Below are 143,838 nucleotides of genomic sequence, written 5' to 3'. Positions count from 1 at the left end.
CATCTCCCCCACTCCAACAAAAACAGCCAGTTATATTACTATTTATAATTAACTATACAGTTAAGAGAAAATGTTTTCCTTTTCTTTTTTTTAAAATTTAGGTACAATGTTTCCTGAAAACTGGACTTACAAAAACAACTATTAATGCATTATGTGTTGCTTCTCATGTTACAACACAGAATTGTTCTCAACTGTTTTTCAAATAGCCTCCATAGAGGTTTTGTATGCTTACTTTTCAATAGGCAACTTTTTTTCTTGTGGCAAAATGTCCAGTTCCTACATAACTGAACTAAATCAATGAAAAATCTTGAATTGTTTATTATATGGAGAATAGTTAAACCATTCTAATTTTTTTAGAAACAACTCATATTCCTACAGAACATACCAAAAATTCAACAATTTCCTGATTATGCTATGACGAGGCACTATATCAATAAATATGCCCAATGTACTTCTCCATTTTTTCTTTCATGAACTGCAGTTTGAAGACTTTTAGCCATTTTCAATAAGGCTGTTTTGTCTTTTCCTTACTAATTCATAGTTACGTCTGTGGAAGTTCTTTATGTGCTATCACCTGACTGATTCTTGAGTCTGTCTCTAGCAATATAATTTTGCTTTTAAATTTTTATAAGGTCAAATTTGTTTCTCTCTTCCTCTTACAGTCTCCTCAGTTATATCTTGTTTAAGGCTTTCTTCATTCTAAGGTTTTACAAATACTTCCTAAATCTTCTTTTTAAGATTTTTTTATTTCACTGTTTACACTGAAATCTTTAATCTACCTGAAGTCTGTTTTTATACAAGGTTTGAGAGATCATCACTTGTTAACTTCCACAGAAATGGCCAATTTTGTCAAAAGCATCTATTATATAAGCCACATTTTTCCTACCAAATCCAAATTCTACTGTTACTGTACATTAAGGCACATAATACTATATACTGTGAAATGTTCATGAAAACATAAAATGAAGTTATACAATTATACGTAACATATATACTATATATTTACATGTAACAAATATATGGGGGAGGGAGGGGGAGGAGTGGGAAGAGGGGAGCAGAGGGGGAAACGGGGAGAAAGAAATATTAGAGGAAAAAGTCTAGAAGAGGCCTTTGGGGGAGAAAGGGAAGAGATAGTCAAAGAAGTCTTTATCTATAGAAAAATAATTATACAATTTGAATTTTGCTTTATCTCAATTTAAAATTGATCTGCATAGAAAAAAAACTTTTTAAGAAAGCAAACTGGTTAAAATAAGATAAGGAGACAGAAAACAAGCATCCAAATTTTCCACAAGCCCCTGTACTTTAAAATAGTTTTCAAAATACGCTGTCTTGAGAAATCTGTCGTCTCCAAGTATTTATTGAGTCAATGATCAATTTAAATTTATGGGTGTTGGTACTGTTCACCAGTTTCCATAATACGACATTTAAAAAAATAATCACTTTCGGTCTGATAAAATCCAATAGTCAGTCAAGTCAGCTGCATGCCCTAATTCGATTTTTTTTAATCTAAAGAAAAATAAGAATATTAAAAATGATTTACCTGATTGATTTGTTCTGGAGAGATCCTGCAAGCACGATCAGATGTTGAACACTGGGCAGAGGTGGAAAAGGATGTCATTTTGGCAGTGAAGAAATTGTAGTCTGTTGATAAAACTAAAAGGAAGAAATTAATAAAATATATTCTAAAGTAGAAAAGTGTCTCTAGCATTTACACAAAAGCAGCCAGCCTAAGTAAAAGAGGCACATATATAAGAGCACCCTACACAAACACAGTAGACCCATGGTGAGGTTCTTGTTACCTTCTGGATCACTTTCTAGCTTAGACCCTATAAAAAACTGAGAAGATGCATTAAGAGTAAGAATCATCTATGCTTCCCTCAGGTAAAGTCTGAACTAGAAACAGGCTCGGGCATGCTCTAATCTCCACAGTGACATGACCAAGTAAATTATTTTAGCTGAAAGTCAAATTTATAATCATTATTTCCCAGTGAAGATCAGAGAGTTCTTCAGTATTTCCTCCTCTCAGACTGTGTTCAAGAATGGCTTCTGGAACACAGAAGCAGGGCTGGAGGAATTACCAAGATAACAGATTTAAGGTTCCAAGAACACTTCAAGGAAAACCTCTATAACATGTTTAAACATGTCTCGACAAGGAGCCACAGGAAAGTGACAATCAAAACTTTCAGTATCAGCTAAACCAGCCAAAATGGTGCCAAACCAAAAGCTGCATAGCAACCTGACACCCAACCAAGATGGATATATATCACCATATATAAAGACGAATTGAAATACGGAGTAAGGTTTAACTACATTTTTTCACCTTTACTTTTCCTCCTTAAAAAATAAACAAACCAAAGAAAGTGTAGAGAAGAGAAATAAATTTTGTAATAACTTAAGTTTACCTTCAGACCTTTTTCTAGTAAAAGGACGAAAATCAATAAGTGAAATTTATGTATAACATTTATGAAAGGAATGTAGAAACCCAACAAAAAGATAAGCTGACGTGGAAGCTAACAAGGTTCCTCATCCTTCTCAGGAGAGGTATTAACTGTAACAAAGCATAAATTTCTCCCTCTCTCCTCCATCAGCTTCCCTTGCTATGAAATGGGAAATATAATAGGACACAAGCGTAACTTATACTCTAATTGATACTTCAAGCCTTACAAACATAAAACCAATACTTATCTCCTAAACTAGACAACTTATCTGTATAGTATTTCCCATCTCAAGATATTGCAACTCCATCCTTCAGCAGCTCATGACAGTAACCTGGGAGCCATTGACTCCTCTTCCCCTCACACTCCATATCCATAAACTAGTTTTGAAGCTTTATCTTCAAAATATATTCAACATCCAACCATTTCTCACCACTTCCTGTACTATTATGCTAATTCAAGCCACCTGATCTCATACTCAGATTATTGTATTATCATCCTAATGGTTTTCTTGCTTTCACTTTTACCCCTCTAATCCCTATCTTCCTTTAGTCTTTGCTCACATGTCATCAGTGCGGCTGTCCACAACCACCCATTTTAAAACTGCAGCCCCAGTATTCTCTATCCTCTTTCCGGCTTTAGTTTTCTCCACACCTGATTACAAAACAACACTACACATTTCAATTACTTATTATGGGAAATCCAAGCTTCAAGTTGATAGAAATTTGTAACCGCTTTGAAAATGAGTATAACCTCACTGCCTGAAGCTGACAACTATATACATGGTAGAGTGGCCTGGAGAATAGAAATAAAAATCATCATTATAATAGTAATAGTAGTAATATGAATAGTTTCCAAAACTGGACCCCAACGAACCATACCTCCCAAATGGCCTTGTGGCTTACTTTAATCATACGAGTGTAGGAAAAATGATAATGTGCGAGTACAGGAAAAATGATAATGTGCAAATTCCACACCTGGTAGCTTCACTTTCTGTGCTTTAGGAAGTCCTTAAATATGGTTACCCAAACATGGAGAGGTCACGTGGAAATGGAGAAGGCCAGAATTTCCAGCTAAACCTGGCCTTCCAGCTATAACCTCCAAAGCACCAGACATCTTAGGACAGTCCAGTCCCAGCTACAACCTGACTCCAGCTGTATGACAGAACCTCCAAGTGAGACCACTGGAAGAATCATCCAACTGAGCCCACAGATTCTTGAGAAATAATAAATAGCTATTGTTTGAAGTTACTAGGTTTTTTGGGTGGTTTATTACATAGCAAATGGCAAACGCATATAGTCGGTGCCCAGGTGCCTACATTAACCCATTTAACCCTTAACTCAATGATACAGGTTCTATTATTATCCTTATTTTACAAATGAGGCTAGAAAAGCGTAGAGAAGTTATCTGCCCAAGAGTACACAAATTAGTAAATTGTGGAGTCAAATTCAAACTCATAGGAACTCCCAAATCCCCACTTACTTAACAACGCAATAAATATCCACAAACCAAGATTTTGACAATAAACATAATGTCCTCCCATTTCATTCCACTGCCCACAATCACCTTAAATCCTGTGATTCATTCTGTGTTCCTTATATGCATTTCATTGCATCAAAATTTGTTCCAAAAAGTACATATTTTTAGTTTAGTTATTTTAATGTTAAAAAGCAGACGTTATATATAATTTGGGGGATTTTTGTTTCACTAAAATAGAGTCATTCCTACTTTAGTTTATTTTTCATTAATTTTGACTGTCACATAATATTCCAGTGATTACAACTATAGCTTATTCATTTACTTTTGTCATGATAGAAATGTAAGTTTTTTCTAGGTTTTTACTATTATGAATAGTACTGCTATTAACATTCCTGTACAGTCCTGTAACATTCCTGTTGTACATGTGCAAAAGTATCTCTTTCGCATACCTACAAATGAAACTGCTGAGCCATAACAATAAGTAAATGCCCAACTTTAGGATCTGACCCCAAAATATCTTTAATAGTTTTTGTGTTAAATTATAACCCCATCAGTAATATATGAGAGATTTTGTGGATCCACCACCTCTTCCATATTTAGTGTCATTGAGACTTCATAATTTTTGCCAATCAAATAGTTATGGGCTTCACGTAGCTAGGCATATACTCTTATGGACCCTTGAAAGCAGATTCTGGTACTTCTTTAAGTAAATCTAATTTCCAGCCACCCTCTACAGCAAAACACTTTCTTGACTCTTTATACCAAGGATTTCATGTTTAGGCCTGTTTATTAAAAACCTAAAGTTGTATTTCAATGTGTCCCTCTGCAACATTGCTCCACAGGATATCAAACACTTTGAGTGTGTACCCCCTTAAAACCAGATCTTCTATAGGTGTACTTTCCAGGGCTCTATTCTCCCCTGAATTTTATCTCTGCACAGAAACTACACTTTATCCTTCACTTTTTAGTTTAAATGTCACCCTCTTAGGGTGGCCTTCTTAGAAGTCTATTTTAAAATTAGTTTGCTTGGCTATTCTTAGTTCCTTGTACACTTCTTCAAGTGTTATTTTATATTTATTTGTTGAATTACTTATTATCTTTTTCTCCCAACAGACTCTAATCTTTCTGATGGACTAGGCCATTTTTGAAATGTTTAACATTGTATGCCCAGTTTCTTCTGTAAGATTTGGCTCAGTGCAGGCAATCAGTAAATACTTTTCATATGAAAAAAATAGTTATGGGCTTGATTTATATTTCTCTGCTTGCTATTAATGTTGAACATCTCTTCATATGCTCATCGGCCATATGTGCTTACTCTTCTGTGAAATAGATGGTGTAATTTTTTGCACATTTTTCTAATTGATGTTTTGCCTTAAATTTTTTATTTTGAAATAGTTTCAAACTTTCAGAACAGTTGCAAAAATAGCATAAAACTTATACTGAGACCTCCAACATATACCACTCCACTAACCCAGATATCCAGATCTACAAATTTCAACACTGCCACATTTGCCATATCATTCTATCTATACATCTATCTACCTATCCATCTGCCCATTTTCTAAATACTTGAGAGTAGGTTTGCATTGGTTTGAAACTGTTATGTACCCCAGAAAAGGAATGTTCTTTAATCCTCATTCAATACTCTTGGGTAGGATTAAGTTGTTTCCATGGCAATTTGACCCACCCAACTGTGGGTGGGATGTTTGGATTAGGTGGTTTCTATGGAGATGTGCCTCCCCCCATTCAAGGTGAGGTTGCTTACTGGAGTTCCTTAAGAGGGAACCATTTTGGAAAAAGCTTCAGAACCCAGACCCCACACAGCCACCTTTGTAGATGCAGAAAGAAAACGCCCCTGGGGAAGCCGTATGAAGAAGCCAGGAGAGAAAGCTAGCAGACATGGCCATGTGCCTTCCCAGCTGACAAAGATGGTCCAGACCCATTGGCCTTTCTTGAATCAAGGTATCTTTCCCAGGATGCCTTAGTTTGGACATTTTTATAGCCTTAGAACTGTAATAAATTACCCTTTTAAAAGTTGTTCCTTTCTTGTATATTGCATTCCACCAGCTTTAACAAACCAAAACAGGTTGTATACATCATACTCCTTAAACACATAATGCTTTCATGTACGCTTCCTAAGAACAAGGATAGTCACTTAAAAGACAGTTACCCAACAAAAAGACAGACAACCCAATTACAAAATGGGCAAAGAGACACTTCGCAGAAGAGGAAATACAAATAGCCAAAAAGCACATGAAAAGATGCTCAACTTCCCTGGCTATTATGGAAATGCAAATCAAAGCCACAATGAGATATCATCTCACACCCACCAGAATGGCCATTATCAACAAAACAGAAAACAATAAGTGCTGGAGAGGATGTAGAGAAAGAGGCACACTTATCCACTGCTGGTGGGAATGTCAAATGGTACAACCACTGTGGAAGGAAGTTTGGTGGGTCCTCAGGAAGCTAAGTATAGAATTGCCACATGACCCGGCAACACCATTGCTAGGTGTCTACTCAGAGGACAGGAGGGCAAGGACACAAAAGGACACAATGGTTATAGCAGCATTATTTACAATTACCAAGAGATGGAAACAGCCAAAATGTCCATCAACAGATGAGTGGCTAAACAAGTTGTGGTATATACATGCGATGGAAATTGCAGCTCTAAGACAGAATAAAGTTATGAAGTATGTAACAACATGGATGGACCTTAAGGACATTATGCTGAGTGATATTAGCCAGAAACAAAAGGACAAATATTGTATGGTCTCACTGATATGAACTGACATAAGTGAATAAACTTGGAGAATTTCTCTGGTAACAGAGACCATCAGGAGATAGAAACACGGTAAGATATCGGGTAACTGGAGCTGAAGGGATATAGACTGTGCAACAGAACTGACTATAAAAACTCAGAAATGGATAGCACAATACTACCTAACTGTAATACAATTATGTTAGAACAGTGAATGTAGCTGAATGTGAGAATGTGAGAATGACAGAGGGAGGAGGGCTGGGGGCACAAATGAAATCAGAAAGAATGACGATAAAGACTGACATGGTATAATCTAGGAATGCCTACAGTGTATAATGATAGTGACTAAATGTACAAATTTTAAAATGTTCTTGCATGAGGAAGAACAAAAAAATGTCAATACTGCAGGGTGCTAAAAATAGATGGTAACAAATATTTTAAATTTTTAACTTATGTGTGAGACTAAAGTAAAAATGTTTATTTGGTACAAAATTTATATTTTGACTAGCGCAGTTCCTAATATAACTTATGTGGATGTGGACAGCTTAACTGAACACCATAAGTGTATGGAACCTTGAGTAGGGCATAAGATTTTATTAGGTTTGTCCAGAGTGATACCCTAATAAATCCCAGAGTGATTTGAACAATGAATAAAAAATTATTTGCAAAGTCCCATTGGGGGAATGGTGAGAAGGGAAAGATTCAACTTTTCCAAGTGGAGAATTCTTGATATTCTCACAAGCAGTGGACAACCAAAGCAATAGACTGAGCCCCCAATCTTGGGGTTTGTTCACATGAAACTTAACCCCACAAAGGCTAAGTCAAGCCTACTTAAAATTAGGCCTCAGAGTCACCCCCCAAGAGAACCTCTTTTGTTGCTCAGATGTGGACTCTCTCTTCAGCCAACACGACAAGCAAACTTACCACCCTCCCCCTCTCTACATGGGAAATGACTCCCAGAGGTGTGGACCTTCCTGGCAACGTGGGACAGAATCCTAGAATGAGCTGAGACTCAGCATCAAGGGATTGAGAAAACCTTCTTGACTAAAAGGGGAAGAGTGAAATGAGACAAAATAATGTGTAAATGGCTGAGAGATTCCAAACAGAATCGACAAGTTATCCTGGAGGTTATTCTTATGCATTAAATAGATATCACCTTGTTAGCCAAGATGTAATGGAGAGGCTGGAGGGAACTGCCTGAAAATGTAGAGCTGTGTTCCAGTCGCCATGTCTCTTGAAGATGATTGTATAATGATATAGCTTTCACAATGTGTCTGTGTGACTGTGAAAACCTTGTGTCTAATGCTTTTATCTACCTTATCAAGAGACAAGTAAAATATATGGAATAAAAATAAATAACAAGGGGAACAAATGTTAAAATAAACTTTGTAGATTGAAATGCTAGTATACATGAAAGGGAAGGGTAAGGGGTATGGTATATATGAATTTTTTTCTTTTTATTTCTTTTTGTGAATCGATGCAAATGTTCTAAGAAACGATCATGATGATGAACATGCAACTGTATGATATTGTGAATTACTGATTATATATGTAGAACGGAATGATCAAAAGCTAAGAATGTTTGCATTTGTTGTCATTTTTTTTTAAAATTAAAAAATAATGAAAACTTAATAAATTAAAAAAAAAAAAAAGATTCCCTTGCAGAGATTCAGGTGAAAGAATCCAGATGGTGCCGTACCTCCTATACCTCTTTCCAATTATGCACTCTCTTCAAAGCATTCAAGAAAAACCCTTACCCTGGGATTGATTCCAGAGAATGACGTGCTAAGGAAACTGGAGTCAATAGTTCAAATTCAGTTTCAAACCCAAAGATTCAGATTCCACATCCAAGGAAAAAGAGACCCTGGCAAGCTCCTAGAATAAACACAAGACAAGACACAATATTTCTGAGAAGAGAGAGTTCAAGGAATCTACTTGTTCTCTAAGACTGCAAATTGAGCATTCTGGAAATGGTAAGCAAGACTTCAGGAGGCAGAGACAGGTCCAAGAGGCACTCCACAGCGCAGCTCACCCAGTCTGGATCTAGAGTTCAGCAGAATTTGAGGACAGTGAAAATAAAACTAATACATATCACTTTTAATCATCACAGTAATAAATGGTTCAGACAAAAGTCATCAGTGGTCAAAAATCTGTAGCATTTCTATACACTAGCAATGAACAAGCGGAGGGGGAAATCAAGAAACGAATCCCATTTACAACTGCAACTAAAAGAATAAAATACCTAGGAATAAATTTAACTAAAGAGACAAAAAACCTATATAAAGAAAACTACAAAAAACTGCTAAAAGAAATCACAGAAGACCTAAATAGATGGAAGGGCATACCGTGTTCATGGATTGGAAGACTAAATATAGTTAAGATGTCAATCCTACCTAAATTGATTTACAGATTCAATGCAATACCAATCAAAATCCCAACAACTTATTTTTCAGAATTAGAAAAACCAATAAGCAAATTAATCTGGAAGGGCAGGGTGCCCCAAATTGCTAAAAACATCTTGAGGAAAAAAAACGAAGCTGGAGGTCTAGCGATGCCAGACTTCAAGGCATATTATGAAGCCACAGTGGTCAAAACAGCATGGTATTGGCATAAAGATAGATATATCGACCAATGGAATCGAATAGAGTGCTCAGATATAGACCCTCTCATCTATGGACATTTGATCTTTGATAAGGCAGTCAAGCCAACTCACCTGGGACAGAACAGTCTCTTCAATAAATGGTGCCTAGAGAACTGGATATCCATATGTAAAAGAATGAAAGAAGACCTGTATCTCACACCTTATACAAAAATTAACTCAAAATGGATCAAAGATCTAAACATTAGGTCTAAGACCATAAAACAGTTAGAGGAAAATGTAGGGAGATATCTTATGAATCTTACAACTGGAGGCAGTTTTATGGACCTTAAACCTAAAGCAAGAGCACTGAAGAAAAAAATAAATAAATGGGAGCTCCTCAAAATTAAACACTTTTGTGCATCAAAGAACTTCATCAAGAAAGTAGAAAGACAGCCTACACAATGGGAGATAACATTTGGAAATGACATATCAGATAAAGGTCTAGTATCCAGAATTTATAAAGAGATTGTTCAACTCAACAACAAAAAGACAGCCAACCCAATTACAAAATGGGGAAAAGACTTGAACAGACACCTACCAGAAGAGGAAATAAGGATGGCCAAGAGGCACATGAAGAGATGCTCAATGTCCCTGGCCATTAGAGAAATGCAAATCAAAACCACAATGAGATATCATCTCACACCCACCAGAATGGCCATTATCAACAAAACAGAAAATGACAAGTGCTGGAGAGGATGCGGTGAAAGAGGCACACTTATCCACTGTTGATGGGAATGTCAAAGGGTGCAACCACTGTGGAAGGCAGTTTGGCGGTTCCTCAAAAAGCTGAATATAGAATTGCCATACGACCCAGCAATACCATTGCTGGGAATCTACTCAAAGGAATTAAGGGCAAAAACTCAAACGGACATTTGCACACCAATGTTTATAGCAGCGTTATTTACAATTGCAAAGAGATGGAAACAGCCAAAATGTCCATCAACAGACGAGTGGCTAAACAAACTGTGGTATATACATACGATGGAATATTATGCAGCTTTAAGGCAGGATAAACTTATGAAGCATGTAATAACATGGATGGACCTAGAGAACATTATGCTGAGTGAGTCTAGCCAAAAACTGAAAGACAAATACTGTATGGTCCCAATGATGTGAATCGACACTCGAGAATAAACTTGGAATATGTCATTGGTAACAGAGTTCAGCAGGAGTTAGAAACAGGGTAAGATAATGGGTAATTGGAGCTGATGGGATACAGACTGTGCAATAGGACTAGATACAAAAACTCAAAAATGGACAGCACAATAATACCTAATTGTAAAGTAATCATGTTAAAACACTGAATGAAGCTGCATCCGAGCTATAGGTTTTTGTTTTGTTTTGTTCTTACTATTATTACTTTTATTTTTTTTCTCTATATTAAATTCTATATCTTTTTCGGTTGTATTGCTAGTTCTTCTAAACCGATGCAAATGTACTAAGAAACGATGATCATGCATCTATGTGATGATGTTAAGAATTACTGATTGCATATGTAGAATGGTATGATTTCTAAAAAAAAAAAAAAAAAAAGGACAGCACAATACTACCTAATTGTAATGTAATTATGTTAAAACACTGAATGAAGCTGCATCTGAGCTATAGTTGTTTTTTTCCTATATATTTTTGTATTTTTTATTTTTATTTTTATTTTTTCTCTATATTATCATTTTATTTCTTTTTCTGTTGTCTTGCTATTTCTTTTTCTAAATCGATGCACATGTACTAAGAAATGATGATCATACATCTATGTGATGATATTAAGAATTACTGATTGCATATGTAGAATGGAATGATTTCTAAATGTTGTGTTAGTTAATTTTTTTTAATTAATAAAAAAATCATCAGTGGATGTAAAACTCTTGAAATGAATGTTTTATAAAGAACTAGATACGTATTGTCTCAAAGAATCTACCCATGGATTACTTACTAATTACAAAAGGAAAATTGATAAATTTCTATTGGAAAAACCCAATGAACTCCACCTTAACTCAGCGCTCAAAATTTGCTTTATCAACAATAACACGACTTACGTGAGGTGCCTCCTATATGAGGCAATGAAGCATCTAAGAAAGACACAACATTCTTTCTATGGTACTACTGCCAAAAGTGCACATGTTTAATTTAATCATAAGAAAACACCAGGTGAGCAAAACTGAGTGAAATTCTACAAAGTAACAGACCTATACTTTTTCAACACTGGATTGAATAACTACAATAAAGATGGAGATATACTACACTAACTCAGGAAGTCTCCCGAAAAGTTATTTTCTATATATAGAATGTGCTATCATTTATGTGGGGAATGGACACAAATTCAGAGACCTGTTTAGGCCTATAATTTGTCTCCAAAGATGCTCAAGAAACTGATAACATTAGTTTTCTTTTTCATAAATGTAATTTTATTCAGATACATTCACAAACCATACAATCCATCCAAAGGACAGAATCAATGGTTCACATGTTGTGCATTCATCACCTGATCATTTTTAGAACATTAGCATTACTCCAGAAAAAGAAATAAAAATAAAAAAGAAAACCCCCAACATCCCATACCCCTTACCCCTCCCTCTTACTAACCACTAGTATTGTATGGTACCAATTTTAAGACTTACAATAGAGTTAACTAAGACAGTGTTAGTTAACAGAACAAAGCATACAGAAGTAAATCCATACAAACACGGGCAACTGACTTTTTTTCTTCAATATAGTTATAGAATCATTATCAAAGGTCAGAGATACTGGATTACAGTTCAACAACTTCAAGTATTTCCATCTGGTTATTCTAAAATACTAAACACTAAAAAGAAATATCTAAAGAGGCAGTAGTCACAGTCATTCGGTAAATCCTAATTTCTCAGTTATACCTCCTCCATCTCACACTAGTTACCTCTTGGGAAGAGAGGTGGAAAATTAAAGATAGAACTGTTTTCACACTTTCATCTTTTTTTATACTGTTTGTTGTAACACCAAATACACAACTCAAAATTTCTCATTTTTACCACTTTCAAGTGTACAATTCAGTGGCATTAATTCTATTCACAATATTGTGCCAGCCACCATCACTAGCATCCGTCCCTCAACTTTTTCATCATCTCAAACAGAAACTGTACCTATTAAGCAATAACTCCCCTTTTGCCAAACCCAATACCCCTCCTCACCACCAAGGCCACTGTAAGTTCTGCTTACTATATGTATTTCATATAAATGAGAGCATATAGTCATTAAAAAAAAATTGCACTAAAAAGGAGGAAGGGCTTAGCACCCATCAATAACTCACTGTTGATCGAGTTTCAGGAAGATGGCGGAATAGGATTAGGTCGAGTTCACCCCTGCTCCAAGGAACAGCTAGATAAGTGACCGGAAGGTGACTGGGAAGGCGATTCCAGAGCATAAGTGACCTAGGAGAGTCTTCTACACCACACAGGGAGGCCCTGGTTGTGAAAGCTGAAGTACTGACATGCAGCTAGGGCATGTCCAGCTAGTACACAGTCTAATGAACCCCTTGCAAAACGGAAGCCTGGAGGCCTCAGGAGTACACGGACAGGGAGATGGGGACAAAGCAGTAAGCCAAGCCGCGTTCCTTGAACGCCCTACCCTCACTCACACTGTCCCTGCCCCACGACTCCCCCCACACCCTACGCAACTGAACCCATCACCTACCAACCCCACAGCACTCCAAGCGTCCCCGTCCCACCCCACCCCCACACCTCCCTATCCAACTCTAACAGGCACACGCTCACACTGCCCCACCTTGAGACACCTCTCCCGCACAAGCGCAGTTTTGCTCCACTCCTCCCGAGACCCAGGCACCGGCGCCAGTACTTCAACCTCCACATTTCCCTCCCTGCCCCCTGCAGGTACCTGCCTGCACAACCAGGCTGCGGGCACTCATCTTCAGCCTGGGCCACACCCAACTCCAGTCCAGAGTCCTGCAACCCTACCCCACCTCCCCCGAAAACTGCGCACCAGTACATCAGCATCCGGCCCTCCCAGATCTACACATTCACACTTGCACACCTGGCCATGCCCCATAGATCTGGGCAAGCGCTAACCTGCACATCTGGCCACATCCGCCCCCAGCCCATGCAGGTCAACCCCAGGACGCTGCCCTGAGCTCTACACATTAGCACACTAAGACCCCGTCCCGAGACCCACACATGCATACTGCCACATCTTTCCCGCTAGGTGCCCACATATCTGTGCACCGACCTCTTGACCCCTGCACCCCAACCCTCTGCCCCACACATGTGCATACCCATGCCCCACTTCCAGGCACAAGCACCCTGCTTCCACACCTGGGAGGTACTCACATGTGCATCAGAGGGCCCCACCCCACCCATAACCCACCTCAGACTCACATCCCACATCCCTAGCAACCTGTGCCACACCCCTACACACTCGCCCATCAACAACCACCGTCCCCTGTGCAAGGACACACCCACACCATAACCCCCTGCAACCCGACCACTGTGTCCCATACCCCACACCCATGACCCTAGTTTGCAATATTCCAGTTGCAATACACAACCTCATTTCTGTCTAGGGCCTTGTCAGTTATCTTTAGAGTCCACATTTCTATCAACAGTTTCTTCAAAGCATTCTCGGCTTTCTCTAACAAGCTCCTGACAATTCCTCCAAAATCTTCCCTTTACTCATTCAAAAAGCTGTTCCAACATTTTCGGTATTTGCAAACCACAGCAGCACCCCACTTCTCTTATACCAAAATCTGTTCTAGTTTGCTAGCTATCGGAATGTGATATACCAGAAAAAGAAAGACTTTTAAAAGGGGGAATTTATTAAGTTGCAAGTTTACAGTTCTAAGCCTGTGATAACATTCAAATTAAAGGCTATAGAAATGTCCAAACTAAGGCAGCCAGGAAAAGGTACCTTGGTTCAAGAAGGCCGATGAAGTTCAGGCTTCTCTTGGGAGAAGAACTGGGAAGAGTTGGGAACTTCTCAACTGGGAAGGCACATGGCAAACATGGCAATGTCTGCTAGTTTTTAAAGGTTTGTTTCATGAAGCTCCCCCAGGCACATTTTCCTTCTTCATCTCCAAAGGTCATTGGCTGTGTGTGCTCTCTTGGTTCTCTGTGGTGGCTCTCAACCTTGCTCCAAAACATTTCCTCTTTTAAAGGATTTCAGTAAACTAATCAAGACCCACCTGGAATGGGTGAAGTCACATCTTCAACTAATCAAAAGTTAATACCCACAATTGGGTATGCCACATCTCCAAGGAGATAATCTAATAAAAAGATTCCAACCTACATTATTGAATAGGGATTAAAACTAACAATTGATTCCAAGAGAATGGACTTAGGATTGAAACCGTAGCTTTTCTAGGGTACATAACCCTTTCGAATATAAATTTGGAAAATATGATATACATAGGCATAACTACAAAACCTATGGATTAAAAAATTAACTGGGTGCGTCACATCTCCATGGAGATAATCTAAAGTTTCTAAACTACAATAATGAATCAGAAATAGCTGCCCCCACAAGACTGGGTCAGCATTACAACATGGCTTTTCTCAAACCCCAATCAGGACCATTCCAGCCAACCCTAAAGAACACCTAGGGCAACATACAAAATTCTACAAAGGTTCCATGCACTAGGATAACTTTCCAGAACCCTACAACCTCCAGATGTGTCCCTGGACCAGTTAAGTTCTGAAACCTAGAGGGCCCAGCCTCTCCAGACATCAGCTAGCTCCATCTCCTTACCCTATATTACGGACAACCCCTTCCAACATAAAAAAGTTAGAATGGCCATAGCCCAAATACCCCTAAAGAGTGGGAAAGAAGGATCAAAGGTGATGGTGGAGTTATACAGAGAAGGTAGGATTTAACAAACGAATACGGTTGCTGAATCATTAAACTGAACTTCTTTTGGTCTCCAGTATCTTAGAGCAGCTACAAGTAAAAACCTAAAATTGTGGCATGGTAACCCATAGCCAACTCTGAAATCTGTTCTACAATTAACTGTTGTGCTGTGCTTTGAAATTGATTGCTTTTTTGTATATGTTATTTTTCACAAAAAAGTCAATTGTGATGATAAAAAAAATTACTTATGTCTTCTAGCCTCTTATATTCTGGAGCAGCAAGAGGGAAAAATCTGAGAGGATGGTATGGTAGCCCATGACAAACTCTGGGATCTGTCCTATAATTACTTGTCAAAGAGTGCTTTAAAAACTATTGCTTTCTTCTTTCTTTGTTTTGCATTATGTGTTATATTACACAATTTAAAAAGTTAAAACAAACAAAACAACAACAAAAAAACACAGCTTTTTCTGGGGTACATAATAGATTCAAACCAGCACACCTGACTTTTAAGTTTCCTAACAATTTTTTAATCCATGAGTTATTTTAAGATGATAAAAGATACCAAGGAAGTCGATCACCTTGGTATCCATTCAAACTAGGGTTTGAATCTCTAAATACTTCACTCAGAGCTGTCTTCATTGTAGGTCTTTGTATACCAAAGTTCTGAGACCTCATATGTCTGAAAATATTTTTATCTACCTTCCTATTTGAATTAATGCAGTTGGGTAAAAAAATCTAGGTTATGAGGTCTCTCCCTTCAAAATTCTGAAAACACTCTTTATCTTGCATTTAGTTTTGTTATTAAAAAACATGACATCAATTTTGCCCCTTTGTATGTGATCTGTCCTTTTTCTCTCCGGCTCATGCAATTTTTTCTTTGATATCCTTAAATCTTACTGTAGTATGCCTGGGAGTAAGTTTTTCCTTATCTCTCAACGTTAGCACGCTAAGGATTTTAATTCTAAAAGAGAACTATTTTCCAATTATTTCAAGCATTTCCTCCTCTTCACTTTTATTTCTCTAAGACTTCTATTACTCATATGTGAGTTCCTCTCAATCTGTTCTCCTTACTGATTAGATTTTCGTTTATATATCATTTTTCTTTGGGAGATTTTCTTGTTAGAGTTAGAATTCAATCCTCATTAATATCCATTTTGCTCCTATCTGTAATATTCCTTATTTCAACCATTACATTAAAAAATATATATTTTTATTGACAAATCTTCACACACGTACAGTCCATACATGGTGTACAATCAATGGCTAGCAATAACATCACAGTTGTGTATTTATCACTATGGTCATTTTTTAGAACACTTGCATCACTTCAGAAAAAGAAAAAAAAAAAAAAGAGAGTTCCAGGAAGATGGTAGAAAGGATAGGTCAAATTCATCCCTGCTCCAAGGAACAGCTAGAGAAAGTGACAGAAAAACAACCAGAAGAGCGATTCCAGGGTGTAAGTGACCTAGAAGGGTCTTCTACATCACATAGGGAGGCCCTGGTTGAAAAAGCAGAAGTGAGATGCAGAGAAAGGAGGAGCATCCAGCTAGTGCAAACAACCTAATGTGCCCCTTTCCAATGGAGAGCCGGAACCGTCAGGACTGCATAGACAGGGACAAGTAAGGCAAGCGGCGGAAGTAGGCCAAGCAGCGGAAGTAGGCCAAGCAGCGGAAGTAGGCCAAGCCGGAAGTAAGCCAAGCCACGTCCTTTGAAAGCGCTACCCTCATGGGCGTCGTGCCCCCACCCCCACCCCGAGAGACGCGCAACTCCCCCAACACCCCACTCACCTGAACCCTGTCACCTGGACCCCCCACCGTGCTCCAAACACCCCCTGCCCCCACACCCCTGCCCTACGCATGCGTACAAGGCTGACCCAGCCCGACCCACCTCTCCCGCACAAATGCATTCTCCCCCACCCATCCCTCAACCCCTACCTCGATACCGCCATCCTGCTCCTTGACCCCTGTCCCCTACCCGCCTCCTGCAGGCAGTCACCTATGCATTTGAGCTGCAGGTACTCACCTTCTTACTCCGGTTACACCCGCACCCAGCCCAGCAGTCACTCAACACTGCCCGGCCACACCCTGTGTGGTACGCATGCGCGCCTCAGTATCCGGCCCCCAAGACGTGTGTACGCACATGCGCCCACTCACACCACGCCACCTCAGCTCTGGACAAGCGGTGACCTGCCCACAGTCCATACAGGCGCAATCCCGTCCTACTGTCCCTGAGCTCTGTGCGCGCTCACGTCAGAACTCTGACCCTAGACTCACACACCAGCATAGCCGCATCCTCCCGGACAGGCACCCAGGTGTCTGTGCACTGACAGCTTGACCCCTACACCCAACCCTCTCCCTGCCCAGCACACATGCACACCCTTCTCCCACACCTAGTAGGTGTGCTCATATACCTCTGTGCCACAAAGCCTCCGCACTGCAAAAGCGTGCACCCCTACCCCACCCCCCCTTCGCTCCTGGGCCGGGGCCCTGCCCAAATGTGCCCCTACACCCACATCCCGGCCCCCCTGGACCCCTCTCACTGCACAAAGACACACCCGCATCCTGCCTTTCCCGTGCCCCAACTTCTGTACCCTGTACCCCACACTCTGACACCGACGACTCAGATGCTCCACACTCTCCACATGCCCACCCGCATCCTGCCCACATACCAGCACCAGCATATCCACTCAGCATCCCCCCATCCACCTTCTGTCTCGCCCTACCTCTGTGCCCCCATGTACCCTGCTCTAGTGCTCCAAGGCTTGACTGAGCTATACCTTGCCCTCACAGCCCCCACCCTGCATTTCTACAACCCCACAACTCCCACCCCACGCTCACAAGCAGTAGCACAGAGCCCCCAACCCTCGCTGCAACTTGAAACCACAATGTGTCCCTCCCCATGCCCCATATCCTGCTCCATACCCATCCTGCAAATACAAAGCTTTAGACTACTGAAGGAAATAAACTTCCAAAGTAATCATATCAAGATATTTACACGCTGCAAAGACAACAGAAGATCACTAACCATATGAAGATGCAGACAGAAATGGCCCAGACTAACGACCAAATTAAAACACTAGAGGTGACACAGACTTTGGAGCAACTAATCAAAAATGTCCATATAACTCTACTAAATAAAATCAGTGGAATTGCTAATGACATAAAGGAGATCAAGACGACACTAGAAGAGCATAAACAGGAACTTGAAAGAATAAATAGAAAAATAGCAGATATCACAGAGAGTAAAGATGCTGAAGACTAAATAAAAAATACACTAGACACACAAAACAGCAGATCTGAAGAGTCAGAAGAAAGAATAAGTGAACCAGATTCTGAATACACCAAAGGGCAAATGATGAAAAAGATGGATAAATTTGAATTGAACCTCAGGGAAATGATGGACAAAACAAAGTGCAAAAATACAAGAATCATTGGTGTTCTAGAAGAAGAGAAGAATAAAGGGCTAGGAAGATTACTAGGATATAATGGGGGAAAACTTATCAGCCTTTATAAAAGACTTTAAATGTAAAGACATCATAAGAAACAAAGGACACTATATATTAATAAAAGGGACAATTCACCAAAAAGAAATAACAATCATAAATATGTATGCTCCCGATCAAGGCACTCCAAAGTACATGAGACAGAAAATGGTAAAACTGAAGGGAGTGGTAGATATTTCAACAATAATAGAAGACTTCAATGCACCACTCTCTTCATAGACAGAACCAGACAGAGGATCAAAAAGGAAATAGAGAACTTGAACAATTTGATAAATGAATTAGACCTAACAGAATATATACGTCATTAAACCCCCAACTACCAGGATATAAATTCTTCTCTAGTGCTCATGGAACATTCTCCAGGATAGATGATATGCTGGGGTACAAAACAGGTCTTTATAAATTTAAAAGCATCGAAATTATTCAAATTTTCTCTGATCACAATGGAATGAAGCTAGAAATCAATAATTACCAAAGAACAAGAACTTTCACAAATATATGGAGATTAAATAACACACTCTTAAACAATGAGGGGGTTAAAGAAGAAATTGCTAGAGAAATCAGTAGCTATATGGAGATGAATGAAAATGAGAATACAACATATCAGAACTTACGAGATATGGCAAAGGTCGTGCTGAGAGGGAAATTTATTGCCCTAAATGCCTATATTAAAAAAGAAGAGTAAAAATTGAGGACTTAACTGGCATAAAGATAGATATATCGACCAATGGAATCAAATAGAGTGCTCAGATATAGACCCTCTCATCTATGGACATTTGATCTTTGATAAGGCAGTCAAGCCAACTCACCTGGGACAGAACAGTCTCTTCAATAAATGGTGCCTAGAGAACTGGATATCCATATGCAAAAGAATGAAAGAAGACCCGTATCTCACACCCTATACAAAAGTTAACTCAAAATGGATCAAAGATCTAAACATTAGGTCTAAGACCATAAAACAGTTAGAGGAAAATATAGGGAGATATCTTATGAATCTTACAACTGGAGGCGGTTTTATGGACCTTAAACCTAAAGCAAGAGCACTGAAGAAAGAAATAAATAAATGGGAGCTCCTCAAAATTAAACACTTTTGTGCATCAAAGAACTTCATCAAGAAAGTAGAAAGACAGCCTACACAATGGGAGACAATATTTGGAAACAATATATCAGATAAAGGTCTAGTATCCAGAATTTATAAAGAGATTGTTCAACTCAACAACAAAAAGACAGCCAACCCAATTACAAAATGGGAAAAAGACTTGAACAGACACCTCTCAGAAGAGGAAATACAAATGGCCAAAAGGCACATGAAGAGATGCTCAATGTCTCTGGCCATTAGAGAAATGCAAATCAAAACCACAATGAGATATCACCTCACACCCACCAGAATGGCCATTATCAACAAAACAGAAAATGACAAGTGCTGGAGAGGATGTGGAGAAAGAGGCACACTTATCCACTGTTGGTGGGAATGTCAAATGGTGCAACCACTGTGGAAGGCAGTTTGGCGGTTCCTCAAAAAGCTGAATATAGAATTGCCATACGACCCAGCAATACCATTGCTAGGTATCTACTCAAAGGACTTAAGGGCAAAGAAACAAACGGACATTTGCACACCAATGTTTACAGCAGCATTATTTACAACTGCAAAGAGACGGAAACAGCCAAAATATCCATCAACAGAGGAATGGCTAAACAAACTGTGGTATATACATACGATGGAATATTATGCAGCTTTAAGACAGAATAAACTTACGAAGCATGTAATAACATGGATGGACCTAGAGAACATTATGCTGAGTGAGACTAGCCAAAAACTAAAGGACAAATACTGTATGGTCCCACTGATGTGAACCGACATTCAAGAATAAACTTGGAATATGTCATTGGTAACAGAGACCATCAGGAGATAGAAATAGGGTAAGATAATGTGTAATTGGAACTGAAGGGATACAGACTGTGCAACAAGATTGGATACAAAACCTCAGAAATGGACAGCACAATACTACCTAATTGTAATGTAATTATGTTAAAACACTGAATGAAGCTGCATCTGAGGTATAGTTTTTTTAATTTTTTTAATTTTTTAAAAAATTTTTTCTCTCTATTAGCGTTTTATTTTTTTCTGTTGTCTTTCTATTTCTTTTTCTAAATCAATGCAAATGTACTAAGAAATTATGAATATGCATCTATGTGATGATATTAATAATTACTGATTGTATATGTAGAATGGAATGATTTCTAAATGTTGTGTTAGTTAATTTTTTTTTAATTAATAAAAAAATGTAAAAAAAAAAAACAGAAAACGACAAGTGAAAAAAAAAAATTGAGGACTTAACTGGTCATGTGGAGGAACTTGAGAAAGAACAGGAACCTAACCCCAAAGCAAACACAATAAGAGAAACAACAAAGATTAAAGCAGAGTTAAATGAATGGAAGAACAAAAGAACAAGAGAAAGAATCAATAAAACAAAAAGTTGGTTTTTTGAGAAAATCAATAAAATCGATGGGCCACTAGCAAGGCTAACAAAATTAAAAAGAGAGTATGCAAATAAAATCAGAAATGAGAGGAGGGTCATTCCCACAGATTATGAAGAAATTTTAAATTCATAAGAGGAAACTATGAACAACTATATGCCAACAAACTAGATGAAATGGACAAATTCCTGGAAACACAAACAAGCTACCCTGACTCAGAAGAAACAAAAGATCTCAACAAACCAATCACAAGTAAAGAGATTGAATCAGTCATCAAAAATCTTGGGGGAATTGTAAGAAAGAGGGAAATTCAACTTTCCCATTTGGAGAAGGCCTGTTATTCCCACAAGCAGTGAGGACAACAAAATCAATAGGCCAAACCCTCAATCTTGGGGTTTGTTCATATGAAACTTATCCCTGCAAAGGGATGAATCACAGGGATGTAGACCTCCCTGGCAGCATGGGACAGGAATCCTAAGGTGAGCTGGGACTCAGCATCAAGGGATTGAGAAAACCTTCTCGACTGAGAGGGGGGAAGAGAGAAATGAGACAAAATAAAGTGTCAGTGGCTGAGAGATTTCAAATAGAATCAAGAGGTTATCCTGGAGGTTATTCTTATGCATTATATAGATAACCCCTGTTTAGTTTAAGGTATGTTAGAAAGGCTAGAGGGAAGTGCCTGAAACTGTAGAGCTGTGTTCCAGTAGCCATGTTTCTTTAAGATGATTATATTGATACAACTTTCACAAAGTGACTGTGCGACTGTGAAAACCTTGTTCTGATGCTCCTTTTATCTATGGTATAAAAAGAAGAGTAAAACATATGGATTAAAAATAAATAAATAGGGCGGTGACTCAGCAGGCAGTGTTCTCGCCTGCCATGCTGGAGACCTGGATTTGATTCCCAGTGCCTACCCAAGCAAATTAATAAATAATAGGGGGAACAAATGTTAAAATAAATTTAGTAGATTGAAATGCTAGTGATCAATGAAAGGGAATGGTAAGGGGTACAGAAAAAAATGGGGAAAACAAAGGTTAAAATATATTGGGTAGATGAAAATACTAGCAGTCAATGTGAGGGATGGGTAAGGGATATGGTATGCATGAGTTTTTTTCTGTTTATTTCTTTTTCTGAATTGATGCAAATGTTCTAAGAAATGATCATGGTGATGAATATACAACTATGTGATAATACTGTAAGTTAATTGATTATATACCAAGAATGGAATGATCATATGGTAAGATACTGTTCATTTGTATGTTATGTTTTAAAAAAAATTTTTTTTTGGACTGAATTATTATTATTATTATTTTTTATTTTTTTTTTATTTTTTTTTTATTATTTTTTTTATTAACGGAAAGAAAGAAAAAAGAAAAAAAAAAGAAATTAACACAACATTTAGAAATCATACCGTTCTACATATGCACTCAGTAATTCTTAACATCATCACATAGATGCATGATCATCGTTTCTTAGTACATTTGCATCGGTTTAGAGGAACTAGCGACACAACAGAAAAAGATATAAAATGTTAATATAGAGAAAAGAAATAAAAGTAGTAATAATAGTAAAAAACAACAACAATAAAAACCCTATAGCTCAGATGCAGCTTCATTCAGTGTTTTAACATGATTAATTTACAATTAGGTATTATTGTGCTGTCCATTTTTGAGTTTTTGTATCTAGTCCTGTTGCACAGTCTGTATCCCTTCCACTCCAATTACCCATTATCTTACCCTGTTTCTAACTCCTGCTGGACTCTGTTACCAATGACATATTTCAAGTTTATTCTCGAATGTCCGTTCACATCAGTGGGACCATACAGTATTTGTCCTTTAGTTTTTGGCTGGACTCGCTCAGCATAATATTCTCTAGGTCCATCCATGTTATTACATGCTTCATAAGTTTATCTTGTCTTAAAGCTGCATAATATTCTATCGTATGTATATACCACAGTTTATTTAGCCATTCTTCTGTTGATGGACATTTTGAGAAATGCAAATCAAAACCACAATGAGATATCATCTCACACCCACCAGAATGGCCATTATCAACAAAACAGAAAATGACAAGTGCTGGAGAGGATGCGGAGAAAGAGGCACACTTATCCACTGTTGGTGGGAATGTCAAATGGTGCAACCACTGTGGAAGGCAGTTTGGCGGTTCCTCAAAAAGCTGAAGATAGAATTCCCATACGACCAAGCAATACCATTGCTGGGTATCTACTCAAAGGACTTAAGGGCAAAGACACAAACGGACATTTGCACACCAATGTTTATAGCAGCGTTATTTACAATTAAAAAAAATTTTTAATAAAAAAATGAAAAAGAAATGCTAGTGATCAATGAAAGGGAGTGGTAAGAGGTATAGAAAAAAAACAGGGGAAACAAAGGCTAAAATACATTAGGTAGATGGAAATACTAGCAGGCCGTGAAAGGGAGGGGTAATGGGTATGATATGTATGAGTTTTTTTCTTTTTCTTTTTATTTCTTTTTCTGAACTAATGTAAATGTTCTAAGAAATAATCTTGGTGATGAATATACAACTATGTGATGGTACTGTGAGTCATTGATTATATACAAAATGGAATAATCATATGGTTAAAAAAAAAACCACACATTAGTTTCCACAAAAAAAATTGTCTGGAGGTATTTCTGAAGAATGTAAAAGGCCCTTAAAAGGATCACAGAGTGAAAGAATTTTAATTCTGCAAAGGCCTATGAAGTAATTTATTAACCAGTTCCTTCAGTTTACAGATAATAAAATTAAGGTCCAGAGAAGCTTTGTGAGTTCTTCAAATTCCTACAGTTAGGGGCACAACTGGGATTTCATCCAGATCCGCTAATGCCAAGGTTATGCTGAAAGAGCTTTCTGACTGGGGTGCAGGGCACTGGCAAAGCACTAGTCACTACAGCAAACATATAATGAAATTAAATATTTTCTAGAAACAGAAGAAAATATCTAAAAAAAACAAGCGAGCAAGCTGAGGGTTGGGCCTGTATATTAAGAAATAAATTTGTCCCTGAATCATAGCTATCTGTAACATGAATCTATTAAGTTTCTGTTTGCAGATTTTCCTTGATCTTGAAGCTATGTATGTAAGAGAAGTCTAGCCTACCTAAGAATCATCTGTGGAGGGCCTCTTTTGTTGCTCAGATAGGGCCTCTTTCTCTCTCTAAGCTCAACTCTACAAGTGAAACCATTGCCCTCCCCCCTATGTGGGACATGCCATCCAGGAATGAAAGTCTCCCTGGCAGTATGGGAGATGACTCCCAGGGATGAGTGTGGCCCTGGCACCATGGGCTCAACAATGCCATTCTGGCCAAAAGGGGGGAAAGAAGTGCAATAAATAAGGTATCAGTGGCTGAGAGAGTTCAAATAGAGTTGAGCGGCTACTCTGGAGGTCACTCTTACACAAGCTTCAGTTAGACATTGCTACCTATCATAGTTTACCAAACCATTTCTCTCAATCCTGAAGAACACCTAGGGCATTTTATAAGATTCTACTAAAGTTCCATGCACTAGGGTAACTTTCCAGAAACCTACAACCTCCAGATGTATCCCTGGACCAGATAAGTCATGAAATGCAGAGGGGCTAGCCTCTCCAGAATATCAACTAGTTCCATTCCCCTATCCCATATTATCAACAGCCCCTTCCAACAGTAAAAAGTTAGAATTGCCCTAGCCCAAACACCCCTTAAGAGAGGGAGAAAGAGCAAAGGAAATGGTGGAGTGATAAAGAGAAGGTAGGTTTTAACAAATGAGTATGAATGCTGAATCATTATACTGACATTTCTTTTAGTCTCTAGTACCTTAGAGCAGCTAGGAGTAAAAACCTAAAATTGTAGACTCGTAACCCGTATGAAACTCTGAAATCTGCAGCTAATTGTTGCGATGTACTTTGAAATTTATTGTGGGTTTTTTTTTTTTGTATATATGTTATTTTTCACAAAAAAAAGAGAAAGAGAAGCAATAACAGAACAGATAGGTTTTAACAAATGAGTACGATTGCTGAGTCATTACACTGATATTTCTTTTGGTTGCCAGTGTCTTGGAGCAGTTAGAAGAAAAAACAAACATCATGGAACTGCAACCCATTCCAAACTTTAAAATCTGTTCTATTACTACTCATTAAAATGTGTTTGGAAATTTATTGCTTTTTTGTATATATGTTATACTTCACAATTAAAAAAAAAAAGAAAAAGTCATACATCCCATATCCCTCCCTCTCATTGATTACTAGTATTTCCATTTACCAAATCCATTGTATCCCTTATCCCCCCTATTATTTATTTTTTATCCATATTTTTTTTATTCATCTGTCCATACCCTGGATAACAGGAGCATTAGATACGTTTTCACAATCACAACAGTCACATTGTAAAAATTATATCTTTGCCTCTTCGGCCGCCATAGGCCGGCTGGGAGGCTGAACCCGAGTCCGACTGTAGCAGAATTCGAGAAAGCGCAGCTTCAGAGTGGTCGCGGAGGGCTCAGGAGAAAATCAAGAGCAAGATATGTCAAGGGAAGTAGGAGATGGTTCCAGGACTTGGATATTGTCATTCTGGGAGAAATGACCGAGACTTGACCTTGTCCAGAGGCTAAGAAACGTAACCAGAATTTAAGACATATCCAAAAGAGACTAAAGATACAGCATTCTAGCTTGTGGCCATTTCCTGATAACAGAAGAGAATGACCAAGGACCAGGAAACACTGGCATTTGATGATGTGGCTGTGCAGTTCACCCTGGAGGAGTGGCAGCTGCTGGGCCCTGCTCAGAAGGACTTGTACCGGGATGTGATGTTGGAGAACTATAGCAACCTGGTGTCATTGGGGTATCAAGCCAGCAAACCACATGTCATCTCCAGGTTGGAACGAGGAGAATTGTGGACACTGGATGAAGAAATATACAGTCAAATCTGTCCAGAAATCAAGAAAGCTGACAGTCATCTACAGGGGTGCTCACAAAACCAAAAATGTCTGAAGAGAATGGAACAGTGTCCTGAACATAATGCATTTGGAAATATTGTTCATTGGAGCAAAAATTTTTCTTTACAGCAAAATCATGATATATTCAACTTTTATGGGAAAGCACTGAAATCAAATTTAAGTTTAGTTAACCAGAACAAAAGCTATGAAGTAAAGAACCATGATGAGGTTAATGGAAATAGGGAATCCTTTCTTCTTGCTAAGCATGAACAATTTCATACTGAAATTAAATTCCCTGAACATGGAAAACCTGTGCACAAAAAGCCCCAATTCATTAAGAATCAAGTAACTCACAAAACAGATAAATCCCATGTATGCATTGACTGGGGGAAAGCCTTCACCAAGAAGTCTCACCTGATTGATCATCAGAGAGTTCATACAGGAGAGAAGCCTCATGGATGCAGTATATGCGGGAAAGCATTCTCCAGAAAGTCTAGGCTTACTGAACATCAGAAAACTCATATGGGAGAGAAACATGAATGCACTGAATGTCACAAAGTCTTCCCAAAAAAATCACGGTTAATTATTCATCAGAAAATTCATACAGGAGAGAAGCCCTATGTATGTGATGATTGTGGAAAAGGCTTCATCAAGAAGTCTCAGCTCACTAATCACCGGAGAGTTCATACTGGAGAGAAGCCTCATGGGTGCAGTGTGTGTGAGAAAGCATTCTCCAGAAAGTCCAGGCTCATTGAACATCAGAGAACTCACACAGGAGAGAAACCTTATGAATGCACTGAGTGTGACAAAGCATTCCGCTGGAAATCACAGCTCAATGCACATCAGAAAACTCACACAGGAGAGAAATCCTATGCAATGATTGTGGAAGAGGTTTCATCCGGAAGGGCAATCTCATTGTACATCAACAGACACATACTGGAGAGAAACCTTATATATGCAATGACTGTGGGAAAGGTTTCATACAGAAGGGTAATCTCCTTATACATCAACGAACTCATACTGGAGAGAAACCCTATGCATGTAATGAATGTGGGAAAGCCTTCAGCCAGAAGACATGCCTCGTATCCCATCAGAGATTTTACACAGGAAAAGCCCCCTTTGTATGTACTGAATGTGGAAAATCCTGTTCACACAAGTCGGGTCTAATTAACCATCAGAGAATTCACACAGGGGAGAAACCCTACATATGCAGTGATTGTGGGAAAACTTTTAGAGATAAGTCATGTTTTAATAGACATCGGAGAACACATACAGGAGAGAGACCCTATGGATGCTCTGTTTGTGGGAAAGCTTTTTCCCACTTGTCATGCCTTGTTTATCATAGGGGAACACTGCATGCAAGAGAGAAACATGTGAGTTCAGCCAAATTGGAAACTCCTTTCTCAAAGACTCATGGCCCATCACATACAAGTGATTTCATACATGAGAAAAACTCTGTTAGTGTAAAAACTGTGCATATGCCTTTTGTGGCAACTCAGACTTCATTAAGCATCCGGGGGCTCCCAGTAGACAGGAACTTAGCCATTAAGCGACAACCTTTTGCCAGAAGTACACCCACAGCTAATAAAACAGTTCACACAGAAGAGAAACTTTATGAGTGCTGAGAATGTGGTAGTGCCTTTAGTGATCAATTACATCACATCTTATGTCACAAAAAACACACTGGAATAAACTGTGATACATTAAAGGTGGAAAAACCTTGAGTTTTTCAAGTTCATTGTATGGCTGAGAAGTGTATAGAAAAAAAAAATACTATGAATACAGAGACTAGGAAACCCTTTTGTAGGTAGATAAACTACATCATCAGTGAGCTCATAGTAGTAGAAATGAAATGAACATGGAAAAGCCCTTGTCCAGAAAGAAGACAGTAGATGTCAGTGTGTTCACATGGGAAGTGTCAGTTCACATGGGGAAGGCAGTGAATATGGCAGGATTTTCAGTGGTATATTCTGCCTTATCAATTGTCAGAGGAAAGCATACAGAAATGAATACATTAACTTTGGAACATCTTCAGCAAAATATCAGAGAACTCATTAAGGAAAGCCCCATGAAAATTATAACCTCATCATACATGAATACATGTGATGTGCATTTCAGATGAATATACATGGAATTAAACTCAATGTCAGTGATTGTATGTCAAAGGCGATGGTATGTGTTCTACATCACTAAAGTATATGAAATGCTCCCCCCCCTTTTTTTTTTTTAAGCATGTGTCCTCAGTGCAGACACAGAATCGTTATATGATTAGCTCTTGCATTTCTTTGGCTCTTGTGCTTATTTGGTTGTCATTTCAGACAACTGAAATATTTCCAAAGTAAACTGAATATATTCATTCATGTAAAAATGTTTGGATTTTTTTAAAGCTAAGTTTGTAAGTGACAACCAAGGGAAACAGTTCAAAACTTGTGACTAACCCATCAGCTCCATTCTTACTTTAGAAGGTAGTTCCTGTGTTAAACTTGTGTTTGTCTCATAGTTGTACCACTGCTCAGAAAACATTCTTATCACTATATCCTTTACGCTGTTTTGTTCTAGGAACTGTACCTGATGACACTGTTAAACAACACAAAAAGTCCGTGCTGTATTCAAGGGAAGATTTTCTTAGCTGGTTTATATACTATATAGCATTTTACTTCCAGCAAAGAATGTATAAACCTATAGTAGTTGAAAAGGATACAGTACAAGGAACAAAGTAATTGTGTTTAGAATGAGGGTGGGCTTAGGAAATACTAAATATTTGTTATAATATCTTGTTAATGTGACATTATTTGGAGTAGGAGGAGGACTTCTCAATGTTGTTTATGAAATTCAGGGTATAAATAAGTTTTTTTTGTTTTTGTTTTTAAATAATCATGTTATGTCCCCATGTAATTATAAATTCCTTAGTTTATATAAATTATTTGTCAACACAAAGCAAAACAAACAAAACATGGAATTTAGAAGATAAGGGGGGTGAATGATGTACTGGGCTAATCGATCAAAAATATTTGTTTTCATTTAAAAGGAGACATTAGAAGTTCTAAGGATCAGAATTGACCAAAAAACATTTTAAAAAAAAATCCTGAATAGAGACTCATGTGTGTCAGAATATAAAAGGAGCAGATCAGAAAAGTGAGAGAATCCCAAGAATAAGCCAAAATGAAAGGAAAATTATTTCACTCTCTAAAAATGGAGGAATTATGGGAAATGAGTGAAGGTGAGAGACCCTTGGATGTCTTAGAGTACATATGTCTATCACCTTTGAGGATTGCCATCATTTCAAAAATCATGGTTCCTCTGTTACATATTGAATTGAGACATTCATCATTTCCTTTACTTTCCTGGAGTAGGGTTTTTATGCTCTCTTTATCCAGAATTCTTTTCTTTGTTATAATAAAAATATATCCAGCTTTAAAAAAAAAAATTATATCTTTATACAATCATCTCCAAGAATCAAGGCTGGGTGGCTCAGTGGCAGAATTCTCGCCTGCCATGCCAGAGACCCAGGTTCGATTTCCCGGAAGCAAAAAAAAAAAGAAGGCTATTGAAACACAGCTCAATAGTTTCAGGTACTTCCCTCTAGCCACTCTAATACATCATAAACTAAAAATGGGTATCTATATGACACATAAGAATAACCTCCAGGATAACCTTTCAACTCTTTTTGAAATCTCTTAGCCACTGAAACTTTGTCTTATTTGTCTCTTCCCCCTCTGAGTTAAAAAGGCTTTCTCAATCCCTCAATGCCAAATTCCAGTTCATCCTGGGAGTTCTGTCCTATGTTGCCAGGGAGATTTACAGCCCTGGGAGTCATGTCCCATGTAGAGGGGAGGACACTGAGTTCACCTGCAAAGTTGGCATAGAGAGGCCACATCTGAACCACAAAGGAGGTTCTCTGGTAGTGACTCTTGGGCATAATTTTAAGTATGCTTAGTCTATTCTTTGCAGGAATAAGTTTCATAGGAGCAAACCCCAAGATCGAGGGCTCGGCCTACCGATTTGATTGTTCCCCTGCTTGTAAAAATATTAGAAATTCTCCAAATGGGAAGTTGAATATTTCCTCCTTTCTCCCAGCCCCTCAAGGGAACTTTGCAAATACTTTTTTATTCACTGCCCAAATTACTCTGGGATATATTAGGGTATCATACTAACCTGGACAAACCAACAAAATCTCATGCCATATTCGAGATTCCAGGTACTTAACCATTACATTTTTAATACCTAATATTTCTGCTTGGCTCTCTGTCCCTCCTTATTCTTGTTTCAAATTACAAATATAGTCCCTTATCTTTCTTAGGATGATTATTAGTCATCTTTCTACTGTTGGTTCATCTGTTTTAATATTTCTGTTCCAAGGAGATTTTATGTTATTTTTCCCTTGAAATACCTGTGCTCTTAAACAATCTTTGTTATTTTTTCCTGAGGTCTATCAGCTACTCTGGATATGCAAAGCATATGGGAAATAACCAGATTCCAGTCCATATCTGTTCCAGAAAACTGGGATTAAGAGTAAGGTAGGAAATGAGTACTAAAGTGGAAAGTCCCAAAAACCAGAAAACCACAATCACTTTCTATTCCATAAAATCACTACTCTACTCAAGGTTTCACCTTTTGATCCTTAAGGAGAAGCAACATTATGATAGGGATTTGTCAAGATCTAAAGATTAAGAGGGTGAGGGGCATGGAAGTGATTGCCTGAAGTTAGTTAGTTTCCACCAGTTTTTCTCAACTCCTCCCCAGTATGGACTTCTGCAATGTCTAGGGCTGAGTCATAGCAAGAATAGAAAAAGTCAGTGAGGCAGGGGAGAAACAATAGCCAGTATTCCAATAATTCCCTTTCTCCAGTTTTATTCTTCACTCCCACCATACGCGTACCAGTTCAAACCAGCCCACATCACCTATGAATCTCTCATAGTGTTTTCTGTTTATAATTCCTCCAGGGATGACCTTAGGGGAAGGAACCAGTAGTCATGCTCTTGGTAGAAAGAGGAATCAACCACTTAGTAGAGCTGAAGAATTTTAACCACAATAAGCACTGTGGGTTTCTTACATTACTTTAACACCCAGGAGAAAGTGATGTGCTATAAAAAAAAAAGGTACTTATTTAAGGACCATGGAAGTTCAAAGCAGGGAGAAATTACTTTTGATTACAAAGCAGAGAAGGAATAAAATTCACAGAAGTCGTCATTACAGGATGTGAAATGGGGAGAATACTTTCCAGGGAGAGAAAATACCTTGAACAAAGGCACTATCAAGAATGTATGTGAGAGAAAAAAAAAGAACATTTGTGAGAAATGACATCAAGTGATGGACTTCGAATCCACAGCAACATTTTGTCCCTTTTCCATCTGGAATCCTTTTTTGAGTACAGGTATACTGTTTCTTTACTCCATAATTACTTATTGAGTATCGACCAGAAGCCAAACACTATGCGAATGCTACCTTCAAAGAGGAAGAATGTGCCTTTCTTGACCTACCCACAAAGATGTGTAGGATAATTTGCAGTGAAAGATTGAAACCAATAAGGAGCTACTCTGTGTCTGATGTTCTCTGGAACAGTAGCCATTATGCACTTGACCTCTAGAATGCTCTACTGATGTTATATGACCTAATCTTCAAAATATTTTTTAGTTAGGTTTTGTCACCCACTCTTTTTTTGTTGTTGTTACCTGCTCTTTTAAAGAGAAAACTGAGGCTTAAAGAAGTCAAGTAACTTACCCAAATCTGAAGCTTATCTTTTCCACTATAACCTGCTGCCAGTTAGTAGTGACATTCAGTTGCACAAAGCAGAAAGTTAAGAATCATCCTTGATCTCTCCCTCTTCCCCTATTATCTATCACATGCATCACCAAACCTTGTAGATTTCAACTACTAAATTTTTCAAATCCACCCTTTCTCTTCATCTGCATGACCACTTCCTCAAACCAAAAGGCATCATTTCTTGCTTGGATCACTCCAATAGACTCCTAACTGGTCTCTCTGCATCTACTCTAAGCCCACTGCACTCCAAACCACAGTATGGCATGAGAGTTGTTTTTGAAAAATCAATCCTATAGCGTCAGCCCTGCTTCAATAGCTTTCCACCACTCCAAAGATAAACATATCGTCTAGCCCCTCGGTACCATTCCAGCCTTATTTTGTATTCTCCCCCTTGCTCCCTGCACCTCAGACACTATGGTAGATTCTCAAACAGCCTTTGCTTCCTACTTCAGGGCTTTTGCCCTCGTTATTAGTTCATCTGGAGCACTGTTAGTTGGTACAAGTTTGACTCATTCTAAATCTTCCAATCTCAGCTTAACTGTTTCCTCCCTAATAATCATCAACAGACATTAAAAACATTTAAATGAAAAAGGCTGGGGTAGGGGCTTTACAATGAATGGAGCAGGCTGACATCACTTGACCCACCAACCAATCTTACCACTAAAAGTGGGTGATTCACACATTATGTGCTATGTGCACCGAGCCCCACCAAAAAAAAAACAAACTTAATAAAGCTTCTAGATCTAGCAATCAGTTTGTGGAAAATAAAGAGTAAAGGGAAGCAATTAGCCAATTCTACAGAACCTGGGGTAAGGAGTGGAACAGGGAGATTATAGAGACTTTAAAAATATCAACCTAATATCTGATTCAAAAGTGTCTTTAACTTTTTAATTTTTCTTAAATATAGCAACAAACAAACAACTATAGCTTAATTTACGATCATTCCATTCTACATATATAATCAATAATTCACAATATCATCACACAGTTGCATAGTCATCATAATAATCATTTCTTAGAATATTTGCATCGATTCAGAAAAAGAAATTAAAAGACAACAGAAAAAAATTCATACATACCATACTCCTTACTCCTCCCTTTCATTGATCACTAGCATTTCAATCTAAATTTACTTTAACATTTGTTCCCTCTATTATTTATTTCTATTCATATGTTTTACTCATCTGTTGATAAGGTAGATAAACGGAGCATTAGACACAAGGTTTTCACAATCACAGTCACAATGTGAAAGCTATATCATTATACAATCATCTTCAAGAGACATGGCGACTGGAACACAGCTCTACATTTTCAGGCAGTTCCCTCCAGCCTCTCCATTACATCTTGACTAACAAGGTGATATCTATTTTTAGTGCATAAGAATAACCTCCAGGATAACCTCTCGACTCTGTTTGGAATCTCTCAGCCATTTACACTTTATTTTGTCTCATTTTGCTCTTCCCCCTTTTGGTCAAGGTTTTCTCAATCCCTTGATGCTGAGACTCAGCTCATCCTAGAATTTCTGTCTCACGTTGCCAGGAAGGTCCACATCCCTGGGAGTCATGTCCCACGTAGACAGGGGGAGGGTGGTAAGTTTACTTGTTGTGTTGGCTGGAGAAAAAGGCCACATCTGAGCAACAAAAGAGGTTCTCTTGGGGATGACTCTTAGGCCTAATTTTAAGTAGGCTTGACTTAGCCTTTGTGGGGTTAAGTTTCATATGAACAAACCCCAAGATTTGGGGCTCAGCCTACTGCTTTGATTGTTCCCACTACTTGTGAAAATATCAAGACTTCAGCTTGAGAAAGTTGAAAAAAAGTGTCTTTTCTAAAAACAATCATGAAAAAAAGAAACTGCTATTCAGAAATTGTTTCAGCTTACTGCAAAAGTGAGGCATGTGAAAAAAAAAAGTGAGGCATATGGAAACTCAAGCCAGCACAGTTTGTAAGACATACAATAAGCAAAGAAATAACATGGATCGGGAACTGGTCAACAAGACATTGTTGCGCTATAATACAATATTATGCAAGTCTTTAAAATAATGTATTATATGCACACTTTATGGAAAGCTGTCCATGCTACTGTTATTTGAAAAATTTGTAGTGCAGAACAATATATACAAAATGATCCCACTGTTATTTAAAAACGTGAATATGTATAGAAAAGTCAGGCAAGAAATACCGTCAAAGCAGGTAACAGCAGCAAGCATGAAGAAGGGACAGGTTAGTCACGGTGGACTATTAACACACTCCTGTACTTTTCGTATTTTGGGGCTTTTTATTTGTTTTTTTACCAACAGGCACGGATTATTTTGACGTTTTAAAAAACTGCAAAATCAAAAGTTGTGATTCTAACCAACACTGTGAAAAAACTGTGTGAAGTAAATAATACTTTAAAACTCAATTACCTCTTCATATAAGAAATGTATAGGGAGAGAACTAAACCTAAACTGAGATGTAGTACTCCTTAATACCACAAGGCTACAAGTATCTTTGACAGTTCTTGCTCCATGTGCCCATGTGTTTCCTGATGAAGGAAAAGAGCAGAAACATTTTCTCCCGGTGTAGCTTTAAGGTGAGCTGATTAAAATACATATTCTTAAATTCTTTCTCCTGATATTCTGTCTCGGAAGGTCTGAGTTCGGTTCCCAAATGGACATTTTTAAACAAGTGCCCAAGTGCACCTGATGCAGATGGTCTGCAGCCCTGAAAAAATAGTAATTTAAAACCTTAAATGTCATTCTCCCCGCCTACCCCTCTTTCATCCCTTTCCTCCAAAGTGTCTCGGTATTTCTTAAATGTTGCCGTTCAGTTAAACACCATCAATCTGACTATTAGGTATGTAACGCGTTGGCCAAAACCACATCACATCATCCTACCTCCACTTTTATCTTACCGTTTAACCCTTCCCCCACCAGCCCTTTTTCCGCACGGCGCGACGGTCCCAACGCCGCAACCCACGCTTCAACATCCTCCCGCCCGCAACTCCCATTCCTGGGCCCACAGAATTGGTGGCACCACCGCCTGCTCCCCAAATAGTAAATCTACTTCCCGCTCCCAGCCTACCGGTACTCTGTCGACAAAACCAAAGAGACACACCTTACGGTCGCTCCGTAAGTCGCTCCCCCGCCAAGCCCGGGGGAGGGGAGTGTCAGTCACAGATCCTAAGGCCTCTGCAGCATTTTCGAAACGGCGAGTAATGAGGGCGCAACTTCCGACCCCGCCAACTATCTCATGCAAGAGCTTCCGGTGAAGCGCCTGGCGACCATAGATGGATCAATTGGAGCTAGAAAGGCTGAGTTCGCACTACCATAGAGTAGATCCTAAGCCTGGGGCGAGAGAGTCTCGGGATTTGGATGACTAAGAGTAGGAAAGTTTCAAGAAAGTTTGGGGAAATCGTAGGGCCCTGTGATATTTATAGAAGTATACCAGATGAGAAAACAGAGAGAAAAGAAACATAAATGCATAACCAAAGCAACCTTCAACCCTTTGGTAAAACTACACTCCCTCTGCTCCTCATTTTTAACTCGTCATCGGTGTTACTTATTCATTCTTACTCTACAGGGGGAGGAGAGGCGGAACACAGCATCCCAGTGTTGTAGCTAATTGGGGGAGATAATTTAACTGAGAAGTTAGGATTTAAGGAATGGTTATGGCTGCTAAATCATTGTATAAATATCCCTTTTCACTTTCTGGAAACTGAAAGTAGATAGCGGGAAATACGTGAAACCTTTGAACTGTAATCCAGCTGCCTTGATCTCAGATAATGATTGTATAACCTTTATCTGTTCCCTTGTAAAAACCTCATGACTAGTCACCACTTTACTCATTTATCCAGTTTTCGACTTTAGAGTCTTGTGACCACTAAAGACAGCCCCTAATGTTTATTAATGAAGGGTTTTGGGTCAGCCCAGAACTAACCCACCCCAAGACTAAAGTTATCTTAATAACCAAGACAGGGTCTAAACAAAATGGGCCTGCCTAGCAGTAACTTAGATTTTGACCTATAGGTCATCAATACCTTATTATAATACTAAAAATCATGCCCATCATCATATTAAGGCACCATTTTCTTACATACATTCTGTGACTAAGCATGTAATCAATCTACACATGTTCAATAATTAAATCACCTCTAATTACATCATCTGAGGCCATTGTGCTTACTATCCTAAAACCTGCCCATTTTTTAATTATCAGAATTATGGCAGGTTGGGGAGACACATAGGCCAACTGATCTGCTCCGTGCCTAGCAATAAACTATTTCTCTCTTTGAAACCCGGGTGTCTCAGGAATTGGGCATTTGAACCCATGGGATGAAAGAATCCACCATCTTTGTTGGGTAACAAAAAAAAACTAGGAAACTACACTTGTGAAAATAAGAGCGAGGCTTTACTCTTTCCAACACGAACACTATTCAGTTGTACATATGTCATTAATTAATTCATATTTCACAGTTGCTCACAGAGAGCTTTAAAGCAGTAACTACTACCCTCAAAAAAGGGCAGAGGGGGTAAGGGTTTTTTTAGGTGCATGGCTGTCAACTGTTTCTCTTACTCTCTATGTGTGCAACTGATTTTAAAATTCCCCAACAGGAGTTTGTTTTGTCTATTTCAAATATTATCTAGCTAATTTAGGTCCTTTTCTAATGTTTCTTGGAGTCTTGGAATTCTGATCCTATCATGCAATTCCGTTTAATATCAGCAAATATTTGAACACCTACTGGATGCCAAGCACAAACCTGGAGGATTCCAAAATAAAAAAGACATGACATGGCTGTCTAGTGGAAGAGGAGACTGTCCATGTAAATACAGTGAGGTAACCACAATGATTGAAGAGCTGCAGTTAGCTGAGTTTGGATGGTCAGGAGCGATTGACCCTTTCGCTTTCGCATTTTGCAAAGTTTTGATGAATATACTGAATTTGTCTTCTTAAAACCTTGATAAATACATTGAATAGGACATGGTTAAGAACAGAGCTTTCCTCTCCTGGTTGATGCTGATTCATGATTAATCGTTCTTCTTCCAACATAGTTCTTAGGCCACTGGTGAACCTACCTAATAATGGCCAACATCTGGTAACATTTCTCCATTTGTTCCCCAGGACCTTATAAGATTTCATGTAATGTCTTGCTATAATAAAAATACATGATAGCTATAGTTTTTTCCTTTACTACCAGTCAAGTAAACTTACCAAAAAGAAAGAATATGAAATTGGCTTAACAAACTCATAGCTGACTCTTAGTGAGGACTATACTCACAAAACATTTCTTTAATAAAGAGAAAAAATGTGGATTCTAGTTTAGCTAGTTCTAGAAACCAGTTACGCAGCTTGAGGAAAGTCACAGTTTCTCAGATTTCAGTTTCCCAATCTGTGAAATTCAATGGCTGAGTTAGATTATTATTTTTTTAAAGCCCCTTCTAGTTCTAAAGGAATTAGAAGTTAATGCTACTGGTCTATAGTCTTTAAAAGTTATCATTATCTATTTTGGACATACAAAAAGATATAAAGAAGAATATAATCTCCTTTTTTCTAGCACTCTACCTAAGGAACAGCACTTGACCCATACAAAAAAATAGTCTTTATTTCCTTTTCCTACAGCATTCCTTTCTTCCTCCCCAGAAATGTCCCACTACTCTGTGTTTGGTATTTACCCCTGCCATGTATTTCCTCAGACTTTTAGGTCTTATATATGCATATGCTCCTAAAAACATATTTTTATGCCTGTAAAATTTTTATAAATGGCATCAAACTATATGAATTCTACTACAATGTACATTTTTGCTTATCTTTGCAAAATTCTATGATGTTGAATCATGTATAGTTAATTCATTTTCACAGTTGTAGAGTAATTAATTGTATGTTAAGTTATAGCATTGTGGGCGGGCCATGGTGGCTCAGCAGGCAGAGTCTCGCCTGCCATACCGGAGACCTGGATTCCCGGAGCCTGCACATGTGAAAACAAAAAAAGAAAGAAATTATAGTATTGTATACTAAGTTGTTAGATAGTAGTGAATATGCCAGAAATTTTTGTTTATCTCCTTCGATAACCATTTTGGTTTTCCCAATTGTTTGCTATTACAAACGAGGCTGCAGTTAACATTCTTGAACTTGTCTCCGTGTGTACCCTAGGGAGCTGAGTTACTGGGTGGTAGGCTATACATATCATCATCTCTGTCAGATCATGCCAACATGCTCTTCAAAGTAAAAACTATAACACTTTACACTCCTGACCAGCATGTATAAGAACTCTGTTGCTCTACAGCTTTGCCAATGCTTGGTATTGTCAGATTTAAAAAAAAAAAAAAAAAGCACTCTGATGAATATGAAATGGTTTCTGGTGGTGGCTTGATTTATATTTCCATGATTATTATTAAGGTTGAAAATGTGTTCATATTTACTGACTCAGAGTTCTTCTTCTCTGCCTGTTCATGTATTTTGTTCATTTTCCTACTGGATTGTTTGTCTTTTACTTAATGATTTGTCAAGAGTTCTTTATATAGTCAGAATATGAATCCTCTGTTATATAAATTACAGATAATGTCTGCAAATCCATAACTTGTTTTCGCTTTTTGAATGTTGTCTTTTGATGAACAGAATTGTTTTTTAATGGACTCAAGCTAATTATTTTTTCTTTATGTTTTGCTCTTTTTTTGCATATCATTCATGAAATTCTTGTTTGTCCTGAGGTTATAAAAACACTCTCGTATAGTTTCTTCTAAAAGTTTTAAAGATTTGCTTTTCACATTTAGGCCATTATCCCACCTAGAATTGAATTTTGTACATGTTGTAACATAGAGATCCAATTTTATTTTTTCCATTTGAATAATAAATGTTACAGCTCCATTTACTGAATAGCTAGTCCAAAGTGTTTTGAATTAATCTTTTCTTCCCAGTTCATATAATCATTGATTTTTTTTTAGAAGCAGTGATATCTAATTGAGGCCTTAAAAAATGAGTAGGACTTCAAGAGGCAGAGATGGGAGAAGTAATTCCAAGAGTCGTGACATAAAGACTGGGGAGAGTTGAGGGATGAGGAATTAGATAAGTTTGAAAACTGAGAGGTCCACTTTGAGTGAAGTGTAGTTACCATATAAAAGTATAGTATCGAATCCCCTTTCCAATTTAGTAGCCATCAGCCACATGTGACTGGAAATCTTTCTTGTCCAAACTGAGATGTGCTGTAAGTATAAAATGCACATCAGATTTCAAAGACTTAGTAGGAAAGAAAGCATGTAAAATATTTCACTGATAATGTTTTCTATCGATATTATGTTTAAATAATGTTTTTACTATATTGGGTTGATTTCTTCACAATAGCCAAAAGGTAAAAACAACCCAAATGTCCATAAACAGATGAATGGATAAACAAAATATTACTCATCCATAAGAAGGAATTAAATTCTCTACATGCTATAGTATGCATAATTTTGAAATCACGGATAACAATTGAAAACATTATGCTAAGTGAAATAAGCCAAATACAAAAGGACGAACAGTGTCTGATTCCACTTACATGAGGATCAAGAATAGGCAAATCCATAGAGAGAGAAAGTAGAATAGAAATTACCAGGGGCTACGGGGAAGAGAAAATGGGGAGTTATTGTTGAGTACAGAGTTCTTGCTTGGAATGATGAAAAAGTTCTGGAAACAGTGATAATGGTTTTATACAACATTGTGAATATAATTAAAGCCACTGAATTGTATACTTAAAAATGGTAAATTTTAAGTTAAGTATATTTTACCATAATAAAAAATGGAAAAAATAATTTAGAGACCCAAGGAGAGATCGCCATATGACAAGAGGCAGAGATACAAGCAAGGAACCCCACAGATTGTGACAAGACAGCACCAAAACACTGCAAGTTTCAGACAGAAAACATGGTCTTACTGATGTCTTGGTTTTGAACTTCTAGCCCCTGAAATGTGAGCCAATAAATGCTTGTTGTTCAAGCCAACCCCGTGTGGTGTTTATCAGAGCAATACAACAAATAAGACAACATCACAAATAAGAAATTCAATGCAAGACTTGGAAATGTTCCCCATTTACATGTTTGCATAGTCATTGACTGTTGGAGATAAAGGCTTTTTGTCAACCTCCAGACTTCTTATTGAATTTAATTCTTAGTTTTCATCAACTATTTAAAAAAGGATGCTCACCCTGGGAGCCCAGGCACCAGGTTGTGAGGGAGTCCAGGTTACCCGAGGAGGCCATTTGTGGGTGCTCCAGTTGACAACTCATCTAGACCCCCAGCTGACACCAGCATCAATCCACAGACATGAGTGAAAGACCCTCCAAAGATACCAGCCCCAGCCTCCAGCTGAGGACCCAGACAGCAGCGAACTAAGATGTGGCAGATAAGCCATTTTGCTGTGCCCTCTCTGGATACCTGACCCAAAGAAAGAATTCAACAAAGGCAATATATCATAATAGACTAATTGCAGAAGTAGATATCCATTAAGCCAGATATTAAAGATATTTGCAAAAATGTCAGCAATGCTTTCCTCACCAAATTTTTTTTTTGTTTTAGGAAATACGGTTATTGTTCATAAAAGTATGTTACTTATGTTAAAATGTATTTGGTTAATTCTTAATTTTGAACTAATTAATAACTACTTTGAAAAATAAAAAGTTAATTTAATTTCACCTTTTTTTTTTTTTTACTTTTTCTTTTAATGTAGCTATTAGAAAATTTTAAACTGCATATGAGAATTGCATTTTATCTCCAATGGATGACACTGGTATAGAATGCTAGCAAGGTAGGTTGGGGCCAAACTGTAGAGGATTTCAAATGCTACTATAAAGTTTCATGTGTTATTCAATAAGTAGTAAGGAATAACCAAAGGGTTTTGAACAAAGAACAGATACTCTTATATTCCTGATTTGATGACTCATTATCTCATCTGAACACACCCAGTCATGGAAACCTTTCTACCATTAACTCTGGGTCGTATTTGGATGAGATACTTATAGAGAATATTTGTTATTGCTTTTAATGTAACACAAATGAAACAAATCTAATGTGTGCTCCTTTGAGTGGGAAATAGTGACATTAAAGGCCGAGCTTTTAAAAGATCCCCATAGCTTATAGGCTAAAGTTATTCCTTTTGCCTGGAATTAACCTAATATTGTCAACTTTTCCGATTCTCAACATCTCCCTCCATTCAACAAATATGTTAAGCCTTTGATGAAAAATGGATAATGTCAGAGAATGGTTGAAAGGACAGAATACAGTGTACTTTTGTTTCATTTTTGCCATCAGGTCTTTATATTACATGTCAGCCTCAGTTCTTACAGTTTATATATATTATCTTACTTAATTCTCACAATTTCCCTCTTGTTCTGAGACACAAGAGAAGGATCCAAACCAGGGCACCTATCTTCAGAACTCAGGCTTTGTAGAAGCATCTATCCTTTCACTTTTTCAACGTACATGTATGCACTGTTTTCATTAAAAATATATACATATGTATGTATATATATATACTGATTTGAAAAGTTTTCTTACTTAACAATATTTTGCCATTTTTTCTCATGTCCTATTCTTCTATAACATAATCATTAATGGTTGCATAGCATTCCATATTAAGGCTGTAACCATAATTTACATATTCATTTATGTTTTTCCAACTTTTAAAAAATTGAAATGCATGGCAATCTGTCCTGTAGTCAGATCTTTTTATACTCCCCTGATTATTTCTTTGTACAATTCCTAAAAGTGGAATTGCTGGACCAGAGCAATTGCTCCTAACACACGCAGTGAAAGATGGAATTAAGGGAAAGCAAGAGCAAGTCACAAAAACTGTAGCGTCTCACTCTCAAAGCCCTGCAGTGGGTAATTCTCAATGCCACCCTATAGGAGAGGGCTGTACTCAAATTGCCCATGGGCTGTGGGAAGAACCTTCATTATCAAGATTAATAAAAATCTCTCTTGGCTGGTATGTTCAGCTTTCCATACCATGGCTTAATAGATCTTCTGATCCTGTGATCACTGTTGGTGACCTCCAGGGTTTGTACCACTTAAAATTATTTAGACGCCTCAGCGTAATTACAGACAATCTCCCTAACCCTCTGCAGGGTCCTTTCTCCCACTTTTTACTACACAGCTAAGCCCAAGAGCTTCAGAACGGCATATTTATAGTCCGAGACTAATTTTTTTTCTGTCATGGTGTAGATTTTAGCACTGATGCTCTGATGTCACTAATAGCGCTTCAAAAGTGATTCGTCCGCGTTCCCTGACGACCTGTTACAGAGATTACAAATTTAAAACCTATTTGATAACGATTATTGAGTACAAAGATATTTCGCAATTATGAATTACATGGTAATGCTGGTGAAAGATACAGAATTTGGATCTTCTGTTTTTCTTTAACGCATCGATCCCGAGCTTTCTTTAGTGTGAAACAGTTTCACAAAATGCGGGAGGACAGACTACAGTACGCGGGCTTCCTGGATTTTATGTAAGATATTAATGCGTAAGGCCCTCTTCGTCGGAGCCCGGATAGCTCAGTCGGTAGAGCATCAGACTTTTAATCTGAGGGTCCAGGGTTCAAGTCCCTGTTCGGGCGACTCCCGTTTTTAACGTTTATTTCTACATTCCACTCCATTTTTAGGAATCTGAAAATCAAATTCCTTCTCGCCTGTAAATCACTATGCGAAACCTCAATAATTGCCAAAAAAAAATTGACCTTATATAGTTTCGCTTTTCCTCCGTGAAAATAAGTCTACGCAGCACATTTCAAACCGATGAGTACTGGCTTGAAACAAATTCAAGTTGGAAGTACGTTTGAATTTCGATGTATTACCGGCAAAAACTGGAAGTCGCCCGAACAGGGACTTGAACCCTGGACCCTCAGATTAAAAGTCTGATGCTCTACCGACTGAGCTATCCGGGCGCTCTGGGAGAGGGTTTGTTCCCTATTTACTTGATATAACTCCACTAGATTGCTTCCCTTAGTCCAATTGCATCCAGATTTAAAATAATATTTTCAACAAGGAAAAGTAAATTTTTAAATAAACCTCGGTTTTTCTTTTTTTTCCCCTCCATCTACCTAAGGCACGTAAGCATTCTTCAAGCTCCTTCACAGTTTCATATTTGATAAGTGGCCAGTATATAACCTCTTTAGACTACATGGTAGAAAATTACAGAAAAACGGGCAAAGAGGGAGAACACTCAAAATTCAGACACAGACTTGCAACCTCTTTATATTAAACTTCTCGTGTCTTCCATCTATCACTTCAATGATAGGACCTCAATTTTAGCTGACCAGATTACAGCATATTTCCCATTAGTGAAAAATAAATTTCCATTCACTAGATGATGTAACTATTGGATAAGCATTCTGTAGCACAAAATAGGACACATTTGGTTCATGAAGAGAAGAGATGTTTTTGTGGAAAGGTACGTCTGACTTGAGATTGTGCAAAAGCAATTTAGGCCTTTAATTTAGATTTTGATTGATTTTTGCCTTCCCTTCCAGGCAAGTTGCAGTTTGCAAGACAGGCTAAAAAATGAATACTTCTAAAACGGTATTATCATGCACCACTGGGAGCAGCACAAAGTATTAAGAATTTAAAAATCTCCGGATCAGTCTAGATTTTCCCTAAAGTTAGTTTCATCGACCCTGAGGCACAGGGTGTGCCACACGGGACTGCGCCCTTTCTGAAGACTGATAAGGGAATTCATTATTTGTTTCTGGGAACTTGAGGCTTCTGAACACAATGAACAACAAAATATCTCAGCCTCAGTTGAAGGAAATTTTATTTCCTACAATTGTCTGATTCTTTTAAAACAGAGACCAGCGAATTGTGTTATTCTGAACGCTGGGTTTCCACATCTATAAAATGAGGGAAATAGATTAATCTCCAAAGCACCTTTTAATCTAAAGTTTTACCATTCTGTTACTTTTCCCACTGTGAATTAGATTAGAAGGAACATATTTAAAATGTAACAAGAAGTTATTTAATTCAACAAACTTTTATTGATCATCTGCTATGGTTAGGTTCAATGCTAGTTTTAGAGTAAAAGATGAATAGGTGGACTCTGCTCACAGTCTAGGAAGGAAGGCAAACAAATAAGCAATTTTAGCACAAAGTAATAAATGCAGTAATAAAAAGTTGGGAACTGCCCCCAGGAGAATAGAGGAGGTTGGGGCAAAAAATGCACGTTATAAAATGAGGATGGTAGTCCTTCAGTTTTCAGCAAGGAAATGAGTGGCATGATCAGAGTTGAATTTTAAAAAGTAACTGAGTGCACAGAAGAGAATGTAAACAGCAGAAGACATTCATTTATTTCCGACATATTTCTTGAACATCCACGGTATTACATAAGAAAAAACTTCCTGCCTTGTTTTTATGGATGAGACGTGGAAAGTAGTATATCGCCTAACTTAAAAAAAAAAAGAAAGAAAAGACATTGAAGTATCTGCCCAGGCTCCCTAAAGGGGCAAGACTAAAGGAATCTAGCCTCCAGTGTTTTGGTGCAGCTAGAAGGAAAAATCTGAGATGTGGAAATGATAGCCCATGACAAACTCTGGGACCTGTTCTGCAGCTGCTTGTTGAAGAGTGCTTTGAAAATTATTGCTTTTTTCTTTCTTTGCTTTGTATATATATTTTACAATGCAAAAATTTAAAAAGGAACAACTATAGGCAGCTATAGTAATATTAGATAAGATAGATTCCTGAAATAAAAAATTTGAAAATGTTTTTTAGCGTAGGTCATTACTATAGGAAAGTTGATAGTTGTAATAACTTTCTACTTGCTATTTTGAGAGCATAAACAGTTTTGATAGTTAATTAAACGGTATTCAAGATTGTGTTTAATATTTAGAATTTAAGAGACTGATGTCTGATCTGTAGATTTCTCCTTGCTTGTTTAATTTTAAGGTGGTTTATGAAACATATTGCATTAACAGGTTTTACAATGATTATCTAGATATTTTATTTAAATATGCCTATGGAGAAGCTAACTAAGATATCCATTTTCATATGCTAATTGCAAAAACATTTGTATCTTTGCAGCTAGGTAACAGGTCATTACTATAGCAACGTTGATACCTGTAATAACTTTCTACTTGATATTTTCAGAACATTCATAGTTTTGACAGCTGATCAAATATTTAAACATTTAAATGCTAAGTTAGTGCTTAATATTTATAATTTAAGAAACTCTGATATCTGAATTTGTAGATTTTTTTCCTTGTGCCCTAATTTTAAATTGGTATATGAAACTTACTATGCAAACACAGGTTTTACAATGATTATTTGGATACTTTATTTAAATATGACTATGGATAAGCTAACTAAGATATCCATTTTTTGGTGGTTCTAAGTATATTGTTCATTTTCTTAAGTAAAAATTTAAAAAAAAGAGAGAGAGACATTGAAGTATCTGTCTGTCCAGGCCTCCCTAAAGGGACAAGAATAAAGGAGTCTTGATGTCTTTTCCTGCCCGATGGCTTTGTTACATCTGATTTCTTTTCATTTGGGATAATAACCCAAATATTTACAGTTAAATAGACTGAATTGAATAAACTAATCAATAATTTGCTTCCTGAGCACCTATTTCTACAGCAGCCAGCTAGGTACAATGGAAAGGAAGTATGGAAAGGGATTTGGGAAGTGCGAGGTGTATTTGCGAGACAGTGAATAAATTATTTTGGTTAGAGTGGAGGGAGGTAGACAGAAGTGGTCAGAGAAAGCTGATCAGGTTTATTTCAGACTAATGAGAATAATTTTATCTCATAGACAGTGGGAAACTATTGAAAATCTGGCTGGCTAACTTGAAAATTCCTACCTGAGATAGCATGAACTGAAACTGCTTCACCTATGTTACACTGATAACACCACCTCAAGTGCTATAACACAATTTATTCATCTAAAATCATCCGGGAGGGTTTCCTTGAAGCCTCATACTTTATGTAGAATGTTGAACTTAATGGTTCCACTAGAGGGCAGGCTAAACGCACAGGTTTTATGTTTGGGGCTTTTATTTTCTTGAGCTTAATTTCTCCCACTGTTTTTTTTTTTGGAGTGACTGTATAAAAAGAATGTTCATTGGTTACATATTGAAATATAAATATATACAATAGTTGACAATTATGTTTTAATTCTTACTCTAATCCTTGGTTACAGATAGAGAATTTCTTCATCCTAAAAACTTCCAGTACTTAATTCATACATCACACATTCACAGAAAAAATAAAAATACAATGATGTTCAGAGATCTCAGAGTTTCAAAAATAGTTTGAAAAGATGGTCTCAAACTTTTTTTTTAAATGTAAAAGTTTATTTACGTAGCTTGATATAAAATATTCAAATGTTTGAAACAGTACAGTATATGTGAATAGCTTATGTGAAGAAATTCTGGCCAAAATAACGATTCGTTTAGATCAGTTTGTAAGTAGCTAAAAAGTTTGTGCTTTTTTCAAAATCTACTATTTTGAAACCAATAATTGCATTTTCTCATATGATGTTAAACTTAAGAAAGAAATAGAAATGTTACCTAATAGGAACAGATAATAGGCCATGAAAGAGATACGTTTGTCCCAAGGCTGAGCGCTGGAAGAAAGAAAAATGAAAAAAAAAAAAACCTGCTGAAACCACCTCTCACTAATTTTTCTTTTTAGCTCCCCCTAATTTTTCTTTTTTATTTTATTTTATTTTATTTTTTAAATACCAAAAAACACCAAACAAACGCAAACATTCCTATTTTGATCATTCCATTCTTAATATATAATCAGTAATTCACAATATCATCACATAGTTGCATATTCATCATCATGATCATCTCTTGGAACATTTGCATCTATTCAGAAAAAGAAATAAAAAGAAAACAGAAAAAAAATTTATACATACCACACCCCTTACCCCTCCACCCTCCCTTTCATTGATCACTAGCATTTCAAACTAAATTTATTTTAACATTTGTTCCCCCTATTATTTATTTTTATTCCATATGTTCTACTCATCTGTTGACAAGGTATATAAAAGGAGCATCAGACACAAGGTTTTCACAATCACAGTCACATTGTGAAAGCTATATCATTATACAATCATCTTCAAGAAACATGGCTACTGAAACACAGCTCCACATTTTCAGGCAGTTCCCTCCAGCCTCTCTGTTACATTTTGACTAACAAGGTGATATCTACTTAATGCATAAGAATAACCTCCAGGATAACCTCTTGACTCTGTTTGGAATCTCTCAGCCATTGACACTTTGTCTCATTTCACTCTTCCCCCTTTTGGTCGAGAAGGTTTTCTCAATCCCTTGATGCTGAGTCTCAGCTCATTCTAGGATTTCTGGCCCACGTTGCCAGGAAGGTCCACACCCCTGGGAGTCATGTCCCACGTAGACAGGGGAAGGTGGTGAGTTTGCTTGTTGTGTTGGCTGCTAATTTTTCAATGGTTATTTTCATTTCCTAGTCATCACAGTCATCTGTCTTTGGAAATCATCATCATCTCTGTATGAGAAGTGGGAAAAATAGTCAAGCTACAGAGGTTTATCTTTGCAGTGCTCACACTTTCTCACTCCTTTAGCCCAGAAGTTGGCTTAAGTTATTACACCTTGGAGTGATAACTGTGTTCTAACAGGCCCCCAGTGCTGTATTGCTGGGGAAGAGATAGTTGTGAGTTGATTGCAAGTACATCAAAGAGCCAGAAAGTATCTCTTCAATGGGATTTTAGCCTGTAGGGTGATGTTCAGTTTTGGGGTCCTTCCCAGGGCTTCTCAAACCAGTACCAAGTGCAGCTGCCTCCCCTGATTCCCAGTCTTCCTTCCTCACTGTACATGATTCTTTGGAATTGAGATCATTACAAGGTGCTGAGAAGAGGCATGGTACAGAAAAGTAGTTTTGAGGAGTCTCCTTTGGTATTTTGGGACTAATGTCTCCAAACTGAGAGCAGCAGTTTTCTGGTGGCCCCTCCAACTCCTCTCCCACCACCTATGAATACAGAGATGCTAGTGGTCAAAGAACTTTGCAAACTGTCAAGAGCTCAAACATTAGGGTATATACTCCCTAAACAATGGAGCCCTCAAATGTCCTGGGTCATTGAAGAAGTGGAGGGGAGAAACAGGACTGATTTCAAAGCCAGTAATGGGATTGAAGAAGTCATTTTACCCACCAGATATTGACAGAGTACTCCTACCCCATCTACAATATCCATGCATCTTTCAAAGATATTTTAATCCCTTTGCAGTCTACTGGAATATTTTTAAATAAAAGTGTTATAAACATGGTCTTTTCTGACTTTTAGCTCAAATTCATTTTCCAGATTAGCCCTAGCCTACAGCAGGGCCCTGGGAGAAAACAGTACAGGTAAATGGATTCCAATGACCTTCTCTTCCTATTCATTTCAGCCTCTGGCTCCCCTGACCAGTAACCTAGTTCTTGTGATTACCACTGAAATCTTAAACTCTCAAGTTCTCCATCGTCCAGCTCAGTCACTCTCTTTCATCGTATAAATTAGACTGAGATATTCACTCATTCCTTCCTTCCTTCACCAACCATGTACGGAGTGCCAGCTTTGGGTCAGGCAACAAATTAAATCTAGAAATTCAAAGGTAAACGCAATGGTTATTTTCTTGTCCTTAAGGAACCCACCACCCAACCTCTGTCTGCCTTCTCCCTAATCCAGACTGAAAGGTAAGCAGTGACAGCATCCAGTAATTAATGTTACTATCCTAGTAGCTATCAGGTTGTCTAGACACTCTTAAACACCCTAGGGAAGCTTCTAGGAGAATTAGTAATAAGGTGTATTACTTTTTATTGCTGCTGTATTGAATCAGTACAAATCTTCTGAGTTAAAACAACACAAATTTACTATCTTACAATTCTAGAGATCAAAAGTCCAACATGGGTCTCACTGGGCTAAAATCAAGGTCTTAGGAGGTGATCCTTTTTAGAGTCTATGGGAGAATCTGTTTTCTTGCCTTTCTCAGCGTCAGCTTCTAGAGCTCATTATTCCCAGTTGCCCCCTCCCCCCATCCATCTCATGTTTTCCTTTCCAGTGTGAAAATACACATAGAACATCAAGTTTTTATTGTTTTAAATTTTAACCATTTGCAAACATAAAATTCAGTGGTGTTAATTACATTCACGACACGGTGCTACCATCACCACCATGTATTACCAAACCTTTCCCATCACCCCTAACAGAAACTCTACACCCGTCAAGTTCTGACTACCTATCTTCCTGTCCAACTCCTCATGACCTGTTACTTACTTTCTGTCTTTGTGAATTCGCACATTCTAATTACTTCATATAAGTTAAATCACATGATACCTGTCCTTTCATATCGGGCTTGTTTCACATAGCATGATGTCTTCAAGCCTTTGTCCATCTTTAAAGCCAGCAATGTTGCATTCCTTCTAACTATTCTTCCCTCATCCTACTTCCCTTCACCTCATCTGGGAAAGGTTCTCTGCTTATCAGGGTCTGGGTGATTCGATTAGGCCCACTTGGATAATCCAGGATAATCTCCTCATTGCAAAATCCTTAATTTAATCATATTTGTCAAGTCCTTTTGTCATGTAACAAGTTAACACATTCACGGGGTCTAGGGATTAGGAGTGAGCATATTTGGGGAGCCATCATTCTGCATACCACACAGAAAGAGCCACAGGAAGGGGAGGGCGACAGAGGTGGGTGTGTGGGAAGGACGTGTTTTCTAGACAGAAGGAAAAGCTGTGGAAAGACCTCAAAGTGAGAAGACAGTGTATTCTAGGAATTGCAAGGAGTTCAGTAAGGAGCTTGCATTGTGAAGTGTACAGTAGGAGGGAGTTATTCAATAGGCACATTCACTGAAAGTCTACTATGCATCTGGCATTGTTCTGGGGATACAGGGCTGAATGAGGCAAAATCCCTGTCCTCTGAGCCTGCAATGAAAGGCAACTGCCAGATTGTGAGGAGCATTGTAAACTTCCTTAAGGAGTTTGAACTTCACCTAAGAGTTATAGGGAGCCATCCATTCATTCATTTTACAACATTTTATTGAGCTCATGCTATGTGCCAAGCACTGTTCTAGGCTGTGGGGATACAGAAGTTCAAAAACAAACTCCCAGCATCCTTCCACTCAAAGACATCCCAGGCAACTCCAGCTCTGTATACCCTGAATTCCAGCTTCCCCCCCAACTCCTCTCGGGTATTTTCATTCATCATTTCTTTATCTCTACTCATCCTCCCCCTCAACATTCCCTATCCTAAAGAGACAAAAAATCTTCCCCTTGATCCTGCCTTCCTCTCACGCACTGCCCTATGCATCTCCTTCCCTTTAGTTGTCAAGCTTCTTGAAAGAGTGGTTTACATTCTTGTGTCCCTTTTACTGTTCAACCCACTGGAGTCTGGTTTAACTATCACTACACTTACACCACAGGTACCCCTGACTTTCTCGCCAATCCAAAGCGCCTTTTTCAGTCTTCCCTTCCTGACTGTCTCTGCTGCACGTGTCTCGCCCAATCATTCCCTTGTGATACTTGGCCCCACCACAGTTTCTGACACCCTGTGGTCTCCCACTTCTTTAGTTGTTTATTCGTGATTCCTAATAACCTAATCAAGACCCACTTCGAATGGGCCGAGTCACATCTCCGTCTAATCGAAAGGCCACACCTACAATTGGGTGTGTCACATCTCCATGGAAACAAATCCAATCAAAGTTTCCCAGCCTAAACAATAGGTCTGGCCGCACAAGATTGGGTCAGGATTAAAATATGGCTTTTCTGGGTGCATAATAGTTTCAAACTGGCACATCCCTAATTCTCTACATTTAATACATCATCAAATTTTGATTTGATTTTCTATCTTTCGTGTCTGATCTGTCCTTTCCTTTTCATCCCACTGCTACAGCCCCAGGGCAACTTTGAGATGCCCTGATCTCTCGCCTAGTAGGTGGTCATAATGATCTTGCTGAGCTCCCAGTATGCACTCCTGACCTGTATCAGCAAGGTCTGGGAGGAAACAAATGGCACCTTCTAATCTGAGAAGTAATTTGAGGGGCATTAAAAAATAAAGGGACAATTTACAAAGGGTCCACATGTTATTCAGTGAAGCCGCAAGGAATAGTGCAGTACCCTGGGGCCAGCAGGAATGTTTCCACCTACGGCCTTAAAGGTCAAAGGAAGGAAGTGATTTTCTGAATCCAGAGACAGAGAGATAGAGAGACACACATACATACACACAAACACAGAGAGAGATTGAGAGAAACACCACATGACAGGAGCTGTAATCTCTGCTTGAGGAAGGCAGCCTGCTTGTGGTGACCCCAAAGAGAGGAACTCAGAGGAATAAATATCCAGACCTATCTGTCCTCTCTCCCTCCAATCTCCTGCCAGGACTCCCTTTTGGCCAAACGCAAATAGGAAGCCAGAAGTCCAAGCAGGGTGGAGAGTGGATATGAAGAGATAAATGCAAAACACGTGGTGCATCCTTCAACTCCACCTCTGCAATAAGCTGGAAAGTTTTTGATCACATCACTCCCCAGCTCCACATTCTTCAGTGGTTCCCTGTTGCCTACTAAACAAAATCTAAACATACTCTAGTTTCTCTGAACATAATACAAACCTTTCTCCTTACCAAAATGCACTACAAAGCCTCTGATATGATTCTCAACCCAACTGAGAATCTTCTTACTAGATCCTCACTTCAGGCTTTTTATTCCAGCAACAGTGAAGCACTGATCACCCCTATTCCACCTAGTTTTCTCTGGCTTCTGAACTTAGCCATCATTAATATTTGTATTGTGGGCAAATGGTGAATGAGTGACTGAATTAATGGTTTTAACCTGTTGGTTCTCGAGGACCAGGAATAGCATCAAATATATTTGGTATATGTGTAGAGGACTTATCAAAATGTTTCACTTACATTCTCTCATTTGATCCTCACTACACTTCTGAGCGGTAGTTGAGGCTGTTATTATTGATGCTCAGAGAGGTAAGGTGGACCAGCCAAGGTCACACAGCAGAGGAGTGGGAGGAGAAACATGCAGCCTAGATGTCCCTTCTCCTGGGCTTCTCCTGATATTGTCTGATCCAAGGTTGTCTGCAATTAAGGGTCCTTTGCCCTTTATCAGATCTCATCTTTTATGAGAACTACAAAAATTCCAAGAAATCCTTCTGAATCAGAAATTCATTAATATTGCTCTGTATTCTATATAGGCATCCTCTAGTTATTCAAATTTCCTTCCATAACATAGTTATCTCCTTATCGAGTTCTAGAGTTTCTTCCAACTCTAGTTGGAAGTTAGATGACTCTAGTCATCTAGTAGGATGACTTTTAACCCAGAGCCCAGAGGATTTTTTTCCTGGAGAATTCTGGCAGGTTTGTTGCAGAGTTTCATACTATTGAGGAAAAGCGAAAAGGCCTTCTATCTTTTTCTTTTTTTCTTAAGTACATACAGATAGGGAGAAATTTTTCTTAGCAGCTGGCATAAGACTTCAGTTTTATGGAAACACTTCCCTCTCACCCCTGCCTCCCAGGAATGTTTCTTGATGATCTTTAAAAAAAAAAACTTTTTTATTCGCCAGTCTTTTTATTGGGGTGGGGGGGCTTATATTTTTTTCTTCTTTATCTTTTTTTTAAATTTATTTATTGCAGTGTCAGGAATGGTAAGGAGAAAGACTCCTTACCTCTAAAAGTGACTGACATATTTTGTGCTTGGGAAACTTAGAGTAAGATGTAGTGATGGTTACTGATAAGAAGAAAAAGCAAAAACACTGGACCTTGAGTTTCATTCTTTCCCCATACCTTTTAAAAAAGCCCTTCTGACACTGCATTAAAAACCAAACAAAACAACTCTGGTGAACCCAAGAAAACCTTGGCTAGCAGCATCTTAAATATTTCCTAGATGCAAAGGAAGGGGAAGGTTGGCAGATGTTTCCACAGGAATTCTGGCTGCAGTGTTCTGGGCATCTGTGGAAGGTTGGATTCTTGAGACTCTTGATGCCTGGAGGGAATTGTCGAGGAGGAAGACTGAGAACCAGGTGAGGATCTTCAAAGTCTGATGAGCAAACAAGAAACCAGAATGGAGGGCAGTGGGCGAGAACAACAGTCACGTTTTGAGGGAAATGTACAGGAGAACAGGGTTATGCAAACCATATGCAAACGAGAAGCTGGCCAACTATAGGCTTCTCTGGGGGTGGAGACTTCAGGAAAATTCTTGTAGAGGCCACTTACTACTGTCAAAGAGAGGTACTAAGCGTTAAAATTTTAAATGTATTATATTGTATGAAAGATTTTTATTTTTAATTTTTTTTTTACCATAGTTGAGTTGGGGGAATACTCTTCCCCTTTTCCCCATCCGTTCAGGTTTGTTGTTTCCTATCCTCTGGTGCTCAGAAATATCCGCTTAGGGGAACAGAAAACGAATGAGACAGTGTAAAGCGCTGCGAGACAGCTTCTCCTCACCCTTACCCCCACCCCAAAGTAGGCACTCTTTCGTAATTATAAGGTGGGGCTGGGGGTTCCTTCAACCCATTACTGGACCTCAAAACTCCAACTGTAATTTCCAGCAGAATTATTTGGCTTTCAATTAACACAGAGCAAGGGGTTCCAGAAGGAAAAGTAACGACCATCTGCAAAATTCCTCATGCAAGTGGGAAGTGGAAATCTTGGCTCTGGGGTTTCCAAAGCACAACTTCACAGCCAGCCCATTTCTCTTCCCCCACGCAATGGCAAAGAGGGAGGGAATCCGGGGTGGGGGTGGGGGGAAGGGAAGAGAGGGGAGAGGTGGAGGGAGGTCAGGGTTCCAGGATGGGCCCCGCCCTCCCGCTCTGGGCGGCTTCGGTTCTGCAGGCTGGAGCCGGCGGCCGGGCGGCTGCCTGTCAAGTCTGGGTCTCGCCGAGCCGGGCCTCGCCGTGCAGTGCGCCGGGTCTCCGGGAGATGGCTTCTCCCCTCTCGCCCGCTTCTCCCGCTATTGTCTCACCCGGGGTTGCTTGACTCCGTGGGCTGGCGCATGCTCTCGGCGGGGAGGACTTTTTTCTCTCTTTCCAAGCTGGTCATTTCGTCCTTTCGTGTCTCTCCCACTGCCCCTGGGACCCTAGGGCACCGCACTCGCTGTGTGAATCCGGGAGACCGGAGCGGCCCGGGAGGAGGCGGTCTGCGGCCAGTCCCACCTCGCGCTGGTGCAAGAGACGCCTGGAGCTGCAGCGCTAGCCCGGCGGCGCGGAGCGGGCAGCCCACGGCGCCGAGCACACGGCACGTCGGGTCTTGCAGGAAAGCCCGTGGCGAGCACAGGTAGGAAACGCACCCTGCCCGCGGAGTGGAGGGAGGGGAGGGCAAGGGGCTCTCTCCAACATGGCAACAGTCGAGGTGCAACAATGGGAGGAGTGGAGGGTGCTCGGCGGCCGGCCGAGCCGCGGATGCGGTGGAAGCAGAGCCTCGAGCCCGCGGCATAGAGCAGGTTGCCGAACCCCTAACCCCTGCCCCAGCAGTTGCGGGGCGTCTCGAGCCCCCAGGCAAACCCTTCCCCGCTCCCTTTTTTCTAAACACACTTCCTGGCTCCCGGCTGCAGGGCGACCTGAACCAGCTCATGGCTTTGGGGTTTGTTTGTTTAAGATGAGAAATAAAAAGCAAAACCTGTTCTGGAGTGTGTGTGTGTGTGGAGGGGGTGAGCTGGGGGCACGGAATGCTTTCTCTTGCAGTGGGTGAAAAGTCAGCATCTGGCTTGGGGAATATATAATTTTTTTTAAGCCTGGCGGAGGGTAGAGTTGGCATCTCCCTTATGAGGGTACTGCAGCAAAAGGAGAAAGCTTGGGAGGGTGAGAGGGACCCTAAGGCCTGAGTTCCCGGGCCCTCAGGGAACACGCTGCTTCCGTGGCTTTTATTTCCAGCCACCGACTGCGGTGACTTTGGTGTTGGGGGAGCAATCGTAGAGGGGATCTAAGGCGCAGCTGCCAAGCTGAGGTGGGGTGGGTAGGGTAGGGTGAGGAGCCCAGGGGCTTGGCAGGCTCCTGGCTCGTGGGAAGAGGTTACCAAGTGTTTGTGGTTAGTTAATGCACACACCCTGGTTGGCTGAGGTTGTTGGGAGTTGGGGGAAGGGGACAATCTTCGTCCTTCCAATGCGCTTCCTCCTTCAGGCCAACCTTTTCTCCCTCCATCTCCACCCCCTTTTGATGTATTTGTGACTTCCCTGCCTCAGTCCCACCAGCCATGCCTGGGATGGATGCTCCACTGTCTCTGACTGTCCTGATGTTTTTTTCTCAAGTCCATTCGGAGACAGTTTTGTACCCTGGGCTGGCTGGTTCCAGCATGGCACCAGATTCTTTACTCAGGCTCTCAGAAATGGGGCAGCACAGCTCCTCCTCCTCTCTTTAAACTACCTGATTCTCTGGGAGGTGGCCAAGCAGATGTAAGCAATTTGCATTAAATTTCAACTTGCATCAGTCTCTGAATGAAAACTTACTCTGTGGCCATTCTAGGCCTTGAAAGATGTGAGAAAGAGAAACGGCCCAGGAGGTGGCAAACCTGAGCCCCAAATATCCCCTGTCTTCCCAATTTCAGCTGTGGCTCCCAGAGCAGAAGGTTATAAGTCTCTGGTTCACAGCTCCTCCAGAGCCTTGCAGTCCTACCCTGGGATTGTGTCCATGGAAAAATTAAGTCGAGGCACATTTTATAGCTCTGCCTAGCAGCCAAGGTCTAAGGAGGCGCCGGCTCTGAGCTGGAGCCCTTTGCTAAGGCTGTGGCTGCTGTTTCTTTGGCCTTTGGGCGAGCCCAAGCTTTGATTTCCATGGCTCTGAGTTTACTGCTGAGTGTGCATGGGTGTGTGTGTCTGAACTTGATCAGCTCTCAACCCTGGCCAGAAGGGAGCTTGTCCATTTCCCTCTCCACTGGAAGCATGGGGGGAGTGCTGGAGTTAGGAGGGGTGAATTTATCTGGGACCTCAGGCTGCTCCCTGGGGTGCTCCTTGGTCAACTGGTGATCTGGAGCGCCCATAGTCTTGGCCATGACCTAGTGACACTTTGTCAGATACTCCAAGCTCCTCTGGGCCTATCGTCCCCTCACTGTGGATTTCCTACCCTACCTAGGCTTGGTGCTTTGCAGGTGTCACCTGCCTGTGGTCCTTTAACCTTTACAGCCTTCCTTGGATAGGGAGAAAAATGAGGGGGAAGGGCCTGTGTTTCCTTTGGGGGGTTGAAACTGACCCTTAACTTCTGGGTCCCCATGTCACAAGTTATAAACTTGGACATGAAAAGGTGGCATAGTAGAGAAAACAGTGGGTGAGTTCAGCATCAGGAGGCGTAACTACTTTCTAGCTGCATGAGCATGGACAACTTCTGGACCTGTCTAGGATTTAGTCTGAATATCTGTAAAATGGAAAAATTACACCCTTGGCCCACAGGATTGTTTTAGGGATGAAATGCACTGCTTACTATGAACTAAATGAAACCATGTATGCACAAGCACTCTGAAAACGGCAGAGTAACTGTACAAATGTTGGTAATTAATCCTGGATTTAGCCTTCTTGGGGGGGGTGGGGGGTGGGGCGAGGGGATATGGAGTAGGGGATGAAAGCTCATGCTCTGGAACCTTTCCTTCGTGGCTGCGGGAAGAATGATTATAATCATTATAATACCAAGGGTTATAACACCAAAATAATTCCTGGGGTAACTGTCATTAAATAGGTGACAGGATGGGAACCAGGAGAGAAGGAAAGGCTGCCTAAAGTGAGATTTGTAGGGAACTAGGGAGTGACAGACACCCTCTGAATGCAGGCGACTCTGAATGCCTATAGATAGGGCCATGCTCGCTGGCAGATCATACAATAGTTAACACTTACTGATGTCAGACAGTAACCAGGGGGGAGTGTAAACAGGCAGTCTCCAGACCCTGTGCCCATAACTTTGATGTCATTATCAGGAAGATACTTGAGTCTTGGTAGAACTACAAGGGGAAGCAGAATTGAAGGATTTATTCATACTGGATTCCTTAAATGCCCATGAGGTATCACCAGACTGGAAGATACCCTCAATTATAAGCTTCTCAAGGATAGAGACCCAGGTTAGATGAATTTCCTCCCAACCTTAGTCTAGTCTAGTATTTCCCTAGTTCCCAGTTCCTGCATTCCAAGGCGTTTCCATTTACGTCCCTATCTTCGGTGTGAGAAGACTTAAGAAAATCAGATCAGATGATATTGCCATCTTATAGGCAGCTCTAATAAAAATTTTGGGATGTGGGGGGTCCCTGGAAAACTTGAGGCTAATTAATTTTTTGGGTATTTCCATATCTGCTTTCTTATGCATCTCTTTTATCACATGAAATTTGGGGGACTATTCTTGCATTTCCTATGTGCACATAAAACATTACAACCTTGGAGATCACCTCCCTGAGAAAAAGAAAAAGCCCTTCTCTCAAGGTCATGCGGTTACTAGTAATAATAGAGCTTTACAGTTACTCTACAGATCACAATATAACCGAGGAAAGGACCTATCCATTGGTACTTGAAAATTGTGGGTTGACCCTATCGGTGGCTTCAGCGTATTTCCATTGTTGTAAAGTTCTCTTCTCTTAGAACATTGTTGATGGAATTTGCTGAACCTACATCATCACCTTGGTTAAGGAGATTGAGGAGACGGAAGACATCATTTCAGCTTGGGAAGCAGAGACCCTTAAGGTATAAGAGAAGGAAGAGGAGAGAGGTTCTCAATAGTCCTAAGGCAGAATATTGGTCATGTGGCAATTTTCTCCTTCCTCTTCCTTAGAACTCCTTGTAGGAATCTCATAGTAGTTCAAAGAGAAGCCAAAGATCATCTCTTTCCACCTTAATGTTATCACTCCTGCCCCTATTCCTTCTTCAAAACATTGCTTATCCCTTCTTCCTGTAACCTTCCTGTCTTAATCTCAGCCAACTTTAATCATTGTCATGGTCACAGGTTCTCCTGGGCAGTTTTTCTTTTTTCCTTAGTACATTTTCTTACCACGCACTGTACCTGCTTGTATTTCTGCCCCATGGGTTCTGTTCTGGAGGTTAGATCCTACTTCATCTCTTTCTCCCTCTGTTTGTTTCTGCACAGTGTAGGTGGATGCCAGGCACCCATGGTCTGGCTAAGTCGGCCCACCAGAAATGAAGCTTGTGTGGAGGCAACCTCTCCAGCTAAATCCTTTCTCTCTCCCTCTTAGATTAGTTGATTCCTTTAGCAGCAAACTAAATGGCATCAGGGAAAGAGTAGAGGACCAAGGAGATTTCATTTTAAGGGAATACTAGTGGTTGCCTTGCCAGGTAGAGGGGATAGATATGAGCTCTTCTTCTCTGAGGTCACAAACTAAATTAGAGTCCAGATGATGGAGCCTACAACTATTCAGATACATCCTGAGAGCCCTACTTTTCTAAAAGCAAGCGTCTGTTACCTTCCTCACTTACCATGTTGTATGTCTTCCCCAAGGAAAGAAGTTGCAGTGGCTAGGAACACCATTCGAGTAGATTTGATTCTAACAACAAAGAAGAGATACTAGAAAATTGGATGTTATGGGAACCTGGGAAGGGCAATTATATTTTCCCAAAGAACGGTATAGGTAGACATATCAGATTTCCATTCTAAACTTTAAGAATGATTTTTTATTTGTTTATTTTTACATGGGCAAGCACCAGGAACTGAGCCCGGGTCTCTGGCATGGCAGGCGAGAACTCTGCTGAACCACCGTGGCCTGCCTGATTTTTTTTGTTTTTATGTGTTTTTGTAATTGAGAGAAGGGATGCAGGTCCCTGACAAGAGACTCTGAAAGATAGAGTGGTTCCAAAGGGTTGGAAAATTCTCAGAAGTGCAATTTTGGCTGTTACTGCATATGATTTCAATGAGGAAAGACCTCAAAAAGGAAGCACTTCAAAAAAAAGGGGGGGGGGGGGAAGGAAGCACTTGAGCAAAAGTTCAAGTACCAAGGAAGGTAAGAGCACATAGTGAAGACTAGCCACCAGCATTGAATGACTATCCATCTGTAGCTTTTCACACATTACCTTAATCATCTTTTTCACACATTATCTTTTATCATCCCCTTCCTCTGTCCAGTCTTGGAGGAATTGGATGATGATGAAACTATTATCGTTGAGAAACCTTAGGTCTAGAAAGTTTAGGATCTTGCCCAAGATTAGAGAAGAGCGAAAGTAAGAATCTAGGTCACTATAGCTCCAGAATCTGAGTTCCTTCTAGGATGTGCTGAAGGGACCATGAGGAAAAAAAAAGTCAATGAACTGGGGCTTCCCACAGAGTCAGAGGACAACAGACAGTCATCTTTGGAAGAGGATATATTTAAAAAAAAAAAAAAAGGGACTCATACATTCACTCAACAAATGTTTTCTAAGTGGTTACCAATGACTTTGAGGGCTTCTAGTGACTAGGACAGACAACCTTCCAGAACTTGTTGAGTGGGGAGTACAGACAAATGAAATAGGCTCTGGTGGGAGAAGTACAGAGTATCTTATGAACTCATAAGTGGGGTCTTTTGGGTACTCATATTTCCAGGAAGAACTTGTTAGCTGAGACCTGAACAATGAGTAGGAAATGGGGTGGGGTTGGGGATGAAGTAAGTTGTGAAAGAAGAATTAAAAAATTATTTAATCTGTCTAGAGCCATTTGAAGGAATTTGTACTTTATTTCATATTCATTCATCCATTCAATCATTTGCTCATTCACCCATTATGTACTGAATGCATGCTGTATATCTGACACTCTTCTAGGTACAAAATACTGAAGAAGACAGATAAAAATCCCTGCCCTTGTGGAGTTTATATTCTAGGAAAACTTAGTTCACTAAGAATAAATTAAACTGAACTTCTCTATTTTGCTGAACTGTCACTAGGAATTCTATACTAGTAGATCTGGGGATTACTTGTATTATACTCTGACTGCATTTGAGGAACATTCGAGAAGGACTTTCATGATATCCTATAGGTAATATAGGGTGGAGATCAAAGGTGGTTTAATTAATGGTTGGTTCGATGTTCATTCAACAAAAACATCTTCAACCCCCGTGCTCGTTCATTCTTGAATTCATTCATCCATTCAGCAATTGAGTGTAAGTGTGAGTTCAGTATGATGGTTAGGAGTGTAGCTCTGGAGCCAGATTACTTGGGGTCAAAGACCAACTCTACCACTCACTAGCTGTATGACCTTGAGAAAGGTACTTTTGTGTGCTTCAGTTTCCTCTTATGAAAAATAGGGGAACTAGTAACAGAAAAATAGAAGAGTGCTGTGAAAATTAAATGAGTTAAAAACCTACTTAGAACCCTGCCTGATATGTGATAAGAGCCCAGTAAATGGTAGTTGTTTCACACTAGGGGTGCAAACTTGAATTCAGTGTGGTCCCTGACCTTGATGGAACCATGTTGTACCCAAGAGTACAAATGAATGGATGTGTTTCTTTATGGAGTGGGGCTCGTCTTAAGCATTTATTTCATAAGCTCACTGAGTCTATTGTGATATGGCTGCCCCAAGATTTAGTATAATTTTAGACAGCATTTCAAAGTAGTATAGAATCTAGGGCTAAAATGCTTATTAGGCAGCAGCAGTGTTGGCAGTGGCGGTGCAGATGGAGCCGCCAGCATCTCCGGGAATCCCAGGAATAAAATGACTTAAGGCCACAATGACCAAGAGACTAGGAGAAGAGACCTAAGTGGGAAAAAATACTTCAATAAATTTTAGAAGACAGACTTCCGGGTCAAGATGGGGGCTTAACAATGTGCACATTTGAGTTCATCCTCCAGAACAACTACTAAATAACCAGACACAGCTCCTGGGGCCACATCAGTGACCGGAAACACAGCATACCCCAATCTAGACCAGATGGACTGGCTGCGAGCCCCCCCCAGAACCGTGAGTTCCCAAAGCAGCGGCAGCCGGTGCACCTCCCCCACAGGCTGCTTCCCAGAGGGGAAAGGAAAGGAACTTTACCAGCGGCAGGGACTGAGCACAATCAAATGCCAATTGTGGAATTAATTAACAAATTCTGATTACTAAAAATAGGCCCCCAGCTTAGGTGAACCTGGTCAAAGCGGAGGGTGCTCAATTTTGCCCCGGGGCCAAGGGGGCAGGGCTGATGGGAAAAGGAGGGGGTGGGGAAAAGGAAGCAGAGGTTTTTGTGGCTGTGTTTCTATAAAGGCTTGACTGCCTTTGGATATAGCGGTAGGACTTCTCAGGCTGCAACTGCCCCAGGCATAGGCTGAAGTGAGCTCCTTTGGGGGCTTGTCTGGAGCCTGTGCCTTTCCCAGGGGAGGGGTGAAGCCCCACCCAGGTGGAATCCCTCCCTCAAGGAATTCAGACACCAGGGCTTGGTAATTTGAAGCCATTAAAACCAGCCTACAACCTCTCCTCTGTGTCCACCACGCCCCCAGCAGGGAGAGTCCGCCAAAGTTAAATGAAAAACCAAATCAATGAAAGTTAAAGGTACTGCATCACCTTATGCTGGTGGGACCTGCAGGCAGACAAGCGCCACATACTGGGCAGGATAAGAAAAACAGAGTCCAGAGACTTCACAGGAAAGTCTTTCAACCTGCTGGGTCTTACCCCCAGAGAAAACTGATGCAGGTGACTCTTTCCTCCTGATAGGAGGCCAGTTTGGTCTGGGAAAATTCGGTTGAGATTTCTAATACCTAAGTAGACCCTCCTAAGGGTGGGGGGGAAAAGGCACCATACAAACAGGGCAAGAAACAAGAAAGCAAGAACTGAAAAATTCTCCTCTGTTAAACAAAACTTAAGCTACAAGGGCCAGATAAAGCTGAATTGAATGTCAAAGAACAGATAGACAACAAAATCATCCAGCAAGAAAACCCTAGGTAAAAGAAGTGAAAGCAATCTCCAGAATAAACTAATTAAGTTTATTAAATGTCTAGACACCAGCAAAAAATAACAAATCACACTAGGAAAACTGAAGATATGGCCCAGTCAAAGGGACAAGCCAATGATTCAAATGACATACAGGAGCTGAAACAATTAATTCAGAATATACAAACAGACATGGAAAACTTCATCAAAATCCAAATCAATGAATTGAGGGAGGATATAAAGAAGGCAAGGGATGAACAAAAAGAAGAAATGGAAAGTCTGAAAAAACAAATCACAGAACTTATGAGAATGAAAGGCAAGGTAGAAGAGAGGAAAAAAACAATGGAAACCTACCATGGAAGATTTCGAGAGACAGAACATAGGATTAGTGAACTGGAGGATGGAACATCTGAAACCCGGCAAGAAAAAGAATATATAGCGAAAAAAATGGAAAAATATGAGCAGGGACTCAGGGAATTGAAAGACAATATGAAGCACATGAATATACGTGTTATGGGTATCCCAGAAGGAGAAGAGAAGGGAAAAGGAGGAGAAAAACTAATGGAGGAAATTATCACTGAAAATTTCCCAACTCTTATGAAAGACTTAAAATTACAGATCCAAGAAGCACAGCATACCCTAAAGAGAATAGATCCAAATAGACATACTCCAAGACATTTACTAATCAGGATGTCAGAGGTAAAAGAGAAAGAGAGAATCTTGAAAGCAGCAAGAGAAAAGCAATCCATCACATACAAGGGAAGCCCAATAAGACTATGCATAGATCTCTCGGCAGAAACCATGGAGGCAGGAAGACAGTGGGATGATATATTTAAATTATTAAAAAAGAAAAACTGCCAACCAAGAATACTATATCCAGCAAAATTGTCCTTCAAACATGAAATTAAAACATTTTCAGACAAAAAAATCACTGAATTTGTGACCAAGAGACCAGCTCTGCAAGAAATACTAAAGGGAGCACTAGAGATAGATACAGAAAGACAGAAGAGAGAGGTGTGGAGAAGAGTGTAGAAAGGAAGACTATGAGTAAAGGTAAAAAGAAGGAAAATTAGATATGACACATAAAATCCAGAAGGCAAAATAGTATAAGAAAGTAGTAGTATTACTACCCGTGCAGTAATAACACAGTTTTTGGATTAAACTCCCCAATCAAAAGACATAGTCTGGCAGAATGGATTACAAAACAGGACCCATCTATATGCTGTCTCTACTCAAAGGAAATGAGGGCAAGGACACAAACGGACATTTGCCCACCAATATTTATAGCAGCATCATTTACAATTACCAAGAAATGGAAGCAGCCAAAATGTCCATCAACAGATGGTTGGCTAAACAAACTGTGGCATATACATCAGATGGAACATTATGCAACTGTAAGACAGAATAAAGTTATGAAGTATGTAATACCATGGATGGACCTTAAGGACACTATGCTGAGTGTGATTAGCCAGAAACAAAAGGACAAATACTGTATGGTCTCACTGATATGAACTGACATTGGTGAATAAACTTGGAATATTTCGTTGGTAACAGAGCCCATCAGGAGATAGAAATAGATATTGGGTAATTGGAGCTGAAGGGATACAGATTGTACAACAGAACTGAATATAAAACCTCAGAAATGGACAGCAAAATACTGCCTAACTGTAATACAATTATGTTAAAACACTGAATGAAGCTGCATGTGAGAATGATAGAGGGAGGAGGGCTGGGGCATAAATGAAATCACAAAGAAAGATAGACAATAAAGATTGAGATGGTGTAATCTAGGAATGCCTAGAGTGTATAATGATAGTGACTAAATGTACCAATTAAAAAAATGTTTTTGCATGAGGAAGAACAAAAGAATGTCATTACTGCAGTGTGCTGAAAATAGATGGTAATTAAAATTTTAAAATTTCAAAAAAAATGGTTGTTAATATTTTGGAGGCCTCTCTGAACTCTGAAAATCTGATAAATGCTGAAAAATACATTACAATTTTGCTTTCCTCATCTATCCTGCTTGTAGAATCCCTGCTTCTACAACAAGGGAGGTGTCAGATGGTTTTTTTTTTTTTTGTCTGGGTAGGCCAGGCTGTTTCCAGAACACAGCATCTGACATCTCTGTGCTGAGCATGTGCCTAGGATAAAACACTGTGCTAAGCAGGGTGGGGAGAAAAAGATAGGTAAGAGGTCATCTCTATTCCAGAGGAATTTATATTCTAAGATTAATGGAATAATGTATATGAAAGTGCTTTGTAGCTATAAATATCTACATCAGTGTTGTTTTTATACTAATCGCTAGTATGGATAATGCAAGACAGAATATAAGTGGGGTAGGGCACATGCAAATTTTTAGACATTCAAAAGAGAGCAAAGTCATTTTCAGTCATAGAAGCTGAAAGATGGCCCTAATATAAGAGAAGATCTTTATAGAAAAGGCCAGAAAGTATTCCAGGCAGCCACTGGCATGAATGAAAGTTTGTATAAAAACTTGGGTCCCTGGAGAATGGTTAATAATCAATTCTGTCAGTATTTCGAGGAACATGTAGGGAACTGGGCTGGGACTCTGTATGGAGAGTTTGTTAGTTTGTTTGAATTGACAAATTTTCACACACATACAGTCCATATTTGGTGTACAATTGATGGCTCACATTATTACATTTTTGTGTAGTCATCACCATGATCATTTTTAGAACATTTGCATCACTCCAGAAAAAGAAATAGAGAAAAGAAAAAACTCATGCATCTCACAGCCCTCACCCCTCCCTCTCACTGACCACCAGTATTTCAATCTATGTAATTTATTCTACCCCTACTACCCCCCCTTCATTTTTTATCCATTTATTTTTTTATTCATCTGTTCATATCCTGGTTAAAAGGAGCATCAGACACAAGGTTTTCACAATCCCACAGTCACGTTGTAAAAGTTGTATAGTTACACAGTTGTCTTCAAGAATCAAGGCTCCTGGAACTCAGCTCAACAGCTTCAGGTGCGCCCCTCCAGCCACTTGTATGGAGAATTTTGAGTGTCTGATAAGGAAGGGAAGAAACTGAAAGAGTTTCCTCAGAAAAATGACTGAATCGGAGCTGTGCTAAAGGAAGGTTATCCTGACAGTGGAATGCAAACCCTGTCATGGGGTCAGTGGGGGAGGCAGAGAGATGAATCCGGAGGCTGTTGCAATAAATAGTACAGGGAAGAGAAGAAAATAACACTTTCTTTGGGTGCCCAATATGTGCTTTGTATAGGTTATTTCATCTAATGAAAGGTGATGATAACTAGATGATGACAGAAGCTTGGAAGGAAATGGACCAGTTTGAGAGAGATTAGAACAGAAGGCTGGGAAATTTCCTTCTATACAGGGCTTTAAGCAGGGGAGAAAAGGACTGATTGCCTTATTCTGGAAAGAAAATGAAAAGGGGAGCAGAACGCTCCCTCTGTGCTGCTTCCTGACGGTATGGCCATAGACAAGTCATGTCTCCACTTACCTACAAAACTCGGGGGGCTGGGAGTGGGGGTGTTGTTCACTTGCTTATGGTGAAGAAGCGTTTGCATGTGTGATGGGGCGGGGGCTGCGCCAGAATAATCAGCAATGTCAGCTTGAACATTCAGGCTCTAGGGGAAGAGGAAAGACGATGAGGTTTGGACTCGAACAAGTTTCAGTTTAGCTCATGGTTCTGTCATTTACTATTTGTATGACCTTGGGCAAATTACTCAGCCCCTTTCCTGTTTCCTCATCTATAAAATAATAATATCCACCTTTTAAGGCTTGTTATGAGGGTTAAGGAAGACAATACTTGGCATGAAATACCAGAAGGAAAAAAAACAAGGTCATTTCCTTCTTTCTATTTCTGTGATGCTTCTATTCATTTCGCTCCCCATTTCTGCCTCCCTCTTCTTCTTTCCCTTTCACCAAAACAAAGCGTATTACCCTCGTTCCAGTCATGACAGCTGATATATCCCTGGAAGTACTAACTCGTCAGACTTCGTAATGGTATTTCAGCATGATTCCTGTCACTCGTTAGCTCCACTGTGCCTGCAAACAGCAGTCACACACTGGCCCCCTCCCCCAGCCCGAAGCAGTGTTGGCTAATCCCAGCTGATGGCCTCTGATCATTGCTACTCTGTGGGACCCTGAGTGAGGGTGGCATGGCCTGGGCCCCTGGAGGTGGGGCTGGGGGTGCTACTGTGTGCTAGCTACCTCATGCCAGGTGGGTGGTCAGTCTGTACTCTCTGGACTTTGTGGAGAGACTTGGGCTCTGATTTAAGGTGAACTTTGTCTCCCTTGGGACCTTCCTGTGCAAAGGGGGAGATAGGAGAAAGGTGTCAAGACAGGCACAAAGCAACACCCAAACTAACTGCCATGAATCCTTGCTCTTCCCACAGGACACTTCCTTTAAAAATCTGTACAAGCCCTTGATGCACAGAGATGCACAATGGTTGTTTAAAGGTTGTCTAAGGCAGAGGCGTTGCTCTTGTTATCCCCCCCCCCCATACACACCAGGGTCACCAGTTCATTCAGCCATGTCACTCAGCACAGCATCCACGTGTTGAGGAGATGGTGAGAATATAAGAAGTGAGGCAGGATTGAAGGGGTTAATCAGGAAAGGCTTCAGAGGCTCTTACTGAAAGAGGAGAGAGAGAGAGAAAGGAAAGCAGAAGGTAGGGTGCCCCCTCCATAGCCATGACTTCTGTCTGAGGCCATGTCTTAGCTGTCTGGGGCTACTGCAGTAAAGTGCCACAGCATGGGGGCTCGAACGCGCTGGGGACTTATTGGCTTACTGTTTTGAAAGCTAGAAGCCCGAAAGCAAGGTGCTGGTGGGACCATGCTGTCTCTCTGCAGGCTGCAGCGTTCTGCTTGGTGGCTAGCTGGCGGTCCAGAGGTCCGTCTCTGCCTCCAGCACATGGCCGTCCGTCTCTTTCTGCCTCCTCCTTCTCCTGGCTGTGTCCACCTGTCCTCTCCTTAAAAGGATTCCAGTCACTGGATTAAAGCCCATACTGATTGAGTTTGGCATCACTCTAACTAGCAAGTCTTCAGAGCTCCTGTTTACAAATGGATTCACTCCACGGGATCAGGGGTTAGGACCTGAACCTGTCCTTTTGGGAGACATAATTCGATCTATCATAGGCCATAAGAGTCAAGTGTGAGTGGGAAGAAGGGCATGGGGAATCCCTGCGAGGCTGTATGTGCAGGTGAGGCGGTCAGAGGCACTGGAACCTGCTGCTGGGGATGTCTGGTAGGCGACCAGATTGGAGCGGAGAGTCCTGGCCGGGTTCCCTTCATTCCTGTACCATTAAGATCACTGCTCTGGGCCCCTATCTAGGCTCCCCTCCCTGTGCTCTGGGGGCTCTGGAACACTAGACGCCTTCTTGAAGAATGTCTCATTTCTCACCTCCCTCTTAGGGTCTACATTCTGAGTGGGAGTTCTCCTTTTACCCAGGTAAAGTAGACTCTTTGGATGCCCCCTGGGTTTTGTGTCCTTGACTGACCCAGGAGCAGGATGTCCTTCCTGCCTGGTACCAGGAAGACTGGAAGCTCCCAGCTTGGGAACTGCAGGCTACTAGAGAGGGGCTGGCTGCCCCCGGGTCAGAAGAGTCCAGGCCAGTGTTTGGAAAAGTCAGCGGCTTAAAGGGACAGGCCCCTGGTGGTCAGTGTTGGGGAACTTGCGTTAGGGACCTGGTAAGAGATTCCTGGGACTCAGGAGCTGAGACCAGGGAAGGCCGTGGAGAGGCGTGGTCTACACTAGAGAGCCTCCCCGCCTGCCGTCATCACTGGATAGTTCTCCCACTGCCCCTGGCAGCTCCCTCAGTGTCCAGCCCACTGGACCTTAGCCTGCCTCCTCTGACTCTGCTTTTAAATGCAGATGTCCCTGGGGCTGGGGACAGGCACCAACACCTTGGCCTCTAGCACCTCTGTGTAAATTAGGATCAGATGTTTTGTGTTGTTTTGTTTTTATGTTTTATTCTGGGCTGAAATATGGGGGCTGCTTGAGAGCTGGTGCCCCTTTCCCTCCCCACCACAGGTCTGGGGGGGACCCCAGGGCTTCTCTGTACCTCCCTGACTTCATAGGGCCAACAGTGTTTGGGGGAGGTGCTTTTGGGGCTCTCTCTGTCTGGAGCTCTCTCTCTGTGGCTACTCTGGGGCCTACGGGGCCCGCCCCAGGGTGCTGAGCTGCACAGAAGGGAGAGCCTTCTCGGAAGGCCAGAGCAGCTCAACTGGAGCGGAGAGGCCCTGGTTTCCTTTTCCTTCCGGGCTCAGCGCGCTCTACTTTTTCTCAGACCTCACTGCCAGCAACACTAAGAACAGTGACCTCATGGGGTCTCGGCCAGTTTCTCCCCTGGGGAGCTGACGAGGAAGTGAGTAAACTGGAGAAGTGTGTGCGGAGGTTTTGTGGAGAGGGGTGTGAAGGCTCGCAGGTGGGGAGGTGTGGAGGAAGTGTGGGCGCCGGGGGTGGGGGTGGGGGCACATGCGGAAGGCTGTGAAGGGACTGCGTGGGTGTGAGTGTGGGTGTGTGTGGGGGGGAGTGTGAGGTGTGTGGGGTATGTGGAGTGTGTGTGTCTGCATAGGAGGAGGCTGTGAGGAGTACCGGGATCTGTGGGGGGTGTGAGTGTGTGCATGGGGAGAGTGTGAGGGTGTGTGGGGAGTATGGGGGTGGTGTGTGGAGGGACCTGTGAGGTATATGGGGTGTGCATGGGGTATACAGGGTGTGGGAAGGGGAGGATGCGGGGGAGCATGGGAGAGAGATGCGGTGGGAGTGGGGGGATGGCGGTGAGGAGGGCGTGTGCAGTTTGTGTGAGTGACACCCATAGCTTTGGATCCCTGAGAATGACTAGTCTATCAAGGATTTTCTTGATTTGGGGAGTACTTAGCTTTCATTGAAGATATTCTATTGTCAGACCACATTTTCTGGATTGCTGGTTTAGTTACTGTGGGGGCAGTGGGACAGTGGGCAGGGCTTGTGGAACGTGGCATAACGCCTCTCTACCTGGAGGGAAGGAGCTCATCAGGGGCCTGGTGTGGGGCTGGTTGGGTCCTCAGCCCGTTCTCATGGATGGCTGGCTCAGCCTTTTTTCTGTCTGACTTTCTTTGGCCCTCCTGAGAGGGCGCAGTGCCCACATAATCTGTCTCTGCTCTTTCCACAGATAGCACCACTGCATGGGGGCTTCCGGCCCTACCTTCTCTATTTCATGTGGTGGGGCATTATTTTGGATGGTCCTTCTTACCTGCCCAGGCTCTGTGCATGTGTGCTGAGCATGTGCTTGGGGGGGGAAAGCATTGAGCTGGGGCCAAGGTAGTTTCTGATGGTTGCCCCTGCATGGAGGCTATGAGCCCTCCCCGACTCCATGTGGGACCCAGGACAAAGCCTCTTTTACCCTGAGTGAGTCTCACTCTGCACATCTATATCCTCAAGGAGAATCCTTTCGTAAAGAAGGTTATCTCCAGCTTTCAGATGTCTAGGAAGGAGGATACCATAAATCAACCAAAGAATTGTTATAATGGAACAAATGGGAGACACTTGCTGAAATGCATTGGCCCAAAGCAAGGGTGTCCTTCCGAGGATGGTGTCACTGGCACTGTTTTGTATCCTCTGGTTAATCTGATGCCTCTGCAGCTACGCTGAGATATGTTCCCATTCCCAGCCCATGGGCATGGGCCATAATTTGAAGCCTTTCTCAGTGCTGCCTCTTTGCTTCTTGCAGACACTGATGGGTTAGCCCGGCCAAGTATGTGAGGACTTGGGGGGTCAGGACCGGAGCAGATGAGGCGGATCCAGTGCTGTGTCCCTTCTCTTCTCTCTGGCCAGTCCTCTGGGCAGAGCAGAGATTTGTTGGTATGTTTTGTCCTCACTTTGGTGACCTGGCTGGATTGGATTTAAATTATAAAAGGACAAGCGGGAAGGGAACAGCTGTGACCTGCTTTCTGGACTCTGCTTAATGGGCTGGCCTCTGGGGAGTTTTCGTATCCCATGCAGGAATCTTGGAGAACTGGATTCTGAAGGGGATGAGCTGGGAGAGCTGAACCTATGCTGGAGAGGACAACGTGGGCCTTGCAGGTGACCTTAGTTGCAGAAAGCAAATGGTGTTGAAGCAAAGCTGAGGAGGACGGTGGGTGGGGGGAGGCAAGGACCGAAGAGGGCTGCTGTGTCCGCATCTCCAACTCTACCCATTTTCTTATGCCTTGTTTCCAGAGGGGCTTCCTTCAGAGTTCATGGGATCTACAGTATCTTCATAGAACTAGGGTTTCTTAGATGCTGCTGTTTGGAAATTTCATGGTGGTTTTTCTGACCTGGAAAGGGCTGGTGTAAAAGTTGTTCTAAAGAAATTTCCTCAGGAATCCCCCAGTCAGAGGCCAGGTTAGTAAGGGGAAGTGACCCTGGGAGTTTCTCTTTTCCTTCCCACCATCCTGTCCACCTTTCTCTGGAGGGCCAAAGAGGCTGGAGCAGTCATCCTTTCCTGCCTTGTTCCTTAGAAGGAACCCAGGGCAGTACTAAACTCTAACGGCTGGTTCTTGGGGTTGTAGTGGGTGAGGGCAGAGAGGGAAGAGAAGGCAGGAAGTGTATACCAGACAGAGAGGAGATATAGCAGCTCTGGTCCCTGGGATAATTTCTGGGTTAGAAATCCATAGACTGCCAAGACCTCTCTTTCTTCTTTGCCAAAGGTTCCATTCACTTGACTGCCAGTTCCTAGTCCCTGCCCCTGTAATCTAAATTGCCAGCTCTGGGAAGGAAAGTTTATAGAGGCGCCATGAGCTGCCTCACCTCTTCCATCTCTGTCTTTTTTCAAACTCAGATCCCAAAATCTGAAGGGTATGTGGTTAGAGCAGTGTTCTCCCAAGAATTCCAAGTATGCCTGTGTACTGAACCAACTGCATGAATAGTTTCTCAGCTGGGATCGGGGACCCCAAAGCTCTGAAGTCAAGTCACCGGTTAATGCAAATCGGACTATCCGTGTCACACAGAATCCCAGCACCTATCCCTCTCTTGTCCCTGGATACCAGAAAGCTCTTATTGTTCACTTTGGCTTTAAATTTGTGGCAAGGGACCAAGGTGTGCCCAATGAATGAAGGGATGGAGAGTAAGTCCCGGTAGGAGAGGCCGAACCATGTGGAGCTGCTTTAATTTGGTTGAGAGAATGCTGGAGAGGGGATGAATGAGTGGGAAAAACCCAGTAATTTCTGTCTCCACTTATTTGGAACTAAATGAGAGCCACACAGAGGGAACATAAGTTAGATGTTTGTATGTCTGACTTAGTAATGGGTCTGATCCTCAAAGAGGCTAATAAAACTGTATAAAGTCTATAGGTTTTAAAAGAGGAAGCAAGGATCAGAGGCACATCTGTTGGAGGCAGGGAGTTGACCCGACTGGCCTTGATATGTCTTCCAGCTGGAGAAGTTGGATTCCCATCCTGTCACAGGGCATGCTGATATTCCTGATTCAAGCTGTGTCTGTGCGAGGGGAGAGGGGGAGAGGGCAGCAGGTCCTTTCCAGTCAGGGGCTGTACAGTGGAGATGTGGGAGATGGGTTCCTGGCTGCAGAGCCAGTGGGATTTGAGGCATGGGTGAGGGGGTGTGTGTTGGGGAGTGTTAGGGGCAGGCGTCCTCTCTGAAGAGAAGACCTTGTAAGGCAGAAGGGTTAATAAGGCCTTATGGCCTTCAGCTCTCTGACCCTGTTTTTCCTGAGGGGATGTGTAAGGGTCGCTTCTTAGGGCAGTCCCCAAAGCTGAGTCCTCTGTGAAACTATTAAAAGGTAGATGCCCAAGTCTGGGGACCTGAGACTCTCCCCATTTTTCTCCAGCATGTTTGAGAACTTTCCATTTTCCCCACCCAGTCAAGATGGGTTAAGACATGCCTTGCCTCTGCCCTTTGTGCTCCAAGGCAGGGTTGCCTGTCATCTGCGCTGGAACCTGAGCTCCCTGGAATTGTGCCCTTAGTTGGCTGAATGGTTCTAGGTCTTAGCATAATGCCTGACCTGTAGCCGGCACTCAGCACTCACTGGGATTCAAGTCTGTGGCTCAGGATGTGGGGAGGAGATGACCCAGCCCATTTAGGTTCTCCCAGTCCCAGGCAGAACAACTCTGACATGGTAGCCTCCAGCAAGAGCAGCAGGAAGCGCTCTTCACCGGGCCACAAGCATCAGTGGTGACCTCCGGGGCCCCTCCTTCTTTGGCACAGGGAACTGACCGGAGCCGGCTCCCTGGAGGGTGTGCCCTCTCTACCCTTTGATTCTGAACCATTGTGTGACTGGACTCTGACCCCATTTCCTCCTCCTGCTAGCCCCCAGCCATCCTGTTGGCAGCTGCGTGGACTGAGTTTGATGCCTGGTGCTGCCAGGCCATAAGCATGTCATCTGTCTTCACCAGCCAGCTGCCTGGTGCTTTTTGAGGTCACTCTCCCCAAACTCTCTTTTCTTCCAGAGTGAAACCCTGATCTAGGGTATCAAACCTGGCTGCACATCAGAATCACCTGGAGTGATTCTGGGAATCACTTTGGGAATATCCAGAATCCAGGAATGCACCCTACTGAGTCATAGCTACTGCATCAGAACCTCCAGGGAAGGGGGCAGGGAATTTTTCTGTTTAAAAAACTCCCTACATGACAGTTGTGCTCATTTGAAGGTGGGCTGCATATTGGTCAATATTATTGTGTCAAAGTTAAGTTTCATCAGTGTGCTAAAGGCATTCAGGAGAAGAATTTAGAAGTGGAGTATTTGGGTCTTACTCTCAAAAGCTTAAGCAGAGAGTGAGGGAAGGCAAATGTAGGAAAATGTTAACAATCATGCATGCAGGTGGTGAAAGGGACCTGGCTGAAATGACTTTTCTAAGAATGGACATTTAAAAAACCAGGGCCATCCCAGGGGTGTGGACCTTCCTGGCAACATGGGACTGAAATTCTAGAATGAGCTGAGACTCAGGATCAAGGGATTGAGAAAAACCCTAGAATAGCTAAGACTTAGCATCAAGGAATTAAGAGAACCTCCTCCACCAAAAGGGGGAAGAGTGAAATGAGACCAAGTGTCAATGGCTGAGAGATTCCAAACAGAATCAAGAGGTTATCCTCGAGGTTATTCTTACGCATTAAGCAGATATCACCTTGTTATTCAAGATGTAGTGGAAAGGCTGGAGGGAACTGCCTGAAAGTGTAGAGCTGTGTTCCAGTAGCCATGTTTCTTGAGGACGATTGAATAATGATAGAGCTTTCACAATGTGACTGTGTGATTGTGAAAACCTTGTGTCTGATGCTCCTTTTATCTACCTTGTGAACAGACGAGTAGAACATATGGAATAAAAATAAATAATAGGGGGAACAAATGTTAAAATAAATTTAGTTTGAAATGCTAATGAAAGCAAGGGGTGAGGGGTACAGTATGTATAATCTTTTTTTTCTGTTTTCGTTTTATTTCTTTTTCTGTTGTCGTTTTATTTCTTTTTCTGAACTGATGCAAATGTTCTAAGAAATGATGAATATGTAACTAAGTGATGATATTGTGAATTACTGATTATATGTGTTAATTTTTTTTTAATTAATAAAAAGAAAAACCAGGGCCACCAAAGTGCACAGCTCCAGGGGGTGCTATTCATGTTGTTTTCTTTGTTGCAGTTATGGGGCGTTATTCACATAAACTACAATAATATGTGGGGCTGCCTGGAGTTTGGAGACATTGTAGGACTGGCCCTAGCCATTTCTTCTTGAATGGGATGTACAGTAGCAAAGACCTAAACCCCTTTTCCACCCTGCTTCCTTACTGAGACCTCCTTGGATATTTGCATTTTTAATAGCTTTTTTTTTAGAGAAATTTTGGATTTATAGAAAAATTATACAGGAAATACAGAGAGTTCCCACATACCCCTTCAATCCCCCTCCCACACCGTTGCCTCTATTATTAACATCTTGCATTAGTGTGGTATATTAGTTACAATTGATGAATCAATATTAATATACTATATATTTGTTTATTTCTGGGGCTGTATATGGACCAGACATCGAGCCGGGTCTCTAGCATGCAGACAAGCATTTCACCAATGAACCATCTATGCCCCCGATATGTTAGTAGTAACTAATGGCTATGGTTTATATTAGTGTTCACTCTTTGTGTTGTCCCTTGAGGGTCTACGGGAGTAGAGAAATTTCTCATTTTTTGGCCCTACAGAGGCTGACAGAGAGGGAGCTGATTTAGGGGGTGAGGTTGAGGGCAGGAAACATGAGACACTGATTCTTAAAATATTCTGTATGTTTCCCACCCCCGAAAATAAGTTTGGGGCTCAAGCTCTTAGAGGAAACCAGCTCTCTGTGTCTCCAGATCATCTCCCCTTCTGGATTTCGCCCCCTCTGCCTGGTTGCTGAGCCTTCACTACACCTTAGGGTGGCTGCCCTATCCAGGGGTGCTGTTTGTCTTATCTCCTCACCGCATCCCCATCTCTCAGCATCAGAGTGAGCCAAGCACTGAGACTTTTGGGATGAGCAGCTGCCAGCGTGGCCTGAGACATGAGCCCAGTCGGCAGGCTGGGCCTCCTTCCCTGTGGGGCTGACAGGCAGTCTGGTGGCGTCCTGGCCCGGAGCCAGGGGGACGGTGGTTAAAGTGGGGTAGCTCCGTCTTTCCTCTGTCTGAATTCCAGTCTGGGAAGAGCCTCCAGAATGGGGCCCTCTGGGTCTCTCCTGAGCCTTTCTTTTCTCTCCTCTGCGGGCTGCGGGGTAGCTTTAACTCTGGCATGTAGCCCTCTTTGGATTCCTCTGAGAAATTTGACTTAAGAGAATTGATAGGCCGCAATCAAAGAATCCCCAAGCTGGAAGAACTTTGTGTGGTCTTCTCCTCGTCCATCTATCCTACCTTTACAGATGCCAAACCTAGCCCAGTTAGTTGAAACCCAGTCCTGCCTTTAAAGGGCCCTAGAGAAGGACAGTATCTGCTTTCTGTCTATGTATAAAAATTCTTATGCCCTTACGTTACAGTTCAGGTGGATGTTTCTCCATGGAAATGAAGTGAATTTGGAACCTGAGGCACTTACAGTGTCATGGAGGAGACAGATGCAGAAGCATTTAATTTGAATGAAATAATTTAAGGCTAAATTTGAGGTACCGGCTGCTATTAAGACCATACAGAGGGGACCCTCCATGCATCTGGGGGTTTGGAGAAGGCCTCCTGCTGATCTTGAACAAAGTCTAGAGGGTAAGTTAGAGGCATATATGCAAAGAGAGGTCGGAAGGGCTCGCCACAGAAAAGGAAGAGCTTGAACAAAATCACCGAAGTATCAAGTAGACGGTAATGAAAGGTGGGAGATGAGAGGAAGATGGGGGGAGGTGATAAAGGCCTTGTAAAGGAATCGAATAGAGAGCCTTTGAAGGGCTTTAAGCAGAGATGATCAGATTTATACTTTTGAAAGAGCCCTCTGGTTGCTATGCTGAGAAAGCTTTAAAGGGAGAAAGATTCACAGGAGGAAGCCTTATAATAGCCCAGGTAGGAGAAGATGAGGCTTGAATTAGGGCAGAGGGAGGAATAGATGTGGAAAGTATTAAAGAGGAAAAGTTGGCAGGCTTTGGAGATCGGATGTGGGGGTAAGAGGAAGGGGCAGTGTCGAGTTTCTAGCATGGGTGGCTGGGTGGGGTGTGCCGTTCACTGAGATGAGGACCCAGAAAGGAAGATCAGTGTTGTGGGGAGGAAAGAAGAAGATGCATTCAGTTTGGGATCTTTGGAGCTTGAGCTACTGGTGGGCATGTAAACATGAGGGAGAATTGGACACTGGAAATCATCAGCACATGAATGGTCTGAACTGCTGCTGAGAATAGATGAGACTGCCATAGCAGGGTGGGTAGGGAGTTAATAGTGGGCCAAGAACGGAATCCTGAGCCAACACCAGTATTTTAGGGGTGAACAGAAGAAGGAGAGATAAAAGAAGGAGATGGAGCTCAAGAAAAAAAAGTGTCATGGAAGCCAGGGGGTAGAGGGTTTAATTTAATGAATAAGGGAATGGTCTCTAGAGCCAAATGCAGCAGAAATGTCCAGCCAGATAGAATTGCCCACTGGATTGGGTTGAATGGGTATGGTTGCTGGAGCAGTTTTAGTGAAATATTGGGAGTAGAAGCCAGACTTGCTGAGAGGGGAAGGAAGAGCAAAGAGGGTATTAGGTGGAGGATAGAAAATCAAGGGAAGTTGTCTAGGGTGTAGGTTTCTTTCTTTCTTTTTAAAGTTGGGAGAGGCTTGAACATGTTTCTGTACTGCTGATAGAGATCTGGTAAAGGAGAAGAGGTTAGAGACACACGGGAAAGAAGGGTAATTCATGGACCTTGGTCCTGGAAGAGATCCAGTGGATGGCAGCAGGAGTACAAGAAGTTTGTACTTCAACAGGAGGAGAAACCTGTTTTCCCCAGAGACCAAGAGGAAGAAAGGCCGAGTTCAAGTGTGGGTAAGTTAACAGGGGTAGAGAGACTGGAAGTTGAGAGAGATTACTTCCAGTGGCCTCAATTTTCCTCTCTACAATGGAGCCTGGTTAAGGCAAATCTTAATATTTTATCCCAGCTCGGAGCTGAAGATACACAATATTTCTCTGGATTAAGAAGCTTAAGCTCAGCCCAACATTGAGCACTCACCTCGTGTCTTTATCTGTAAAGCCCTGGGGCCTCCTTCCTCCAGGACCAGTTTCCCAGCTCAGACACTCAGCCAGGTTCTGAGTATCTCCATCTGCTCATCCAGCTCCTTTGAATTCCAAACAGCGAGGACTTCATCTTCCTCTCTGTGGATATGAAGTATTCTGGGAGGAGCCTCCATGGTGTGAAGAAGTTCAACAGGCAGAGAAGTCGGCAAAGAGCCTCTTGGCATGCACCGAGGCTGGGCCTGGTCTAGTCCCTCTTAGGGGAACTCCTTCCTAAGGGCACTGGACACCAGCTTCACTGAGCTAGCCGTGGTCCTTCAGGCCAGGCTGCTGTGCCAGGGCCAGCCAGATGCGCCTGGGTCCCGGGAGGCTGCTTCAGGTGAAGGGACTGTCCTTGTACTGACTCATTTTGGATCTAATGAAACTTGCTGTCCAAGAATCTCTCTAAACCTTTTTTATACCCTATAGATATTTGCAGCTTTCTAATTATGAGGAATAACATATTTGATATTCGTTGGCTAAAGCAGTAAAACAAAATGAACATTTTTGATAATTTTATGAAATCATGACCTTTTCTGACACTGGTAGTAAGAGTCAGAAGTAACTACACATTCCCTTCCCCTAGCCTCTCTCCAGCCTGCGCGCAAACACATATTCACATATAGATCCTTGGTTCTCAGCTTTGGCTATAGGATAGAATCTTCTGGGAAGTTTGAAAAAATTACCAGTGCTCTGTTGTAGACCAATTAAATCAGAATCTCTGAGCATGTAGCCTGAACATTAGTACTTTTAAAAGATTCCCACATGTTTCTAGTGTGTAGGCAGAGTTGAGAATCATCAGGCTGGGATAACTTTGTCATTGCAGCCCTTTGCTCAGTGCCTTTCACCTTTGTTCTTGACATAGTCTCCGAAGAAAAGGATTCCAGCCCTGCAGTCAGTGGAGCCGGCTACTGGCAGCAGGAAGCAGCTGACCTGGGACTTCTGCCCTTCCAGGTCCTGCCTGCCTATAAGGGCTGAAGCGAGCAATACTTTGGCACACCTGTAACTCATCACACACCAGTGGGGAAGCTTTGCTTTTTGCACATATTGGTTGTTTGGTGAGGATCCTAGTATATATAATCTGAGCAATTATAAGGTCTGTTTGATAGGGTTCTATTGTGGTTTTTTTTTTTTTTTACAGCTTTCGTGAGGTGTGATTGGCACACAATAAACTGGACATTTCTAAAGTGTACAATTTGATAAAATTTTGTTATATGCCTACAGGCATACTTCAGAGATATTGTGGGTTTGGTTCCAGACCACTGCAATAAAGCAAATACCACAGTAAAGCAAGTCACGTGAATTTTTTGGTTTCCCAGTACATATAAAAGTTATGTTTATACTATTCTGTAGTCTATTAAGTGAGAAATAGTGTTATGTCTACAAAATTAACAATGTAGATACCTCAACTGAAATGTGACACGGAGACATGACGTGACCACATGTTGGGAAAATGGCACCGGATTCTCCACTGGGGTGCATGGGTGGCTCAGTGGTGGAATGTGCACCTGCCCTGCGGCAGACCCAGGTGAAATCCCCAGCCCACGCACCTCCACCCCTCACCCCACACCCCCCCCAAAAAAGAAAAATGGCACCGATAGGCTTGCTCTACACAGGGTTGCCACAAACCTTCCATTTGTAGAAAACACAGTATCTGTGAAGTGCAATAAAATTGTTACCACAATCAAGATAATGAACATATTCATCAACCTGAAAGTTCCCTGATGTCCCTCCGTAATCCATCCCTCTCTCCTCCCATTCCTCAGTCATCCTCTGCACTCCTTTCTGTTCATATAGATTTTTTTGTATTTTCCAGAATCTTATCTAAACGGACTCAAACAGTTATGTACTCTTTTGTCTGTTTTCTTTTTTATTGTGCATAGTTATTTTGAGCTTTATGTTATTGCACATTGCTGAGTTACTCTTTGTTAGTGTTCAATTGTATGGACATATCACTCTATTTACTTATTTTTTGTTAAGACATTCACATTGTTTTCAGTTTGGGGATATTACATACTGCTGTGAATATTCATATACAAGTCTTTATGCAGACAATGTGCTTTCATTTTTCATGGATAAGTAACTAAGAGTGGGATAGTTGGCTCATAGTAGGTGTGTATCTAACTTTTTAACAAATTGCCTAAGTGTTTACCAAGCTGGTTGTACCATTTTACATTCCCCACTGGCAATGTATGAGTGAACCAGATGCTCTGTGTCCTCATCGACCCTTGATGTGGTCAGTCTTCTCAATTTTAGCTATTATGGTTGGTGTGTAGTAGTATTTCATTGTGGCTTAATTTCTACATCCTAATGTATAATGATGTTGAGCAACTTTTCATCTGGTTTTTTGCTATCTGTATATGTTCTTTTTTTACAGTCCTATGACTTTTTTAAAAAACTTTTTTATTGTATAGTATAACATATATACAAAGCAGAGAAATAAAAAAGCAATAGTTTTCAAAGCACTCTTCAAAAAGTGGTTACAAGACAGATCCCAGAGTTTGTCATGGGCTACCATAAGATCCTCTCATATTTTTCCTTCTAACTACTCCAGAATATAGGAGGCTAGAAGGCTTAAATGTTTTTTTATCATCACAATTGACTTTTTTCGCATCTTTTATTGTGAACGACAACATATTTACAAAAAAGCTTTAAATTTCAAAGCACAGCACCACAATTAGTTGTAGAACATATTTCAGACTTTGACATGGGTTACAATTCCACAATTTTAAGTTTTTACTTCTAGCTGCTCTAAAATACTGGAGACTAAAAGAGATATCAATTTAATGATTCAGCATTCATATTCATTTGTTAAATCCTATCTTCTCTGTATAAATTCACCGTCACCTTTGATCTTTCATCCCTCTCTTTAGGGATATTTGGAATATTTGGACAATTCTAAATTTCTCATATTGGAAGGGTCTGTCATTAATATGGGGTAGAGAGAAGGAACAATCTGATGTTCTAGAGAGGCTGGGCTAGGTTTCAGGACTTATCTGGTCTAGGGACCCATCTGGAGGTTGTAAGTTTCTGGAAAGTTACTCTAGTGCATGGAACCCTTGTGGAATCTTATATATTGCCCTAGGTGTTCTTTAGGATTGGCTGGAATGGTCCTGGTTGGGGCTTGGCAGGTTATGATAAGTAGCAAGGTCTACCTGAAGCTTGCGTAAGAGCAACCTCCAGAGTAGCCTCTTGACTCGATTTGAACTCTCTCTGCCACTGATACTTTATTATTCACACTTCTTTTCCCCCTTTTGGTCAGGATGGAATTGTTGATCTCACAGTACCAGGTCTGGGTTCATCCCTGGGAGTCATCTCCCACGCCTATGACTTTTCTTTTTATATTTTTTTCTTTCAGTTTTTATTCTAGTAACATATCTACAACTTAAAATAAAGAACTGAAGTATTCACTCCGTATTACTGTCAGGTTTTAGACGGTGGCCGACTGAAAAATCAGAGAAACTGAGTCCGAGTTTAAAATTTTATTGTCCCAGGGCAAGGTTCCCGGTCCGGGTGCTCAGGGTGCGGGCCGGGGAAGTCACGCCCCCCCTAGGGGCGGCGGGGCTAGACATAGGCTAGCTAGTGGGGGGTGCTGACGATGCCTACGGGGCCTCCTGTGATAGGTTAGGAGTTTCGCATGCTTTAGGGCCAGGGGCATAGCTACAGGCCGTGTGCAGTGGGCATAGGTACGGGCCGTGTCCAGTGGGCATAGGTACGGGCCGTGTCCAGTGGGCATAGGTATGGGCTGTGTGCAGTGGGCATAACTACGGGCTGTGTGCAGTAGGCATAGCTACGGGCCGTGTGCAGTGGGCATAGCTACGGGCTGTGTGCAGTGAGGGTCCTTTGTTTGTCAGGGCAGGTTCTGATTGGCTGAGTTTGAGCAGCTGTATGCCCGGATGTTCACGGGTTATAGTTCGGGTGGGGGCCTTCCAGCCAGAGGCTACCGGGCCAGGCCTTACAATTACCACCACCCCACTCCCCTGCCGGACCCTGGTAACTGATATCTATTTTTTCACTCTATAAATTTCCTTCTTCTAATTATTTCATATCAGTGAAATCATACACAATATTTAGCCTTTTGTGTCTGGCTTATTTCATTGAACATGATATCTTCAAGGTTCATCCATGTTGTCACATGCATCAGAACTTCATTCCTTTTTATTGCTGAATAATACTCCATTGTATTTATACGTAGCACATTTTGTTTATCCATTTATCTTTTGATGGACACTTGGATTGCTCCCATCTTTTAGCAATTGAGAACAATACTACTGTGAACACTGGTGTGCAAATATCTGTCCACGTCCCTGATTTCAATTCTTTTGGATATATACCTAATAGAGCGTTTTCCAGGTCTTGAGATAATTCTATGCCTAACTCTCTGAGGAACCATCAAACTGTCTTCTGCAGTGGCTGTACCACGTTACGTCCCACCAGCAATGAATGAGTGTTCCTATTTTTCCATATCCTCTCCAACACTTATAATTTTCTAACTTTTTTTAATAATAGCCATTCTAGTGGATATGAAATGGTATCTCATTGTGGCTTTAATTTACAGTTTCCTAATGACTAATGTTGTTGAGCATCATTTCATGTGCTTTTGTCTATTTGTCTATCTTTTTTAAAGAAATGTCAATTCAAGTCTTTTGCCCATTTTTAAATTCGGTGGTTTGATTTTATTGTTGACTCATAGGAGTTCTTTTTATTTTTTTTAAGCAATTTTATTTGCACATCATATACTCCAACATAAGTAAATAGACATACCTTCACCACCATAATCTTTATGGAGACATTTCTTTTTTTTTCTCAAAGAATCCCCGTCCCTTCCCATACTCCCCACTTGTTGACATTCAGTTTTGGCATAATGCCTTTGTTACATTCAGTGGAAGCTTATTACAATGTAACTGTTTACTATAGACCCTAAGTCACATAATCCTTTTTCCTGCATACCGTCCCATTTTCAACACCTTGCAATGTTGACATTCATTTGTTCTCCCTGTGCAAAACGTTTTTATATTTGTACATTTAATCACCATCATTGTCCACTCTAGGCATTCCTAAATTATACCATCTCAGTCTTTATCCTCTATCTTTCCTTCTGGTTGCACACGTGCTCCCAGCCCTTCTCCCTCAACACTGCTCACATTCAGCTTCATTCAGTATACTTGTATTATTTTGCTACCATCAGATGGTACTGGGCTATCCACATCTGAATTTTTACAGTGAGTCCTGTTGCACAATCTGTATTCCTTCAGCAGCAAATCTCTACCCTATTTCTATCTCCTGATAACCTGTGTTCTTAACTTTAACTCTCAAAGTTCACTCATTAATGTTAGTTCATATTAGTGAGACCATACAGTATTTGTTACTTTTGTTTCTGGCTAATTTCACTCAGCATAAAGTCCTCAAGGTCCATCCATGTTGTTACATGCTTCATGACTTTATTCTGTCTTACAGATGCATAATATTCCATAGTATGTATATACCACAGCTTGTTTAGCCACTCATCCACTGATGGGCATTTGGGCTGTTTCCATCTCTTGGCAATCGTAAATAAGGCTGCTATAAACATTGGTGTGCAAATGTCCCTTTGTGTCCTTGCCCTCATGTCCTCTGAATCTATACCTAGTAATGGGATTGCTGGATCATATGGCAATTATATGCTTACCTTATAGGAGTTCTTTTGATATTCTAAGTATTAAACCCTTATCGGATATGTGGTTTCCAAATATTTTCTTTCATGACAAAAAATTGATAAAAGCCTTTGGTGCACAAAAGTTTTAAATTTTTATGAAGTCCCGTTTATCTGTTTTTTTTCTTTTGTTGCTTGTACTTTGGCTATAAAGTCTGATAAACCATTGCCTCACACAAGGTCCTGAAGATGCTCCTCTATGTTTTCTTCTATGTGTTTTGTAGTTCTGGTTCTTGTTTTTAGATCTCTGACCCATTTTGAGTTTATTTTTATAAGTGGTGTGGAATAGAGATCCATCTTCATCCTTGTGCATATGAATATCCAGTTTTCCCAGAACCATTTGTTGAAGAGCCTATTCTTTCCCCATTAAGAGGACTTATGGAGAATTGATTCCATTTTTCTGTGTGTCAGTCTTTGTGCCAGTATCATACTGTTTTGATTACTGTGACTTTACAATAAGTTTTAAGACAGGGAAATGTGAGTCCTACAATGTTGTTCTTTCTCAAGATAATTTTGGCTATTTAGGGTTCCTTATGTGTCCATATAAATTTGCTGTTTGACTTTTCCATTTCTGCAAAGAAGGCTGTTGGAATTTTGATTGGGATTGCATTGAATTTGTAAACCACTTTGGATAAAATGAACATTTTAACAGTAAATAGTTTTCTAATCCATGAACACAGAATGTCCTCTTTGTTTTCTTTTAGCAATGTTTTGTAGTTTTCCATGTACAAGTCCTTTATATCCTTGGTTAAATTTATTCCTAGATAACTTGATTCTTTTAGTTGCTATTGTAAGTGGAAATTTTTCTTGATTTCATCTTTAGATTGTTCATTACTAGTGTAAAGAAACACCACTGTTTTTCGTGTTGATTTTGTCTTCCCCCACTTTGCTGAATTCTTTTATTAGTGCCATAGCTTTGTTGTAGATTTTTCAGGATTTTCTGTGTAGAGGATCATAAGTTCTGCAAATAGGAAACGTTTTAGTTCTTCCTTTCCAGTTTGAATGCCTTTTATTTATTTTTCTTACCTAATTGCTCTAGCAAGAACTTCCAGTACAATTCTGAATTACACTGGTGACAATGAGCATCCTTGTCTTTCATCTTTCACCGTTGAATATGATATTAGCTGTGGGTTTTTCATGTATGCCTTTTATCATATTGAGGATTTCCTTTTATTCCTAGTCGCCTAAGTGTTTTTATCAAGAAGGGGTGCTGGATTTTGTTACATGACTTTTCTGCATCAGTTGAGATGATCGTATGGTCTTCTTCCTTCATGCTGTTAATGTGATATGTTAATTGATTTTCTTATGTTGAAATGCCCCGCCACACACACACACCTGAGATAAATCTCACTTGGTCATGGTACATGATTCTTATAATGTGCTGTTGGGTTTGGTTTGCTAGTATTGTGTGGAGAACTTTTAGCATGTATGTTCATAAGGGATATTGGTCTGTAATTTTCTTTTCTTGTGTCTAGATCTAGCTTTGATACTAGGGCCATATGTATATCTTATAAGGTCTATTATACATGGGCTCTACTATATTTCTTATTTACTTAAAACAATCCATACGGTATTTTAAGGAGTGCATCCTTAATGGTCATTAATCGAGCCTCATCCACCAATCCAAGATTGTACAGACTTTGATCACATCTCCTTTCAGCGTTCCTCTTCAAACTCATTGAAGTGCCCTTGTTTTCATCTTCTTCTCTTGGCCTGTTTCTCTCCTTAGGACACATGTGAAAGAGGGGAGGATGGGCGTGAAGGACCAGAGATGGAGAGGTGTATAGACAAATGGGTGATTGGATGAGTGTAATAGATACATGAAGTTGTCATGGTGGCTTATTTTTCTCTCCATCATTCTGTTTCTTTCCATCTGCTGTAGGCACTGAAGAAACAGGAAATGGCCCAGATTATGTCACCTAGGTCAGATTATTAATAAAACTCTTTGAGACTGAATGACTGATATTTTTGCCTCTCGCCTACAGGTGTCTTGACACCATGCCACAACCCTCCAGACCTGACATTGGCAGGAAGTAGACTTCCTCATCTCCCCGTCCCACGTCCTCACCATGTCTTCAACTCAGGGCAATGGGGAACACTGGAAGTCCCTGGAGTCTGTGGGCATTAGCCGCAAAGAGCTGGCAATGGCCGAAGCCCTGCAGATGGAGTATGATGCCTTGTCCCGGCTCCGGCATGACAAGGAAGAGAATAGAGCCAAGCAAAACACGGACCCCTCTCTCATCAGCTGGAATGAGCCTGTTCTGGACTTCTACAGCAAGCCAGCGGGCAGGCGGAATGACCTCAAGCTCTTACGTGGTCTCTCTGGCTCTGATCCTACCCTCAATTACAACTCGCTCTCCCCACAGGAAGGGCCGCCCAACCACTCTACCTCCCACAGCTCCCAGCCTGGTCCAGATCCCTGGCCGAAAGACTCCCTCTCTAGAGACTGTCTCTACATTTTCGATGGTTCAGATGGGGGGCGTGCTCAGTCCCCAGGACCAGGGGACATGGATGATTCTTCCAAGAAGCTGTCCCCACCTCCTCTGCCTCCCCGAGTCTCTATCTGGGACACCCCTCCCCTGCCTCCCAGAAAGGGGTCCCCTGCATCCTCCAAGATCACCCAGCCCAAAGACATCAACACTTTTTCTTTGGTTGAGCAACTACCTGGCAAATTGCTAGAGCAGCGGATCCTAGAAGAGGAAGAAGAGCGGGGAGGTGGGGGCCAGGGGCACCTCCTGGGGTCTGTGGACTATGATGGCATTAACGATACCATCACGCGACTCAACTTGAAGTCAACCTACGATGCAGAGATGTTGCGGGACGCCACCAGGGGCTGGAAGGAGGGGTGGGGAACCCTGGACTTGGGCAGAGACACCCCTGGAAAACCCGTGGCCCGGAGCAAGACCATGCCCCCTCAGGTGCCCCCCCGCACCTATGCCTCCCGCTACGCCAACCGGAAGAATGCGGCGTCAGGCAAGAACCGTCGAATTTCTGCCACTCCGGTGAGGGCCTCATTGTTTCTTCTGTCCCTTCCCCGTGTCATTCAGAGACAAGGGATAATTCCTCCTCCTTCTTTGCTGTTCCCAATCCAGATCTGCTAAGTGCTCACACCTTCAGTCCTCTGCTCCCTCCACTTCTGCCACCGAGACCTGCCACTGCTCTGGTGGCAGGAGGCCCAGGGCGGGCATGGCTGGGGCAAGGACCGGGATGCCCAGGGAGATACGGCAACTTTCCAGGGCTGGAGTTCTGTGTGACTTGGTCGAAATGATCTTTCTGGGGACAGGCGTTTTGGGGCTCCTAGTTCTTTTGCAGCCAGCACCTGCTTTGTGATATAGGACTGAATTAGAAGTTAGCCAGTATTATTGACCCTTTGGCTGAATGGCCTTGTCATTGACTAAGTCGCTACGCCTTTCTGAGTTCCCGCTCTGCAAAAGTTCTGCGTGGTGGGAAGGATCAATCCTAATGCTAACCATTTGTTTAGTGCCCACTGAATGTCAGGCTCTGGTCCACACACCCCTAACAACCCTATCTGATACTTTTTTAAACTGGTTAACTGACTTGTCCTAAGCCACATAGCAAGAAATGGCAGTGCCAGCATTGATCCCTGGCCTAGCTTGTCCTAAAACCCGTTCTCTTTTCCTAATGAAAATGTCTGGAAAAAATATGTAGTAGAACAGCAATAACTTTGCTTTTATCAGTACATAGTATAAATAGCATATTTATATAAATATTTTATATAGATAAAATAGTATCTTTAGCATTGGGTGGGTTCCAGGGCAGCTTTGACCATTTTTCTGGTTTGGAAAAAGTGTCAGGAGTATCTCCACTGGTGGGGATTTGAAGACTACTGTGTGTATCACCCTTGGCCCCTGGAAACCCTGACCCCAGAAGGAGTCGGGAGGCATCTCCGTGGCTAATTCCTTGTGTACTCACTTATTGTTCCATCCCATTCCATCCCTGCTTCCTCCTTATCCATTGTGCAAGGGATCCTGGGGCTTTCCCACCTTGTGTCCAGTAGTTGGGATCCTTCAAGATCTCTGGAAAGAGACACACAGTTCTGTCTTCGGCTATTTCTGCCAAGAGATTGCCCCCAAAAGCAGGATCACTCTGGAGATCAGCCACAACCCTAGAGCTGAGAGCTCTTTAAAGGCTCTGCTGAGAGGTGGGGCTGCTCCCGCTATTTATAGGGCCTGGGAGATTCCTGTTCCCAGCTCTGAGTTGCTCGCACGGAGCTGGGCCTGCTCCCTGGGTCAGGCCACCCTGGTAGGTGGTCGCCCCTGTTGCTCCCTGTTTCCTGTCTCCCCCCACCTCCTCCCCCTGCCACCAACCCCTGTGTGCCATCAGAGTTTCCTTGAGGAAACTAGGGCGGAGCGACAAGCTGTTGCCGATTCCTAGGAGGACATGCAGGCTTGGTCATCTTCCCCTCAGTTGGATACAGGGGCTCAGCCCACTGGGAGCAGGGATCCCTCAGGCCCTCGGCCCACCCCACCCCCCCGCCTTCGCCGGGCTTCCAGCCGGAGGGACCTTTCTTGTCCCAGGCCTGTAGAGCCAGCTCTGGAAATGACTGACCCCAAATACCAGCCTGGTACCCCCGCTGCCAGCCTCTGCCCGGCAGGCCCCCCCAGCCAGCAGCGGGCGATGCCACCAGGGCCTGCCAGCCGGGCAAACGTAAGTGGCTTTTGTTTTATTATGGTGCCAGTGAGTGATACTGAAAGGACATGAAAATGGCCTTCAGTAACCACTCTGTTCTTCTTCTCCCTCCTCCCTCTCCCTCGCTCTATTGTGGGTTAATTGCTGACAGTGGTACTATTGTTTTGATTGGGACACAGGCATGAACTTGGCAGAACCTGGGCCTCACGTGCCCGCTGCCCCTGCTGCACCCGCCATGCACACGCAGGGGCGCACAGCTGACAATGGAGGGCCCCCCACAGGAAACGAGCTGGCTGTTCAGATGAGGAGCTTTGCTGCTGCCCCCTCCCCCAAAGGGCAGGCAGGACATGAGAATAGCGGTTGGGGATGGGAGGTGGGTGGGGATGGGAGGTGAAGCGTTAGGGTCGGGACAAACCGAGCATCAGCCTCCTGCGGAAGCAGCTGTTGGCAGCAGCTGCCTTTACCGGCTGCAGGCCGGGGACTCCTCTGAGCTGAAGCTTTCCTCCCCCAGTGTGGCCTCGGGCTTGCCTGTCAGGCAGAAACCTGCCATGCACCAGTGCTCTGCCTCAACTTCTCCCCAGGCCAGGGCTACAAGCCTCATGTGAGCACTTCTTTAGAACCCTCTCATGGGTGATCAAAAACAGCTCTGGGATGGGAGAGAGTTTGGGATCCTGTCTGAGATAATCCCCCCCCCCACACACACACATCTTCTTGGAGAAGAAGTGGGGCCGAGGCAGGCTCCCCAACATTCCAGCTTGTAAGAGCCCAAGAAGTCAGGCCTTGTCCCAGCTTCTTTTCTGCCCAGACAGCTGCTTTGATGCTTTCCTCCTAAGTAGCATTTACTAAGATGGCATGTGTGTCTGAGTCATCCCCTCCATCTGAGGGCTCTCCATCCCTTTGCTGCAGGTCCCTGGAGTGTGCTGTGGATGTTTGAGCTTTTGCCCCGGGTCAGGCTTCCCTGGGAACCATTTGGGCACCCCCCCCGGGCGTGGCCTCGTGGTGGGGTGGGGAGAAACTGCTGCCTGCCCCGCGCCCCCGGGAACATCTGCCAGCAAGCCTTCCCAGAGGCCCAGCATGGCCGTGCTCCGCCCAAATGCTGGATTGAGTTTATCAGACTCTTCCGCTTCTGGAAGAGGGATTGGGCACACTCTTATCCGTCCCACCCAGGCTTTCAGCGTCAGCCTCGCCTCTCTTTCATCTTGGCTCTTGGTCTCCTAGGACCACACATAAATATGTTCCTGGATTTCCCATGTTTTCTTATGCCCCTTTTCCTGAATGTTGGCAGGCCAGAAAGCCTTTACACCCATAGTTTGCGAGTTTAGGGCTAGCTCGTGGGGTGGGGAGGGGATGCTGGGAGGAAAGGGCACTGAGTCGCTCCTCTTCTCTTCAAGGCGGGCTCCCGGCCCCACACCGTCACCAGCAGCCATGAGTTGTTTGAGGTCTCAGAGGAGCGAGATGAGGAAGTTGCTGCGTTTTGCCACATGCTGGATATGTAAGAGTTAAAGAATGGGGCAGGGGATTTTGGAGAGGTGTGTAAGGAGAGGGGGAAGGTCACTGTTACAGAACTACCTTTTGGACTAAAGAGGAGCCATCTTTAATAAACCTCAATTCATAGCTGTGTGATGTTTCCTAAACATGTTAGCAAGCTTTTTAAAATCCTGAAAGTTTTACATTTTTAACAAAATTTGTGAAACCCCTGATCTAACAGTGAAGGTATCCCTGTCACTTTAGGCTCCAGCTCCTGGCAAAGATAAGAGTGTTATCTTGAGCTGAAAGGAAATGGATTGAGAAAATCCTCCGATAAATTTAACACGGGAAACTCATTTTAGCACTCTCCCTCCTGTTCAACTCTGCTCCAACGTTCGCCACTGTAGCAAGTGTTTCCAGACCATTGTTTCCCAGGGGAATTTCCCTGCTGCCTTACCCTGGCCTGCAGACCTGGAGGGCTGGGCTGAGTCCCAAGGGACAGAGGGCCTTTGGGCCTCTGGGCAGGAGGGCCCCAGCAGGCCTCTTTTCCAACTGTTCTCTTCTGAAGGCACAGTGAGGGTCCTTCTCCCTCTCTTCCTGCACAGCCTTCGCTCTGGCTCTGACATCCAAGACTACTCCCTCACTGGTTATGTCTGGAGCGCTGTCACCCCAAGCCCAGAGCACCTTGGGGATGAGGTGAACCTGAAGGTGACCGTGTTGTGTGACAGCCTGCGGGAGCCACTCACCTTTACCTGCAACTGTGAGTTAGCTGGGGTTGAGCATCCCTGAGGTAGGGTGGGGTTGAGTTTGATTGTGTCCTGGACTGTAGGACCCTTTGACCTCGATTCCTACCTCACCTTTTGGCCCGGGTGAGGGCCAGCTGGGAAGCTCCTTTGGAAGACTGGCTCTAGGGACAGGGTTTTAGGTCCGCAGTCACCTTCCCCAACCTCAAACTTGTTTGGCGTGCTTGGCTGGGGTGATGACACGGGATGGAGAAGGCTCAGCTGGAAGAGGGATCAGGGTGGGAAAACAGACCCTCCATCTGGCCCCGTGCCCACAGCACTACTCACCGTCTCTCCTCTCGCAGGTTCCTCCACTGTATACTTGCTGATCTACCAGACACTGTGCTATACCCACGACGACCTGAGGGACGTGGATGTGGGAGACTTCGTGCTGAAGCCCTGTGGACTGGAGGAGTTCCTGCAGAAGTGAGTGCACTGGTGGGGGCAAGGGAGGAGGAGGCAGCATTGGCCTCTAAATGGGGGGGTTGAGGGGGGACTTCAGTTCAGGGCTAGCAGTTCTGCCCCAGTCCCACAGTCAGGAGTCCTTCTTTCTGGGCATGCTCGCAGCCACATCGCACTTTTCCCCAGGAGCAACATCTTCCAACCGGGTTGGCCCGCTTCCTGGCCACGTCAGCAGGGGAAGGAGCTTGGAGCTGGGACTGGGCAGAGACTAGGTCACACTGCTTTCACATTTGTGCATGTAGAGAGATGTGCCTATGTGGGGCTAAACAAAACTGTGTGGGGTTGTTTTATTTGCTCTAGATTATGTGGGGTATCTTTATGGCCAGGGCAGAAGAAAGACTGGGCAAAAATTGCACAATTATAGGGGAGAAATTACAGTTGCTCCCTCTTCCGTTTCCTGCCAAAAAGCCTTTTTCCCAACTGGCATGTGCAGCTGGTTATCCGCCTAACTAAAGGCTTGCCTCCAACTCCTCTCCATCCAGTGCCCTCTGCAAAAAGCAGCCTCCAGGAAAGTCTGATGTGGCCCAGCTGAGGCAATCCCCTTTCCCCTGCCCTGGTGCTCTGTGGGGCTAGGATGGAGGGGAGGCAAGGGGCAGGCAGGGGGGAAAGTAGGAGGTAAGCCTCCCCTCAGGTGGTACAGCCTGGGTGCTATGGAACCAGCCAGAGGACAACACGGATGAGATCTACTTTCCTCCTCCAAGCTTTAGATTGGCGGCCCTCCACCACCGCTGGCAAAGAGAGACCAGTGTTTCTTAGGAGTGCTGTTAAATGCCGCCACTTGCTTTCTCTCTTGCACTTCCAGGTCTAGATGTAGAGATGGTTGATGTATGGTTAGACCATAGGATTTGTGACCAGGACTGGATTTCTTGGAACCCCAGGTCCTCATCTAGAAAGCTGAGGGGAAAGAAAAGGGGCTGGGCCCTCCAGGACACAACTCCAGGGCGCTCCATTCAAGCGTAGTCCGTGTTGCCCCATTAGTGTGTTTTCCCCTGGAGGACTGTGAAGGGCTCCTAGATGCAGGGTCTCCTGGCAGAGAGGGCCCCAGGCAGTCTGCCACTGTTATAGGGGAACTCAGGGCACAGTGGGTAACTTTGAGCCCCCGGCCACGCTAGTAGGGCCGGATTGAATTCTGATTTGCCACTTCCTAGTTGTTGCTCGGTTTCTTCTATAAAATGTAGTATGATTAAGTTGTGAGAATGACCCAATGCATAATCAATAGATATTAGAAGGACATCTAGATTAGATACTGTAATTTCCCTGGAAGCTCCCCTATTCCTTGAGCCGCTGGGTCCAGCAATGGTGGATACCCTGCCATGTTCTTTTCTTCTAGCCAAGATCCAGGTGGAGAGTTCTGGGTGAGATGGAGCAGGATTGGTGGGCCTTGGCCACCCGCCTGCCTCACCCAGTTCAACCTCAGGGCACATAAAAGGAGGCTTTCCACAGAGAATGTGAAGCAAGTCCCTGGGGAGGGGCATGTGGAGAAGCCAAGTCAGGTCCAGCTAGGACTTCAGGGGTGTGCCACGTCCTGAAGGGGCCAGGACTCGGATCTCGGCCCCAACCTGCTAAGACTGAGCTTCCAGCTGAGCCTTCTCCATCCCGTATCATCACCCCAGGGTACTCAGAAGCCCCCTCTCCCTTTCAGACTCTTTTCTTCTCTCCCACCCAACAGAAAAGCACAGTGCTGGTTTCTGGGCCAGCCTGCAGGCCATTGAGCATAAGACAACTGCCCTGGGCCGTGGAGGTGATAATGGAAGAGACCCTCTGGGGCTCTCAGAGAATCCCTAGTTCTCAAGGAAGGCCTTAGGTTTCCCAGCCCTGCCCAGTAGGAGGGGCTGATACTGCAGACCAGGATGCAGGCTGCTCTCAGATAAGCGCCCTGAGATAGTCCCTGGGGAGGGTTGGGCTTCCTGTCACCTCCCTCACCTCCAACACGCTCTTCCTTCCTCCCTGAACACTCCCGCCAGTCTAGGCCCCCGCAGCCCGGCCTCTCCACCCTCAGGTTTTGGCTGCAGCTCAATCTTAGCAGGTTGGGGCTGAGATCCGAGTCCTGGCCCCTTCAGGACGTGGCACCCCCCCTGAAGTCCTAGCTGGACCTGACTTGGCTTCTCCACATGCCCCTCCCCTTTGCTTCTCTCCTCTCCTCTCCCTTTCTGGCCCTAGATTCCCAGCTCTGCTGAGGAAGGAAGTCCCTTTCCGGCTTCTGTTACCCAGCTGTTGGGACCCAGCCCAGGCCTGAAGTGCTGGCCTGGAAGTGGGGGCACTCTCTACCCCCCTTTTTGGGCTTCCTTTGGGACTTGTGGGGGGATGAGGGGGAAGGCTGAGTTGCAGAAGCACTCCCCACGTCTTTTCTGAAACCGAGGGGTCTCACATGGGGTACCTGAACAGAGGGGATGGCATGCAGGTGGGTGTTTCTCGGGAAATCCGTAGGGATTTATAAGGCTAGTCACAGTTGGGCAGGATCCATGGGAAGGGGGACAGCCCTTTTTGGAGCTTGGGGATAACAGATCTGGAATCCTAGTGGATTGCTCTCTTTGGCCTCGGCGGGATGAGGAAGCAGGAGGTGTTTGGCCACGGTGAGGGCCGGCTGTCACTCGCTGAGCCCCTGCACCGGGCCCTGACTCAGGCTGACTCTCAACCCGTCCCCTCACGGAGGTCCCACATACCGAACTTGAGAAAATGGGGTTTAAACAACTGCCCCTGAGAAGTCCCTCAGTCCCCATTCTCCATCAGTTCCCACCCAGAGGGAACCAGTGATAACGATAAGGTAATAAATCCCAAGGAGAGGCAGCGTTTGCGCAGACCAAGGGTTGAGCGTGTTAGGTGGCTTGTGTTTAGCCAGACTCCATTTCTTCCTCCAAACTCTCCACCAGGAGCTTTCTGGGAGCCACGTTCTACCCTGGAACCTTGCAGCCTCGGTACTATCCCCTCACCTCCGCTCACCTCCGTCTTCTTCCAGTTTCCCTCTCCCCAGGGCTCAGGTGTGTATCTTCCTTCTCACTGGGCCCCCAGGGTGCTAATCACCTTGTTCCCCTGCCCCCCAGCAAGCATGCCTTGGGCAGCCACGAGTACATTCAGTACTGCCGGAAGTTTGACGTGGACATTCGGCTGCAGCTGATGGAGCAGAAGGCGGTGCGCAGTGAGCTGGCCCGCACGGTGCGCTGTAGGGGGGCGGGTGGTTGCATAGAGCTGGGGAGGTGGTGGGGGCGGGGTGGAGGGAGGGAGGGTGGAGGGTGAGGGGGCCCAGGTTGGGTGGGAGCAGGGTGGGAGCTGCTCTCTGAATGGGGCCTCCTGACCCAGGTGAGCGATGACCAGAGCCCCTCCACCTTGAACTACCTCGTCCATCTGCAAGAGAGGCCGGTCAAACAGACCATCAGCAGGTGAGGGTGGGTGCTGTCCGGGTGCGGTCTGGGGGAGAACCATGAGGGAATTCCTACAGTCACCCTTACTTCGCTTTTCTGCCAGGGCCGAGGGCTTCTTGTTGGTTTCAGGGGTTGGAGCCCAATAGTCTGGTCAGCAGAGTGCCACAATGAGGTTGTGGCTTCTGTCATATTTCCTTTTCCTAAGATAGTAAAGTGAGGACTAAGTGAACCTATTGCTGTCTGTACTAGTTATAAGGCTATTTTGGAGTTGTGATCAAAAGATTGGATTACATTGGCATTTGGCACTTTAACCTTTTAGGCTATACACCAGAAAAGGCTAGGGGTCGCCTCTTTTGTATTGTAATAAGTGTGAGATCTTACTGTAAAATAGTAAATATCCACTGACAAGTGAGTAACCAGATGTATTCTGCACGAATCACGAACATTTAAAAAATTTTGTTCCATTCTGAATAATTTGAACAAGTAATTCTAAGATCCTTGTGTAAGTGCAACCATCATTTTTTATCCCGTCTATTTATTTGATTTCTTAAATAAAGATGTTTGTCAAAAAAAAAAAACAAAAAAAAAACAGTCTGGTCAGAAAAGTCCGCACTCCAGGGCGTGTCACATCTCTTCCCTCTAGTCTTTCGCCATCATTCTCTGGGCGAGAGGCAGTGATGTGGAAAGGTTTTCCCTGCCTTCAGTCTTCCTGGGACATGTGGAACGAGTGGGAACCCATTTAAACCAGTCTGATTCCTGAGCTGAGGAGAGGGAGGGAGGCGATGAGTCCCCCAAGTGCATGGAACCTGTCCTGAACTCTCCAATGGTTTCTCCCTGCCCCCAACCCCCCAGGCAGGCTCTGAGTCTTCTGTTTGACACATACCACAATGAGGTGGACGCATTCCTGCTGGCTGATGTGAGTATCAATCCTGGGTGCTGGCCCAGCCAGCAAAAGCTCCTCCTCTCCCCTAGTCCTCTGGAATCAGCCCTATAAGGGATTTGTAGTAGACACTGAAAATTTGTCAGCACAGCACTTGTTTGTTTTTCCCTAATTTGTGGGCAAATCAAGACTGTCAGCTGTTGGGCAACTGACAAGTTTGTAGAAATGGGTTCTGCTCCCCTATAGAATGATCGGTCAGAAAGCATGCCCTGAACCCTGTCTCTAGAGCAGGTCTCCAAAGCTAGGGGACCCAGCAAGTGTGCATTGGGAAGTGCATTCTTTGAGTCTCTGATTTGAGAGGGGTGTGGTGGTGTCCTAGGTAGAAGATCATCAGGCAGGGGAGATTCCCAAAATTTAGGGAGGGGTCAGGACTCTTATCATTTAAAGCAGATGGCTCAGCCCCCAGTAGGATTCATCTGGGGTCTCAACCCTCAAAGTTACCTGAATAAATGTTTGTCCCAAATGTCTTGGAACTAAAGAAAATCAGTCAGTGGTCTTCAGAAGCGATCCCTGTCTCACTGATCCATTTATCAGTGGTCATAGACTCTTTGGTTTGGGGGGCATCAGCTTTATATCTAGTTTAACCCTCTGTGCACTGCCAGAACCCCTTGTGTAGCAGCCCTCTGCTGGAGGAGGTGGCAGGGTTTCTGAACACTTAGTCTGTGCTACTCTGGCCCAGCGCTAGTGGCTGCTGGGAATAGAGAAGTATAAGAATACTTTTTAGCCTTCAGAAAGCTAGTGTTCTTTTTTCTTTTTTAATTTTTTTTGCATGTGTAGGCATCTGGAATCGAACCCGGGTCTCCGGAGAGGTAGTGTTCTTGTTTGAAAATTGGAATCATAACGTTGAGTGTCTAGTAGATAGAACAAGATAGCAATGAATTAATCAGGGCTCTCGGAGGGCATTAGTGAAGGGGGATTGTCCAGGGCTAAAGCATTCAGGAAAGCCTTGTGGAGGAAGAAATAATTTAGCTGGTAATAACAGCAGGACAGAAACAGGGTATTCCAGGTGAGGAAACTGCGGAGCACAAGTGCAGAGTATGGGTATCTGTGGAACTGAGATGAGATTTGTCTGGAAATTCTATGGTGAAAGTTATGAGAAAGAAGGCTGAGTGAGCAAGTGGGGCCTCAGTATGTTCTCGTTGCCCTTCTCCCTGTCCCTAGAGATTGGTTTACTTGAAACTCCAGGTCTCTGGGGGAGAACCTGTAGGCTTTTGTCATAATTAGACAGAGGGGGAGGCTGGGGCTATGGAGAGACTCTGGTCTAAGGGGTGGGGGACGGGTGGCTGAAAGGAGCATAGAGGGGCGTGGACACTGTCCTTTTAATTCAGGAGGAGAGATTGTTCACTGATGCTGGACATTTGAAAACAGAGCATGTATTCCCCTGGTTATTTCTGAGAGTCTTGAGCCCCTACTCATCCTCCTGACCTCTTGCCAAGAAACCGTGGTAGGCGGTGAGAGGCCGAGGGTTGGGGCCCCTTAGACTCACTGTGCCGCCTCCCGCAGGGGGACTTTCCGCTGAAGGCCGACAGGGTGGTCCAGTCCGTCAAGGCCATCTGCAGCGCCCTGGCCGCAGTGGAAACCCCTGAGATCACCAGTGCTCTCAACCAGCTGCCCCCCTGCCCCTCCCGTCTGCAGCCTAAAATTCAGAAGGTAAAGGGGCCCAGGGCACTGGAAAGGGAAAAGAGGTAACCGGCTTTTCAGCTCTGTGCTAGAGTGATTGGGTGTCCACTAACTTAAGCGGGCTCTTATCTGCACCTGCATCTATGTTTATACAACTTCACTGTGTGGGTTCTTGGAGAATAGAGGCCAAATGTGTCCTCCTTTGTGAGGGTGAGGACTGGCTAGGGCCTGTGCCCGGGACTGATTGCCGTGAGCCCGGGTCAGCACAGGCTTTATTCACAGTCGCTGAGGCAGTGCCAGGCAGTTTGCATATCCATTAGGGTGCAAAACCAAACCAGGAGCGAAAGAGCCCCAGAGCCAGGGGTTCCCCTGCCCCTCCTTAGGCAGGGATTCAGCAGTGGGGACTGCGTGCTAGGCAGACAGCATGACGGACAGACGTGCTCCACAAACCCAATATGCAGCAAAGTGGCCTGAGCATTGGGACGTCTCATTTGGGTGGGCACGATGATTTTATCTGGCATCTGGCTGTCTGGCCACTGCACAGATCTGGTACAAACCATGACTCTGTACTCCGTGGGGAATCTCTTCTCCTCATATTTCAGCCCAGTCTGAGCCAGATGAGCACAGCTGTGAAAAGCCTTTCTTTCAGCTGTGCCAGAAAAGGCCATGGCCCCAAATCTCCCCACCCTCTTCTTTTCTCCCCAACAGGATCCCAGTGTTTTGGCTGTAAGGGAAAACCGAGGTAAGGGAATTGCTTTCCCTCTTTATCCAGTAGGGGCAGCTGAAAAATTGCCATTTCTGCCCAGATTCCTTTTCCTTCCTAACCCCCTGGATTTGTGTGTCCAAGTCCTCCCGTGTGTTTTTGTACGTGTGTGTACGTGTGTGTGTGTGTGTGTGTGTGCTTTCCTATGTGAGGCAGGAGTACAGCTGGGGAGCACATTTCTTTCCACAAAGTGTTTTCTCATTATTTGTACTGGTCATTCCTTGTGGTGTCCCTGGGAGGGGAGATGAGGCCGAGTGTGTGTCGGGGAGGGGGTGTGAGGTAAAGCCAGCCCTGGGTTCCAGATGGGAAAACTCCCACTGGGAGAGGCTGTGCTGTTCTTCCGGCAGCTCATAACCCCTAAGTTTGAATGTAGGATGGACCTCGGGAGAGGGCGATAAACAATTTTTCACTAGGCTTTGCCTCTTAAGTCTTTCAAGCAGAACTTTACCTTGTAAAGCCCACAGTCCCGGGACGCTTAAGTTAGACTTAATTCAGGAATTTGGGATTTCACGAAGCTCCTCCAAGTATTCCAAAAATATATTTTAGGGATCAGCATAGAATTGCCTGTTTCTTATTTTGCCAAGCAGTGACTTTTAAAAAGTCACTCACAGTTCTTATCACCATAATTTCCTTTTTTTAAAAAAATTTATTTATTAATTAAAAAAATTTAATAAACGAACTAAAACATTAATATGTGATCATTCCGCTCTACATATATAATTCACAATATCATCACTTAGTTGCATATTCATCATTTCTTAGAACATTTGCATCAATTCAGAAAAAGAAATAAAAAGACCACAGAAGAAGAAATAAAACGAAAACAGAAAACAAAAAGATTATACATACCATACCCCTTATCCCCATAATTTCCTTTTAAAAAGGATATTTTAACGCTAAATAAGTAGCAAAATATAAAAATAAAGATGATGTTTAGAGTTGAATAGCTATCACTTTATGAAAACTCATAACATCATCCTGCTTTTTTTTCTCTCATTTCAGCACAGATGAGTGAACTTTGCACAGCTATTAGAAACTGACTGGCATTTGGGAACCACTGTCCTAATCTCACCCATCCCAGCCAGTGCCATGGCAACAAGTTGGGGCTTGTGGAGGCCTCACAGGTTTTCCTTCTGACCCCCTCCTTTCACAGAGAAAGTTGTGGAAGCCCTGACAGCTGCCATCTTGGACCTAGTGGAGCTGTACTGCAACACGTTCAACGCAGACTTCCAGACCGCCGTGCATGGGAGCCGCAAGCACGATCTGGTCCAGGAGGCCTGCCAGTTCTCTGGGCCCCTGGCCTTCACCGTCTATGCCACCCACCGCATCCCCATCACCTGGGCTACCAGGTTAGCCTGCAGCTGAATGGCCTCTAGCCTTTCTAATGGTCTCTCCTGTCTGCATGTGACCACCGTCCTATGTCTTAGGATGTGTGCGTTGTGGCGCACTGTGGCTGGGGGGTGGGGGGTGGGGGCAGCCAAGTGCACCAGGGGGCCTGAGCTAGGACATCCCAGGGGAGAAGAGAGAAGGTCCCCTAGGAGATGGAGGAGGGGCAGCAGGATTCAGACCTTGCAGGTCCCTCTTGGTGCTGGCTGCCTTAGCATCCCAGCCCCCTCCAGATCCCAGGCCAGCTGATGGAAACATGGCGACAGATGGCCGGTTCCCAGATAGAGTGCATGCCCCATGGCCAATGACTACACTTCCCTGCAGATGCATAATGGGAGGGGGCGGGGAGTTGGGAGATGACCCTTTGTCTGGGGTTCCCCAGGCCTGCAGGGGTGGGTGGAGGGGGCCCTTCATTTGGTAATCCTCAGCAACTCTGCAGGGTTCCTAGCATCCAAGGTCTGGGGAAATAAGCCCTGGGCCCCACCCCTGTCCCTTTCACCCTCCCTTCCTCCTCCCTTCCCCTTCTTCTTTGTTCCTCACTTAATATATTCCTCTGGGCGATTGGCAGAGAACAAAGGAGGCAGCCTGGGAAACCAGGGCCTTCTCTGACCTCTTCTGTCAGGCACCTGTCACCAGCCACAGGGACCCCCATGTGTTGGCATTCATGTCGGCATATGTCGTTTTCCTCCCCCACCCTCCTTGCGCGTGTGCACAGACGTACAGACATACACGTGCGTGCACACACACACACACACACACACACACACACACACACATAAGCGCACGTGTGCACACACACAGGGCTACCCAATGGGCTGGCCTGGGGAGTGTTGCTAACTGTAAGGAGGGGGCACTGGCCTGTGCCCGGTGAAGAAGGAACAGCCTTGGGGCCCAGCGTGCAGTCTGAAACTGAGCAGAGGGGTCCAGATTGAGTTGCTTCTCCCAGAGCACATTTGCTTAAATCCAAACTCACTCTCCTGTCCCCTGATCCCACGTTATAGCCTCTAGAGACCAAAAGAGAGTTTTATCAGGGGAAATAGAGTTTAGCGTTATGGGGATGCATGGGTTTGGGTGAATGACACCGGATTTGGGTGCTGGGAACCCTGATCAGCCCCCTTTCTCTTCTAGCTATGAAGATTTCTACCTCTCCTGCTCCCTCAGCCACGGCGGGAAGGAGCTGTGCAGCCCCCTGCAGACCCGCAGGGCTCACTTCTACAAGTACCTCTTCCACCTCATCATCTGGGACCAGCAGTAAGCCATTCCCTTGGGCTCAGTGCCCAGCATTTGGGGCCTGCTAATCCTCTTTGTGAATGCCCCTGGTGCCAAATAACCAGCCTGGGACTCGGGGCTCACAACTGGCTTAAACCCAAGCTCCATCGCTGACTCCAACCAAACAAGTCACTCAGCCTCTCGTGTCTCCACCTCCCTGACTCCTAAATGGGGACAAGTATAATTTCTACCGCTCAAGTTGGTCTGAGGACCCAATGAGAAGTAGCTATAAAGACTCTTTTTCAACCATAAAGGATGACATAAACATTAGTTGTTAATTTTAATAATCATTGTTTTGATCTTGCCTCCCTTAAAAAGTTTTAAGTAGTCAGGGATTCTCATCTTCTCCTCTCCTCCCAGAGTTTCTGCAGAATTGGGAGAAGGGACTGTGCTTTCCCTCTCACAGAGAGAGAAGGGAAGGTTGTCTACAGGGAAGAATGACAGCTGGGAGCCATGGGAGTAAGGCCCTGTTTTTAGCTCAGTCTTTAATTCTAGGTTCTCTCTACCCTCCCTGGGCCTCAGATTCTCAGAGTGTGAAATGGGGATATTGTTTAATTCAGAGAAAGTCATGGCACTGAAATGAGATAGGCTTGCTAGAAATATGAAACCATAAGCCCCAGGTCGTATCGATCATAATTTACTCACAAAGATAACTTGGTGTTGGGAAGGTAAGCATTAGGCAGGCAAAGCAGGAAGGAAGTGGAGGAGACCATTGCCTTAAATGGTTTCGTTGCAGGTGTTGGCCTGTCCCATGTCTTGTCTCTGCCAGCCTCCTTTCTCCCTCCACACATGCAGAACTCCTTGTTTGCTCCTCCAGCCTCACTTCCCCACACTGACTCTCAGGGTTTAGCTGGATTCCTCATTTATAGTGTAGAACTGCAACTTAAATATTTGGAGTACAGGTCAAAGAGGCTGAGGAGGGTCTTCGGGGAAGGCAAGGGTGTGGAAACCGGTCTCTGCAAGTGCTGTGAGGGGTGGACAGTTTTACAGATGGACAGGTGTAAAACTCAAACATCCTCCTTGGCAGGCAAAGGATGGCTGCATTAAATGGCCCTTGAATTTTATCATCTCCTCAGGACACTCTGGCCTTGCTTATTGCTAGCTGCCAAGGGAAAGGATGCTTCTGCCAGGTGGATCCAGAAAAATTGGCCTTAGATCCTTTCCCTGTAGAGCATCAGAAGTATAGAAGCAGCCTGACTTGCCCACCCATTACAAGCCCCCATCCCACCTCAGCCTGCCTGCTCTGGGCTGCCAGGCATGTCCCGTTCTGCTCCCTGTCAGATCTGTGCCTGCGATCCTAAAGCACCCCTGCCTAGCACCTTGTAGAGGGTACTATCTCAGCACTCCTCATCTGGATGCCCCCTGTGGTGCCTCTTGGCACCTCCGTGGCCCTTGGGAGAAGGATTTAGGGCCAGTCATCCCCCGCCCCCTCTTTGGGGCAGGTCTTTTAAGTGAAAAGGGAGATGATAGTGGAGCTACTCTAAAGTATTGTTTGAGGATCAGTTAGGACATTGCAAGTAAAATAGTTGGCAGGATGCTTGGCACCTCACAACTGCTTTCTTTTTCAGCTGGCTCGTTCCTCTTATTATTATTAGCTGGGGGAGCCCTCTCAGTTCTGTTTTCTCTATTCCAGGTGGTTGATATAGTGACTGATACATGGAGATGTTTGTGCATAAAAACGCTGTCTGTATAGCCCAGTTTTAGTGCAGTAACCACAGCATCATATAGCAAAAAAGTACACAGATTACCTCAAAAAAAAAAAAAGCACTATAGGCCTCGCACAAGTAAAGCCATTTCCCCCTTTTCACTGATAAGGAAACTGAGGTTCCTGAGATGCAAGTTGCCCAAGGTTCTGAGTGGCAGAACCAGGACTGGAACCAGTTCATTCCAGGAGTCCTTCCTGGAGGAGGCAGTCCCTGTGATCTGATGTTGAGAAACCGGCAGCAGAGGAAAGGAGAGAGGTTTCTGAGGGAGGAGGTTCAGAATGGCAGCTAACGTAATGGTTATCCTGACTGACCCCCAGGTGGAAGGTCTGTGAGGGAGGTTTCTGGATACCAGATGTTGTCAAGAGGAGAAAGAACCCCGGCTGGTTTGGGGAGTTATGGCTTCAATTAGAAAGTCTCTTTATTCCCCTTTTTCCCCCAAACAGGAAGCTTCTTCCTTCTTGGGTGAAAAGAAAGGGGTCTGGACCAGCTCCCTCTCTTTGCTATGGGGTCAGCTGATTCTTTCTCCTACTGCAACAGTATAGGGATCAGCTAACTCTCAAAATAGGCCCAGCAGCCGTGCTCTGCCACCCTCAGCCAAGTCCCGGCCTGGCATGTCTACTGACTGGTGGAGGGGCCCTAATTATAGCTAGGGTCCCCCCAGGGTAGAGGCAGCTGGGCCAGAACACACTCTGCCCATCTCTGACAGGAGACAGGGAGTGCCTCACTTAGGCAAGTTCCCTGGAGGAGTGAGGAGCGGCTGTGGAGTGCTGCTTTATCATGAAACTGCTGGCCTTGGGGGTGGCCGCCCTGCCTCTGTGCCCTCTGGCGTAAAAGCTGCTGGGCCCTGGGCCGGCTGGGCGGGTGTGACAGTGTGGACTTTGGCCCAGGAATAGCTTCCCTGAAAGGTAACGTGGATCCTCCCTCTCTTTCCACAGCTCTCCTTCCCTTTCCACCTCACCCCACTCCCAGCCCCTTATCCTGAACTCCAGGGAGTGGCTGGGTGTGATTCAGACGGGGAATCCTTGGAGAGAACATGTGGGCTTGGGTTGTGGCGAGTGCTTAAGTGTCTGCGTTTATTGGGCTCCCCCAGTTTGCTTTCTTACCCCTTGGGGGCTTTCAGAAGCCCCTTCTCTCTTCAAGTTCCTTTGGCTTTGAAGATGTTTGGGCATGACAACAAACCTTCTTGTACCCTGGTGCTAAGAGAAGAAGGGGAGTTAAGAGGCCCTGCAGGTGGGAGGACTGGTGGGAGGGGGTGGTGGTAAACTGAGGACAGAAAGCATGGTGCTTCTTTCTGGGGCTCTCAGCAATGAGAAGCAGGGGAAGGACCAGGAAGGCAAATGGTCAAGGAGGACAATCAGCCACCCCAGCAACTTCTTGGTGACCCTCCACAGGGATCCTAAAACAAGAAAAGGAACTTACCTTATAGGCTGGGACAGGCCATCACCTGTCTTCCGACATGGCCCTGGCCGAGCGGGTTCCTTCTGGTCACCATGGGCATCCTCAAAACCAGGGCACGTTGGCCACCCTCTCCTGAGGGGCTTGCTTCTGGTGAGAATCTACTTGAGCTTTCGCCTACAATTTGGGACCTGTTCTGGCTGTGCAAAAAAGACTTCTCCAGGGAGCATGTCTGACACCCATAGCGCGAGGCCAAGTTCTCAGCCCCTGCTCGACCTCCTGGGCCACCTGCCCATGGGTGGCCCCCCCTGATTTGGTTTCCTGTCCTCTCTAGGATCTGTTTCCCTGTGCAAGTGAACCGGCTGCCTCGGGAGACCCTGCTGTGTGCCACTCTCTATGCTCTGCCCATCCCTCTGCCCGGGAGCTCCTCAGAGGCCAATAGGCAGCGGCGGGCACCCGAAGCCCTGGGCTGGGTCACAACCCCCCTCTTCAACTTCAGGCAGTATGTGGGCCCCACAGCAGCAGCTTCTTGGTTTTGGAAGGGAAGGAGGGCTATGGACAGAGGGTCCCAGCTGCTCTACTGCCCACTGCCTCTAAGGAGTGTGGTCATGTGGGGCTCACCAGCAGAGTCCAGAGGGTCCCAGGCCTGGTGGAAGGGGCCAAAGCAGAGGCATGGAAAAGCAGTGCTCAGGTGGCATGTCATCTAGTTTCGTCATTGGAAGGATGTTAGAGGTCATCTCATCCAGCCTCTATATCTCTTGAAGGCGTTACCTGCCACCAAGCCATCCAGTATCCATTCCAGGGTGCAGTTAGCCCAGAAAGGCTTCTTGGAGTGGGTGGGCTTTTATAGCAGAATTCTGAAGAAGAAAAAGGCCATAGTCAGTAGAGAGAGCAAGAGAGTTGGGAGGTGGCTTCAAACAAACAAAGGGCAGATTTTTGGATAAGGGGAGCAAGAAGGAAAATACCTGCTTAGCCAAATTTATTTTGTTGGCTCATCCTTCCCTCTACCCTCCGTAGAGTCCTGACCTGTGGTCGGAAGCTTCTGGGCTTGTGGCCAGCAACACAGGAAAACCCCAGTGCCCGCTGGAGTGCACCTAATTTTCACCAGCCAGACAGTGTCATCCTGCAGGTAAGACCTGAGCTCCAGTCCCTACCTCCCACCTACCTGTCAGGGCCACTCCAGAGTCAGCTCCATCTTCTCCCCTTTGAGGTTTGGGCATGGTCAGTAGGAAAAGAGCCGGAACACTGGGCAGGAGGTGACAATGCAACTGGAGCAATTGGGTGAATATGCCTAGAGTAGAGTGGGAGAATGAGTCCCATGGTTTCTAGCCCTCGTCTCCTGGAGATTAACTTCGGTTTTAAAGAGCATGAAGATAGGATCTGAGAAACCTCCCCATCAGGACTCAGCCAGCTTCCCAGAATCCCTTGCATTGAAGCATCATACTGCGAAGTCTGATCAAATGCAAGCTGTTCCCTCTTGGGGCCCGAGGAAGAGCCCTTCCCCTAGTCCCTCTGTGCTTTAGTGGGGTGGACCCATTCTCTGGGGAAGGGAGGAGGAGCTGGTTAGGTCGAAGGTCTTGTTACCGGAAATGGAAAATAGAATTTCAAAGTTGGTAGAGAATGCCATAAAATGAAATCTCCGTGAGCCAGGCATTTTTGTCTTATTCACGACTTTATCCCCAGGGCCTTGAACAATGCCTGGTGCATGTTAGAGTTCAATAAACATTTGTCGAATAAAGAGACAGGGAATTTTGAGAACTGGCTCGCTCAGTGCTGGTATCTGTTTTAGGAGGATAAACATGTGTCGGCACAGAGAAAGGGACCTTAGTATCATGGCCTTAGAGTTGGAAGGGTCCCAGGCTTCCCCGTGCATATTATCCCACCTCCCCTCAGGCAGGGATGCCCTGCAAGACCCCCAGAGACTCCCCAACCTCAGCTTGCTCCATCCCAGGAGCCCAACCCAGTGGCTTTCCTGTTCAAAGTTCTAGGCCAGGGCGGGTCCACTAATCTAGATGCATCTCAACCCGGCCTGGTCCTCCTTGCTTGCCCTTTTTTTTCTTCCCTTTCTTCTTTTCTTGCTGAAAGTTACAACTTCAGGGATTACCAAAGTCAACTGGATTATTTTACTATCAAAGAACCTGAGGGGAGGGAGAAGAACAGGAGCCCGGGGTATGAGGGAGAAGCTGGAGACCCCGCATAGCAGGCTGCCCCAAGTCACACCGGCCCTTCTCTCTCCTTGGCTTCTCTGATGCCACCCACCAGATTGACTTCCCCACCTCAGCCTTTGACATCAAGTTCACCAGCCCCCCTGGAGACGAGTTCAGCCCCCGCTATGAGTTTGGCAGCCTCCGGGAGGAGGACCAGCGCAAGCTCAAAGACATCATGCAGAAGGAGTCCCTGTACTGGTGAGACGCAGAGCAGCCCCCCAATGGATCGTGGTCTGTGGGACCTTCTCCCACCTCCCAGCACCTCCTGCTTTGGGGGCAGAGGGGGGATGGTGGGGGGTGGAGGGCAGGGGACATTGCCATCTATGCAGGAAGTGGTGGTGTGGGGGCTCTGCCAAGACCAGTCCCCCAGGCCTTTTTCCTTAGCTGACATTGGTTTTGGAAGGGAAGGAGGGCTATGGACAGAGGGTCCCAGCTGCTCTACTGCCCACTGCCTCTCAGGAGTGTGGTCATGTGGGGCTCACCAGAAGAGTACAGAGGGTCCCAGGCCTGGTGGAAGGGGCCAAAGCAGAGGCATGGAAAAGCAATGCTCAGGTGGCATGTCATCTAGTTTCAGGATGGCATGTCAAAAGGAAAAGTGGAGAGGTCAGGGTCAGGAAATTCCACGTGGGAGTATCCCTCCCCACACTGGGGACTTGGCCCAGACCCAGCTTCTCAAAAGGACCAGAGCCTTGCCCACATCCCTGCTTTGCTAGCTATACTGACTGTTCACTGGGGTAGCTGGCTGCTGTCCTCACCAACTCTGCCCCCTTCCTCCACCCCTTCCACGCCCACAGCCTTTGCATTTCTCTGGCCCTGTCACTTTCCAAAAAGGATCAGGTGTCAAGGCAAGCTGGCAGCTCTCTGGGGTAAGCGAGTCCAGGCTGATCTCACCCTTGGGGCATTTTCCCTCATCCAGGAATGGAGAAGGAGGGGTGAGGAAGGGAAACTGGAAGAGCTGTGGAATCTGGGCTCCTTCCATGCTTACTGTCTCCATGTACCTCTCTGGCTCATGCATGACTTTGAGCATGTATTGGGTCTGGGGGAATGAGAGCAGCTTTATCTCTGTCCCTCAGATCCCACCCAGGGCAACCAGAGTAGCCGAATGATGGCAGACCTCCCCTGCCCTCACTCTTCCACCGACCCCTCACTTCATTAGCCCCTCAGCACTCTTCTCCAATTAGACACCTGATCTCGGCAAGCCCAATTAGCTGTAGGTCCTATTAAGCTGCCAGCTGGCCCAGATGGTCCCAGGAGGCCTCTTGGCAGCCCAGACCTTGACATGTTGGGACCACTGCCCTCTGGTGGCTTGATTTGAGAGTGGTACCCTAATGATACTCAGGATGGGTAGCAGACTTGGTGTCCTTGGTTGGCCTGTGTATTCTGCATTGGTCTGAGATGTTCCTGAGTTAGGATCAAAGATAAGATTTGGGCCCAACTCCCAAACTTTACTGCACGTTGGAATCACCTAAGGACTTCCAGACATTGTGATTTAATTGGTGTTGGGAGTGACCTGCGCGTGGGGAGTTTACAGAGCTCTCCAGGTGATCCTAATGTGCAGCAAAGTTTGGAAACCAGTGGGTAGCATTCCCTTGGAGTAAATACTCCACCCTCTAGCTGACCCTATGCTCGCCCACTCCCCACCCCCGCAGGCTCGCTGATGCTGACAAGAAGTGCCTGTGGGAGAAGCGCTATTACTGCCACTCGGAGGTGAGCTCGCTCCCCTTGGTGCTCGCCAGCGCCCCCAGCTGGGAGTGGGCTTGCCTACCCGACACGTATGCTCTCCTGAAGCAGTGGACCCACATGAACCACCAGGATGCTCTGGGGCTCCTGCATGCTACGTGAGTTGTGATGCACCTTGCCTGACTAAGCACCTATCTAGAAGCCAGGGCTTGTACTGCCCATCATGGACCTGAGCTGGCCCTGGGGTGGTAAAGCGGGACAGGACTTTTCCACATCTCCTTTTTGCTTTTTCTTTCTTATTTCCTGCCCCCAACATTTATATTATGAATATTTTTCAAACATACAAGAAACCTAAATTTTATAGTGAATATCCATGTACCCAGCCCTTAGATTCTATTGTTAATATTTTGCCATCTTTGCTTTATCTAAGCGTTTCTATCTGTGTATCCATTCCTCTACCCATCTGTCAAGCCAATTTAATTTCTTCTGCTGCATTTCACAGTAAGCTGCAGACATCCTTAAACTCCCTCCTAAATACTTTAGCATGCATATCATTAACTAGAGTTCAGTGTGTGTTTATGGTTTTTTCTGTTTGAGATAAATTTACATACAAGGGAAATGCCCAAATGTCATGTGTACTTCCGCTGAGTTTTGAAAAATGCATATACCTGTGTAGTCCAAAATCATATCACTTAGTTCTCATTTTAATATTTCCTCTCTTTCCTTCCTTCTCCCAAGTGCTGGCTGGGGACACAAGACTCTCAGACTCAGACCTCTAGGTTGTCTTTTGTAGAAGGCGCCCAGTATTCCTGGCTTATTTCTCCCCACTCTTAGTAATCAGAATTCACCTACTTTGTGTGTCCTACCTTCAGGGCTTTTTGAAGTAGCAATTTTGCCAAGTTTTGCTAACATGATTCTGGCATTGTATATTGGCTCACATAAAATTCCATGGGTCTCTTGTCATTTGCCTGGCAAGCTTTGCATTAAAGGCTGATACCAAGACACAGTAATTCTTTAATCCACAGGAGGCCCTTTTATTGATTGGAATTTCTGGCACAGAGAGAGTCAAGGAAGAGACTTTAGAAATGGGGATGAAAACTTTGTCCTGTTTGCTTTAACTCCTACAAAGAATAAGAGTGGCCATCCACCTAGTCCTTCTTGGCCTCAGGTGAACTCTGACCTTGAGATGGGCCATTCTTGAGGGTTGCTATCTGGATAAGGGACTAAGGAGTCTTCTAATGTCTTTGGAAGATTTGTGTCCACCCTTGCCTTTCCATCCTCTGCAGCCCAGGCCGTGAGGGGCCTTGGCTCTGTCTGCCTGGGCCTGGGCCTGCGCTGGGTCAGCAGGATGCTGGGCTCTGTTTTGCAGCTTCCCAGACCAGGAGGTGCGTCGTATGGCTGTCCAGTGGATCGGCTCGCTCTCAGACGCCGAGCTGCTGGACTACCTGCCCCAGCTGGTGCAGGTGGGTGGACTGGACTTCCCTCCAGCACCCACAGCCCAGCTCCAAAGGCCCTGGTGGCTAGTCAGTCTGCAGCCTGCCCCGGGGAACCCAGGGTCCTCAGTGGGGTAGTGGTAGGTGTAGATTAGGGACGGCTAATAAAGCCTCCTATTCTCTTCCTCCTTCCCCCTACACAGGCCCTGAAATATGAGTGCTACCTGGATAGCCCCTTGGTGCGCTTCCTCCTGAAACGAGCTGTCTCTGACTTGAGAGTGACTCATTACTTCTTCTGGTAAAACTGTGTGCGAAAAGGTGGAGGGGGATAGATGTGAGTCAGTCACATGAGAGTTTTCACTGTTAGGCATGCAAAGAGTAAGGAGCTGAGGCCTCCAGGTTCCACCACGTGGCTGCTTTCCTGTGCAGCTTTGGGCTAGCATCTTCTCCTGGGGGGGGGGTGGTGGTCTTAGTCTACCCCAGTGTAGCACAGTGAGGATCATGCCAGCACCTCCCCACCAGTGCTCATGCAAGACTGTGCAGGAGAGACGGGCGTGGGGGATCGAGCTCTACAAGAGAGAGTGTGCTCAGGCTTGGATGCGGGCTTAGGTGGGCACCTCTGGGTAGGCTGTGCATACCGAGCATGTCTTCCCTTCCAAGTGTGGGATGGATATTCCAGATATTTGCAACTGAGTCTACTCCATTCTCCCAACACAGGCTCTTGCCTGTGATCCTTTGCATGTCCTGACACCCCTCTCCCTTCTGCTTTGCAGGTTGCTGAAGGATGGCCTCAAGGATTCTCAGTTTAGCATCCGCTACCAGTATCTGCTGGCAGCCTTGTTGTGCTGCTGTGGCAAGGGGCTGAGAGAGGAGTTTAACCGCCAGTGCTGGCTTGTCAACACCCTGGCCAAGCTGGCCCAGCAGGTCCGGGAAGCCACACCCTCTGCACGGCAGGTGAGTGGGGTGAGGCTGTCTCTGTCCTTTTCTAACCCCTGGCCTCTGCAGTCAGTAATTAACTTTTTAGTCATCCTTATCATCTGGATGACACATAACCATCTCTGATCTAGGGGCTAGCAACAGGCGGCTCTGTCTCTAAACTATAGGCCACTGACTGACAGTTTGCCAGCTGGGTATCCCCATGGATGTGTTTTGTTTAGCCTGCAAAGTATTAAAATTTTTATTGCACTGTGTGCCATAAAGGCTGAGCAGTTGTTTAAGCTGTCTGCTGCACAAGAGCACCCATCCAGACAGGGCAAGTGAGGGCTGAAATCCAGCTATATTATTTTCACTAGACTGTGAACCCCAGCTCAGAGCTATGGGCACCCAGAGGAGGCCCTTTTATGAAGGTGCTATAGAGGCCAAAGGTGTTTCTGATTGCCAACACTTAAAAATTGGGGAATTTCATATTGCTGTTCAGATTATTGGCTTCTCGTGGCCACAACCTGAGTGGCAGCTCACCCTTGAGATGTAGCGCAGCCTCTTAGTTCACTGCTGCCTGCTTCATGCTGGCCTATCAACTCCCTGGCCTCTAGAGGTATTTGGGTTTGCTGTCCCAGGCTTGGGGTAAGGGGAGGTGGTTTTCCTTCTTCAGGGTCTTCTGGAGGCTGTCCTCCCCCCTCTGCTTTCACACCAGCCACCACCGACATAGGCACCTACCCCTGGGAGAAGCCTGGTCCTGCGCAGAGCTGAGGGGCCCCTCTCAGACCCCCCCCTTCTCCTCCCTCCCAGGGGATCCTCCGCACGGGCCTGGAGGATGTAAAGCAGTTCTTTGCCCTGAATGGCTCCTGCCGCCTGCCGCTCAGCCCCAGCCTGCTGGTCAAGGGCATCGTGCCCAGGGTGAGTGGCTGGGGCTTGGGGGGATTCTCAGACTGCAGAGGTGAGGTTCTCACTGAGCTAGTTATTTATTTATTTATGTATTTTTGGGTGGAGGGTGGGGAGTGCATGGGCTGCGAATTGAACCCAGGTCTCCCGCATGGCGGTTGAGTGTTCTACCGCTGAACCACTGAACTCGTTATTGAAAAGCAGATTTGTGGCCTTTTGCCAGCCCCAAAACCTGTGTAGACTTTCACTTGACAGCTGTGCAGAGTGGAGGAACTGGGTTGGAGGCTGGGTAGGTATCTCCACCTGGTGCTGTTGGGGATGAAGTCGGGGTGGCGAAGATGGCGGCAGCTGTCATCTGTCATTTCCTGAGCACTTTAGTGCCCGGCACTATCCCAAGTGCTTTAGGCGGCTTGTCTCATCTTGTCCTCCCAACTCTGTGACATTGTTACAATCGTGAGATCCATCTTACGAGGAGTAAACTGAGGTGCAGATGGGACTAATGACTTACCAGGAATTACACAACTAGAGTAAGTTTAATAAACTGTGAAGGGATGAGTGATTGGTGCTGGAGTTGAGGTCATTAAAAACTGAACCAGATGATGATGGGAGGTAGGGAAGGAAAGAATGGGGTTCTTGAGCAATCTGGAAGAAACAATAAGCAGGTCTTGGATGAACCAGCAGCGGGAAGGGCAGATGATGGCATCCTGATCTGGATGGAGATCAGCTGTTTTCCTTTGTGAACTTGGACCACCTGTGGACCACCTGTGGACCCTCATCACTCACCACCCTCTTTGCCTTGGCAGGACTGTTCCTACTTCAACTCCAATGCTGTTCCCCTAAAGCTCTCCTTTCAAAATGTCGATCCACTGGGTGAGAACATCCGTGTCATCTTCAAGGTGAGTGTTCTTTGCTCAAGCCTGGTGGGTCCAAGGTGGTAGATAGAAGGAAAGGAGGGAGCACAAAGATGGCAGGGAAGTTCTCTTCCCACTATTCCATGCTGCCTTCCTAATATACAAAAGACTATCAGGTGAAAAAGGAAATAGACTGATTCTGTGTGGCCCCAGAAGGCTAAGAATAGAGCTTTGGGAGGTGTATGGAGGCAGCTCACTGCTCAGTGTACACGTGGAGGCAGAGCCACCCTAACAATGAGCGGGAAAGGTGGTGATCTGGGAGTACTCAAACAGAGGCTGACTGACCATGTGGCAGAAATGTTGAAGAGGAAATTAAAATATCAGATGTGGGTTGAATTAGATGAGTACTAAGCTCCTCTCTGACTCTGGTACAGCCATTATTTTGGGAAGTAAATGATCATCTCAGAGCGTATAATCTAGTGGGGAAGACAAAGCTGACATACATGTCCTAAAAATTTGCAATATGTGTTTGCTGAGTATAAGTTCCAAATCCATGTATAAAAGTTCAAGGGGCAAAAGCATGACCACGGAACGTTTTATGAGGAAGCTGAAACTGACTCCAATTCAGATAGAGAGAAGGGCTGGAAGACCACATGGGCACTGAAGGTCACTGCACCACCTCTGGTTCTTGGGCCTGGTGTGAGCTGGGCACTTAAGGGTAGTCCCTCTTTGTCACTATAGTTTGGGCCCAGGGAGCCCACCTGGGAGCCATGGAAGGAGGAGGAGATGGGCTCTGGCACTTCCAACTCACATGCCACTCTCTTCTCTCCACCCAGTGCGGGGACGACCTTCGCCAGGACATGTTAACCCTGCAGATGATTCGCATCATGAGCAAGATCTGGGTCCAGGAAGGGCTGGACATGCGCATGGTCATTTTCCGTTGCTTCTCCACTGGCCGGGGGAGAGGTCAGTCGGGAGGGAGGGGGTGTAAGACACATGGTGTGAATGGGACCCCTTTGCTTGATTCCTTTGCCCATTCCTATCATGAACTGTATACTTCTCCAGGAAGATGAAAAGAGGATAGCACTAAAAAAAGAAGGCAGAGGAGAGGAGACTGTTATAAAATAAAACGAATTTGGAGACACAACAACCATTGTGCAGACTTTGCTTGGATCCTGATTCAAACAAACCAACTTCAAAAAGATATTTTTAAAGGCAATTGGGGGATTTGAAATGGACTGAATATGAGATTATATTAAGAAATGATCGTTAATTTTTTTTAAAGTGACAGTGGCATAGTAGTTATGTCCTTGTTAGTTATATACCTGAAGTATTTATTAGTGCAAGGACATGTTTGGGATGTGCTTTAAAATACTCTACCTAGAAAAAAGAAGCACAGGTTGGGTGAGTGAAATAGATGAAATAAGATTAGTAAAATGTTGACATACTTTGAAGCTGTGTGATGGTTACCTGTGAATTCATAATACCGTTCTCTCTGTGCAATATTTTTGAAATTGTCCTTAGTAAAAGTTAAAAATAAAAAAGCAGCAGCTATGAATTAGGGAAACCAAAACATCACAGTATGGAATATGAGACATGGGGAATGACCTTCCTTTTTGCCATTATCCTCTTGCCCTGTTTTGTACCTTCATTATTAGACTTTGTGTAACTGCCCTAGTGCTTAATTGATAGGGAAGCATCTAGCAAAGCTCTAGCAGTGACCTTCCTGCAGTCCCATTTGCTCTGCTCCTTCCTCTTATAGGGATGGTAGAGATGATTCCCAATGCAGAAACCCTGCGCAAGATCCAGGTGGAGCACGGGGTGACTGGCTCCTTCAAGGACCGGCCCCTGGCCGACTGGCTGCAGAAACACAACCCTGGGGAAGACGAGTATGAGAAGGTAGGATTGGGGGCCCAGGCTGGGGTGTGTTTGTCTCTGGCACTGAGCTGTCTTACCACAAGATCTGAGCAAACACAGAGAAGACAGCTGAGTTGGGGGGAAGGAAACACTTTCTTGGCTGACTGGTGGGTCCAATGACTGTTCTAAGCTGACTAAATAAATTCCGAGTATCACACTGGGAAACTTTCGCAGAGTTACTCTGGCAGAGTTTTGGACACGGGGTGTCAACTTTTGAGGACCACTTGCAGTCTTCCTAATTGCTGATCCTGATCAATTCCTCCTGTGCTCTCAGAGGGGTTCAGTGGTAATTTGTAGAACAGTACTTGGTGGAATAGAGTGATTGAGAGGTGACTGCTAAGGGCTATGAGGTTTTTCTTTTTGGAGTAATGAAAATACTCTAAAATTGACCGTGGTCAAGAATACACAACTCTGTGATTATACTAAAAGCCATTGATTTCTTGGATGGATTGTATGGTATGTGAATATATCTCAGTAAAACTGCTTTTAAAAAAAACAGTTGGCTGGAAGAGACTTTAGCTGTCATTTTTAATCCAACCCCCTTTTCATAGATGGGAACTAAGACTTATTCAGTTATTCCTAGTTATGGAGCTGGTTAGTGGCAAGGCTATATCTCATAGCCAAGATTAAAGTTAGATATGAGATGGAGATGATAGCAAAAGGGGCGGGCGGTTCCCTATGTGGGTCTAATTGGGTTCACAGCTGGTCCTTAGCTTCATAGGTCTAGTCTCTAAAATAATTAGGTTTAGGGGAGGGGGTTACAGGTCACAATAACCAAACTCATAAGAAACTGGCTATAAGCCAGAATGCTAATTTCTATCAATTTAACTTCCAAAGGGACCCAAATTCTAATTTTATGTTGCTCAGTGCATTTTATCCCTGAGGGAAAACCTACACAGGAAGCCAAATTATAATCAGAATGTTGTTTAGTGAACATATAATTAGATGGTCTTAAATGGCCATAAATGTTTGTGTTTCCCAGGGTTTAATTCCTAGCATGCTGTTCTCTCTCTCTTTGCACTCTTCTGGTGCCAACTCATCTTCTCTTATTATTTAAACTACCACCCATATACTGATGACTTCCAAAGCTAACCCTCTAACCTTCTTCCTTCCCTCGGACTTTGGACTCTATAGCTACCTGCTTACTGGTATGCAGAATTGGCTTTGTCTCTCTTTCAGCTCTTGAAAACAGTCTTCTGTGTGTTTCCTATCAGTAAATAGTATCGTTCTCTCCATGCAGTCACCCAAGCCAGAACCTCTTGAATTGTCTTTCTTTTTTTTTTTTTTTTTAAATATGGAACGCTTCACGAATTTGCGTGTTATCCTTGCGCAGGGGCCATGCTAATCTTCTCTGTATCGTTCCAATTTTGGTATATGTGCTGCTGAAGCGAGCACCTCTTGACTTGTCTTGATGCTTGTTTCTGCGTCAGTCCTGCCATACCAAGTCCTGTTGATTCTTCTTCCCAAATGCCTCTCAAATGTTTCCTTTTCTTTCCATTTCCTTACTAATGCTTTCATTCAGCTATTTGCTGTCTGGTCCTGGAACCACTGAAATGACCTCTCCTCTTTCCACTCCATCCTCTGCCTGGTTTCCAGAGCTTTTTTAGGAAGTACAAACCTGCCCATTCCTCTTCTTTGCTCTAACTTCTTCAAAGGCTCCCTGTACCCTAAAAGATAAGTCCAGCCTCCATAGCATTGTATACAAAGCCTTTTGTAATCCAGCCCTGCCTATCCCTGTGGTCTCCTCCACTGCACCTTCTCATCTTATGCTAACTGATGCTCTGGTTTAGAAGACCACTTGCATTTTCCTGGATTCCTCCAGATGATGATATTCCCTTTTTCTGAAATGCCTTATCCTACCTTCCTCATTCCTCAAAAACCACTCTGTTCTTTGATATCCTGGAACAGAGTTAGTTTCTTTGTGTGTGTTCTTATTGTACATTCTTCTCTCACATTTACTACGATTCTCATTACATTGGTAAGGAGTGAGCATCGGTCACTTTTATAGTGACTCTGCATGGTGGGTCGTTTTTTTTGTTTGGTTTTTAAGTTCATTTATGAATATGAATTTATTTAGAGCTTCTTTAATGATTTCTTTTAAATATTAGAAATGTTTAATAATTTTTTTCATTTAGAATGTTTTATTTGTTATTTTTTAACTTTTTTTTAATTGTATAGTATAACATATACACAAAGCAAAGAAATAAAAAAGCAATAGTTTTCAGGGTGCATGGGTAGTTTAGTTGTTAGAATGCCCGCTTTCCATGTGCGAGACCCGGGTTCGATTCCTGGACCATGCACACACCCCCCCCTCCAAAGAAAAAAAGAAAAGCAATCGTTTTCAAAGCACTCTTCAACAAGTAGTTACAGGACAGATCCCAGAGTTTGTCACGGGCTACCATATGATCCTCTCATATTTTTCATTCTAGCTGCTCCAGAATATAAGAGGCTAGAGGGCTTAAATATTTTTTTATCATCACAATTGACTTTTTTCCTTCTTTTTTTTGTGAAAAATAACATACATGCAAAAAAGCTATAAATTTCACAGCACAGCACCACAATCAGTTGTAGAACATATTTCAAACTTTGACATGGTTTACAATTCCACAATTTTAGGTGCTTCTAGCTGCTCTAAAATGCTAGAGACTAAAAGAAGTATCAATTTAATGATTCAGCATTCATATTCGTTTGTTAAATCCTGTCTTCTCTGTATAACGCTACCATCACCTTTGATCTTTCCATCCCTTTCTTCAGGGATGTTTGGGCTATGGCAATTCTAAATTTCTCATATTGGAAAGGTCTGTCACTAATATGGGGTAGGGAGATGGAACTATCTGATATTCTAGAGAGGCTGGACTAGGTTTCAGGACTTATCTGGACCAGGGACCCATCTGGAGATTGTAGGTTTCTGGAAAGTTACTCTAGTGCATGGAACCCTTGTGGAATCTTATAAATTGCCCTAGGTGTTCTTTAGGGTTGGCTGGAATGGTCCTGGTTGAGGGTTGGCAGGTTATGATAGGTAGCAAGGTCTAACTGAAGCTTGCATAAGAGCAACCTCCTAAGAAGCCTCTCGACTCTATTTGAATTCTCTCTGCCACTGATGCTTTATTAATCACACTTCTTTTCCCCCTTTTGGTCAGGATGGAATTGTTGATCCCACAGTGCCAGGTCTGGGTTCATCCCTGGGAATCATCTCCCATGTCGCGAGGGAGACTTTCACCCTTGGATGTCATGTCCGATGTAGGGGGGAGGGCAATCATTTCATTCGCAGAGTTGGGCTTAGAGAGACTAAGTCCACATCTGAACAACAGAGAAGTAACTCCAGCAGTAACTCGTAGGCATACCTATAGATAGTCTAAGCTTCTCTGCTACCTACATATGCATGATGGGTGTTTAATACCTGAAAAATACATGAACATATAAATAGTGTAAGAGGTGGGGGAGAAGAAGGAATCAGTATTCCTTCTCTCCAAGGGTAAAGGTGCTTTGTAGAGAGAGATTCTGCATGCACACTGAGGCACAAAGAAAATGCTCACAATAATCTCTCTCTCAGCCTCATTCTTAGGTGAAAACATAGTATAGTAGAAAGAAGTAAGAGATTGGATTCTAATCCTGGACTTGTAATTATCTACCTGCTGAGAGTTGGGGCAAATCACTGAATGTCTTTGAGTCCCAGTTCCCTTCTTTGTGAGTTGAAAATATTAGACAATTTCTAAGGCCTCTGCCACCTCTAGCAGGATAAATGTTTCGTCTCATTTTCTGAAAGATATTTTCTCCACTGGAAAAATTCTGGTACTTCCTTATGTTGACTTCCAGGAGAAAAGAGCTAGAGATATTTTTCTCTTGGCCATTTACTCATGAAAGTCATTACCCTATATCCTACAAATGGTGAATCACTTAAATCAGGAGAGTGCCCCTTTATTCAATGAGACTTCTTGCATAAGTTAGTAAGGTGGTATTTTGTGAGCCAAAATAGGGTGCATTTGAGGTGGAAAGAATATCTACAACAGGAAAACAATTTGATGGAAATGAAGGTCAGGACTGAGAGTTGATGTATTGTATTCCTTATTGAGTAGTTTCTTTTCATTCATATAGTTCCCTTTCATAGAAATAATCTTTTTCTTCCAGAAGGTGAATTCTATGATTTCTTTATAGACTTTCTATTCTTGGTTTCCTGGGGATTAGTCATCTAGTTGTAATTCAGCAAATAGTTGGGGAACTTCTCTGTGGCATTTAGCTTTGAAATAGGCCTCTAGGAATAGTCAAGAAGCTTTGGGGTGAGGTGGGAGATCTATCTACTGAGGAGATAAGGTCCCCAAACCCTGAGGGAGTATAGACTAAGCCCTGAGTGGGTGGGTGGTGGGAGACCTGTAGGGGCTCAAAGGGCAGGTGGTGGAGCAGTCAGAGTGAGCTGGGAAGGTTGGGGAAGATGTGGGACAAGGAGCGTCCTTGAAGGATAGGTGGAAATTTGCAGAAAGAGAGAGGGATGGCATTCTACATCTGGGAAGCTTTCTTTCCTTCCCAACCTTGTACATTCCCAGTTGGCTATTACAACTGTAGCCCTCTGCCTGGGAGTCTTCCCTGAGTTCTAGGTATTCTACAACCCTCCTAAAGAGGATTTAGAGGTTGGAAGGTACGTCTGGTACTGATTCCATGTACTGTTACCTTCTGGAAAGACAGATAAGGAGACAGATATTGACCAGACAAGATAAGATAGATCCCCTTCTCCCCCCACCCCCAACTTTAAACTCCAAAATAGATCTAACACATTTTACCAACTAGAGATGTCTGATTTACAAGTGCAAAACACTCCCTGGAAGTGTTAAGCTGCCTCAGCTCTTCTTTGGAACGAAGCAACTTTAATTAGATGATCACTTATTGTTGCCAGGAACTCTGGAAATGGGAGTTTTATTTGGGGCAGGAAGAAGGACAGGAGAATTCTAAGCAAGGTCAGGAAGGAAACCTAAGTCTGCCACTTCAGTTGTGGTCTTGAGTTAAGAACATCACAACACTAGGGAATGTTGTTCTCTAGTACTAGCTGGGAACATTCTCATCTAATCCTGTCTCCTCAATCTGGGTGGTCAAGTTTGGGCTTCTGGATCAGTCTACTGTCTTTCCTAGGAGAAATGCAGGAGAAGGAGAAGAAATTCAGATAAACTGTTAAAGATATACCTATGTGCCTTCCATCTCCTTCTACTCTGAGCTATGGTAAACCTTTCTACATGTATAAGCGCATACACTACTATGATATGAAGGCTGGATAGGCAGATGTGCAATGCTGTTGGAGTTCACAGGAGACAGAGACCAGGACTCTCTGAATTCATTCTGGTTATAGCTCTTGGAGGTCCTCCAAGCCAGTTTTGTGTCCTCTCCTCCCAGGCAGTGGAGAACTTCATCTACTCCTGTGCTGGCTGCTGTGTAGCCACATACGTGTTGGGCATCTGCGACCGACACAATGACAACATCATGCTGAAGACCACTGGCCATATGTTCCACATAGATTTTGGCCGCTTCCTGGGCCATGCCCAGATGTTTGGCAACATCAAGAGGTAAGTGGTCCTTTGAAGCCAGGATGTGTGTGAAGTGTGTGCAGGGTCAGAAAGTCAACAGAAATGGTTCAGAGCTAGAACTCAAGCCCATGCTAGAAGCAGCTAGATCTCAGAGCAGGGTCACTGGGATGAGTAGCTTTCGAGAAAAGAAAACTAATAACAGCTCAAATCCTTGAAAGGCTGGGTAGAAGAAGGTGGGGACCAACTATTCTCCTCCCTTCTGAGGGCTGAGCACAGGAAAATGAGCCCAAACTGTAGCAAATGGAATACAATTAGATATCAGGAAAAATATTGATAACTCACAGACAAGGGATCAATGGAGGATATGAAATATCAGTCTTTGATTAAGTTAGAGAATAAAAGAAAGAAAAAAGTTAGAGAAAGCCCCATTTATCCAGGTTCATACAAGTGATGAGGGATGAGGAAACCATCCTCTGATACAGTCCACAAGGTTGGTTTCTTCCTCCATTTTGACCTTTTACCTGTATGTTCCCCTTGACCCAGGGATCGTGCTCCCTTTGTCTTCACCTCGGACATGGCATATGTCATCAACGGGGGTGACAAGCCTTCCAGCCGCTTCCATGACTTTGTTGACCTTTGCTGCCAAGCCTACAACCTCATTCGCAAGCACACCCACCTCTTCCTCAACCTTCTGGGCCTGGTGAGGAGCTCCATTCTTTTCTGAACCCCTCCTCTTTAACCATGTAGAATTATCCTTAAGACTCCCTTATCTTGCTTCAAAGGATTTCTGGAGAGCCCCAATGGAACACCTTCCTTCCCTACATAAAGGCAGGGACCCAAGCTGCCTGGGGGACAGTGGTGTTAATACAGATGTCTTACTCCTTGCTCAAGTTTGCTCAAGCCCCTCAACCCCTGTGGCCTTCTAGCTGCTGCCCACAGCAAAACTGACCACCCTTTAGAAGGGTTAGGGAGCCTAGCTATAGAAAATCTTGCCTTACATCGGGGAAGAAGCAAGAATTCCCTGTTGTTATAGCCACTGTCTCTCTTCCTTTCCTCTTCTAGATGTTATCCTGTGGGATTCCTGAGCTCTCAGACCTGGAGGACCTCAAGTATGTGTATGACGCCTTGAGACCTCAGGACACAGAAGCCAATGCCACCACCTACTTTACTAGGTAACACCCTGCAAAAGACACAGTCTGCTCACCTGAGAAATTGGCAGTCTGCCTGTTTGGGAGGAGCTGGGCTAGGGAAATGGGGAAGGCTTAGTTCAAATGGTAGAGCCTCCAGTTAAAAACATGGATTTCTTGTCCCAAATTTGCCCCTGACTTAGGTAAATCACTTTAGTCTCTTAGCCCCAGTTCCATCTGCATTTTGGTGCTAACCTTTGTATATAAAGGTATTGCAGTCTGACTCTTGTATTGTCAGCAGGTCCCACTCTGTAGCTAAGAAGCTAAGTATAATATTGATTTGGGATCAGTTTTAGCTCTCTGGGATCAGATCCAATCCCCTTGTCAAAAGTGGAAGTCCATGGTTCAATTTTCCTGTATTTGATAAAGTTTTTAGCAACACTAAATGTGAAAGCAGGAAAGTATCTATATACTAATACCTACAATTTTGTCCATATATACAATGGTTCATTTCATTGTGCAGTCTTTTGGGGGCTTAGCAAACTAAATTTTCTCTGTTGGGTCTAACACAGACCTCTCTTTTTGAATTGAAATCTCTAAATTGAATAGTGCTTAGTGAGGTTCTATTGTACTGAAACTTGGAGTTTAGTACAATATTAGACATTTCATAGTAACCCCACAGTAGTTCCCTGAAGCCTGCTATCCTGACTTGACTGTCTTTGGTTCAGGTGGGCAGTGAGGAGAATTAAGACCCCAGGATTCATATAAGTCACATGTAAGATCATTGTGTGCCAGTTATGCTCTCTGTGAAGATATTACATAAGAAAAATGATTTGATCTGAACTGAGTGTTTTGCTCAGTTTTTCTCAGGAGTCAGAATATCCTTTCACATAACTGTGGGCAGCAGGCACTTGGGTCCATGGTTACATCCTTCACTTCCCATCCCTTTTGCACCAACAGGTTGATTGAGTCCAGCCTTGGCAGTGTAGCCACGAAGCTCAATTTTTTTATCCATAATCTGGCTCAGATGAAGTTTACAGGTTCAGATGACCGGCTGACCCTTTCCTTTGCCCCCCGAACACATACCCTCAAAAGCTCTGGCCGTATCAATGATGTTTTCCTCTGCCGCCATGAGAAGATTTTCCACCCCAACAAGGGCTATGTAAGTATCTTCTCCAGTCTGACTCTCTCTTGCTCTCCACTGATCCCACCTTACTGGGATTCTGACGGTTTCTTTACACCCTGTGCCATGGTCACTGAAGTTCTCTGGGCATCCTGTGCTGGAAGCACCACAGACCACTTCCCTGTCCCTTGCTCAAGTGACCTGCCTAGAATCAGGGGGCTGAATTGGATGGATATTCTCTCTAAATCAAGGGTCTTGTGGTAACACATAGGGGAAAACTTTCTTTTCAGTTCCTTTATAGGAACTGTGATCTTATCTTCATTGGAGACACACTTATCCTCTTTTGGAAAGTATACCATTGCACATACTTCTGTTCCCTTACCTGCCTCCTTCACTGGGTGCAGAGGATTTAGCAAGAGTACCCTAAGATCTGGTGCTTTGCAGATATATGTGGTAAAGGTGATGCGAGAGAATGCTCATGAGGCCGCTTACATCCAGCGGACATTTGAGGAATTCCAGGAATTACACAATAAGCTGCGTCTACTCTTCCCTTCATCCGTCTTGCCCAGGTAACTGACCCCTTTACTCTTTGCCAGCAAGGGGTGCTAGAGAGAAAGATGGGGGAGGGGGGATGGGACTGCAGGAGTGTGGAAATAATACTTTTAGGGTAAAGATCTCACTGCCTTACTTCGCCTGGTAATGAGCTTGATAAAAGTGCTCCCCCTGCTGGCCAAGCTCTTCTGAAGCTCTCAAGAAGTTTTACTCCAGCCTTGAAAATAAGCCTGGGCCATCTGCAGAAGGAAAAAGCAAAGTGGGTTTCAAGGCAGAGGGATCAACTGAATCTGAATGTGGTTTCAGAATTTTAATTTTTTAAAGAGTAAAACTATTTTAAAAATGAGTTTTTAGATTGGGTGTGTACAATCTGAAAAGCTGGGGTGTACTGAAGTACTCCCCTGATGTACTTCTGGGGAGTCACAGGACTCTGTCTGACAGTTTGATTCCTTGTTCTGGTCTTTGGATGTATCTGGTGTGATATGCTGAGCTTGAGCATGGCTGGTACAGACCTGGGAACCTAGGGGAGGAATGGAGTGGGCTCCGGGGAAGGTCTCTGGAAAGGCAGGCTTTGGGAAATGTAGGTTAGGTGACTAAAAATGAACATGCAGTTTGAAAAAAGCCGGTTTTCTCTTAATTTGTCCTTCCCTGTCTTCTCCTTCCTTCATTACCGCCGCCTGCCTGTCTACCCCAGCTTCCCTAGTCGCTTCGTGATTGGGCGCTCCCGGGGAGAGGCTGTGGCCGAGAGGCGGAAGGAGGAGTTAAACGGCTACATCTGGCACTTGATCCACGCAGCCCCGGAGGTGGCAGAGGTGGGTGAGCTGTTCTCCCTTCCTGGCTATTTTGGTTGCTCTTGGGGGGGGAGCCGGGGCAGAAGGGTCCAGAGTCTGCCGAGAATCAGGGAGGGCGAATTGGCCCGCCTGTGTGTGCTGGCGTGGTGACCGGTGGCCTAGCCTCTGCGGAGGGAGAGCAGGAGGGCGATCCGTGGTCCCAGCGTCGTAGGGTCCATGCGCATGGACACGAGTAAATGGGAACTTCACTGCAACCAGCCACATGGAGAGAAAGGCATGCATTAGATGCGATCCCAGAGTGACTGGAGTGATCAGAACCTGACGAAAGGGTTGAGGAAAAGGAATTTTGAACAGGTTGAGTGTATCCACCTAGATCATTTTTTAACAGTGGTATTTTAATGGTCCCCACGGGCATAAAAATAAATAAAGTCCTCAAGAATCCTGACATGCTAACAAATAAGTCATCTTCCTCCATTTTCTATGTTTTTCTATGTTCCTTCCTACCCTAATGCAAATGGGACTTTTACAGTGGTCGTAGATTAAATGTAATTCTTTGGGTTTTTTTTTCCCTTAGCATCTATGGTGAACATATGCCATATCCTAAAATATCTGTACCAAGTTAGCACATTGACTTGTGTTCTAGTTTGCAAGCTGCCTGAATGTGATATATCAGAAATGGAACGGATTTTAAAAAGGGGAATTTGTTAAGTTGCAAGTTTATATGTTCTAAAGCTGTGGAAATGTCCAAATTAAAGCAAGGCCATAGAAATGTCCAATCTAGGGCATCCAGGGAAAGATACCTTGGGTCAAGAAAGTGGATGACGTTCAGGTTTTTCTCTCAGCTGGAGAGACACACGGCAAACGTGGCAAAGTCTGCTAGCTTTCTCTCTAGGCTTCTTTCATGAAACTCCCCTGGGGTGTTTTCCTTCCTCATCTCCAAAGGTGTCTGGCTTCATGGGCTCTGTGGTTCTCCTGGCTCTGAAATGTTTTCCAAAATGTTTCCTCTTTTAAAGGATTCCAGTAAACTAATCAAGACCCACCTGGAATGGGTGGAGTCACATCTCCCTCTAATCATAGGTTAATACCCACGATTGGATGTGTCACATCTCTGTGGAGATAATCTAATCAAGTTTCCACCCTACAGTGCTGAGTAGGGATTAAAAGAAATGGCTGCCTCCATAAAATGGATCCGGATTAAAACATGGCTTTTCTAGGGTATATAATCCTTTCAAACCAGCACAACTTGTAATACCTTAATGTCCTAAACCATTTTCGTCTTGAAATTCATTTAGATGAATTTTTTCACTATCACTGCTAAAGTGGGTATTTTCATGTATTTAGGTGTTTTTTTTTTTTCCTAATGAGTTAGAAAACATTCTCAAGAGTGGGATTCATGATCTTTGTCCAGAATGGCTCAGGCTTTTCTCTGTGCTTTGAGGGGCTGTGTGTGAGAGTGTCTGTATTGACAGGGCAGAAAGTAGTAGAAGGGAATGGGACTGCTTTTGACATCGTATGGCCTAGGTTTGTTTTTGTTTTTGTAACTTTTTTATTATGAAAACTTTCAAACATACAGAAAAGTAGACAAATTTAATGCATGTTTGTTTTTCCATCTCTTATATAGAGATAAGACAGGCACATGACGTTAATATTTTTCATATTTGCTTCATCTATTTTTATGAAGTTTTTTCAAGTAAATTACAGATATCATGGCAATCTACCCCTAAGTATTCATTATGCATTTCTAAAAAATGAGAAAATATTCTTCTACAACCACAGTGTTGTATCAGCCAATATACAGTCCATATTCAACCTTTTCCCTGTCATCCCCAAATGTTTTTTTTACAATTGGTTTGTTTAAACCAAAATCCAAACAAGAATTGCACATTGCATTTGGTTGTTATATTTCATAAGACTTTTTAATCTGATAGGGTCTTTTCCCCTTTTTTATTGTGCTGTTGTGTATTAATGATGACCCTGTTTTCTGATTCCATTCCAGTGTGATTTGGTGTACACCTTTTTCCACCCTCTATCCCGGGATGAAAAGGCAGCGGGCACCAGCCCAGCTCCCAAATCATCAGGTACAGTAGCTTCTCTGTGACATTCCTGCCAACCCCTCTGAACCAACTCTAGGGTCATTTTTCCTCCTGCCCACACCTCTTCCCAATTCTCTTTCCTTGACTTGCTCCTGTTCCTTTTCCTACTGGTTGGGGAATCTGGCTCCTTGCTCAGGTTCTCCAGAAGCTGGGTATTTAGTTGTTAACTATACCCTCAAATTAGATAGACCCATCCCAACCCAACTCCAGATCTTATTCACAGACAGTACTTGTGTGGATCTCTCAGAGGGTATCGGAGAGGCCCCATCCCTGGACCTGGACACAGACAGACTTGGGAGTGGGAAGGAAAACCAGAAAACTGCCTGACCCCAGACAGGCACATGGTTGGCCTCATGACCTTTCTGGCTTTCCTTTGTCCCTACAGATGGCACATGGCCCCGGCCCGTTGAGAAAGTGGGAGGGGAGGTGAAGCTGTCCATTTCCTACAAAAACAATAAACTCTTCATAATGGTGATGCATATCCGGGGTTTGGTAAGTGCATGGGTGACCTTTGTTGCTCTTTATCCTTCTCTTGGAACTTTTCTAAATGGTCAGAACTTTTGTCCCCATATCATGAGAACAACCACAAAGATCTACTGAGTATCCACCATGGGGCTACCACTGGGCCAGGCCCATAGTGTGACCACACAATACGAGACACAGCTTTTTACCAGCTGTGATCTTTGGTGAGTAACCTAATTATTCTGAGCTGCCTTTAAAAAGTAAAGATAATGTTAGTACTTACCTCATAGTATCTTTATAGGGATTAAAAGAGATGATGCATAAAAAGCACTTAAAGTGTACCTGGCATCAGGTAATGATATAATTATTATTATGATAATTATTATAGGGTAGAGCCTCAAGGGGCTTATTACCTCCTTATAGAGATAAGGCAGGCACATGACATCGTTGAGCAAAATCAAAGTAAGGATGTAATTACTACATTTTTGGTATGGATTCTAAGAACACTGTGAGTGGAAGGCGAAGGGAACTTTTACTGAATATGTGCAATGTACCAGGCCCCCGTGTTAGGCCGTTTGTGGAGGATGAGGCAGTCTGATGTGGTATGAGGAGCGTGAGCTTTGGAATCACAGACCTAGGTTTCGTTTTCACACCATTGTTCATTCATTTTGTGCTAGTCGCCCATACAATAGGTCTAGATAGAGGAGTAAATAAGCAACAGTCCTTGCTTTTAGGGAGCTAACATTTTAGTTGGAAGAGGCAGACAGATAAATAAATAAGTAAAATATATGGCTTGTTAGAAGGTGGTAGAAACGGTGGTGAGAAATAAAACAGAGAAAGACTGCTGGAGCAGAGTGAAGGGAGTGGCAATTGTGGACAGAGTGGTCAGGGACTCTCCTCCTTTATGATATATTTGAGCAAAGAAGGGAAGGAGCTGTGCAGATAGATTGGAGCTAGGATCCTTTCAGGCAGAGGGAACAGTTAAATCCAAAAGTCCTGAGGCAGGAGCCTGCCCAGTGTGAGTCAGAAACCGCAAGGAGCCAGTGTAGCTGATAGTACAAAGGACTGAGCCGGAGATGAGGTCAGATAGGGCACGAGGGGCCAGAGCCAGTGTGGCCCATAGTAAGGACTGAGCGAGTTGGGAGCCATGGAGGATTTGAAGGCATGAGTTTACTTAATTTTTAAAACAATCAGGCTAGGTAAATCACTTACTAGTTGGGCAGGCAACTTAATTTCTCAATTTCTATACCTCTGAGGGGTTAAGTGGACCAAAGAATAAAGTAGGCAAAGACATTGTGGCAGGAGGATGCCTGGGGACATGGTAGTTCATTCCAAACAGAAGGTGTTATGGGTAGCTGTGAATACTCAGAAAAAATTACAGACTCGTTGGAGAGGATGTGGAGAAATATGAACACTCATTCATTGTTGGTAGGAATGTAAAATGGTGGTGGAAAAGTTTGGTGGTTAAGTATAGAATTATACTGGCAATCCTACTTCTAGGTATGTACCTAAAGTAATTGAAAGCTGGGACTTGTACAGATATCTTTACACCAATGGTCATGGCATCATTATTCACAGTTGTCAAAAGATGAAAGCAACCCAGTTGCTCCCCAACTAATGAATGGATAAATAAAATGTGGTATATACATACAATGGAATATTATTCAACCATAAAAAGGAACAAAGTTTTTAATACATGCGACAGCATAGATGAACCTTGTTGAATGAAATAAGCCAGACACAAAAGGACAAATATTATATATCTCACTGACATGAACTCATTAGAATAAACAAATTCATAGAGCAAGAAAATAGAATGTAGGCTACCAGGGGCCAGGCTGGGGCTAGGGAAGGAGAATTAATGCTTAAATTGTCCAGAGTTTCTATTTGGATTGATGGGAAAACTTCGGTAACAGATGGTGGTGATGGGAGCACACCTCTGTGAAGGTAATTAACAGCACTGAATATGTACATGAATGTGGCTGAAAGGGGAAAATGTTAGATTGTATATTTTCTTGAATAAAAATGTTTTTTAAAAAGCAACAACACAGGGGCAGGCCACAGTGGCTTAGCAGGCAAGATTGCTTGCCTGCCATGCCAGAGGACCCAGGTTCGATTCCCGGTGCCTGCCCATGTAAAAAATAAAAAAATAATAAAATAAAATAAATTTAAAAAAAAGCAACAACACAGGACTATACAACACAAACAATGAGCATTAATGTAAACCACGGACTGCAGTCAATAGTAAGGTTATAAACAGAGGCCATCAGGAGATAGAAATAGGGTAAGATATTGGGTAGTTGGAGCTGAAGGGATACAGATTGTGCAACAGGACTGACTGTAAAAATTCAGAAATGGACAGCACAATATTACCTAACTGTAATACAGTAATGTTAGAACACTGAATGAAACTGAATGTGAGAATGATAGAGGTAGGAGGCCTGGGGGCACAAAAGAAATCAGAAGGAAGGGTAGACAATAAAGACTGAGATGGAGTAATCTGGGAAAGCCTAGAGTGTACAATGATTAAGTGACTAAATGTACAGATTAAAAAATGTTCTTGCATGAGGAAGAACAAAGGGATGTCAATACTGCAGGGTGTTGAAAATAGATGGTAATTCATATTTTAAGACTTATGTGTGAGACTAAAGCAAAATATGTTTATTTGGTACAAAATTTATATTTTGACTAGTGCATTTCTTAATATAACTTATGTGGACAGCTTAATTGAACACCATAGTACGTGGAACCTTGAGTAGGGCATGAGATTTTGTAGGTTTGTCCAGACTGATGCCCCGATATTATGCATAAGAATAATCTCCAGGATAACCTCTTGACTCTGTTTGGAATCTCTCAAACATTGACACTTTATTTTGTCTCATTTCGCTCTTCCCCCTTTTGGTAGAGGTGAACAGTGAATAAAAAAGTATTTGCAAAAAAAAGTATTTGAACAGTGAATAAAAAAGTATTTGCAAAATCCCCTTGGGGGAGTGGTGAGAAAGGGGGAAAATTCAACTTCCCCAAGTAGAAAATTCTTGATATTCTCACAAGCAGTGAGGACAACCAAAGGAATAGGCTGAGCCCCCAATCTTGGGGTTTATTCATATGAAACTTAACCCCACAAAGGATAGGTTAAGCCCACTTAAAATTAGGCCTACGAGTCATTCCCAGAGAACCTCTTGTCACTCAGATGTGGCCTCTCTCTCTCAGCAAACATGACAAGCAACTCACTGTCCTCCCCCTCTACGTGGGACATGACTCCCAGGGGTGTGGACCTTCCTGGCAACTTGGGACAGAAATTCTAGAATGAGCTGAGACTCAGCATCAAGGGATTGAGAAAACCTCTACCAAAAGGGGGAAGAGCGAAATGAGACAAAATAAAGTGTCAATGTTTGAGAGATTCCAAACAGAGTCAAGAGGTTATCCTGGAGATTATTCTTATGCATAATATAGTTACCACCTTTTTAGTTAAGGTGTAATGGAGAGGCTGGAAGGAACTGCCTGAAAATGTAGAGCTGCGTTCCAGTAGCCATGTTTCTTGAAGATGATTGTATAATGATATAGCTTTCATAATGTGACTGATTGTGAAAACCTTGTGTCTGATGCTCCCTTTATCTACCTTATCGACAGATGAGTAAAACATATGGATAAAAATAAATAAATAATAGGGGAACAAATGTTAAAATAAATTTAGTAGATTGAAATGCTAGTGATCAATGAAAGGGAGAGATAGGGGTATGGTAAGTATGAATTTCTGTTTTCTTTTTATTTCTTTTTCTGAATTGATGCAAATGTTCTAAGAAATTATCATGATGATGAATATTAAAAAAAATAGTGGGGCGGGCCGCGGTGGCTCAGCGGGCAAAGTGCTTGCCTGCTATGCCGGAGGACCTCGGTTCGATTCCCGGCCCCAGCCCATGTAACAAAAACGGAGAAACAGAATACAATAAAACAAGAAAATGTTTAAAAATGTTTCCCTTTCTTCCTTCCTTCCTTCCTTCTATCCTTCCTTCCTTCTCTCTGTCTTTCCTTTAAAAAAAAAAAAAAAAAAAAAAAAATAGTGAGGTTATAGAAATGTTCTTTCACCCCAATGAAACAATTCCTGCCAATCCTAAAGAATACCAAGGGCATTATGTAAGATTCTACAAAGAGGTTCCATGTACTGGGGTAACTCTCCAAAACCTACAACATCCAGATGGGTTCCTAGACCAGATAAGTCCAGAAATGCAGAAGGGCCATTCCCTCCAGAACATCAATTAGTTCCATCCCCCTTTCCCATATTACTGACAGCCACTTCCAACATGAAAAAGTTAGTATGGGCATAGCCCATATACCCCTAAAGAGTGAGAGAAAGATCAAAAGTGATTGTGAAGTTATACAGAGAAGGTCAGGTTTAACAAATGAGTGTGAGTGCTGAATCAGTATCCTGATTTCTTTTAGCCTCCAGTACCTAAGAGCAGCTAGAAATAAAAACCTAAAATTGTGGAATTAACCCATACCAAACTTTGAAATCTGTTCTACAACTAATTGTTGCAATGTTCTTTGAAATTTATTGCTTTAATGAATATATGTTATTTAAGGATAGGGAGGAGTATAACAGAGAGGATAAGATTTGACAAATGAGTATGACTGTTGAATCATATTGATATTTCTGTTGGTCTCCAGTGTCTTGGAGCAGCTAGAAGAAAAAACAAAAAATCGTGGAACTGTAACCCATACCAAACTTTAAAATCTGTTCTATAACTACTTGTTAAAATGTACTTGGAAATGTATTGCTTTTTTATATATTTGTTATATTTCATGATTAAAAAAAAAAAGTTAAAAAAGAAATATTTTTTCATCAGTTGTAAACAAATGTACCACACAATGCACAGTGTTAGTAGGGTGGTATATGAGAACTCTGTATTACCTGCTTGATTTTTTCTGTTAACCCTCAACTTCTCTAAATAAAACTTGATATAATGGCCAATCTTATTGATGTTTCAGTAGAACACTTACCATTGCCATGGTGGATATTTCCATCAGAATGGAGTAAGCTGGCAAGCAGGCAAATAAATAGATGTACATGGCAACAAGCCAGGTGTGGGAGATGAGGTCTCGATTGGGGTGTGATCACAGCAATGGTGAGAGAGAGGCAGACATATGAGTCTTCATCGTGTTTTGTTTTCATCTCCTTGTAGCAACTGCTTCAGGATGGGAATGACCCCGACCCTTATGTGAAGATTTATCTCCTTCCTGACCCTCAGAAAACCACTAAGAGGAAAACCAAAGTTGCCCGGAAAACCTGCAACCCCACCTACAATGAGATGGTGAGTGGGGAAGTTGGTGGGGCTGGGCGGAGGCCACAAACGGTGCCTGTGTTTGTAAATAAAGTTCTAGTGGAACAGAGCCACACACATTTATTTACATGTTGCCTATGGCAGCTTTCATGTTGCAGCAGCTGAGCTGTGTAGTTGGGACAGAGATAATAGACCTGCACAGTCTAAAGTATTTACACTCTGGCCTTTTACTGAAGAAGTTTGCCAACCCTACAGGTAGGGATCCCACAGCTGCTGCCTGGCCTGGGCCCTGGCCTGTGGGGAGGAGGAACTCACTGTTCCTATACTGAAAATGAGCTGTGGCGCCAATAAAAAACCCTCATCTACTTCAACTCTGAGCAAAGAACAAAGTTCTTTAAAGCTTTCCTTGCTGTGTATTTACTATATTCCCTTGGATTCTGTAGCTTTGGAGAGAGAAAATGGTTGTAGCCTCAGCTAGATTAAACCATATAGTCATCTCATTCTTCCATGTTCCCTCTAAAATTCTTCGAGTTTCCTCTCTCACCAATGCCTTTTCTTGCCAATCTCTATCTTTGCAGTTGGTGTATGATGGGATCCCCAAGGGAGACCTGCAGCAGCGGGAGCTCCAGCTGAGCGTGCTGAGTGAGCAAGGATTCTGGGAGAACGTCCTCCTTGGGGAGGTGCACATCCGCCTGCGAGAGCTGGACCTGGCTCAGGAGAAGACTGGCTGGTTTGCCCTGGGATCTCGAAGTCAGGGGACCTTATGAGCTCATCAGAGACTTGGCCCAGGACCCCAGGGTGATAGTGAGAGCTGGGGAAGAGAAGTGACTCCTCCTGGTAGGGCCCTTGGCAGGGCTCCCCACCTATCCAGGTTTATCTGTCCTCCATGGTAGGAGGTAGGAAGAGCAAGGTGCTCTGAGCTAGCCCTTCCTCCGCAGACTGAACACGAGTGGGTTATGATGAAAGCAGCCTCTCAAAAGCTGTGAGGTTGCAGCAAAATTTTAAGTTTACCTTGTGTCAAGGGAGCAATGCCTGGTTTGGGGTACGTGTGGGGTGGGTTGTATAAAGTAGTGTTTGGGGGGAGGGCGGGTGGATAACTTTATTTTTATTTTTAAAAAATGAAATAGTAATGTTGTCCTAACTGGACAGGAAGCCTTGTGAGAAGGGACATACATATGCCTCACAAGGCAGGTGAGGAAAAATATTTGGGCCTTTCCTTTTGTATGATTAAGGTTCTTATTGGACTTTTCCCTAGGTTGATTGGTTATGTTTGTTTTCTATTTGTTTTCTATTAATAGGAATTGTTTGGGGAGGGGCCCAGTGGGTCCTTGGGTAGAGCCCTCCCTCTCCAAGGGCAGGTCGGGGACGGACATAAGGGCTGCGTGTGCTGGACTGAGGCCTGCGCAGCTGGGCCTTTCTGATTTTGCCTCCAAAGGAGAGCGATGTGATACATAAGTGTGTAGGAAGGGCCTTCCGTATTGGGGTTCTGCCAAGGACCTGTATTCAGGGACCCATGCTCTTCTGGTGGGCATTTCCCTCTCATCATCCCCTAATTTGTTAGGACTTGCCCTGAATACTGTCTTCTATCCCTTTGTCCTCCTCATTCTCTGAACCCTTCTGGGAGCCAGCTGCTCCCTGTGAATACGCTGGGGGCACTCCCCCATAGATCCCTGCCTTCATTTTTTTTCTGTGATCTCAGCCTCAGTATTTAGGTTTAGTTTGGCCTGAGGGCATCCCAGCCCTGGGAAGGGCTCCTTGGCTGTGGCTGCCCATTAGTGCATTTCTGGTGGGAAGTATTCCCCGTCACCCCCCACTTCTTTCTTTTGTGCTTCTTCTTTCCCAAGCTTCTTTTGTTTCACAGTTTGTATAAAAATTTCCCTCATTCTTTGGGGCCATAAACCTATTTAATCTGTAGCCAAAGGCATGCCCTAGCTGAAGGAAAGGGGGATGGGGAGGGGAACTCAGTCTCAACTATTCTTTCCCCATGATTTTCTTTGGTCGTGAGGAGGCTGGACTGGAGCAGTGATGACTCCCCTGTAGCTGAGCTCAGGGGCTGGAAGGGAGAGACTGGATCTCTTATCTTGTAATAATCTTTATTCCTTACCAGATGGATTTAAAGTTCACTCTTCTGTGTGTTACTCCAGAGAGTTGTCCTCCTTGAAAAAAGAGGGAGAGACTTTGAATTTGATAGTAACTTTTAAAACCAGAGCTGTCTGGATGTGCCCCATGATGCTGAAGTAAGTGAGGACGATCTGAAAGCTGTCCTCACCAGGACTGACCCAGCATGTCCCTTCCCAGCTCTGAGGATCAGGGAGTTCCCCTTTTGCTGACTCATTCCATAACTGGAGAAAGGAGCTCCAGTCACTGAAGCCACAGGGCAGCAAAGGAGTTTAATTTTTTCTTTTAAATTAAAAATGCCAAGGATGAAGCTGGCTGCTGTGGGGAGGGCTTGGGGGAGTGGGAAATGGGGGTGGGGATTTTCCAGATGAATGGACCATAGACGTGTTACTGGCTTTTTGCCTGTAGCTCATTTCATTTTGACCCTCAATGTCCCTTACAGAAGTCTGTGTACTGTACCCACTTCCCAGACTCCCTTGAATCTCTTACTTTCTCTGGAATTGTATTTTCTAATAAATGAAATTTGAGAAAAACAAAACTATCATGTTCAAGACTGGTTGACGTTAAACAAATGTTTAGATTAAAACATCTGATGTACAAGATGAAATAGTAGCCATTTTTCTATGTTAAAATTAATGATAATTTTTATACGCACTAATCCACTGCACTAGGCATTTTACATGTGCCGGCTAAATTTGACTTCACAACTTGATCAGGTGGGTATTGTTATCCCCGTTTTACAAAGAAAATAGAGCACAGAGAGACTAAATAACTTGCCTAAGGTACACAGCTAGTTACTCTTGGAGTTGGAATTTTTTAAAAATATATTTTTATTGAGATATCTTCATGCACCATACAGTCCCTCCAAAGTATACAATAAATCCCTTACAATATCATCACATAATTCTGTATTCATCACCATGATCAGTTTTAGTACATTTGCATCATCCAAGAAAAAGAAAAAGAAAAACCTCATACATCCTATACCCTTACCTCTCCCTCTCATTGACCACTAGTATTGCAATCTATACAATTGTTTTTTACCCCGTATTTCCCCCTCCCCCATTATTTATTTATTTTTTGTCCTTATCTTTTATTCATCTGTCCAAACCGTGGGTAAAGGGAATGTCAGCCACAGGGTTTTAACAATCACATGGTCACATTGTAAAAGCTATGTGGTTACACAATTGTCTTCAAGAATCCAGGCTACTGGAATACAGTTCAACAGTTTCAGGTATTTTCCTGTAGCTATTGGAGCTGGAATTTTATTCTAGGTTTGTTTGACTCCAAACATTGCATTATTCCTTCTAGGCAATGTGTAATACACTCCTTATGTTGGTATAATACTTGATAAGGTATTTTTTTTTTTAAACATAACATATAAACACGAACATTCTTACCGTGTGATCATTCCACTCTTGGTATATAAACAATAACTTACATTATTATTACATAGCTGTATATTCATCACCATGATCACCTTTCAGAACATTTGCATCGATCCAGAAAAAGAAATAAAAAGAAAAAAATCATACATACCATACCTCTACCCCTACCCCTCACTGATCACCACCATTTCAATCTACTAAATTTATTTTAACATTTGTTCCCCCTATTATGTATTTTTATTCCATATGTTTTATTCATCTGTTGATAAGGTAGATAAAAGGAGTATCAGACACCAGGTTTTCACAATCACACAGTCACATTGCGAAAGCTGTATCATACAATTGTCTTCAAGAAACATGGCTACTGGAACACAGCTCTACATTTTCAGGCAGTTCCCTCCAGCCTCTCCATTACACTTGAATAACAAGTTGACATCTACTCAATGAGTAAGAATAACCTCAGGATAACCTCTCGACTCTGTTTGGAATCTCTCAGCCATTGACACTTTGTCTCATTTCACTTTTCCTGTTTTTGGTAGAGAAGGTTTTCTCAATCCCTTGTTGCTAAGTCTCAGCTCATTCTAGGGTTTTTCTCAATCCCTTGATGCTGAGTCTCAGCTCATACAATCATTCTTGACATACAATCATTCTTGACATACGAACATTCTTGACATGGTTAAAAATCAATGACTCCCAATATCATCACATAATTGTGTACTCATTGCCACGATCATTTTTTTTTTTTTAACATTTGTGTCACTCCAGAAAAAGAAAGAAAAAAGAAAAAACTCATACATACCATACCCCTCATCCCTCCCTCTCATTGACCACTAGTATTTCCATCTACCCAATTTTGCAAATACTTTTTTATTCATTGTTCAAATCACTAATACTTGATAGTTTTTAAAGTGCTTTAATATGCATGATATTTTTCTTTACAACTACTGGAAGTAGGTATGGCTCATTCATTAATTCTTTCAACAGACATTTATTGTGCTTATCAGTGCTACCCAGTGGCATATGCCTCCATTCACAAAGAGTACAGTGTGACTGATGTGCTCTGGAGTTGTACTTGGCCCTCTACCAAATACAGTGCTGGGGTCACAAATAGAAATTGAATCCCCCAAATGGAGGATGGAGGCAATGTAATCTTTCTGGGGACATTCTACCTGGAAATTTTCAAAATTCTCCAGTGGGGAGTCACATTTCATGCTGGGCAATTTAGTGGGGCTTTCGGGGGATTTTTAGTAGTAAACAGCAGGAAATGTTACCTGCTGTATTTCTAAGTGGTTTTGAGGTGTCCCTGTGGACCTTTTAAAAGTTAGAACTTGAATCTGACAAGAATCTTAGTTAAGGAAGTTTCTTGGCCAAATGGGGTAGAAATCTGAACTACCCTGAGGGAGTGGGAATGAGAGAGCTGGGGGATGGGAAGTGAGGTTGTCCAGGGAGAAGAGAAACAAAAGAAGCCCAGGAGGTGAGGTTTCTTTGAGTTGGAGAAGTGGCCGAGAAACAACCCGACTTGCTGGGATTTGGGGGGCAAAATTTAGTTTGGACTTGAAAGGTTAAAAATGAGGCACCACAAGTTGGGAGGTAATTCTCACCTCCTTAGGGTTGTCTGGCTCAACAAACATGATGGCTTACTCTGGGTCAGGTGAGGTGCCAGGTATGATGGTTATTAAGATAATAAAAGTGTGAGTCCTGTCCTCAAGGAACTCACAGTCTAGCTAGAGAGGCAGACATGAAAGCAGATAATTAGTGTGTTATGGTAAGGACAAGGTAGGATGGTGGAAAAGGAGAGGGGTGGGTTGAGGCAGAGAGGTTGCCACAGAGGAGATATTTGAACTGAGTGTTAAAGTCAATCAGAAATCAGAATTTTATTTTTAGTAGAATGGAAACCCCATTAGAGAGTTTTGACAAAGGGACTGCAGTGTTCCAATTTACATTTTACAAGATCATTCAGGCTGCTGTGCAAAGCAAGAATGTAAGCAGGTAGAAGAGAAGACTTTGTAGTAGTCTAGAGTAGAAATGATGGTGGCTTGGTGTTTTGGTTTCCTGAAGCTGCTGGAATGCAATAAACCAGAAATGGCTTTGCTTTTACAATGGGGTTTCATTAGCTTACAAATTTAGTTCTAAGGCCATGAAAATGTCCAAATTAAGGCATCAAGAGGCAGATACCTTCTCTGAGGAAAGGATGCTGGCTGGCATCTGGGGTTCCTCTGTCACATGAGAAGGCACATGGCTGGTGTCTGCTGGTCCTCCTTTGTTTCTGAGCTCCAAATGTCTCTGGTGTTTCTCCCTTTAAGCTCTCTCTGTTTATCCTCATAAAACACTCCAGCAAAGGATTAAGGCCCATCTGGAATGGGCTGGATCACATTTCAATAGAAACAACCTAATCAAAAGGTCCCACCTACAATAAGTCTGCCCCCACGAGAATGGGTTGAAAGAACATGGCCTTTCCTGGGGTACATAAAAGCTTCAAACCAGCACACTTGGGGATGGGGAAAAGTAATCACATTTTGGATAAATTTTGAGGAGAGAACAAACAGGATTTGTGTATGGATTAGAAGGAGAGTGACAGAAAGTGAAGATTTGAGGATCTCTTCTGAGTTTGGAACCTTGGTAACTGGGTGGAGTACTGTGGTGGCAGCACTGAGATGGAGAAGATGGGTTTGGTGGAGCAGAATCAAGAGTAGTTTTAATCATAAGTTTGAGATGTCTGGCAGACGTCTAAGTGGAGAAGTAGAAGTATGGAATCTGTAGCCCAAGGGAGAGGTGAATCTGGAAATCTAAATGTGGAAATCATCAGTATTTAGGTGGCATTTAATGCCATGGAACCAAATGAAATCACCTGGGTTAAAGAGGGAGGAGAAAAGATGTGAGTGGACTGAGCTCTGCCACATGCCAAAATTTAGAGGAGCAGCAGCTACTGAGATTGTAGGAAAGCCAGAATGGTGTTGTGGGGGCTTCAGAAAAGATAGTGAGGGAATTGGGTTTAGCAAAATACTCTTGGTTACCTTAATAACAGATATTTGAAGGAGTGGTGAGGGTGAAAGCTACAATGGTATAGGTTGAAGCAAGAACAGGTGATGAGAAAGTGGGGACTATGAGTATACACAACTCTTGAGAGATTTCGCTGAGGTAATGCAGAAATTGGGAGGGTCATGTATCTAGGGTGTCTTTTTTAAAAATATTTTTTAAAATAGGAGATGCTAAATTATGTTAAGGTGAATGATCTATTAGTGACAGAAACTTACGGTGAAGAAAGGATAATGGAGCTCAGAATTCCTTGAGTAGACATGAAAAATAGGGTCTGGGTGGCATCTTCTACTGGGATTGAAGGCAGAGAATGTAGATTGATGGATATGGAGTCAGAAAGATGAGGTTGTTTATGCCCAAACAAATCTATTTTCTCAGTGAAGTGTGAGGTGTGGTCATAAATTGAGAATGTTTATGGAGCATGCTAGAAATTTGAGGAAAGAACTATTATAAAAGAGTGTAGGAGAAGCAAAGCTATCAGGGAACTGTCACAGGAGTGCCTGGAATTGGTGAAATTTGTGAACCCAAATATGAAGTGAGTCAGCAAGCTTGAGCGATTTTCTCCAGTAAGGTTTTGCAGCAAGGGTGTAGGCTCAGAGTAAGTAAACAGCTGGGTTTAACTACGATTGGAATTTTGCCAGAGAAAAATGCAGGTGTAGAAGGGCAAGAGAATTAAGGGTCTGGATAGGGGTACTGGATCATGGAATTCATGTAGGGTAACGAGGAAAATGAAGAGTGTGATAAATGATGAATAAGTGGTAAGGTCACAATAGTTTGGAGGTCTCAGTGAGGTAGCAGTGGGTTGGAAAATAGGAGGTGGTAGCCAGTGTGGGTTCCATGGAAATCAGATCTTGACGGTGTGTGCATGTATTGGTGATGCTGACTCTGAAAAATACAGTCAAAAGTCAAAAGCTCTACACTCTTTACCTCAGGACCAGCAAAATCTTTTAAAACAAGCATAATTAACTGAGGTTTTCATAATCTTCTGCCAAAGTACCTGTCAGCTTGCCAGTTCAAGGATATCTTGTCTTCCTCAGCTTGCACACTGCCATGGCAACACATTATCTCTGTGTAGAGTCGTCCTCCCTCTTCCCTCTAGTTGGTAGCAGGCTTTAAGAGGCTGTTTCACAGTTTATTTTCCTGTCAAGACTTACAAGGCAAAGTCATATATTTTATAGATTTCAAATACTTTATGATTGTATTTTTTCCCTCTAGAACAACATCCAAAAGTAAGGAAGAATAAAATTTATGGAGCCAATGACTTCATAGGCCCATTCAAGAAGGTTAAAAAAATATTTTAGGGGGATATGATGTCAGTCAGTGACAGAATTGAGAGTAGTTATAGATATCATGATAAGCTGATTAAAAAATAGAAATGGGACCTCTTAGTTTTCTAAAAAAAGGCCACTGTTCCTAGAACAGACCTAATAAAGTAGGAGGAGTAGCTGGCCTCCTCCTGGTTTCCTAAAGATCTTTCTGCTATAACTAGTGTTCACTACTGCTACCCTCCCTCTGCAATACTTGACTTCAGGGGTATTGATTTAAAAGTTTTGGGGGAAATAAGGAAATGAACTAAGACCAAATTCACAAGAAAGAATAAAATATAGCAACTTAAATCACCAGCCAAACTTCTTCCAAAGGATAGTGCTTCCTTCTTTGAGTGTAGTACCCTATAATTCTGGGAGCTCAGGAAATAAATATGAATTGAAAATGTGGCATTCTGGGAAGCATAAATGAGAGTAAACAGTTCTAAGGACTAAGTTTCTTCCCTTCTCTGTGGCTTCAGTTCGCCCCACAGTGAAAGAAAGTAACCTCATAGGGAGGCATCACCCGAGAAATGCAAGTTCAAAACCTGGATGGGGATGTATGTGAGTTGCATGCTGGAGGATCCCAAAACTAGATCCAGACATTAGTGGTTCGGAAACCTTAAAGCCGAGGGGGTAGGAATGTATAGGAATGGTTCATTTTTCACTTAAGATTTTTTTCAGTCCTACCTCAGATTGAGTCTTTTAATGCGCAACTCTTAAATTATAAGATATACTAAGATCTCAGATTGATGATCTACTCAGCATTAACAATATTGGAACCCCGATATATGCACGTCTAGCATAAGGCCATTAAAAGTGCATTAGGCCATTAAAATGGCTCCAGGGAATTTTCCAGCTATCTTGAAGCGCTCCCCACCTCCCTCCCCTTTAGCACAAAGGGCGACTGGGGCGATCTCCTAGGAGACCTCAGGGTAACAATTGCGCATGCGTAAAACTCTGCACGGCTGATGCAACCTCCCGCGTGCGAGCCGGGTCTACCGAGAGTAAGGAAGCAGACAGGGAGATAGGGTGTGCCCAATCAGCGGCAACACGGAAGTGTGCGAAAAGACCCGCCTACCGGTGTCGGCAAGTGACGTTCGGGGACGCGGGGTTAGTGGCGTAGACGCCGGCCATCCTTCGTCTTGTCGAGTTTCCTGGCGGTGTCCTGCCTCGGCGCCGACCCTGCGGCCATTTTGGGCTTTGCCTACACCCGCGTCTGCCTGCTTACCCAGCCCTTACGTGGTCGCGCTGCTAAAGGGCTTTTTAACCGTCAGTCTCTTGTGGAAAGTCGCCGCCGCCGCGGGAGGCCTCCGATCTATGGTGGTGAGACCTCAGACGGACTAGAACACCTCCTCTGCCAGGATGGATTTCGCCTCCGCTGCCGCGCCCAGCGCTTCGCCTTTCGGACTGTCGTCTGCCGCCTGCTGCCGAACCCGTTTTCCTCTGTGGCTCCTGTGCTGGCTTAGGGATCGGCCCGAAGCACCGATTCCGCCTCTCGTCAAGGCCGAGGCTGTTTAGGCCGCTTTCGAATCTCGTCCGATCTCCAGTTCCTGAACTCCGAGTACCCGAGAGATTGCCAAGAAAAAGGAGATGGAGCCGAGCGCAGAGTGCTCGCGAAAACGGTCTGCCGCTCAGGTGGGCTCGGGGTTCTGGCGGTCCTTCCTTTTTCCTCGGCGATCACGACCAGGCTCTTCTTCCAAGTTCCCGACACCTGCCGCCCCAGAAAACTCCGGGAACCCTCACCTGGTTTCCTCTCCCCAGCCCCAGGTTCGGACCAGCTACTGGATGAAGCTGCTTTCTCAGCTATTTGCCCCGCTCCCCACCTTGTTTCAGAAGCTGCTGATGTGGAGCCAGCTTTTCGGTGGAATGATTCCTACCAGATGGCTAGATTTTGCTGGAAGTTACAGCGTCCTGAGAGCCCTGAGGGGACGAGAGGAGCCAGGCACCTCCACAGCGCAGAAATCTGTGAGTTGCTTGCGGCTTGGCCCTTCGGACGACTCGAATCCCAGCCCCCTTGATTGGCTGGAGGAGGGGATACGCTGGCAGTGCTCGTCCCCAGCTCTAGAATTGGAACTTAAAGCCGAGGGAAGTGTTTTGGACCCTGAAGCACACGCTTTTCACGTAAAGCAACAGCTGTGGGGAGTGGAGTTGTTGCCGAGTAGCTTTCAAGCTGGTCTGTTCTCTGACCAGGAACCTGGCTCTTCGCCTTCGGGGTCTCTAGACATTCAGCACTTAAGCAATTTCAACGTAGTCTCCTGTTTGCTAAAACCTTCCTATCTGGATTGCCTTCCCCCGGTAGAGCTCAGCTGTGAGAATAGTGTTGGAAGTAGCGAGCTAGTTGATATCCAGACACTAACCCTAAATAGTAACAGTCTGGCCGATGACCTTTGTCATCCCCAGCCACTGAGTACAGAGATCACTAGAGCCTCCTGGCAGGGATGTCCACCTCTTTCTAGAGAAGGGTTGCCAGAAATCCACCATCTTCGCATGAAAAGGCTGGAATTCCTTCAGCAGGCTAACAAGGGGCAAGTATTACCCACGCCCGACCAAGATCATGGCTACCACAGTCTGGAGGAGGAACACAACCTTCTGCAGCTTGATCTGAAACATTGTAGAGATAACCCAACACAGCTTGTTCCCTCTACAGGAGCCATTCCTGGAACCGCTCAGGAAGAAGAAATACAATTGTTGCCCAAAGAGCTTCCACTTACTTGGAAAAAACAGGACCCTTTGGAAAGCTGTCCATCTTGTGAGGTGTCTGTGGCACCAGAGTCTGAACAGGACCACATTAGGGTAGTTGAGTACTCAGACATAGAAGAAGACCTTCCCGTTTCTGCCAGACCAGCTTGTAGTAACAAATTGATAGATTACATTTTGGGAGGTCCACCCAGCGACCTGGAAACAAATTCTGATTCTGAAGATGACCATTGGGATGAAGAAGCTGAGGATGATGGTTTTGATAGTGAAAGCCCACTTTCAGAATCAGACCTTGAAGAAGACTCTGAAGGGCTTCACCTTTGGAACTCTTTTTGCAGTGTAGATCCTTATAATCCCCAAAACTTTACAGCACCAATTCAGACTGCTGCCAGACTTGTTCCTGGAGACCCTTCTGATTCAGAGAAGAATTTGTCTGACAAGTCTGATCTAGAGAATTCTCCCCAGACTGGAAGACTTTCTGAGTCTTTTTACCATAATTCTGAAGAGGAAGATGACTGCATGTCTAGTGCAGATGAAATAGAAAATCTCAAACTGTGGAATTCTTTCTCTAATTCCGGTGACCCCTACAACCTTTTAAATTTTAAGGCTCCTTTTCAAACATCAGGGAAAAATTGGAAAGGCCATCGCGACTTGGAGAGATCGCTTGAATCTATTGTGGCTGTTTCTGAGTGTAAAGCTTTACTTTCCTGTAAGGTACAGTTGTTAGGGAGCCAAGAAAGTGAATGTCCAGACTTGGCACAGTGTGGAGTTCTTTCTGGAGAAAGATATGTGCATATCAAAAGAAAAAAGGTTTGTTTCTTTTCTTTCTTTTACTCTCTTGACACTATTTTGTTTTGATATGGCTAAATATAGTAGCATGACTTTTTGAGGCATAGTAATGCATATTTTTAAAGATTTCTGAATTCATAAGATTAAAAATTGTGCAAGTGGTCCCCGCCCCCCTTTTTTTCATTCTCACAAAGAGGTTTGTTACCCAAAACGAAGATGCTGGTGTGTAGCTGTTAGCAGGAAAATGCTTTTTCCATTTGGCTTGGCAGCGCTCAGTAGTTTCCTTACAGTCTTCAACTTTTCACTCTTTCAGGGAATAGAAAAACTAAACCTTGTTTATGTGTGCATGGTTTAATTTTTCCAGAGATTGGGAAGGTCCTATAATAGCCATAGAGTTTTAAAATGGTTTTAATCTGTTAAGTCATTTGCAGACACTTAATATTTTATTTATATACTAGTAGTCTTTACTTATGTCCATTAGAACCCAAAGCTATGATGGTTGTTTTGCCATAAAAGAAAATTAATAATTTCAGTATTAGAAACTTTTTGACATGGCATGGTTTTGATTGACAGTCAAAAACAATTCCCGGAATGATATTAGCTTTTCTTAAGAATGCAGTACTAAGTTCGTATTGGCCAACTACAGGTTAGTAATCATATGTAAACAGTGATGGTCACTTACTTGGTTTATATTGATGTTTCCTTCCTATTCCCAGGCTAGTCTTAAATCTTCATGGAGCATTTTATTCTTTCAGGACATTGTCAGATTAATCTTATTTTGGAATTCTTTTGAATTGCTTCATTTTTCTCCTCTTTATTCAGCTAAAGTTATTAATTCGGGAAAAAATCCCCTAAAACATTCAAGGGTATTTTTTTTAATGTAGAGGGAAAGTTTCTTTAGTTACCTTGACCCTTATTTGGAAAGAAAAAGGAGTGGGTGAGTTATTGACTTTATATTCTGCAGCATAAGGGAGTTTCAAGTGTACAGTGTCATAATCTGTTGGTTCCAAATGGCTAGCTTAATTCTTTGAGACTATTCCTCGGGTATAAATGATTCTAAATGTTGGTACTTTCATGTATTACCCATGAAAACAGATGTCGTATTAAAAGTTGAACTTTAGTTCATACGTCCATAAATGTGAGGATTAGAGGACTTTTCTCTATCCTTTTAAGGGACCCCTGACAAAACAACCTATTTAGAGTAAATAGGTAAGGAACATAGTAGGGCAGTGGAAGGCACACTTGGCATCTGAGTGTTAGGCCAAGAGACTTGGAGAGACAGCCAGGCTGGAAAGTTACTTGACCCCTCATGGCCTCGAATTTCACATTTATCTAATGGAAAAGGAAATATCTCCTGTATGAATTGCAAAATTTAAGAGATGAGTAAGTAAACTCATAATTCATTGCCCTGCCTTTAAATAGTTTCTCTTACTGTTCAGGGACAGTCAGTCTCAGGTCTCATTTTAGCTTTCTCAAAGAGTAAAAACTAGAGGAATGAAGTCAACTTGAGACTTGAATATTAACTAGAAGCAAAACTTATAAAAGACTGTGTCTGTCATAAGGAGAAATTATGTGACAGCCTTTGACTACTTGCCATTCTTTATGTATATGGGAATAATGGGTAGTGCCTAATTTCTAGAAGAAGGCTTTCAGGTCCAGGAGTTTAAAATACTTTGAGTCATGGTACGGTGCAGCTTGTGGAGCTAGATTCAGAGTTTGAATCCTATTATACCACTTAGAAGCAAGTCTATGAACACTGTCCCTGTTTCCTTATCTGCACAATTAGGTTACTATAGTAATCCTAATCATAGGATCAATGGGAGGATTAAATGAGATAAAAAATTATTAAGTGCTTTGAAAGGAACCTGGCATATGGTAAACACTATAAGTGTTTATTATTTTATTATTATTTGTCTTAGTGATACTATGCATATGTAATGACTAGAATGCAATATCTGGTAAGGTGTTACATACTTACTAATTGTCCTCGGGGGCATTCTGTGACCTGATGTAAAGAGAATGAAAGTACTACAGGCCACAGTAGGATTGGCTGATGAAACTACTGAACAGACTTTAAAGCAAGAATGTAATCTTTGGAGTTTGATATTTTAGAAAGAAACTTCTGTATTAGAAATTAAGATTTTAAAAGAGACTGTCACTCATTCTATGTCATCCTGTATATTAAAATATTTACAGCTCCATGTGTATATAGTGCTAGCATATTGAATGGGAATACAGAGTTTTTGTCGTAACTACAAAGTCTCTTATAGTGACATATCCTTAAAAGCTATAAATTGTTGCCCTTTAGCAAGTAAGTTTTTTTCTGTATTCTGATCACAAAACTTATAATACAAAACAGTTATACATGTTCATGATCCAGAAATTGGAAAGCACTGAAAAGTGAATTTTAAAAAAAAAAAAAAGAAAAAGGAAGAATAGGAATAAGTGGAAAAACTGTTACATAAAGCCTTTGTGCTGTAATAAAAGTTTTAACTTCAAGGGTCATAGTAGTTATTTTCTGAGATATTCTTATTTTAGAAAATTCAGAAACATCTATCAGTTTGGAGTAACAAATACATTAAAGAGAACTGTATTTCCTTAAGGAATTAAAAGAAAAAAAGCAGGGATTAATAATAGCAGGAAAATTTCAGTTCCCCATCTGGATTCATTTTCTTAACACCAGAATCCAAAGAGGAAGGATATATATGACTGAATGAAGGAAATCCAGATGGTATTTGCCTTCTGTTTTGTTAAAATGTCATCCAGTCAGAATTTTTTCTTATTTTTACTGTTGTTATGATTGGGACCAAATATTCCTGTAAAATATTTGATATTCTGAAAGAATTTGTAGCTTAAAGAGTTCTTGACCTTGGTGCTGATTGTAAGATCCTAGAGTAATTAAATTGGTCTTTGTCTTTATAGGTAACCTTTCTTGAAGAAGTTACTGAGTATTATATAAGTGGTGATGAGGATCGCAAAGGACCCTGGGAAGAATTTGCACGGGATGGATGCAGGTTCCAGAAACGAATTCAAGAAACAGAAGATGCTATTGGATATTGCTTGACATTTGAGCACAGAGAAAGAATGTTTAATAGATTCCAGGAAACATCCTTCAAAGGACTTAATGGTTTTGAGTAATGTTAAAATGATTTGACAGCCTCTAGCACTAGCATATATGCTACCTCTTACTTAAGAGGTTTCTTTTAAGAACAAAAATTGGCAGCTGTCCTTTGACATTTATCTTTAGAGAAAATGCAACTTGGATCTATTAACCTAGATTAATTTTTTTTTTTTTTGCAACATCCCACTTAGAAATTCCAGGTTTGAAGAGCCTAAGCCCTGATAATGAAGGATGATATGGTGTGATTATTTCTAGTCCTTCCTTTTTTGAAGGCATTTCTTTTTTGATTTAGTTGGATGTGTTTTTTAATGTCATTTACATGCAAAGACAAAAAGGGGACCTTTTAAGTTTTAATTTTGCACTTTCACATCTTATTTTCTTGGGAAACAATATTTATAGGGTTCAAAGCCCATTTTCATTTCTAACTTAAATTATGTGTACCCGTCTAAAAACTGGGGTTTTTTCCCTACCCCCAACATTTAGAAAATGAATTGGCTTTTATTTTTTTCTCTATTTTTTTTTTTATTTCTGTGATTTGACCCTTTTACCTTAAGGCTAAGAAAATAATCTTATATATGCTACCAACTTAAAATATATTATCATGTGTCTTTTTTTTTCTTTTTCTTTTAAAAATGACTTTGGTTGAAAATGTGTGGTAGATTTTTATTTCTGGGTTAAATTTTACCTATATTTCCAAGGTCTGTCACAAAACCTGTTTATGCTGTAATTTTTACTACTTTGGGATAGCTGCATATTTTTGCCAAATTTTAACATCTATTATGTTTAATTTTTGTGCAGACAGTTCTTTGGAGAGGGTTTGGTATATGTTGCTGTAGTTCTCAGTTGAATGTGGTTATTTACAT

At 43.1% G+C, this 143,838-nt stretch overlaps 4 protein-coding genes, 1 long non-coding RNA gene and 3 other non-coding genes across 15 annotated transcripts in view; 4 read left to right on the top strand and 4 right to left on the bottom strand.

The window, feature by feature from the left end:
• The window catches only part of MDM4 (MDM4 regulator of p53), a 56,994-nt gene extending 21,955 nt beyond the window's left edge, over positions 1-35,039 (bottom strand). For all 5 annotated transcript variants that reach the window (XR_013174252.1, XR_013174251.1, XR_013174253.1 and 2 more), the window contains exons 1-2: positions 34,911-35,039; positions 1,541-1,653 (exon numbers count right to left, since the gene is read on the bottom strand). Coding sequence is in view for 2 of the 5 variants with exons in the window: in XM_077157520.1 (XP_077013635.1) it covers positions 1,541-1,618 (78 nt within the window). In the remaining 3 variants the exon portion in view is untranslated. The remainder of the gene's footprint in view (positions 1-1,540; positions 1,654-34,910) is intronic.
• On the top strand, positions 25,530-27,804 carry LOC143680921 (uncharacterized). Its single transcript, XM_077157519.1, is given in 2 exon segments — positions 25,530-26,919; positions 26,922-27,804. Coding segments are annotated over 2 exon segments (1,860 nt in total). The 5' UTR covers positions 25,530-25,814; the 3' UTR covers positions 27,677-27,804.
• A 7,268-nt stretch (positions 35,040-42,307) lies between the features above and the next one.
• TRNAK-UUU (transfer RNA lysine (anticodon UUU)) lies at positions 42,308-42,380 on the top strand. Its single transcript has one exon. It is a non-coding gene; the product is annotated as a tRNA-Lys (tRNA).
• A 254-nt stretch (positions 42,381-42,634) lies between these two features.
• TRNAK-UUU (transfer RNA lysine (anticodon UUU)) lies at positions 42,635-42,707 on the bottom strand. Its single transcript has one exon. It is a non-coding gene; the product is annotated as a tRNA-Lys (tRNA).
• Positions 42,708-53,608: 10,901 nt separating this feature from the next.
• PIK3C2B (phosphatidylinositol-4-phosphate 3-kinase catalytic subunit type 2 beta) lies at positions 53,609-131,269 on the top strand. Of its 2 annotated transcripts, none has more exons than XM_077157517.1 (33): positions 53,609-54,042; positions 83,860-84,876; positions 87,916-88,016; positions 88,597-88,751; positions 89,079-89,199; positions 92,277-92,388; positions 92,533-92,612; positions 93,447-93,510; positions 95,038-95,184; positions 95,863-95,896; positions 97,071-97,266; positions 98,432-98,554; positions 102,008-102,175; positions 102,691-102,802; positions 103,936-104,078; positions 105,530-105,718; positions 106,930-107,023; positions 107,197-107,291; positions 107,767-107,947; positions 108,722-108,829; positions 109,618-109,710; positions 110,502-110,631; positions 111,428-111,564; positions 116,962-117,131; positions 117,636-117,792; positions 118,155-118,264; positions 119,180-119,381; positions 119,787-119,911; positions 120,589-120,706; positions 122,682-122,763; positions 123,164-123,270; positions 128,421-128,549; positions 129,098-131,268. In XM_077157517.1, the coding sequence occupies exons 2-33, from the start codon at positions 83,944-83,946 to the stop codon at positions 129,284-129,286; spliced, it is 4,905 nt and encodes a 1,634-aa protein (XP_077013632.1). In that variant the 5' UTR covers positions 53,609-54,042; positions 83,860-83,943; the 3' UTR covers positions 129,287-131,268. The 2 variants fall into 2 exon arrangements, with proteins under 2 accessions (XP_077013632.1, XP_077013633.1); XM_077157518.1 differs by lacking the exon at positions 53,609-54,042 and adding an exon at positions 67,830-67,917 and having other exon boundaries at positions 129,098-131,269.
• On the bottom strand, positions 108,903-120,927 carry LOC143680920 (uncharacterized). Of its 3 annotated transcripts, XR_013174250.1 has the most exons (4): positions 120,407-120,927; positions 119,725-120,133; positions 110,477-110,751; positions 108,903-109,731 (listed from the first exon to the last, which is right to left on the bottom strand). It is a non-coding gene; the product is annotated as an uncharacterized LOC143680920 (long non-coding RNA). The 3 variants fall into 3 exon arrangements; XR_013174248.1 differs by having other exon boundaries at positions 108,903-110,751; positions 120,407-120,917; XR_013174249.1 differs by having other exon boundaries at positions 108,903-110,751; positions 120,031-120,133; positions 120,407-120,913.
• Positions 112,871-112,977, bottom strand: LOC143681783 (U6 spliceosomal RNA). The gene has a single exon (XR_013174843.1). It is a non-coding gene; the product is annotated as a U6 spliceosomal RNA (small nuclear RNA).
• Positions 131,270-137,347: 6,078 nt separating the features above from the next.
• Positions 137,348-143,838, top strand: part of PPP1R15B (protein phosphatase 1 regulatory subunit 15B) — an 8,139-nt gene continuing 1,648 nt past the window's right edge. Inside the window, exons 1-2 of the mRNA XM_077157516.1 lie at positions 137,348-139,875; positions 142,777-143,838. The exon at positions 142,777-143,838 is cut by the window's right edge and continues 1,648 nt beyond it. Coding sequence (XP_077013631.1) covers positions 137,959-139,875; positions 142,777-142,992 — 2,133 coding nt within the window. The 5' untranslated portion in view covers positions 137,348-137,958 and the 3' untranslated portion in view covers positions 142,993-143,838. The remainder of the gene's footprint in view (positions 139,876-142,776) is intronic.

Source organism: Tamandua tetradactyla, chromosome 4, assembly GCF_023851605.1.
Source record: "Tamandua tetradactyla isolate mTamTet1 chromosome 4, mTamTet1.pri, whole genome shotgun sequence".
NCBI lineage: Eukaryota > Metazoa > Chordata > Mammalia > Pilosa > Myrmecophagidae > Tamandua > Tamandua tetradactyla.
This window is presented reverse-complemented; position numbering and strand designations above follow the sequence as displayed.

Excerpts from the sequence above, each read along its gene's own strand:
- PIK3C2B (XM_077157518.1), top strand. The coding sequence starts at position 83,944 with ATGTCTTCAACTCAGGGCAATGGGGAACACTGGAAGTCCCTGGAGTCT. Across the intron at positions 98,555-102,007 it reads CTCATCATCTGGGACCAGCA|GATCTGTTTCCCTGTGCAAG; the intron begins GTAAGCCATTCC and ends TGTCCTCTCTAG. Across the intron at positions 123,271-128,420 it reads TGATGCATATCCGGGGTTTG|CAACTGCTTCAGGATGGGAA; the intron begins GTAAGTGCATGG and ends ATCTCCTTGTAG.